The following is a 143,797-nucleotide window of genomic DNA, read 5'->3' as shown; positions in this document are numbered from 1 at the left end:
AGGGAGAGAGATAGAGAGTTAGAAACATCGATGAGAGAGAAACATCGATCAGCTGCCTCCTGCACATCTCCTACTGGGGATATGCGCGCAACCCAGGTACATGCCCTTGACCGGAATCGAACCTGGGACCTTTCAGTCCGCAGGCTGACGCTCTATCCACTGAGCCAAACCGGTTTTGGCCTGTGTAAGAGTTTTTATTTCTTTGTTTGTCTTGCTTGTTGATTTGCTGCTTTCGGTTTTATATTCCACATGTGAGTGAAATCATATGGTTCCTGACTTTTTCCATTGAACTCATTTCGCTTAGCGTGCTGTTCTCCAGATCCATTCGTGTTGCTGTAAATGGCAGTACTTCATCTTTTCTCATGGCTCAGTAGTACTGCATTTTAACAAGACGTAAAATCCTCTGGATACTACGCCCTAATAGGGAAATGGCAATGGCAATTCAAAATGGCTATTCAATTCAAGACAGAAAAGCAGATCATATAAATATATATTCTCCAGCTAGGTTGAAAATAGTAATAAGCCCATGTAAATACAATAGGGGGTGGTGTTAGCGTAAGGGCTAGGTTTAGGTTTAAGTCACGTATAATAATTAAAATCATGAAATGCTTAGGTAAGATGATAACAAAAACACATACAGAACTTATATGCTGAAAATTATCAAGTACTGATGAAGGACATTGAAGAGTAACTACATAGATGGAGAGATATACCATGTCCTTGGATTGGAAGAGTCAGCATTGTAAAAATGTAATTTCTAGCAAAATTCCAGCAATATTTTTCCTGGATACAGACAACATTGTTCTAAAATTTATATAGAAAGGCAAAGGAATTAGACTAGCTACAACCATTAAAAAGAAAAGATAAAATGGGATAATTTTAATGGGACAATTATATAGCTGCAATAATCAAAATTCTGTTGTATTGGCAGAGAGATAGACACATAAATCAGTGAAACAGAGCAGAGAACCAGAAATATACCCATATAAGTACAACCAGAGGATTTTTCATGAGATGGAAGAGCAAAATATGAGTAGGAAGGAAAGTTTTTTCAGCAAATGGTTCCAGAGCAACTGGATATCCATAGAAATGAGAGGGAAAGATGGAGGCAGGGAGGGAGGGAAGGAGGGAGGGAGGAAGGAAGAGAGAAGTCTCACCTAAGTTACGTATCTCACACAAAAAACAAGTCAAAATGCATAATAAATTTAGGTGTAAAATGTAAGTATAAAAGTTTTAGGGTAAAATATACAAAAAATATTTGGGATCTAGGGCTTGGTAAAGAGTTATTAAATGACACAAAAATTGCTAGTAATAAAAGAACAAAGTGACATGTTGGACTTCATAAAAAATTAAAAACTTTTACTCTGTGAAAGTACCTATCATTAGGATAAAACATTCAAAATATAGCCTGGGATAAAAGATTTGCAAGTCACATATCTATCAGAGTGTGAAGAACATTCAACACTCAGAGTAGGTTGGACCCTCGGTGGGGGAGTATACAGGAGGCCACTGATAGATGTCTCTCTCCTCTCCCTTTCCCTCTCCTTTACTCTCCTTCTCAAACCAATAGAAACATGTCCTTGGATGAGGATTAAAAAAACACACATAAACAATGAATTTTAACCTTTAAAAGGGTAAATTTATGGTATGTGAATTATATCAGTTTAAAAAAACAAAGCTCAACAATAAAATAAACAATATAATTAGAAGATAAGCAAAAGACATAACGAGTCATTTTGCCCAAGAGGATATAGGGATGGCAAATAAATCCATGACAAGATATACAACATCATTATCCATGAGAAAAATGCCAATTAAGACCATAATGAGATATCAGTACGCATCCATTACAAAAGGTAAAATAAAAAGTAGTGACAATATCAAATGCTGACCAGGATGTGGGCAAATTGGCTTTCTCACATATCAATGCTGGGAATTAAAATAGTACAGGTACTCTGGAAAAGAGTGTGGTAGTCTCTTTAAAAATGAAATACACGTTTACAATACTATCTAGCAAAGAAATGATATTTCTGTGACACAAAATCCTTTACATGACTGCTCATAGCAGCTTTATTTATAATAACCCCAAACTTGTAACCAAAGTGAACTTCAGTAAATGATGGCCAAACTGTGATGTCTCTATACCATAGAACACTCTTGGCAATAGAAAGGCCTGGTTTATTGAAATATGCAGCAATCTGGATGGATCTCAAGGGCTGAGTGAAAAAGTGAATCATAATGTCACCAGACAGGGGCTGGCCCGAAGCAGGTCTGCCTCAGGCCTGCCTGTGTGTGTGGGTCCTTGACTTCGTGTAGGAAAGATTTCACAGCACGGCTCCAGATGGGTTTGAGAGTGTGTTCATTAATGCTGAGGACAGTGAGAGAAAGGAAGAAACCAGAGTAGAAGAAACAGCAGGGGAGAGCCTAGGCGGGGCTCTGCTTTGTCTCTAGAAATGTTACAGGGAAGAAGTGAGCCAGGGCAGGGCTGCTTAGCTCACTGGCGAGTCAGAGAAAAGGGGGGCCTTGGAGGCAAGATGGGGGGTAAGCCTGGGTCAAGCTGCCACTGCCCACCACTCCCTTGGCTGCAAGTCTTGTGGGGACCTTTAGAATTTAAGAGGAAATAAAAAGTTCATGCCCAGAAAGGGCATGGGCATGCTCTAGCGTGAGCCTGGATTGCGTCTCTGTCCTGAGGGATTTTTTCCTGTATGGGAGAATCTTTGGGGAGGGTTTCAGGAGAATATTCATCAGCTTCCAGGTGCATTTTTAATGTGCTGATGCATCAAGATGACTGTACAGGGGAATTTGGATTATTCTTTGGTCTGTTTTACTGTTTCGCTTTTATCTTGGGTCTGTCTGGTTTTAATGGGGTTTTTGTAATTTGCTCCCCAACTTCATCTGTCCTTGGGTTGAGCTGGCACAAATGGCATTGATTGGGTCTTTATTCTCTATTTCCCAGGCCAGGGTGCTGTAAGCCGTGTATTCCCTGATTAGGGAGGAGGGTTTAAACCATTTGCTCTCAGCGTCCTTGGTTAGGGAAGACAAGGTCATGCAGTTCACAAGCGGGCTGCACGCTGCCCGAACTGTGTGGCCTTGTTTAAGTTTCTTGTCTCAGTTCCCCCGTTCTACTTGCCCAGGGATTTTCCTAGCTTCCTACTGTCCTGCTACGATTTCATTTGTACAACATTTCCAATATGAGAAAACACTACATATGGGGGAAATAGTGGCTACCACATCAGAATATGGCTGGGGCTCCCCGGCATCTCTCTGTCTCTGTCTCTGATCTTTCTATACATGGTCCCTCTAGCATGACAGTCTCCGTGTAGCCAGACTTCTCATACGGCCACGGAAGCTCTATTCACTGCCACTCTCCTATTTTAATTTCCCCACTTGGTGATGAAAGGAAATTGTTAAGTAGCGTGTAACCAGGACCAGAGCAGTTTAAAATCTATACAGTTAGGGAGAGAAGTTTCAACAAGGTCTCCAAGCACATAAGATGCAATCAGTTTTGGGTTGTCTATCAGGTTTTTCAGAACAATACCCCACAGAGCTGGTAAGGATTGTGCTGAGGATTTGCCTGGCAGGATAGAAGGGTGGGGGGTGGAGGATCTGGGCCCCCTGAGTATTTGGGAGCTGGTGATGACTACAGTGGGTAGGTAGGAGGGCAACATGCTGTATTTGGGGTATGGCTGCCTGAATTTAACTCTCCAGCTCAACCATGTTCGCTGTGGGCTCTTAAGCAAGTTTCTCGAATCCCTTTCAGCCTCCTTTCCCTCCTCTAAAAAATGAGGATGATAGTAGCACCTACCTCATGACTTTTATGAGCAATAGATTCGATAGCTCACCAAAAACATCTAAAACAATGTCGATTACAGAGTAATGCTCAAAAACTGTTCTCTGTTATCACCGTTCATACCAGATCTTAGAATTTTTGCCATGAAGAATAGGATTTTTATTGACAAGATTTTGGCTTGATGTTCCCAACTCTCAGAAAACACTGATGCAAGTATACATGAATAGACATAAATAGAAAGAAGGATTAAAATGTTCAGATGGGCTGGAAACAAAGACAATTCTCCTTTAGCAATTATGAAGCTATAAAAAGAATGAGAGCCACATTAGTCTTCTCAACATATTTCCAAAACAGCTTGGCTCCAGGATAAATTACAGTACAGACAAGTACTAAGTACCCTGAAGCTCCTTTGCACAACCCCATGAAAGTTTCAGGGCTGAATGCATTTTTTCTCTCTTTTTTTTTAGCAAGAAAATTTGTCAAGCAGGAGTGTGAAAATTAGAATTGGTAAGACTGAAGCAAAAAACAAACACATTTCACCATCTGAGGAGGCATCAAGGTTGAGCTTCGCAGCTGCTGTTCTGTATGAAAGAAAATATAGGCCCCTGGCTAGAAAAATGGAACGTAATTATGTTATGATGAGCTGGGAGAAAATGGCAAAGAAAAATTGTCATGCAAAGCATGATGGATGATGTTTTTCAATTAAAACTGCTGGAATGCAGTGGTAGAGCAAAACGGCATAATAACTCTTTTTCTTCTCTTCCAATTTGGCAAGAAGACGTGCAGCAGCATGGCACATCTTTTTGTTTTATATTTTTTCTTGACATAATTATGTCAAGGTTCATGGAATGTTATCTAGAGTCATCGATAATGAAAATGAAGTGGACATATCACTTTGAGGCACAAAGCCTCAAATTCCATTGAGTAGAAATTTCTAGTTGCTTTTATTTTGAAAATTACAAGAGTGGCTTGCTTCTCATGGTTATTTACATGATAACAAACTATCCATCTTTGAATATACATGGCTTCCAGGTAGTGTGAATTTTATTTTCATTGAGTCCATGCTAATCACATTTTAAATCATGATATATGCCACAGTCAGGAAGACTCAACTCAAATCATTAATCAAGGAGACTCATTTGCTGCTTGTTCATCTGCAAAGGGTGCAGTCTAGCCATTTGGTATGGTGGTAAGTTAATGTTCTTCACAGAGATAGAAGGTGTATCCTGGTTTAATGGAGTATTTTAATTTCATGTTTTCAGATTAAGAATTTTATAACTAAATAAGAAAGCTGAGTGATGATCCAGGTATTTTTAAAAATATATAATTTTATTGATTTCAGAGAGAGAGAGAGAGAGAGAGAGAGAGAGAGAGAGAGAGAGAAACATCAATGATGAGAGAGAATCATTGATTGGCTGCCTCCTGCACACTCCCCACTGGGGATTGAGCCCACAACCTGGGCGTGTGCCCTTGACCAGAATCGACCCTGGGACCCTTCAGTGTGTAAGCCGACGCTCTATCCACTGAGCAAACCAGCCAGGACTGATTCAGGTATTTTAATTTAACCAAATTATTCAAAGCATACTCTTTTAATTTATTTACTAGGAAATTTATAATTTTACAGAATAACCATGGATACGTGGAGTATACTTGCCGTGTCTTATTAAAGAAAAACAACAAATATATCTAAACCATTTTGTTTAACAAAAGTAACACATATATTAAATGTGCAGGTATATGTTTTGAAAAGAAACTTTGAAGTCCAGTATGGGGAAGTGAATTGGCAGCTGATAAAAAAACTTAAGCACCTGTTTTTCCTAGTCAATGTTTCCAGGGTTTAATAGGGTGGAGGAATTATAATTCTCTTGATCACTCCTGTATTTACCCTAAGTCTCAGCTTCCACTGATTTTGTAATCTGTCTTCTGAATTTTGCTTCCTTTGCTCTTTGCACATGACGTTTTTCTTGGAATAACAGCCATAAAGCCATTTTCACTCTTATAAGTACCCCTGACTCAATGTTGTGTTTGACTGACCTTTAGCAGCTGTGGAGCAGTTTAATATTGCAACATAGCGTATCAAACAAAAAATACACATCAGTGGATATTCCGTTGGTCTTTTTAATTTACATTTCATTATCAGTATCAGGCCATATAGCTGGCTCTCTCCTCTCTGCTTTGAATGTGTTCTCCTCTCTCCCTTAGCTTGCTGCCGTCCCCAGTACTCTTTCTCATCTGTAAGTTTTTCTCCAACGTAGGGGTAGGCTCCGCAGTCTAAATTTTGACATGTCAAATGTCCACTAAGGTATTTTACTGAGATCCTGAAGAGGGATTTTACACTGCAAATCCTCCTCTGCACCTACTTCCAAACAAGGAAATACAGAAAATTCTCACTAAGGTCCTCCAGTTCGAAGAAAAGTGAGTGGAGAATAAAGCTAGGCAGCCTCAGTGAAGACAGAAGAAAAACCCTTGGGAGTGGAAAATCTTACACGTCACCAGGTTATAGAAGAGGCCAGAGGAGCCATGCTCTAGGCTTTGCTGTGGGGAGAAGATGACTCAGAGTCCATTGGAGTGGGGCACATCTCTTTGAGGGTGAGTATCCCCAGTACAAGACACTAAATGAATATTCAGATGAGAGCAGTGTTGTGCCCTGGTGAGGGCTTCAAATAATTCTAGCTGGGTTAGCATTCCCCACTCCCACCCTTAATCCTTAACAACAACATGCCCTCAGTTCACACAAAATTTAATATAATGTAACTCTTAAGCTACATATTGGGGCTCAGAGAGGAAGACAAATGACTGTCGGATCAGGTAGAATAAATATTAAAGAGAACTTATCCATATGATAGCAGAACAGATAGAAGATCTGGGCACATGGGTACCATCATAAGTATGTGTAAGATGAAAAGAAATGATATGAAACTATTCAAATCTACAACAACCAAAAAGCATAAAATATTACATCTAAATAACAATCAAAGAACCCAGTCTGGAGGAAAACATAATCTAAGAAACAGAAAAAACTTTTAGGTATTTTTCATGATATGGATTCAATAAAACTAGCTCAATGTGGAGGCAATAAGGTAACAAATAGATGAAAAGGAAAAAGATAAAGAAAAGTAAAAAAAAAAAAATCCCACTATTCTAGATCTAATTAATAATTTAGAAAGAGCAATAAATTGAATAGACATGTTTAGAAATCAAATTGCTGATATGGACAGAAAGAGAGAGAGAAAGAGAAAAAGGAAAAGAAATAGCTCCACAGGCCGGGATGTTCATTTGCTTTAGCATGGATATAATCCAAAAGCCTAGAAGAGAACAGTCCCTTGGTTTGCAGTAGTCAATAAACATTTGAATAAGTATTTGTTGTATAAGTAAAAATACTAAATGGTATGATTGGACCCACAGAGAAGAAAATGTTCATTCTTTGTCATGAAAACTGCTGCTAAAGAGAGTTCAGAACCTGGCGCAGTATCTCAAAGAGAGTTCTTTTAACACATAGTTTTGTATCCGAAATCACTTCATCAGAATCTCTGGAAGAGCTCTCAGAAATTTTGCAATTTTAATATGCACTGAATGTGATTCTCCCATACATTAAAGATCGAGAGCTATCATTTGTTAGATCCTTTATATTTTTATTCTGGCTGCTTTCCTTTCTTATTGGTCACATACAGTTTCTACAGTCTTTCTATTAGAGCTCTTTTTTGTTTTATTTTGCTATAATAACTCAGGTAGATGTTTTTTAATATAAAGAATATGAGCAATAAACTCTAAATTCTCATCTTTTTAGATTTCTTTCTCTTCACATTGATATAAGGTGTATGTGGGTCTAGGATTCTAGGTTGCAAATTCTTCACCCCAGATTTTTTTTCTTTATCCTGGGGCAAAAGGACTCAATCAGGGATGAAGCGAAACATAGCCCAAGTGGCCATCAAAGCCCCCCACACTGGGCACTCTTCCCCATGTGAACCATGAAGGTAACACGTTCGCACTCAGAAGCATCATTTAGGAGATGCTTCATTAAGCTCAATTTTAATGCTGGGCCATAGTGCTAGAGATCATGTTTTCTTTGTATTTTTAATCACAGTTTATCTCACGGTGTGTATTCCTTAACAACACTATTTGGATTTACAAATATCACTGCCCCCGTCCGAAATAAGTTTTCAAATAGATTTTTACATCTCTTCAAAATCTGAAACCTGAAAATTCCTAAACACTCCTGGGATGAAACAAAACAAAGCAAAATTATTCTAATTGTGGTGAACGTGGCTCATCAATGCGGAGACAGAAGGTACACCTGCCCTCTGGACATGGAGTCACCTGCACACATGACCGTCTCCTGAGTGATGGGGTCCCGACTACATAATTGAGCCAATGAAATATGAAGCAATCCACTAACTTTGCTTCTGTAATGATACAATTCCATGTGAAGATGATGATACTTGGGGATTCCAGCCCACCACTACTTAGATTCAGCTAACAGCCTCTCTGTTCCAGTCTCGGATCCCCTGCCCTTGTCTTCCTTATATCAGGCTGGGAGAGACTTTAATACCCGATACTGGCAGGGACCAGGGCCCGCTCTTGTTAGCAGAGAGCAGTTACTAAAGATAGACAAATGGAATAGGGAAACTGAGACAGACAGTTAAACAGCCAAGTAGTTTACAGCCATCTAGTAAATTGCTCACCCCAGAAATTTTAAAAATAGCTTGTCGTCTGCCTAGTGTTACTCATGAAAACTTTGGTGGAAAATTACAAAACCTTCTAGAAAGCCTGTTCTCTCTCTCTGATGATTTTAGGATCTTCTCTTTATCTTTTTGTTCTGAATTTTCACCAGGACCTACGTGTGAGCTTCCATTAAAAACAAACAAAGAACCCCAAACAACCCTGCTTAGCCCTCAGCATTCTTACTGTGAAGACGCTCATCTTTAGAGCACTGGCCAAAGGCAAGGTTGTGATGCTACCACACACTCTTGGGCCAAAGATCGGCAAACTTTTTTCTAAGAAGTGAGCGTTTTTAGGCATTGCCTGGCCACATTGCTGGCCAGAAGGTCTCTGTTGCAACTGCTCAACTCTACCCTTGTAGCACAAAAGCAGCCAGTGCAAAATCTAAATACAGGTCCATGGCTGTGTTCCAAAAAAATCTGCACTTGGGGGCACTGAAATGTGAGTTTTATATATTTTCCACATGTTACAAAATATTATTTTTTCCCAACCATTGAAATGCCATTCATTCCTGCAGGCATATTCAAAAACAGGCAGAGAGTTGGATTTGGCCTGATGACCTTATTCTGCACACCCCTGCTCCAGGCCAACAGAAAAATCACAATACAGTGTATTTATTTTGTTGATTTTACACATCTTTTTTCCATTGTTAACATCCATTTTCCTAAGCAGGAGACCTTCGATTCCTAGAAAACAAATTGTCTTTTAATCAAATAGTAGTGGCTAAAGTGGATACCGTATATGGTATATAAAAATTTTATAAATTTCAAAATATCCTGAGCATTTTTGTAAACCGTTTGAAACATGAAATTATTTACACACAGCTCCTCAGCAGAGCTTAGAGATCTCTGCTACTTTGAACAGAATTCAAACCTCATAGCAAGCCATAGAAGATAAGATCAGGACCTGGCCTCTGTTCTCCATCTCTACTCCTCATCCACCCCTCCCTCACCTCCAAAACTTCACTTCCTGGCCTGTAAGGCAACCCCTAAGGACCATTAAAACTGAATTAATCTCTTCATCTCGCACAAGACACGTCACCTTGACCTTTCTTAGGGCACTTACCATTCTCCCACAGCACCTTTTAAGAAGCAGGAGCTCCAAGTCGTCCAGGCAAGGACTGAGGATAGGGGTGGGGAGTGCTGAAGCGCACACATATGTGCTGGGGAAGGGCAGGTTCGGGAAGAGCTGCTGAGGGCTGCATTCCAGGCATGTGCTTGTTCTCCTGAGCTGTGAGAATACGCTTTCCCACTAACAAAGCTTAGCATCAATCTGCAGAGGCAGCATCTCAGGAGCACGCAGAATGCCACCTGCTGAGAGCATCGCCCCATGGGGTGTTGAAAGGGTAGGCGTTGTGAGGAATGTGGAATCAGAAATCTGGTCTACATAGAAAATGGCAGCTCATTAGAATGTGCCAAGTATGGACCAGGGGAGGGTGGCCTTTTCAATACCTCTGAATGTTCCAGTCACTTGGCAGGAGTCGCCCCACCCGCGGCTGTAAAAGGACATGCCCTCCGCATTCTCACCATGCATCCTCAGGTTCTTGCTCTTTAGAACCCATTCTTACCGAGATCAACTCTGATTTTCCAAGCAGACGTCTTTGCTGGGAAGAAAATTTGGCAACCCGCTGACATGAATACTGCAGTATACTTGGCAATTACAGTTAGTTTTTTTAAAAAAATAGTGCTTATTTTTTTAATTATAAAAATAATACGTGCTTATAATAGAAAATTGGAAAGTATTAAAAACTAGAAAGGAAGAAATAATTATCCATGATTTCACTGCCTATGACACCCACTGTTAACATGTTAGTGAATTTCCTTCCAGACATTTTCTATCTATGAATATTTGTATAACTGAATTTATTTTCTGGGTACACTCTTACATTACACTTTTAACTTAAAGTTGTAACATGAGCATTTGTCGATTATGGACAACTATGGAAAATATTTACTACCTAACTCTTTACTTAAACTTTTCATAAATAGTACAGTTAAAAGTATATTTTTTTACTTTTCACCACAACAATAGAAACTCATTGTAACAAAAAAAATCAAACATGACAGTAATTTAAAAAGAGAAAGTTTATTATACTCCCTCCCCGCAGATATAATCATCATTGGTTGTATTTGTCTATGCCTATACTAATCTTTGTATATTAATATACATTTTAAAAATTTTATGACCTGGTCAGTACATTGTGAAGTCATCAGAAGATAGGTGAGTAAGGGCTGCATGGCAGGGCCGCAGACTTCACAGCGTCCAGAGGATTTAGCTGCGGGGTAGCCAGGCTCCTGGCCCCGGTGCGGGAGGCAGCGGCCTTTCTGCGGCTCCATTCGGTGCAGAGGAGCAGGGCCTGGGTTTCGAGAGGAGATGCCCAAGGATTCCACTCGGAATGAGAAGCAGTAGCCTAAACCTTCACTTCTGGGCCACACTCAGATCATCGGTCTCAAAGGACCAGACTGGAAATAAAACTAAAGTGGGGAACGTACTCCCGGCATTCCCATCTGAGGTCAAGCTGATGAGGAGACTTACATCGACGGGTAGGAAGGGCAAGGTCGTGAGCGGGGCTGACCCAGCTTCCAGGCTGGCTGGCTGAGAGAGGAGGGAGCTCTGGGCTATGGGGGGGCGGGGGGGGGGTCTGTTTGCTCCGAAGGTTGAGGCCCAGGACTCAGGCTGGGCTGCGCCAGAGCCAGACCAGCAGCCCGTGTAACATCCAGCTGTGAAAGGCAGCAGGGCTGCTGGCCGCTGGGGAGTCTGGAGCCAGCAGACTGGAGAGAAAGCCTCCGTTTCTGTTTTTCTGTTTTTGTTTTTAAAACCCAGAGCACAGGAGTTTCATTAGCAGCGACTCACACGAAGCTTTGGTCCAGGGAGGGTGGTGCGGAATCAAGGTGCCTAAGGAGAGCCTGGGGTGGGAAGCATTGTGGGGGGCCTTGGAAAAGCAGCAGCCGGGAGTCCTGCATTCAGTTGTACACCCCCCCCCCCCAAACTGAAATGGCCATTTTTCCTGAGAGGAGCTAGCTGCTCCAGAGGCCACAGCTCAGGAAAAAGGTAAACAACCTGCCCTGGGTGATACAGCCCACCCCGCCCGCAGGAGCCCTGCCTGCCACACCTGCACGTTGACCTTCACAGAGGAGCCAACAGCAGAGGCCAAGCCTACGAGTTGCAACAGTCTCAGGAAGCATAGGGACTGGGCTGGGAAGGGCCACCCATCCCACTCTCCTGGGAACCTGACTGGTGCTTTCCCCATGCGGGAGAGCTGGTAGAAACCCCAGGTTTCCAGCTGACCCCACTGGAGTGCATACAAGGATCTGCCCAGCCAAGGCCAGAGTAATATTCTGGGCCACTCGCAAAGGAGTAGCTCTGGGACAAGGAAACACATCCACCACTTTTTCTGAACATCACCTACCCCTCATGGGAGACCCAGACGTCTAGATTCCCAATTCCCCCCAGTTTCCTTTCAGACACAGACTTTTGAGTAGTTAAGATTGACAGCTGGCTGGCAGGCAAAGGCCGGCAGAGATGGAGCCCAGAGAACCTGGGGAAGCTTGCAGACGGAGCCCTGGGCCCCATGCCGCTAACAAACCTGCATAGAGGGTAGATTTGCCGCTCCTGCTGGCAGCCAAGTCCTGTGGAGACAGACACAAACGTAGATCGCTTGGAGCTTCAAGCAGGTTGCTGAGAAACGAGGGCAGTTTCTGATAGTGGTTGGCACCTCAGTCAGTACCTCCCAGGAAGCTCAGAGTTGGCAGACAGAACAGCCAGCCAGTCATCAGAAGCGCAGGGCCCAACGGAGCTTCCTTGAGGAACTAAACTGCCGAAACGAACAGAACACTAATTCATTTTTTTCCTTTTTTCTCTCTTTCCTTAAGTTTTTTCTTTTTAAATTTATCGGCACCTATCTGTCTTATTGATTTGTTATCATTTTAGTCTCTATTGTTTTGTTCATATATCTAATTTTCCTCTTCCCTTTTCCTACTCATTTTTTTTTCCCTTTTCTTTTTCTCCTGCTTACTCATCTTTTTTTTCCTTTTCTTATTTTGGGTCTATCTGCTTTCTCCTCTATTTTCCTTTTCAATTTTTCTTCTTCCTCCTTTATTTTAAACTGCTTCCCTTCCCCTATTCTTCTAATTCTTTATTTCATCTCTGCCCCTTCACATTCCTTTTTCTTCATCACCCTCCTTTTTTGTTTGTGTTTGTTTCTTTGTTTGTTATCTTTTCTCCTCATATTTTTTTGTTCTCATATTTTTCCTTTCTTTTTTTCTTCTATCACTCTTGCTCTCTTTTCTTTCTTAATTCTCTCTTCTCTGGTGGTTGCTTTTGTTGTTGCTGTTGGGTCTTGTATGTGCTTTTGTTTTGTCTTTTGTTGTGTTGTATTTTGTTTTGTTCTGTCAGCACCTCTCTCCACAATAGCTTGCATGACATGGTGGGTGGTGGTGGTGAGCCACAGAGCATCCACAAAAATCTGCTGTGCAACCCATCATAAGCCGGCCACTTATATTGGTAGGAGTACAAAGATTACTTGGGGAATTTGCCAAAGGGGATGCCAAATGGGCAGTTAACAGGTAAACAGGCTGGAGATTTGCAAAGGCCTGCAGGTATACAAAAGGGCCAGGAACCTTCAACGGGTTTAGTGATATGCAAGGGCTGGAGATCTTCAAAGGGTTGGCAATTCTGGTTTCAGCAGCAAAGTTGTTCATCTTTCCATGATAACAGGCAGCTCCAAAGGGGGAGGACGGGCTGCATTTCCAGGTGAGCTCCCAGGTCCTGGGTGCCACTGCCAGCCAAGTTAGAATGTGCCTTCTTTAATCAGCATAAAGCAATCATGGTTAACAGAGCATGATTAACATTTCTTACCATTCTAGCTGGTTTCCCAGCAGTCTATTTCTGCCCCTATCATTTCCCTAAGGAGACCCTGAAATTCCACAAACATTTTGCTTATATGTTTTGTATTTGCTGCTTCCTATGCCTGAATACCCGCTACCCTGTGCCCGCCCCTGCCTGGTAAACGCCTACCCAGCCTACGGTACTCCACTCAGATGTCCTGTCCTCCAGGAGCCCTCCTTCCTCCCCTCTCTCCCCAGCCAGGGTTCATTATTTTCTCTTCACTGAGTCCATAATAAAGTATTCAAAGCTCTACTACACTTACCATGTGGTGCCGTACTTATTTGTTCACATGTTGATCTCTTGAACTAGATTGTTGTTTTCTTAAAGTCAGGGATCACATTTTATTCATTTTTGCATCCCCAATACTGAATTTGTAAAAGTTACTAATAGGTCTCTAGTGAATGGATAAATAAACAGAGGTGATATAATTACATGTCTACCCATACAAGACCTCATTCTTAAAATCGTGTTTCCTTCTTTATTAATTTACCACTTGTGAATAGTACACCCATTTCTCCTGAAGAAATTAAATGAGCCTCAATAAACTATTATATGTTTTATAAATAAGAACTACATTTCCCAGAAACAGGTTCCCGCCCTGGGAGTGAGTGACGGCAGAATTCTAAGCCCATGCTTTGGCTCAGTTTGTTTCTGTCTTCCTTCAGCTCAGAGCAGATGATCTAGGCTGCAGTGTCAGCAGTTTCGAGAAAATGCTCAGGCATGGCCAATGCTAACAGAGAGAAGGGCGCATTGTCCTGCCCTGGAACACTCGAGAGTTTGAGGGCTTTTAGGCTGGCATGTTCTGTTTCAGTGGATGGCAATTCTGTGCCAGTATTACACCAACTCTAGTCACACTGCTGGTATGTTTTGTACTACTTTTGTATTAATGCTAATACTGGTATTACAATTTGATTTTTCCTCTCTAGAAGTAGAATTTCAGCAGTTCCTAGGTTTCAACATGCAATGTGTGTGACGTCTTGAGGCTGTTCAGTGGGGCTGAACCTACACCCACTCCCAATGCTCCCTTCGAATGTGGTCTCTGCGTTCCCATATCCTGCCTGGGCTTTATTTTTGTAGAGGCTTGTCTTAAATATCCTTAATTTGTAAAAATCCTAAAATTATTCTCCTAAAAAATTCCCACTGCCCAACTTCATCCCCCACGCTGTGGGTTTTAAAAATTAATTGAGAGCATGGATTCCCTTTTCTGAGCCTGCAATAATAAAGTATGTAGAATACATACAGGATATATTTGTGCACTTACGTGCTCATTGTCTGTCTCTTCCAGAAAGAACAAAAGCTCCAATAAGAGAGGCATTTTGTTTGTTTCATTCTCACTGTTTCCCCAGCACCTGGCACATAGGAGATGCTCAGTAAATCTGTAGAATGACAGAATGGTGGTGCCTCTATTTTTGTAGATGTATTTGCTGCGTAAGCCAGTTGCTCTGAGTGAGGCAGGCTTGGAATAAATGAAGAAGCAGAGACCTGTTCCCAGTGCACCCCCCCCTTTCATTCCTTATCCTTTTCTTGTCAAGCATGTGACACCCTCCTGCCCCCAGGCCTTTGCTCTCTTCCAGCTGCCTACCCCTGCTGTCTCTCCTATATAATGCATGTTTGTTTGTTTTTCATTTGTGTTCCTCCATGTGTCCTCTCAGGTTACCTAGAATAGTTAATTTGTTAAAATAGTTTACCCAAAATGCAATAACTATTTTGGAAAAGAAGAAAAGAATTAAGGTTATTTTTTAAAAAAATAGTGTTTTAAAAACATGTTTTAAAATCTAACCTAGAAGAAGCTAAATCAGGACAGGGGCTTAAGTAAGCAGACAAGGAAGGCTGTCCATTTCTTATGTAACAGTGATACCAGGGGGCAAGGAACTGACAGAGGGAGAGAGAGGAAGGAGAAAGATACTGAGGACAGAGATAGAGAGACTCATACAGCTAAATTTTCAATGAACAGAGTCCCATTCAACCAACGTTTACTAAGCCTGTGCTCTCCTAGATGCTGGGACAAGACAAAGCCCCTATTCTTGTGGAATGTCCATCTTAGAGCACCACTGTCCAATGGAAACTGAATGAAAATCACAACTGCAAGCCACATGTGGAATTTAACATATCAAGTTAATCCATAATATTATTGTTTCAACGTGTAAGCAATATAAAAATTATTAATGAATGAATACTTTACCTTCTCCTTTATGTTAATTCTTCAAAATACTGAGTGTATTTTATACTTACAGCACGGCTCAATTCAGACTAGCCATTTTCCAAGTGCTCAATAGCCAGGTGTGGCTGATGGCTACCATATTGGATGGCGTCATTCTAGACAATCAACAAGTAAACAAAAATGGAATATGTAAGAAGTATATTTATAAGTAGTATAACTTCAGTATTGAGCATTTTGACATATTATGAAGTACTCGCAATAGTAAGGGTGTTATGAAGAAAAGTAAAACAGGACAAGCGATAGAGGATAAGGGAGCTCTTTGGCCTGGTGGTCAGAGCAGGACTGGGTGGAGCTGACACTGGGGCAGAGACTGAGGGAGTGAGGGGAAGAGCCATTCTAAGGCTGGAGAAAGAGCTTTCTAGGCGGAACAACCAGAAAGAGCGAACGCCCTGAGTCAGGATCCAGCATGGTATCTCCAGGGCGAGAATGGGGGAGATGAATTCAGAGCCATCGGGGTTAGGACCGTACCTTGCAGGCCTGGCAAGGAGCTTGGCCTACCATGTCCATAAATTGTCTTTGGAGGACGTGAATTATGCTCATGTATTCTAGATGTTCTAGTTCTTCCATGTTGAAGGGTATCAATCCTAAAAGCCTTCCCCTGATGTTGTCTTAGGACCTTAACAGTTTAAATGTATCTGTAAGCATGTCTTCGCTTTTGGTGTCCCTAATAGTGTCCATATTACAGCGACGGCCAGGAATCCACCATGCTCTGGACACATGGACACTGTGTCTGGGGTTTGGAGGGTATCACAGGCCAACGCCCCCACTTAAGGCATTTTCTCCCCGCTAGATGTCACGAGTCACTAGCATGCCCTTTGAGTATCTTTATTTGGCACATATAGTCATGCTTAAAAAGAGTCTTTATAAATGTATTACCAGCTTTTCTCCAGGATTAGCCATTTGGAGAGTTTTGTCCTTTCTCTTAACCAGCTCTTTGTGCTGCCGATCAGCTTAGGCGCCCGCACTCTTTGAACACTCCCAGGCATTTGTACTGCTTCCAAGAGCAGCTACCAATAGAGGCCGCCTCAAGGCTGTGCATCAAGTGAGCGTCAGTGGGCACTGGTAGGCTGGAACATGCATTGCTAAGAGGCTGACTTTCTGCAGCCGCTCCTTCCACTTTTCTAAGGACCTCCCCAGTCTATTATAGATACATCTCGGTCTCCTCTTCCCTCTCCTTTCCCAACCCCTTCTTTTCAATGCCCTTCCCTGTCAGCCCCATAAACCCTGAGCTTGCTCCCTGGCCTTCTGGGGTGGGAGGTCAGTGTGCATGGCCACCTCCCACCTCCTGATACAGAGCAAGTTCTGATTTGTCCTCAGGTTGTCAGCCAAGTCATGCTCTCAAGAAACAGAGAATGTTTGGTGCTTGATAAGTGCTGGTTAAATGTGTATTTTATTTTGCAGGTTTAAGATGTTACTGGGTCATGTGCTCCCCTGATCTGAAGTGTGTGTGGGGTGACAACAGGGCTACTGACTACATGAAAACAGCTCCTTTTAACCTCCCAAGAAGAAATTCTAAAGGTTGCCACTCCCTGTAATAGCTTTGCCTGACGGTGGCTCCCTTCCCACCAAGGCCCCCTCCTCTTCATGAGCTCATGTGCCTGTGCTCCTTCATTACAGCATCACTGTGGCCCTACAACAATGCTCCCCACTGATCTGGTTTAATTTCTAAATAAACATGGGAGAGTTTTAATTTAGAGGTAGAACCAACACGTTATTGACAGCATTTTTTAATTTGGTCTTCGGGATCTGCTTCGGATGCCAGAATTGAAAGAGTTTTGTCTCCTCTAGCATGCTGCTCTCCCTTGTCACATGCCCAGGTCTTCCCTCTCATCTTAATATCTCCCGAGCACAGAGATGCAGTAGCCCCTCTATTTTAGTTTCAAATTTGTGTGTGTGTGTTTTTGTTGACATATGGAGGCAGAAAATAAACAAGATTTTAAAGGTTTCCCGCTGGGATAGCAACAGTTCAAATACCCAATTAGAGCAAGTAATGCTAGCTGCTGTAAGAGATGAAACTCAAATGTCAGTGGTTTAGTGAAATAAGAGGTTGTTGGTCATTTGCTTCATAGCCAAATGCATGTTATTTGGGGTTCTCTGCTCCATGCAGTCATGCAGGAATCTAGATCTTTCTTTTTTTTCTGTTTTGTTTTGTTAATCTAGGCCTTTCCACGATGTGTCTCCTCACCATCTTCTAGGAGCCTTCCACTTTTCACCTGGCTGACAGATTGGGAGTAGCAGGGGAGAGATGGAGATAGAGAGAGGGGGAGAGAGAGGTTTCCTCCACATGTCATTAGCTAGACTCAGACCTCTGAGCTGCAAGGGTGTCTGGGAAATGTAATCTAGCACCTGAGGAGGAATGTTGGCAATCCACACCCCACCCAACCTCAGCCACAAATATGGCCTTAGAACATCATGTAAATCACAGTATTGTCCCATGCTGCACAGATAGGTGAGCCAGGGATGGTTTAAAAACCATAAAGAATGTATTTGTTCTCAGGGGGACACTTTGTCTTAAGTTGCTTTGCCAGAGAGTTGTTTAATTCCCAGCACCTGAAAGGTTGGAGGGACAGGAGAGTCCTTGATACCAGTGGTTTTCTAGTAGCTGTGTGGTTTCCTTTGTACATCTGGATCTCTGATCCTTTCGGAACTTGTTCCTGAGTAAGGTGTGAAGTGTGGATCTAATGTTATCTTTTAAACAGCTAAGTAGTTGTCCAGAGTTATGTTAAAAAGTTCAACTTTGCCCCAGTGATTTGAGACGCCACCTTTATCAAATGGCACATTCCTACATGTGCCCTGGTCTATTTTTAGACTTTCTATTCTTTTCCACTAATCCATCAGTCTATTTATGTGCCAGTCACCACACTGTCTGAAAAGGTATGCTTTAATGTCTACCAACGCATTCTTACCTCTAAGACAGTAATTGCTCTTCTTGTATTTTTAAAATTAAGAGTTTTAGTATCAATTGTCTATGTCCACAAAGAAGCTTTTGCATTTTTTTTTTCTGGGGTTGTTTAAACCTTATAAATTAAGAAAAACTGACATCTTTACCATGTTGTCATCCTATCTAAGAACAGGAATGTCTTTCTACTTATTCATATCTTTTTTTCTGTCTTTCAGAGGCGTTTAATAGGGTTTTGTATATTTTGGGTTAAGTTTATATTTTATCTTCTTGTTATTGTAAAAAGAGTTTTCTCTACCTTAACATTTATATGTGCATATTTTACAGGCTACTGATTTCTATATGCTAATTTTATATCCTGCTATCTTACAAGTTTTTTTGTTTGTTTGTTTGTTTTTAACATCAGTATTTCTTAACCTGTGAAGTTTCTAAGAGCCACCCTAAGGAATATTTTCAAATACAGATGTGAGACTGCTTCCCCCATCCAAGGTCACAGGAAAATGTCAGGGGAGAAGGAGAGATTTGGTGGCCCTCTGCTTCTCTGATCAAAATCCATTAGGACCTGGAATGTGAGCAGCTCAGGTCCACGAGAGGGCGGGGCTGGGCCAAGCGATGGGCTGACCACCTGTGCGTGATTGCATTTCCCTTGAGACCCAGGGAATAACCACCTCTCAGCATGGGAAGCAGGGCATACAGGTGCAAACTGCGGAAAGACAGGCCTGAGAATGGTCAGCAACCTTGAGCAACAGGCCTGGAGGCTGAGCAGAGCTCAGGGTTAGGACCGGGAGGCTGGGCTCCCAATCCTGGGGAGACGTGAGAAGCCATGGGTGAGCCACCAAAGGGGACCAGGACAGTGACTGTAGCCACCTGTAGTTACTTATTTCTATACTTACATGTCTATTTTTGTACTTCTGGTGCCGAGGGCTGAGCCTCCTCATTTCACATCACTTTATCATGGTTGGCTCTTCTTTTATTTTTCTTCCTTATTTATTTTTATGGTCAGCTACTTATTTATTATTTTCTCTTATTATTTTTTATTTATTGCTTTCTGCATCTCCACGGCCCTCTTCCATTTCTCCTTCCAAAAAAAATACAACTCTTCTGCTTAGAGTTCATGTTCTTAAAATACGGTTTTTTTTTGGGCGGGGGGAGTGCCAATGTTTCTAAGTACGTATAAACAGAAGTGCGTTATGGATGTCATTGATTTCATTTTATTTACTGAGCATTCTGAAAGATCATCCTATTGCTTGGGCGCATCTGATCATTTTTTTGAATTCTGCATGACTTTTCCTGGTGTGTCCACTGCCCCAGTGATGGCTGCTCAGAATGCAAGGACACCCCTCCACACAGGATCGTGCTGCCCCTCTGGACCTGCGTGGGAATGGGAATATGAGATACTTGCCATGGGGGTGCACACAGTTAAAGGAGAGTGGCTGTCCACTCCGACCACCAAGGCAGGAACTTCTACAGCCCCGTCTCTGCCACTACTTCCCAGGACTCAGCTGTCACTGTGGCCAGGCTAATATGGTCATACAAACTAATGTTCTAATGTTATTTTATTGTTCGTTGCTTTGATTACTAATGATTTTGACCATCTCTTCAATTTGTTTATTAGCTTTTTAAATTTCTGTAAATTTCCTGATTATATGCTTTACCCATTTTTTTTCTATTAGTACAGTTATCTTTTTCTTGTTGATTTCAAGAGTTCCTTGTTCCTCGTATAAATTAATCCCTAATTTGTCTTTGGCAAATATTTTCACCCTTTCTCTGCTGTCTCCCCATATTTGTACTTGGTGTCCTTTGTTGAAAGGAAATCCTTAATTTTATTGTAATCAAATGCTTTTTTTCTTTCCTTATGGTTTTAATTTTTAGAATTTAAGATATTTTCCCCTTCACCTGAGTAACAGAAATATTCTTCTACATTTTCTTCTATTAACTTTTTAAGTTTCTCTTTCACTTTTAGGCCTATTATCCATGTGATGTTGGGTAGGGACTCAGTTTTGCTTTTCCAGTACTATTTATTAAAATCTCTACCACTTCTAGTTCTTACTGTTTTGTGGGGAGACATAGGTGACTCAACTACATTCATATCTGGGCTGAAAATATTACGAATAATTGTTACACTTAAATTAAAGTCACTCCTTCTGTTTTTTGGTTCTTAATTAATGCATTTGTTTTAATCGTTTCAAGCTCTTTTAGATGTTGTGAAGTTAACAGCTGGATCTTGGTAGACTAGGGTTGCCAGATTTAACAAATAAAAAATACAGGATGCCCAATTAAATTTAAATTTAAGATAAACAATTAATTAGTTTTTAGTATGAACTTGTCCTATGCAATATTTGGAACATAGTTACACTAAAAAGTTGCCCATTGTTTATCTGAAATTCAAATGTAACTGGTCATCCTGAAACTTATTGGGCAACTGTGTGGTACATCCAACCCACCAGAACTTGTCCTGACGGAGTCTTCCTGCCACCCCTCACCCCTCTGCCACTGTCCCCACTAGTAACAAGGACATTGGTTAGATACTATTCCTGGCTGATGTGGCTTGGTTCCAAATAACTTATCCTTAAATGAATAGCTTAAAACTTCGCCTAAGGGTTTAACTAGACTATTGTTTCTCAAATGTTATTAGCATGCTTATGAATCACCCGGAACCTTCTTAAAATGCATACTGTGTTCCAGTGGATCTGGGATGAGGCCTGAAATTCTGTATTTATAACAAGCTCCTAGGAGAGGTTGATGCTGCTCATCTATGGACCAACATCGGTAGTAAGGATTCTAGGGGGTCCTCTGCATTCCCTAGGGAACCTGGTATGAAGCCATCATGTCTTTGGGCACCAGAGTGAAGCCCAACTTGGCAAGTCCATGCTCCTCTCCTACATGCGAAACCCCAAAGGGACAGCAGAGCTCCAGGAAAGAGAAGCTACAGATCACACACTTGGAACTTTTCCAGAGCCTGCACATATCCTCCTCCAATTATTGAAGACGGTGTTGCCGTGCATGATTCCTTATACAAGCCATGACTTGGTTCTTTGTGGCCTCCCCCACTCGCCACTTTCTGTGTTTGTTCTCTTGTCCTTTCTCGCTGGACGGTAAATCATGTGAGGGGAGGGACAATGGTGTTTAGCTCCAAAGCCCAGCATCCAACACAATCTCTGGCATGTAGCAGCTGCTTAATAACTGCTAGTTGAATGAATGAAAGAAAAATAAATGGATCCTGACTTCTAATTGTCAAGACTGTCCTTACAACAATTTTTGTTGCACTTTTTTTTAAAATATATTTTATTGATTTTTTACAGAGAGGAAGGGAGAGAGATAGAGAGTTAGAAACATCGATGAGAGAGAAACATCGATCAGCTGCCTCCTGCACATCTCCTACTGGGGATATGCCCACAACCCAGGTACATGCCCTTGACCGGAATTGAACCCGGGACCTTTCAGTCCGCAGGCCGACGCTCTATCCACTGAGCAAAACCAGTTTCGGCTTTTGTTGCACTTTTAAGGGCTCCCTGTACAACCCTGTTTTGCTGTAGCAGTTGGTGTACTTTACTAAGAGAGGAATGAGTTTCTGGAAGTTTTCCTTTCTGGGTTTCTCATTTTTCTGTTTCCAAGTTGTCAGCTACTGCATAACACCCCCCCTCCTCCCACCCTCACCTCATGTGCATGCGCGCGCACGCGCGCGCGCGCGCACACACACACACACACACACACACACACACACACAGTCGGGCACTTAAACATGCCAGCTTCTTGGTTTGGCATATTTTGTATTTCTCAGTCTTCCTGTTGCTGAGCCTTCTTCAGGCTGGTCTAAAGAGATTGATTAGTGTTAATCTACTCACAGCTCTTTCTTTTTTCCAAGACTTCTCTATAGCATGCCCTTCAATTCCCATTCCCCAGGTCTCCAACCATCTTTCAATCTGCTAGGAATTTTCCTAGTAGCTCTGGTAGGTTAAGGCAATAGAGTAAGTTGTATCTGTCAAGGTTCTTTGCAAGCAATAGAAATCAAATCCAGCTGACTTAAGCTAAAGGGGACTTCGTTGGAGGTCTGTTAGGTTGCTCATGGAATGCACTAGACTGCAGACCAGGCTTGGAAACAACAGAGTAGGGTCCAGGACATGCACCAGGCCTCCCACAGCCCGAACATGCAGCCACCTTGCCCAGCAAGCAGGAGACTGAGTAAGCGCTTCCTGTGCCTGCCATCCTGTGTGTGTGCTCTGCTCACGAGTCAGAGAGTCCAGTGGCCTTCCTTGGGCCCTGGGCCAACCCCTCAGCCCGTGTTAGAAAGGAGAAAGCGTTGCTGGTGGTCAAAAAACAAACAGACCAGAGAAAACGAATGTTCACAGAGACCTCTTAAGGATTTGAAGGAAATGAGGGGGAAATCTGACAGGCCTGTGGCAGTGTGGGTGAGAGATCCCAAGCATCCAATTCCTGGTTTTCAATTGCCTTTCATATCTGGAACACTCAGAATCCACTGGGAACGATGGAAGCAGTGCTGGACATGCAAAAGGAGAGGTCTGGACTCTTGCTCTCATTCAGATTTCATCACCCACTTACTGTGCAACCTGGGGCAGGCCATCTCTCTGGTCTCAGTGGCTTCATCTACAAAATGATGGCTTTAGACTAGATGATGTCTAGGATACCTTCCAGCTGTGACATTTTCCCCAATGCTTGATGTACCGAGAAATGTACATTTAACATTGTACAAGGTAGGATGATCTCATAAGACACAGGTTCTCAGGTGTGTGGTATTGACAAAGGCAATTGGGAGGGGAGAGTTGATGGCTGTTTTACAAATAATCATAAAGTATCTGCTATATGCCAAGCATTGTTCTAAGCGCTTTAATGTGTTAATTCATTTATTCATCACCATGATACTATGACATGGATACTATTATAGCCTCCATTTTACTGATGAGGAAACTGAGGCATAGAGAGCCTAAGTCACTTGTTCAAGGTCACAGAGCCTAAAGGTCCAAGAGCTGATTCAGACCCTGGTCACTGCCCTTAACAAGCACATCACATGGCCTCTCTGACCAAATCAGCCAAATACAAGCAGACTAGGAAAAAGTCCTATTGTTTAGAAAGGCTGGGCACTGTGCTTCCTCCCACCCCCACCCTTGCCTAGCTGATCTGGAAATGTCTATATACACGTAGCAGTTGCTGCATTGTTAGTCAACCCTCATTGGACTTTCCCTGCCTAAACAAAACCACTGCCTCATTTGCCTTCAAAGGCCAAACGCTAGTATTAGGTCAGTGCATCTATTTTAAGAGAAGTGAAAAAAAAAAAAAAGTTTTTCAAAAAGTAAAATAGAACGATACACATGTGTGACCCACCACTGTTATTTGCTAGCAGAGTCCATTTTATTTGCATTTACAATGACCCCAATGGAATATTTTTCAGTATGTTTACCTTTTAGCTGCTCCATTAACCAGGTTAGTGAGTGGAAGAATTTTCCCTTTACCACTCCGTGCAAATCTCATTTTAATGATTAGGCCTAGTTACTAATTGCTGACATTCTGGATTTGCCAAATGCATTTTAAGAAGGTGCTGTGTGGGTGGGAACCTGTGTTTCCATCTCTGTAGACTTGATTGTGCTTAATGGCCCTTCCCAATAGGCCTGCTCCTGGTGCTTGACTACAAGCAAAAACAGCCACCCACAGAGTGATTGTTTCTGAGAGCTGGGAGGACCCTGGAAGACAATCCCCGCCAGTCCTTTTCCTGACCCACAGGAAGCTGACACCCTGAAGGGAAGTGTCAGCTGGGATGGAAGGAGCCTGACCTGGAAAATTCTGCCAGGGCCGGGGGGTGTGGGGTGTGTGTGGGGGGTGTGGGTGGGGGAGGGGAGTGGGGGACATCCTCAAGCCCACCACTCCCACCAGCCCCCACCCCCTGCATGTCCCCAACCTCAGTTATGGCCACATTATGACTTTTCCAGGTCAATATCCCACGTACTCTGTTATTTACTTAATCTCTTTTCTTTAAACCAACCCATGTTTTAAACTTCATTTATTGTAAAAGGTCTCTTTAAATAGAAAATGAACACTTGCCACAAATTTAAGGTAATCCAAATAAATGAATGAGAACAAAGCCAACTGGTTTGCACCTAGTGACACATGGTCGCCTTTATTAAATAGGGAGATGAGCAAGTGGAGAGCATTACAGATCCATAAACCCTAATGAAGGCTTTGCCTTCTACTCATCAGAAAGGCGAAAGAGGAGACCTTCAGAGTGAAGCTGACTGTGATTTAATTCCCTGGATGCTAGACACCTGCATGCATTTTCCCCAGCAACTTCAATGCACACACCAGTCTGCAGGAAAGGAGAGAACAGAGCAGGCAGACAGATGGGGTGCAAGGGTGGGTTTGTTGTAGGAGACCGAAGAAATCCAAGGAATGCTCAGAGAAATGGAGTTACACAGCTTTATTACGCCGGTGGTCTCAGAGGAGTTACCTCCAGAGTCTGAGCAAACCAATATGGTGGAAGCCCTTCTTTTATCCCCTTTTGGTTTCTTTGTCCCCCAGATATGGGTGGAGACTTCCGGACCTTTCGTGGGCTTTGCAAAAAGCCCCGTGGTTTGGGATGGGGGTCTTGAGATCATATCTAAGGGCCTGGCCTGGTGCCAGCGCTGATCACCCCCTCCGGGGGTTGTGTGTTGTTCATGGTTTATGGCCTCTGTAAAATGTGAGCATTTAGGTAGCAGGTCTTGCAAGACCAGATTGTGGAGAAAGGGGCAGTGACTTAATTACAGGTTATCAAGAATGTACATTAGGTTACTGCACAGTTTCAGATTGCTAGCCCCCCAACATCAGGGTTACATTGGAATTAGCTTTTTAGCCTTCTCAGGTTCTGCCACTTCCCCATGTCAGGCCTCGGGCAAGTCAGGGGACCGGTGCAGTTTCCTCAGCTGTAAAATCCCATGTTAGAGCCCACACACAAGATCCGCTGCTGCTGATAGCAGCACTGGTATCAGCACCTATAGTGTACCTCCCTGTTTTGATTTTAATTGATGTATCTTCTGCAGGACCCACACTAAAAGGATTCACTGTTTTGTCCTCCGTGCATGACGCTTAGAGGTCAAGGAAAGGCAGGAGGGTGCCCTTGACACCTGCCCTTCTGGTACAATTGTTTCCAATGACTTTTATAACTGTGGCCTCATAGGAGAGTTGACTGGAGGGCTAAGTCAATGCTCAGGAACTTCTCTGCACTCACATACATTTTAGAACTTATACTTGAATTTAATACCCAGCAGTTCTTTCTCAACCATGGGCATGTGTGGCCCCAAATCTCCTAAGCAGGAAGAATTGACAAAGAAGAAACTGAGACTCTATGGGAAAAATAAGGAAAGGGGGCCAAGGCAGACATGGTTTGGGGCAAATTATAAACATATTTCAACAAGACAAAACAATAGAATCAATATACCCTATCATAACAACATGAAGAGTAATTCTGACCCTTTTAGTCACAGCATTGGGTACATCCTATTAATTTGTTAGTTCTAGTTGTCATTTGTAAATTCTTTTTTGTAGATATATATAGTTCAAAGTGTTTTCCATTCTCTCTCGCTCTCCCCCCTCCCCAAATTATCAGTGATTTTTAAAAAATGTTCAGATTTTGAACTGTTGAATCCCTCCTCCCAGGTCCTACAGTGATTATGGAGAAAGAATAACTTGTTTTTTTTTCTTTTTATTGGGGTAACATTGGTTAATAAAATTAGATAGGTTTCAGGTGTACAATTCTATAATACATTATCTGTATGTTGTATTGTGTGTTCACCACCCAAAGTCAAGCCACCTTCTATCACCCTTTATCTCCCCTATACCCTCTTCTACTTCCCCCCACCCCCTTTCCCTCTGGTAATCACCATACTGTTATCTATGAGTGTTTTTTTCTTTTTTTGCTTAATCCCTTCACCTTTTTCGCCAGTCTTTTAATCCCGCTCCCCTCCGACAGCTGTCAGTCTGTTCTCTGTATGTATTAATCTGTTTCTATTTTGTTTGTTAGTCTATTTTGTTCATTAGATTCCACATAAGTGAAATCATATGGTACTTGTTTTTCTCTGGATGGCTTATTTCACTTAGCATAATGCTCTCTAGGTCTATCCATGCTGTCATAAAAGGTAAGATCCCTCCCCCCCACCCACTTTTTTTATGACCGAGTCATATTCCAATGTGTAAATGTACCACAGCTTTTTTATATACTCATCTACTGATTGGCACTTGAGCTGCTTCCAAACCTGGCTATTGTAAAGAGAAAGGATAACTTGAAGCTGTAAGACGACAAATGTCATGGTGATCTGCATCAGTTAGCTATTGCTGCATAACAGGCCACTCCCAATGGAATGGCTTAAAACAGCAAGCATTTATTTAGTTCATGGTGCTATGGGTCAACAACTTGGGGCTGAGCTCAACTGGGTGGTTCTTTCAGTCACAACGGGTTGCCCTCAGGCGTCTGCCATCAACTGCAGGTCAGCAGAGTACATAGAGGTTGTCTGCTTATCTGCTGGGGAGCTTCAGTTTCCTCCATGTGTCTCAACATGCTTGTGCCTCAGTCACTGCTCCGTCAAGCTGGTCCAGCTGGTTCACATAGCAGAGGAAAGTGAGAGAGAGGAAGCATGTCAGAGCCTAGACGCCTAGGCGTTTCTCGAGCTCGGTCCACCACCATCAAAACCTACTCCCCTTCCTTCATGTCACTCAACAGTCTGCATCTGCCTCTTCAGGCACCCCAGCAGCATGGAGCCACTAGGAACTCAGCTACTCTCACTCCCCTCTGATGCCCTTGCATCTTACTTCCTCCCATCCTCCTCACATGTGTTCCCAGCATGATCCACCTCCTCCAGCCTCAGAGCACCTCTGGAAGGCCACAACCCGCAGGGCTGGTTCCCTCTGTGGACAGGAACCAGGGCACAGATTTGGAAGGAGACTCACAATTCACTGTTAACTTATTAGCTCTCATTGGAATTTTGAACACATTACTTTAATAACGGTGTGTACATTACTTTAATAACGGTGAAACTTTATTGCATCCTACCTACCAGGTGCCAGGCACTGAGCTAAGTAATTCACCTGCGCTATAGAGGCATAAAGAGGGTACATCAACTGCCCAAGATCGTGGAGTTACAGTCAGCAGAGCCAGGACTTGAATGAAGGCTGTCTGGTTGCAAAATCCATAGACTTCACCACTGTGCTCTACTGTCTCCTCTTCACAGAAAATGTCTTGAAAGGGTCTCTATATTTGCTGTTGCCACTCATTTTCCATTCACTTTATAACTCAGAGCAGGCTGTCTTCTGCCCTGATTAATCCATGAACTGGGTTCCCCCCAAGGTCACAAATGGCCTCCTTCTTATTAAATCTATTGGACACATCTTAGTCCTGTGGTTTGGCTTCTGGACAGCATTAGACTTTGTTAATCCTTTGTCTTACAACATGCTGTGCCTTTGGATTCGTGAAATCACACCTTCTACATCTCCTCCTATGTCTATCACCTTTGAAAACTCACTCCCCTCCTTTTCCTGCTTCCCATTGTCCTCACAAAGATCTCTCATAGGCCATTTCTCCCTCCAGTTCACACGTCCTGGGCAATCTAATTCATTCTCATGACACCAATCACCAATTACTTCCCAACATTCATCTCCATGTCTCACATTGCACATGCTACGGCCTGCCATGTCTCTAGTTGGATGTCCCAGAGACCTCAGAAAGTCTAGAATTACACCCTGTCCACCACCGTTAAAACCTACTTTCCTTCCTTCATGTTCCAACCCAGTAAAACAGACCAGAAAACACAAAGGTTAGCTTTTCTGGAGTGAGCTCAGCAGAGGGGTGGGCAGATGAACAGTTGCAGATACTTCCTGAAGGGGGCAGCCTCCACCCAGCCACAACACAGACCAACGCCAGGCACAAAGGTGGCCCCTCATTGCCAATGTCCATTTAGAGGAAATTCAGAAATAGCACTGCTACGTGAGATGTCCTGATTTATAAATGTTGGCTACTAATTCAAATATTTTGAAAGCGTTTGTAGGCCAAGTTAAACCTTTTGCTGGCCAGATGCAATACACAGGTGGCCAAGCCACACCTCTACCTTCTCACTCTCCTAGGGTGAGGGTACCCTCTCCCACGGGTGAAAGAACCATTTCTGGGCCAACTCCTATGTCTCCAGCCTGACCTCTCTCTTTGGTTCTAGACCCACGAACTCATCCTCCTCTATAGGCACCTCAAGCTTAACAGGGTCCATACCATGGCACTGAATGACCATATCCCTCTGCAGTTCAAAAAAAAGCCAGGAATCTGGATGTGCATGCAAAATCACCAATTTTTAAATTTCACATTAAAATTTTATCAGACAAAAAGTACTTTTTCTTGGGTCAGATTTGACATCATGGCCACCAAGCTGCCACCCTTAGTGCGAGCTGACTGTCCCCCAGGTGTGTGCTGGGTGCCCCATAGACATGTTCTCAACTGATCTTGGCCAAGGTCTGGGGGGAGGGAGGGGTGTGTGTGTTTATATTCCCCTGTGTCAGGAAAGGAGGCAGGTCAGCCAGGTACAGTGACTCTCTGGAAAGTTATATAGCTAGTTGGTGGAGCATATTTTTGAGTCTTAGGTATTTTGGCTCAATTTTCTTTCCTCCCCGAGTTTGATGTGCAAAATCTTGCTTCTTCTCTGTCGTTCACTTTAAATATCATCTCCATTTCCAAGCTCTCCTTTCCCACAACAACGCTAAAATTGTTGATAGAAACTCATGGTTACCTTACTCACCAGTACCTGAGCATGATCTGTTCTCAAACCTCAGAGCATCTCTGGAAGGTCGCACAAGAACACTTGTGGAGGGCTGAAAGATGCCACTTTTGCTTGAATTGCCATCCTGTCTTTTCATCCTGGGTGGTAGGGACGGATCCTGCCCACCAGCACTTTTATTGCAGATCACCATGCCTAGAGTAATCCTGACTAGAGGAACTGGGCCCGAGGTCAGTACGGGTACCCAGGCCGGCAGGGACCACTGAAGTACATAGCCAAACTCCTGTATCTGCAAGGGCAGAGGGGATGTGCTTCTCCTTACTACTCTTGCTAAGTACAGCTAACAGTCCTGGACATTATATATAAAACAAACGTAAGGAGACTCTGAAAGTTAGAGAGAAGGCAGACCAGTCTGAGACCTTCGGACTCAAGAAATGACGTGGTGGTGAGTTCCCTGGGTTTTGTTTTGCCTCATATATTCCAGACTTGAAGCTGAAGAAGCCAGCAACCCAGAAATGCCAGAACAGACAATGCCCAACAAAAGCCCACTCTTTCCAACCAAAGTACCAGGAGAGGGAAAGCTGAATAAGACAGAAAGCTTTCAGATATTACCCTTTCTACACTAGTCAGCATCATATGGCCCACACCCACATAGGTTGAGTGGGAGATTTAGGCTTCTACCTCCACCTGGAAGCAATGAGGCAGCCCTTCCTTTCTGTCCCCCAACTCCAGGCCTGGAGCGGCAGAGGCCAGCTAAAGCAGGAGGTTTAAATAAGATCTGGAGTCTCACAACACAAAAATGTCCAGATTTCAACAGAAAATCACACCTCTTACCAAGAACCAGGGAGATCTAAAATTGAATTAAAAAAATGAATAGATGCCAACAGAAAGAACAGAGATTTTAAAGCAGCCATGATAAAAATGCTTCAATGAGCAATTATGAACATGTTGGAAACGAAGGAAAGATAGGAAGTCTCAGGCAAGGAATAGAAAAGCTAAAGATGACCCAAATGGAAACTTTAGAACTGAAAAATACAACAACTGAATTGAAAGCTCACTGGATGGGTTCAAAGGCAGAATGATGGGGACAAAGGAAAGAATCAGTAAACTGGATGATAGGACAGTAGAAATTACACAATTTGGACAACAGAGAGAAAATATACTGAGGAGAATTTGAACAAAGCCTCAGGGACCTACGGGACTATAATGAAAAAACCAATATTCATATCATTAGAGTGCAAAGGGAGAAGGAAAAAGATGGTGGGGCTAAAAAAGTACTTGAAGAAATAATGCCTGAAATGTTCTAGGCTGCTTTTCAAAAGCTATTGCTTTATTTCTTAAGTGAGATCGCAGGCTCTAAGCCTGGTCCTCCCCACACAGTGTGATATTGAGACAGCAGTTTCGGAAGGACAGCAGTTCTTTTCAACACTGCTATGGTGTAAAGTGTTTTTGTGAAAGAAGGAAGGATACAACGCCTGCTGAGGTCAGTGTGAGCAAGAGGCGTGTGGCACTTCTTGGGGACATAGGTAGTGTCACTCCTGAGTTTCAGGTGAAAAGATCAACCTAAGTCCAGTGCTCCTTTGTGTACCCTCTCAACCCACATTGCCAGCAGTCCTGGGCAGCTTTCAGACCTTCCCCTGGCCTGTGTAGATGCACCGGAGATTTTTTTTGGGGGGGTTGGGGGGCCTGATTCCTGGGGCAGGGGCGAGTTGCTGTGGATGGGGGTGGAGGGGGAAGGCCTGCACTAGTCTATCTTTGTCCTACTTCCTGGGGATTTGTGCACCGCCAACCCCGCCCCCCCCCGCTTTTTATTTGTGTGTCTGTGTGTGACTCTGTGTGCGTGTGACATGAGTGTGTCTGCCCTTATGTGGATGACATGTGTGTATGCCTATGTGTGTCTCTGTGTATGTGTGTGGGTTGTTTCTATCTGTCTCTCTGGGTCCATGTTCCCCTCTATGTGTATCTATGTGGGTTTGTGCGTCTCTGCGGAGGTCATGTGTCTTTCCTTGGGTATTGAGTGTGTATGTGTTGTGTGTGTGTGGTGAGTTCTGTGTCTGTATGTGTATAGTGTATACGTTTGTTTATCTGTGGGGAGGTCTGTGTGCATGCATGCGTGTGGCGCATCTGTGTGCATTTGATATGTGTCCCAGTGCACGTTAGTGTGTGCTTCTGTGTTTCAGTGTGTTGTCTATGCCTATACTTGTGGTCTCTGTGTGTGGGTCTGTGTGCACCTGCAGGTGTGTTATCTGTGTGTGTGGTGTACTTGTGTCGCTATGTGTGCGGGCCTGTGGGTCCGCCTGGTGTGTATGCCCGCATGGGTGTGGCGCGTCCTCCAGAGTCTCACCTCTGGAGAGTCTAGTTCTGTTCAGGGCCCCGTGACAGTCCCCCCCGCGGCTACCCTGGGGCGCCGAAGCCCACGAGGCAGGCGCGAGGAGCGCGTGGCCGAGTCCACGAATGCGCCCCCGCTCCTCCCGGCAGGCAGGCCAGGCACACGTGGGCCCTGGGCGCCGCCTCCCCGCGCGCCTCCCGTCATCTCCCTCGTCCCCACCCACCGCGGGCCGCCCCCACCGCGAGCGGCCCGGGGATAAAGTGGCGGCTCACACGCCGCACCCCGTCGCCCGGAGCTGAGCCACCCAGCTCGCCCGACCCTGGCCCGCGGCAGACTAGGACCCGCAGCGCTCGGGAACGCGACGGCGGCGCTCGAGCCCCGGTAACTGCCTCCTGGTCCCCGCCCAGCCTGCCGGTGCCGTCACCAGGGGTGGGGAACAGCGTCGGGGTCCCTGGCCGGCTGGGCGTGGGCTCCCGCACCCTCCTGTGCGCGCGCGTGTGTGCACCACTGTGCGCGCGCGTGTCAGTGTGTGCGGGCGCGCGCCCTCCCCGCGCCTCGCACCAGCCCCCAAACCAACTTGTCCGCCGCAACTCCATCTTCCCAGCTCCGCCGACCGCGCCGAGACGCGGGCGCAGTGGCCAGGTTTCCCCGTGGCATTTCCCGTGACAGCTGCCGGGCTCCATTCCCTGGGCTGTCGGAGGCCGGCAGGAAGCAAAGTTTGCCAGGAGCCGCGGGGTGACTTTCCTCGGGGACCCGCATTCGTGCGTGTGCGAGCCGCCTCGGTGTGCGCAGAGCGTCCCCCAGGTTCTCGGGCAGTGGGTGCTGGGCTGCCAGCCCCTCCCTTCCCCGAGCCCCATTCGGCGCTTTCTTTAGGAAAAGTGATGACACGAACTAGTAGTGGAGGATCGCCGGCTCCTGCTCCCCGCCCTGGGAAGGGAGGGGAGCCTTGGAGAACTTGTCAGTGAGAGCTGGAAGCAGGCTGCCGGGCTCAGCACCCCGAAAGGCGAAAGGCAGGATTTAGGGGCAGGGCGCGGGGGAGCGGACGGGGCCCCAGCTGCTGGATGCCGCGCTCTGACCTCGGCGATGAGGGAACAGCCCTTATCTGCCCGGCCCTCCTCTGCCCGGCTCTAATTCTCCAGGCTGTCGTGGCGGTGGAATGCCCAAACCAGGACATGATGGAAACAGGTTCGTCCAGCCGGCATCTTTGGAATTTCAGGCAGGAGGAATTAAAGGGAGCGCCATCACCTCCTCACTGTGCCCCCCTTGAAACTTCCTGGGAAATTTGAAGAGGGCTGGGTCTTCCTGCAGCTGGTTCTTTATTCCCACAGAGCTAACTATAATTTCCACTTGATTATAGCTAAAATAGTCTTTAAGACGAAGTTTCCTGAAATGATTTAAAATAAACACAGATGGGAAGGGAGGGGGTGGGGGGGAGGAGGGAGCTGTAATGAGGCACTTAAAAAATAAGTCAGCTTTTCTTAAGAACAAATGGGGCTTTTCAGTGTTGGAGAGATTGCAAGAGATGTATGGGTTTTGTTTTTTTTTAAATCTTTGAAATGGAGTTTTTAAAAACTGCTTTTTTTTAAAAAAAAAAAATGTTACGGACAAGGCTTTTCTCCCCTAGTTCTCTGCTTTTGCCATGTTTCTGACTTTGGAATGTGTCCTCCTTTCTTCCAAGGACTTGGAGATCCTTTCAGAATGCCGGAGGAAAGTTCTCCCAGGCGGACCCCGCAAAACGTTCCGTACCAGGACCTCCCTCATTTGGTCAACGCTGACGGACAGTACCTCTTCTGTAGGTACTGGAAACCCGCCGGGTCTCCCAAGTAAGTCTTCCCCTGCTGCTCAGATACCTTCATACCTGCCTCTCTCCTCTCGCTTCGTGGTGTCACCTGTGGGGCCACTCGCTCCATCATCTGCTTCACCTGCCCCTTGAACAGTAGGCTCAGCCATGCTAGCAAGGTTGAGATTTATACCTTATGTTCATTGTGACAACGAGGCTAGGGAGTCTACCGTATGGCGGTTTTCAAAAATTCCACTTGACTTTCGTTTTTGTACTGGAGTTGCTTTCCTGTGGTACAGGCATGTCTGTAACATCAAGCCCAACACTTACAGAAAACCACCTCATCAGATAAGAAAATCAAAATTGTATTTATATTTAGTAACCTTTGTTCTCTTTTCCTGTTTGGTTGTGAGCCTTAGAAGGTGTCAGGCCTTTACTTGGAAGGAAGGGTTCAGGGTATTTCCTCTGATGTCTTGCCAGCTCAGTTGCTTTTATATTTTCCCACCCAGGACTGTCTTGCTATGAGAAACAGGACTTGCGACTGTACATAATACGACAGCTGGTCTCCTGCTGCTCTTCTCTTGTATGAAACAGGGACAACCCTGCTTGTTTGTGTTGTGCAGGGAAAGAAATTATCTGTGGTAACCAATTGGCCTGGTGACGAATGAATAGTTTCTGATCCATGGACATTTTACCTGCTTCTTCCTAGGCCTCTTGTCTCCTAGGGGACATGGTGTGGTGTGTCCCCCCCGCCCCCATAATCATGTCTCCCTTTGGGTTTCAGTAATCACCGAACCCTAGCACAGCTATACAGTGTCTCCGATATCTTTAACAGGTGTATCTGTAACAGGTAGCTGACATTAAAAAACCCGAGAGACGGACTTTTTAAAGATCTAGCTTAACCTCGTAGCTTCAATGCAGCTGTACAAAGTAGCTGTCGTAGTAGGCTGTTAATAGTTCCTAACAGCTCTGGCAAGGTCTTTCTTAAAGATTCCCTCCAGAGGAGGGTATGCCTGTGTGTCGGTACACGCATACCTGTCAGATGGAGGGAGGGTTGTCAAGCATTATCTTTGTGCTCCATTCTGACTTATTCTCCACTCCGACTTAACTGGCTGTAGAAGTACATATTCTTGGTTGAATTTCTAACAACTTAATGGTAGATGGCGAGTTATTTTTCAATATAAAAAAAGAGGGCAAATAAGTAAAAGTAGAAGTTTTTCATGTCCGAATCTCAGACTTTAGGGGCTTTCTCTGTTGAAGTGGGAGGTTGTTCTAGTTTGAGGTCAGTGAAAGAAAGAGGGCCTACAGTCCTCAAATGGGGGCAGGGTGTGGGTGAGCAGGTCACAGTACTCAAATGGGGGCAGGGTGTGGGTGAGCGGGTTGGGAAAGGCTGGCTTCAGTGTCTCACAGTCCCCAGGCTGGTGCTGCATGGTGGGGAGCTCTCTGCTGTTTCGCCTTTGCTCTGGTCAGAGACGGCAACCCAGGAGTTTAATCAGAGCTGTCACTTGGGAGTCAGTGTTTGCATCTTAGTGGATGTGGATGGAAATAAAGGATGGGGTGGATGGTTGAGGCAAGAGGGCCCTGGGTTTTGGAAGAGAATAGTGGCCGGGAGGTCAGGTGAACGCCAAGGTCACAGAGGCAGCATCTTTAACCCAGGTGGCCTGACCTCAGCTCCAAAGCCCACCTGTAGCCCATTCCCCTAGGGCAGCCGTGGGCAAACTACGGCCCGAGGACCGAATCCGGCCCGTTTGAAATGAATAAAACTAAAAAAAAAAAAAGACCGTACCCTTTTATGTAATGATGTTTCCTTTGAATTTATATTAGTTCACACAAACACTCCATCCATGCTTTTGTTCCGTCCCTCTGGTCCAGTTTAAGAACCCATTGTGGCCCTCGAGTCAAAAAGTTTGCCCACCCCTGCCCTAGGGACTCTGCCTCTACCTGCTGGAGATGGTGCAGATCAATGAACTCCTATTTGGGGTTGAGGGTCCCCCTCTGTCAGGGATCTTTACAACATTCACAACCAGCTCAGACCCCCTTCGATGACACATGTTAACCCTGTGCTTGCTGCATCGTGGGGAAGGCGAGGCAGCACTGGAGGAGGGATCATGGCAGCTAGAGTGGTGGGGAGGCAGTGGGGGCCTCGGGGCAGAGAGTTATGAAAACTGGTACAAAGCATCTCCGTATCTTAGTAACTGAGAGCAGCTGCTGGGTAGGTTGCCCTCTTGCACGGCCTGGGACATCTCTGCTGTTGCATTTCAGCATTGCTGCCTGCTGCTTTTAGGGTCGGGGAGAGGATCATAGACCACCCTTGGCTGCAGCCTGTCCCCTCCAGGGACCCTCCTTCAGGCCTTTCCCCCCAGTTCAGCTCAGGGGTCTCCCTACTCTACCATGCGCGGGGGTAGGGGGTGGGGTGGGGGGTGGGGGGGAAGCAGGCAAACACCGCCGTCTCTCCACTTGTTCACTTTGCTCCTTTAAAAAAAATCCTTCTCATAGCGGCCCTTGGGACCTCAGAAGACCCTACGGGCCATCTTACACAGAGGGGTGTGAGCCTGCCTTCCTTAACTGGCACAAGTTTGGGTTGGCTTTCTGGTCAACCCTGCTCCCTGTGCCTGCCCAGGGCTCCTGACCGAACATTCTGCCCTCAGGGGACTTACTGGGCGCCAAGGCCAGCCCCGAAGTTGGCTCAGAGCAACAGTGGGTCACAGGTAAAAGCCATAGCTGGGAAACTGGCTTAGCTTGCTTTTGGAAACAAATTATGTCCTCATACCAGGTCCTGAGAAAGAAGCAAGTTTTCCTTAAGATAGTCATTACAATGTGTGTCCAGAACAAAGCTGTTCTAAGTGTAGCAGGCTAGGATTTAGTCATTAGGAACCAGAGATTTTAAACCTACATCTGGCAATACCAAGGCAAATTTATGCTCAACTAGTAGTATTTATTTATGGTAATAACAAATGTTAGACTTAATAGCAGAATTATCTCATATTAATTGGGTATCAAGTATGTTCTGAGGTCTGGACTAGACTCAGTACAGACATATTTTATCTTTGCGTCAACATGTGAGACAAATATTATCATTATTATTCCTATTTTACAGGTGAGTAACAGAGGCCCAAATGACCAAGGCAGCAGTCAGCTGTTCTTCTTAAAATTATTTCATAAGTAGCACCTTCTTTATAAATTCTTACATCTTTGTTAGTAAAGCGTAACAGAATAATTCATTCTCCTTACTCATTTGCTCATAATATATGAAAAGTGGGAACTAGACTAAAGATATGTATTCAGTCTGAAACAAAGAAATCTTACGATGCCCTGGGGGACTGGCTGCCCTGTAGAGAATTCTTCAGTACTTTGGATTTTGAAATGCTGGTTCTTCAACAGTTTCACTGGTGGTATCGGCAGAGTAGTGGAGACTGGCTCAGGTGGGGGTGTATTGCTTTGTGGGCTCTTGTGGGTGATATTTAGTTCCTTTAAATTCAGTCTGCCCAGTGTCCCTCAGTCCATTTAAGGGACAACTTTCAATTAACGCCTGGCGGTTACTTAGTCATTTTCAGGACAGTGAAGGTGTTTCTGCACCAAATGTTGGATGACTGACTGCATAACATTGTTGGTGGGATGCTGGGGGTAGTCTGAAACAACACTCACTTTGATGACTCGATTCCCCAGAAGTCCTGCTTTGATTCTGTCTGACCGGGAAGGTTGGAGAGCACGCTATCGTTGTGATTATACAGCTGCAACCCCTGGCACGGCCAGTTCCAGGCGTGGCCCAGATCATGTTCCTCTGTTCATCATGAAGGCCTGGCATGACGGAAATGCATGTTGAATAAACGCTTCACCTATCTTTAAGGCTAATGCCTCTCTCCTGCCATGTGCACTTTGTATCCGGGTAGCCTTTCAACTCCAAGGAGCTGTTAAGCTTTCCTTTTTGCAGCTTCTGTTTGGGTGAATAACTGGTGCACTGAGGGAGCTATTTAAATATGCAGTCCCCCCTCTGCTTGCAGATGTCCTGATGCAAACCCCTAGGGAGGGGAGCCCTCCTACCCTGCCTGCAGAATCGCAAGTGACTCATCTTTGAAAGTTCCATTAGCATTTTGTTCCAAGCTCCCCTACATTTTCAGAGATCTTCCAGAACAGAAGCCCGGGACTTTCCTGGCTTCACCTTCTTTTCCTTTCTTGCTTCCAACTTCAGTAACCTGACTTTCCCCTCCAGTAACTCTGCAGCCACACCCTCACCATGGATACCTCTTCTTATCTCCCCAGCTCCACCAATCTGACCTGCTTCCAAAATAGTCTGCTGCTGGCGTGGTTTTCCAGATTTGGAGTTAGGGCTGGGAGTGGCGCATGTGGCTATCAAGAGTAGTGTGGCATCGGTTCTGGTGGTCATTGTCGGTGGATCTAGAATCAGTAAGCCCAGGGCCCTGCTCCCACTGCTCCTGTCCTCATTCCTTATTCCCCCTGACTGGGGCTCAGCGGACATCCCTACCTCTGCCCTGCCTTTTCCTGGGCCACATTGAGCCCTTTCTCCACGAAGCCTTCCCAATCTGTGTCTGGAGTTTGGGGCCATGCCCTCATAGGACACTTCCTCCCACCTATACACATTTATCTGGAGGAACAATTCCCCGAAGCTGGAATATATTTGAAGGCTAAAAAATATTCTCCCTTCCTGCCACCCTTATAATGTCCTCCTCACATCAGCCGCCAGCCACTTGGGGGCGGCCCCTGTGGCTCCGGAAGATAAGGGCCCCTCCCAGCCAACTGGATCCAGACCGGGAGATGCAGAGTCCTCACCATCTGGCTGGGCATCATTTCTATCCCCACTGCCTTCTGGAAATTTTGTTCTCGTAGATCAGATGGGTGTTTCCCTATTCTCCCCTCTCTCCTCGGCTTTCTAATCAGGTGGCAAGTCTGTGAAGTGGCGCCTTTCCTTCCCCCCAGCCCAGGGTTTGGGTCAGTGTTCTCAGCGAATGAGCTGCGGGTTCTGCTCACGTCCTTGAGTGTCTGTGCCTCCTGTGCAGCCCCTGCTGACTCCTGTGTGACTCGGTGTGACCTTTGGTTGTTACATCCCCAGGGTCCACGAAATCACACCCTTTATTTATCTCTCAAGGAAGCCATTTTGGTCTCTGTGAGTGTGAGGATAGCTTTTGGGCTCCCCAGAGCATCTTAACAAGACAGGCTCCTAGGGTTCACCTCTGCCAGTGTCCCTGCTCTTCCCTCCCATTCAACAAGTGAGTTCAGTGAACACTTATTTATGGGAGTCTACACATTCTAGGCATTGTGTTGGGCATCAGGTTGGGGAGAGAGTGTCAAAGACCACTTGCTTGACAAGGGGCGGGAGGGGAGATGAACACATGGGCAATTAGCATATGATGTGATAAGTGTCTAGGGATAGCACCACCACTTAACCAGGAAGAGCTTCTGGGAAAATTAGAAAAGGGAGCCCATCTGGGTAGACACAGCCCCTCAGGTGTGTGGCTTGGTGAGCAGAGTGTCAGCTAGATTTCAGCTCCTACTCATCCTTCCAGCCAGTGCCCTTGAACGGTATTTCACCTGTGAGAAGGGCATGGCAGAGCAGGGAGCTGGGCAGAAAAGCAGGAGCCACAGCAGCATGGCAGCACTGGAAGAAACTGAATGAAGCTAGAGAGGTGGGAGGGGGCCAGGCCTTGGAGTTCCTGCAGGCCGAGCTAGAGACTTGGACTTGAACCTTCAGGGGTTGGAGGGAGTGCGAACTTGTTACTTGGACAGTCATTTTCTTGGAGGTGTTTGCAGTAATCCAGGGGACAGGTGAAGAGGGCGGAGTCACAGCACAGTGGGGCATTGCAGGGTAGTAGGGGGAGGGGAGGTGAAAGTTGATTATATTGTGATGATGGGCAGTGGAGGGAGGGAAGGAAAGCTCTCACATGTCTTCCTGAGTGATGGGTGCACGTGGGCCATGGGCTCCTCCTTGCCAGCACACACCTTTAGATTATCCTCTGCTCCGAAGACACCAGGGCTGCTCTCTGACAGTGAGTTCAGGTGGGGCCACCCAGTGCTGTAGGACACGTCATTGGAGCAGGCCTGGAATACACCAGTAGGAGAAATGGAGGAGAGGGAGCGTGGCCAAGCAACTGAATTACATTTCAAACATCAGCAATAAAATATTAATGGCAAGGACAAGTTCATTTTAATGAAGGGGAGAAAGGAATCATGTCTTACGTTGGCTCCCCACAATGAGGAATCAAGACTCAAGTGCCTTGGACTTTAAGTGTTATTTCATGAAATTTGCACCTAACCTCTAAGAAAATGGACCTTACTGTGCATCTTATACCAGTCACAATATTTTTGATCAGATTACCGCCTTCTAGTCATGCCTCAATTTTCTTTTGCCTATTTTAGGAATTTCCAAAAGTTTCTTCTCTTGTATGAAGCTGCTATTTCTCCCTCTGATGCTTCCGCCTTTGTTGTAGCGCAGCGAGCTGCCTTGTTTTTAAATAGGGCATCTCTTCTGGGCTTTTTAAAACAGATTCTTTGAATAGCAAAGATCTTTTGATGGCAATAGGAAAGGCCGGCTGCTATTCTTGCAGTTGATTTTTCCAACAGCTTCGTTAAGGGATAATTTCTTCCAGTTGCTATAAGAATGTTCTGCAAATACAAATCTGCCTTTGTTTTGCAGTGGAGTCTAAGGAAAAAATAGCAAAATAAGCTGCTTCGTGAATAGCAGCCATTGTCCACCATTGTCTATTTATTGGCACCTTTTAGGTTTGGATCTTAATCCCAGATGCACTTTGTCCGTGAATGCAAACCCAACTACTGATATTGTCGAAATGGAGTAAACGGCCTTTAGTGGTGTGAATTCTTACAGCTGAGATTACAAGACGACCCTTGTCCAGTATTTTAGGGTCATCCAAGGTTCTTGTTGGTAGGAGGTTCTTTTCATTTCATGCAGCCTTGTTCGTTACGGGTGGGTGCGGGGATGCTGATGGTGATCAGAGAAATTGCTCTCTATGTATTTGAAAGCCTGCCCTTCTCCAGCAGGGGCTGTGCACAGCTAGGAGGGCTGCAGGAGAAGCTGTGCATGCGTTTCACTCCATTCGCAGCTGCCCGGTTTCATATCCATAGCCTTCCCCGAACGGGCCCCTCTCCCGTGCTCTGCTGACTGTTGGCTTCTTCTCTGGGTGCTCAACAAATCCTCCTGTGCAGTGACGTTAAGGCTGCCTCCCGTTCTCAGAAAGGTTCCAACACTGATTTCCATGGGGCCACAGCTTTATCAATGTTCTAGAAGACAGGACAGGAGAGGAGAAGAGAGAGAGGAGAGGAGGAGGAACGGGGAGAGGGAGGGAGGAGGGAGAGGAGAAGGGGGAAGAAAGAGGAGAAGGGAGGAACAGATGAAAAGAAAGAGGGTTTAAAAATATATATCCTGTTAATGTTAGGGTTAGGGAAATTTGACCTTCCTTTCCTTGAACAAGTTTTCAAAAGCAGAAGTATTTAGAAGGTTGCACGGGGCAGAATTAGTTGGTTCTCTTTGTGAAATTACACCTGTGCTACCTGTAAGGTATGTGTGCCTTTGTCATCTCATGTTACTACCTCCAGAGAGCAGGTGCTGGGGATGAACAACCCAGAGAAAGGCTTAGATTACTGAGATGATTGTGTACTTGTCCCACCGAATTGCATGTTCTCCAGTGTTTTGTTTCTCTGTGCACATGTTGTGTGCTTGGTCTGGAACAGTGGCCAGCCCTCTGTGGGAGCTTAATAAATGTGTTGCATGAATGAATCTGCTCTAGCAAGAAGAAAGGGGCACGGGAGCATGTTACTGACGGAGTTAGATTGTTTTCTGGAGGAGACACTCAGACTTGAGCACTAAGGTATCCTTAGAATTCACCAACTCTCCCTAACTTTAGGGACGTCCTAAAGTTGCTGGTGGAGAGTTTTAGGGAGGTAGAGTCTGTGGACCTTGTGACATGGGTTTGTGGGTACATGCACTTTTCTGGATCACAGACTCCATGAGCCTCTCAAAGTAGGGGTGCTCCGCAACTCCAGTGCTGGGCGCCAAACTTATTGTATAGACGGAAAGACTGGGGCTCAGAGGGTGAGCATGAGGTCACCTAGGGGCCTGGCGTGCGGCCGGGGCAATCTCCTGACCATGTGTTTCTTCTGCTCCATGCTGTCTCTCAGGAGTTGCTCCCCACATCTTCTTCTTATGGGTTCAAACCCCCACTTAGCCCTTCCCAGTAGGGATTTGAACAAAGGTCCAGTTTGGGGCAGGGATTGGAGGGGTCTTAATGTGCCAGCTCCCTCCCCCCTGCCAGAAGCCATCTGACACATCTCCATTTGGGTGGCTCTGTTTTAGTGCTTAGAAGTGTGTGGGAACTAGGTGATACTCAAGGAGCTGAGTGACAGGGGTGAATGGGCTTCAGAAAGACAGCAGGAGACTTACTGAGAGGACCACAAGACGGGGTAGGAGGAAGGGGATAAATTGCAGGAGGAAGAGAAGCCCAGTAGGCCTCTAGGAAAACAAGAGAAGAATGCAGCAGAGGAAACAAGGGGTCCCCAAATGAAAAGGTGGGGGGGGGGGGAGAAAATAATGGAAAGAGAAAGCTTGAAGTCGAGGAGAAAACGGCTGTTTAACTCTCAGCCAAAGCAGGTCAGTTTCTCCGGGATGTGTACAGCCTCCTGGGTTAGGCCCTGGCTAGGAAATGGATGCCTTTAGACATTTAAAAAGTTTTTCTCTGTTTATCCTGTTCAGTTGATCTTGAGGAAACATGTTTTGGATAAAACTGTTCTCTTTGGGAAGCAAAGCAGAATGGTGCTGTGGAGAAAAGCCCAGGCCCAGGGATGGCCATCCAGGACCAGAGCAGGACCATATGGATCAGGAGTGAGGCTGTGGATACCTTCCCTTTTTTTCTTTATTGATTAAGGTATTACATATGTGTCCTTATCCCTCCAATGCCCCTCCCCCCACTCATGCCCTCACCCCCCTGGTGTCTGTGCCGCGTGGATACATTCCTTGACCAGTCTGGGCATCAGTTTTCTTATCTGGAGAATGGGGACTAATAGCACCTTTTCCCCAGGGTGATTGTGTAGGTTAGGGTCAGTGCTTGGCACAGTAAATGACATGTGCATGTTGGCTCTTATCACTTAGTTTGGCCTCTTTGGTTACTTCCATGGTATACAGATATTAATCATATGTCCATATACTGGCAGTGAATAATCTGAGGATGAAATTTAAAAAATTCCATTTATAAGAGCATCAAAGAGAATAAAAATACTTAGGAATATAATTTTAACAAAAGAAATGCAGAACTAATACTCTGAAAAGTGCAAGGCATTGCTAAGAGATATTAAAGAAAATCTAGATGAGTGGAAAGACATTCCATGTTCATGGATTAGAAGACTTAATATTGTTAAGAGGGCAATACTCCCTAAATTGATCTACAGATTTAATGCAATCCCTGTCAGCATTCCAAATGGATTCTTTCTAGAAATTGACAGGCTGTGCCTAAAATTCATGTGGAAACTCAAGGGACCCAGAAAAGCCAAAACAATCTTAAAAAAGAAGAACAAAGTTGGAGGACTCACATTTTCTGATTTCAAAACTTACTAAAAAACAACAATAATCAAGACAGTGTACTATTGTCATAAGAGTGGAAAAGAATTGAGAGTCTAGAAAACCCCATATATCTATGATCAGTTGATTTTGACAAGAATGCCAAGATAATTCAATAGAAAAATAAGAGTATTTTCAACAAATGGTGCTGGGACAATTGGTTATCTACATGCAAGAAAGTAAATTGGATTTGTTTCTCACACCATATACAAAAGTAAAACTATAACACCTAAATGTAAGAGATAAAAGTAGAAAACTTAGAAAAAAACATAGGAGTAAATCCTCATGACTTTGCATTTGGCAGTGGTTTCTTAGATATGGCACCAATTTCACAAGTAAACAACAAATTGATAAATTGGACTTCATCAGAATTAAAAACTTGTGCTTCAAAGTACATAATGATGAAGAAAGTGAAAGACAATTCACAGAATATGTGCAGATCATCTACATGATAAGGGAATAGTATCTAGAATATATAAGGAACACTTACAACTCAGTGATAAAAAGACAACCCATCAAAAAATGGGCAAAAGACTTGAATAGCATTTTTCCAAAGAGAATATATAATGGCCAATGAGTACATGAAAAGATGCTCAATACTGACTGTGTAAGGGAAATGCAAATCAAAACCACAATGAGATACCACTTCACACCCCTTAGGTTGGTTATAATAAAAAAAAAGATAGAGAATAACAAATGAGGACATGAAAAAATGGGAACTCTCATGCACTGCTGGAGGAATTTAAAATGGTACAGCCACTTTGGAAAACAGTCGGATAGTTTTTCAAAGGTTAAACACAGTTGCCATATGACCCAGCAATTCCACTCTTGGGTATAAAATAAGACAATTGAAAACATATGTCCACAGAAAAGCTTGTACATGAATGTTCATAGCAGCATTATTCATAATGGTGAAAAACATGGAAACAATCCAAATATTGATCAACTGATGAATGGATAAATAAAAAGTGCTGTATACCTATAATCAAATATTATTTGGCCATAAGAAGGAATGGAGTACTGGTACATGACACAACATGGATGAACCTGAAACCACATGCTCAGTGAAAGAAGCCAGTGAAATATACAGCATAGACAAATCTATTGAGACAGAAAGTAGATTAATGGTTGCCTAGGGCTGGGATGGAGGTTGGGAAGTTGATTTTGGCTAATCATATTTACCAAAATAATCTAATGATACAGAAAGTTGTTTAGATTATAATGGTACATAGAAAACTACAGAATATAAAGCTGTGATCTCAACGACACTAAAAATATAATCATGGATAAAATACTAAAAATGAAAATGGTCATTTCTAGGTTGTGAATTTGTGATGGGCAATTTTGATTTTGTTAGAGTTTTCTGTATTTTCCACATTTTCCTAAAAGAAGTGATTTGGGGGAGGATTGGAGGACTTTATACCTGAGCCAGGCCCTGAAGAGTGATGGGACTGAACAAAAAGGGAAGTACATTCCAGGCAGACAGACTGGGTAGCATCAGAAGGCATGGTGGGGACAGCGCAAATGGCTGGAGTACTGGAGGGTGAATCTGGGAAGGCACCTGGGTGTCTAGCTAGAAAGAACCTTGTGTATCTTGTTTGGACTTTGATTGTGGTTAATGGGAGTCCTGTGAGACTCCTTTAGTGGGACTTAGGAGTTAAAACAGAGAGAAGAGAAGAGACCCCATTGCTGAGATCAGCAGCAGATTTAGCATCAGGAAGTATGTAAAGGAGACCAAAAAATAGTAGATGGAGCACTGGGAGAGAATATTGTCACAAAAGGAATGATGGGGCCACCAGAGCCAGGTCCTATAGATAAGGAGCTGCCCTAAGAGTCTCTTCTCTCTGACTTGGGTAGAGTCAGCTACAAAGCAACAGATTGCTGACAGGATAATTCCATCTCATCACTCCTTCCTAAAGTTTTTTTCAAAGCAGTTCAGAAGAGAGAAGTGTGTTGGATGTCAATAATCCATAAGCTTCCAGGTCCCAAGAAGAGAGGTCTGGATGTCCTGTAGCATCTGCAAAGGAAGAGACAAATTTGTAGCTATAACCACCTATCCATCTATCCATCTCCTCACTCATCCTCTCATCCATCCCTCCATCCATGCATCAGTCCATCCATCTATCCATCCATTCATCCACTCATTAGTTTCATTCAACAAATATTTACTGAACACCAACTCTATGCCGATCTTGTGTTAGGCCTGGAGAGGTAGAAAAATCATTGAGACCCAAAGGTCTCTGCCTTTCGGGGGCTCACAGTGCAGAGAGGAAGGCAGGCAGGCAAGCCACTTGTTCATGTGCCAGGGACAGTGAAATCTGGGGTCTAGACCAGGTACTGTGCCTGGGGAGGCTGGAGAGCTTCACTGAGTGTCTCCTCCTTAGAATCCCCTGCTCATACTGTGTCCAACCACTTAGTGCATTCATGCACCAGACCGAAGATGGGCATTGTCAGGGCGCTGTGTCCACTAAGGCACCAGCTGAGAGCTGGGAATGGAGCCTGTCTGGTCTCTATGGCTGACCCTCAAAGAACTACAGCAAAGCCAGCTTTCCTTGAATACGTCTTTTTTTTTTTTTTTTCAGAAAACATTTTTTAAAAAAATTATTTAATGTGCCATTTGCTTCTACATAGAAGTTTTTCAAGCTATTCTGAAGCTTTTGCTTGGTATTTTTAGTATCTGAACATACACACTGCTACTCGGATGGCTGGCTCTAGTGAAATAGATACAGTATTGAGCTGACTCTTTTAAAAATATATATATTTTATTGTTTTTTTAGAGAGAGGAAGGGAGAGGGATAGAGAGTTAGAAACATCATTGAGAGAGAAACATCGATCAGCTGCCTTCTGCACACTCCCTACTGGGGTTGTGCCCGCAACCAAGGTACATGCCCTTGACCAAATCGAACCTGGGACCCTTCAGTCTGCAGGCCGATGCTCCATTCGCTGAGCCAAACTAGTTAGGGCTGAGCTGACTCTTTATTAATTTTCTGTCTGAAAAATGATCTATCCATTGATGTGAGTCGGGTACTAAAAACCCCTACTATTATTGTATTCCTGTGAATTTCTCCCGTTATGTTCATTAATAATTGCTTTATATATTTAGGTGCTCCTATGTTGGGTGCATAGATATTTACAGTTGTTATATATGTTTATGATTGTTACAATATAACAATGACTACATGTGTGTAAGCATGTATTGGAAAGGGGAAGGAAACTGATCTTCAGAAGGCTCAAGCCTGAGTCTGGCACCTTGGTAGATATTCTTTGCTTTCCCTCCCTGAATTGCATAGTGCCGTAAGGTGGTTAGCGCCATCCTTGCCATTTCATTGACATAGAAACTGAGAGGCACATGCTATGCTAATAAATGGCAGAGCCAGGATTTGAACCCAAATAGCTTTGCTTCAACTATTCCCTCTCCAACAACCAGTTGCACCTCATGAATACTTACAAAGCTGTTCCTATAACCCAGCTGGCACAGGTGCTATTTCATGCTCACAATAACATGTGGAGGCAGGATGATAACCCCATTTACAGATGACAAGACGAGCTCACAAAGGTACAGTAGCTCTGTGGAGACCCCACCGTAGGATGACAGGTCTGTGGAGTGAGCCCATGGTCCATCGCCTGTCCAGCCTCCCCAGGTGTCTAACTCCAGCATTCACTCTGATTATGCTGGCCTGGCTGCACCTGCGGTTCAGGTCGTAACACAGCGCAGCGGCTGCACGGTGGCCATACAATTGTGACTGTTTTTCTTAACTTCGTCACTGTATGATGGTCTCACCTCTCCCGCATTTTCAATAAGTTCCTGATTATTTATTGCCATCCATTTGGCATTTCACCACCCAGAAGAACTTAGAGCCATCTGCAGACTTGGAAAGTTCATGTTGTTCTCCTTTCGGGGAGGGAATAAAAGGCATGTTACATAAGATGGAACCCAGTACATTCTCATAGGAAGGTCAGGGAGCCACTCGTCTGACTAAAGAAAGCCCCTGTTCCCTCCTCCTGTCATTTCCTGTTTCATCCAGGTCAGAATTGCCTTGCAGCTATCTTTTTGAACATTTTCCTTTGCGAAGCATTTCAGAAGAATCTAAATGTTATCCCCATGTCTACATGGGATTGCCCGCTCTTCAAGGTCTCCTTTGGGTTCTCTGAGGAGAAGTTTCTCCCAGAGAACTCAGGCAGTCTTCCTCGCAACAGTCTGTGTGAATCACTTTGCCCTTTGGGCAGGCCTGGGGGTCATCTCCAGGGGCTGAGGGTCCCCTGTGAACCCTTTCCCACTTCCTTCTAGCCCCTCTCTGGGTTGCTCTCCTGGCCCACCTGTTGCCATTTCTTCCATGGCACTGCAGATAGGGAAACTGAGGCGCAAAAGAGTTAGACTCATTCATTCCCTGGAGCCAGGGAGTCTGAGCTGAGTGAGCCAAGGTCCCCTATCCTCGGGAAGCCAGAGTTCAACAGGCAAGCAAGAAAACGGTTGAGGGATAGGTGACCAGTGGGGGAAGGTGGGACAGGTGGCAAATGAGCAGAGGGGATCAGCTGACTCTGACAAGGTGGCCTGGATGGCTTTGAGCTGAAGGGATGGTCATCTGACCTGGCTCTGGACAGGAAAGTGCTGGCCAGTGACAGAGGCAGGCCTGCCACCCATGCTTCCTGGCTTGACACTCGATCTAGTGCTTCCCTCATTGGTAACGAGGCTTTCTGATTTCTGATCACCCTGTGGCCATTTCAGGAGGTTTGCCTCTTAATGGACCACCTCTCATTCAGGTCATTTCTGTCCCAGGCTTCACCCCATCTCTACTCGTAAGTGAGGCTTCAAATGCTTCCCAAGGGCCACAGGGACCAGCCTGATAGTGAGAGAGGGGCCTGGTGACCCTTACCAGTCCGAGTTTCATTGACCCATCACAGGGGAAGACCCACACCTCAGCTGTTCACATGCCATTTGAGTGATTTTCACTACAGCTATTTGAATTTAATATGATCTCTTCAAGTTTTCTTGACTCAACTCACTTTTTCACTTCAAATCTATTTTAAGAGGAAACATTCTAATTCAAGAAATGGAAAGCCAATATCAGATGTCATTGATAAAAAGTGGCCACAGGAGAAAACAAAACCATTCTAGCTCTATACTAGGCTTGCCCCAAACCCGAAGCCTGTGACTTCTCTCTCTGTCCTGAACATGGAGATTGGCTAGAGTTGAATAAGTGTGTAAGACAGATCAGCACCAACCGCGCCCCCCCCCCCCACACACACACACATACATACTCAGAGATGAGAATGGGATGGACTAGAGATTACGGGTTGTGCACTTCAATGTTATTTAATGTTGTGTACGGAACCTCCTTAATTCATCCTGAGCCCCACCAGCATGGGAATCTTACAGGTTGAGAACCTATAAGGTGGGAATTCTGTTCCCCTAGATCAGGGGTGGGCAAACTTTTTGACTCGAGGGCCACAATGGGTTCTTAAACTGGACCGGAGGGCCGGAACAAAAGCATGGATGGAGTGTTTGTGTGAACTAATATAAATTCAAAGTAAACATCATTACATAAAAGGGTACGGTCTTTTTTTTTTTTTTTTTTTTTTTAGTTTTATTCATTTCAAGGCCGTAGTTTGCCCACGCTGCCCTAGATTTATGTTAGTAAGTGCTGTGGATTTGTACTATCTCTTCGAGAATCTGATGGTCTAGCTCCCCCCTTCCCCAGTAAATATATACACATCTCCACTTAAAAGTCACCCTATAAGTGAGTGTGCCATTCTCTTTCCCTATGGAACATGCCAGCACAGCACAAGCATCCAGATGGTGTGAGCTTGCATGCATCCGTAAGGTTGCTGCAAGTCTGGTTGGCACCTGGGAGGGGGCAGGGAAGCAGCCAGAGGCCAGGGCACTCCCCCAGGCACCCCACTGTTGGGAACAAGAGCAAACACAGGCCCTTTTCTGTGCTGTGAAAGAGACTGGGGCTTGGAAGACGGAGCTCCGAGCTCGCTCACACAGAAGCCGAGGCAGCCACACCGACGTCTGGCCCCTCGGCTTTCCGTTTCTGGAATCAGGACAGCTGTGAAATGCTTCATTAATGGGCCATCCTAAAAGTCACGCCATGTGTCTTCCGCAGACCATTAGTGATTTCCCAGAAGGCCAGTTCCAAATATTGATCTGGACAGTGGCCTCTGAGCAGCCTTTGGCGTGAGAACCTTTCCAGAGCTGGCCAGGCCGTGGCTGCCAGAGAGGCCTCGGAAGAGATTATACATGTTAATGAGAGTTCTGAATCTCTTGGCTTCTTACAACACAGAGCAGCTCTGTGATGAAACATAAATCATTCCTGGAGGTTGCACACCCCCAGTGTGTAAGGAATTATGTTGAGGCTGAATAACTCCGTAAAGTGCCTACTTAGTTTATGTAAGGCTGCTGTCCATCTCACTGAAACGCACTAGGAGCGCACGGGAGGAAGGGGAAATGTGGGAGAGGCTTCGTGAGCCTACTTAGGGAATCCAGGATGTCACTGTTGCTTATCATTGCATTTTGGGCGATAGAACTTCCAGGCTACTGTGTTCCTCAGCAGGCCCCCCATATTTGGTCATTTTTGCGTTTTATTGGCAACAGTAAGGCATGCACTTAAGTTGTGAATTCCTCTCTGGTCAGTGTCTTCTCATTGTTGTTTTCCAGTTTTATTTAGATATAATTGATGTGCAGCACTGTATGAATTTAAGGTCACATCACAGCATAATGATTTGACTTACATATGTTGTGATAAGATTGTCACAGTAAGTTTATTTTCTATCCATCATCTCACATAGATATACAAAAAAGCAGAAGAAAAAGGTTTTTTCTCTTGTGGTGAGAACTCATAAGATGTACTCTCTCTCCTTTATATATACAGTAGTGTTAGCTACAGTCAAACATTACATCCCTCGTACTTATTTATCTTACAACTGAAAGTTTGTACCTTTGACCATTTTCCTCCAATTCCTCCTCTTACCATCTCTTTGATTACAAGTTTGGTTTTTTTCTCTTGTTCCTTACGTTTTTATTCAAGAGTTCACAGATGAGTGAGATTATACAGTATTTGTCTTTGTCTGACTTATTTCACTTAGCATAATAGCCTCGAGGTCCATCACGATGTCACAGACGGTTGTATTTCCTTCCTTTTATGGCTAAATAATTCCATTGTGTGTACATGTATTACAATTTCTATATCCTTTCATCCATCAAAGACACTTAGGTTGTGTCCTTGTTTTGGCTATTGTAAATAATGCTGCTATGAACCCAGGGGTGTACATATCTCTTTGACATAGTTTTTTTTGTTGTTTGTTTCCTTTGGATATATTCCCAGAAGTAGAATTGCTGGATCACATGATAGATTTTTTTTTATTTATTATTTGTTTTTATTAATCTCACCTGTAAGATTCCCATGCTAGTGGGAGGAAATTTTTTCCCCATTGATTTTAGATAGATTGAAAGGGAGGGTAGGAAGGAGGGAGAGAGGGAGGGGTGAGAGATGAGAGAGAGAGAGAGGGGAGAGAGAGAGAGAGAGAGAGAGAGAGAGAGAGAGAGAGAGATTGGTTTCTTCCCACACACGCTGGGATTGAACCTGCAACCCAGGAACATGTCCTTGACTGGGAATTGAACCCTCAAACCTTTGGTGCCTGGGCTGATGCTCTAACCTCAGAGAAACACCCGCCAGGGCCATGTGGCAGTTTCATTTTTAGAGGAACCACCATACTGTTTTCAAAGTAACTGTGCCAATTTCTATTCCCACCAACAGTTCATAGGGTTCCCTTTTCCCACATCCTCACCAGCATTCATCATCACTTGTCTTTGGATGATAGCCACCTGACAGGTGTGAGGTGGTACCTCACTGTTGTTTGGATTTGCATTTTCCTAATGATTAGTGATATTGAGCATCTTTTCATGTACCCGTTGGCCATTTGTCTGTCTTGTTTGGAAAAATATCTGACCGAAGTCTTAAAACTAGCATCTCTAGTATGTCTAGTACCGTAAGAAGCAATTCTGTGTTGTGAGGGATGGAGCAAAATACTCTCCTGTCCCCCAACCCCGACTGTTTTTCTCCATAGTGCTAAACAAGACCTGGCATATGTTTATTTGCTACATATTCTGATTCTGGCACTAGACTGGAATCTCCATAAGAATAGGGAATTTATCTAATTCAGATGTGTCCGCAGAGCCTAACCTGGTGTCTGGCCCAGACAAAGTGCTCAAAAACTTTGTACTTTGTTAACGAAGAGCTGAAACTCTGTTAATGATGATCATCAGACTAGTGACATGCAGTCCTGCTGTTCCTTCATAATATATATTACGAGTGTGATCAGAGTCTTCTGGCCTCTTTCATGGAGCTTCATTTTTTTCTGGAAAAAAAGAGAAATATGCATAAAATATAAATATGTATATTTCAAGGAAATAGATGCTTTGGGAGATATTCTAGAACTTTGCACACATCTGAACTTTACTGTGCAGTTCTTACCAGCATACTTGTTAGATATTTTGCATTAAAATGAATGTGAGAACAATAAAACCAGATGTGGGGGATCTTATTAATGCAAGTCTACATTTCTTAAGTTATAGACTAGACGGAGCATTGTGAAAAAGAGACCTCCAAATTTAGTGGCTTATATAAGATAGAAGTCTATTTCTCTCTTTCTTACCAGTCTAGCCGTGAGAAGTCCAAGTTGGCAGGGCCACTCTGCTCCATGCAGTCATTCAGGGGCCCAGGTTCCTGCCATCTTGTTGCCCCACTACCACTTAGGATGTGGTGCAATGCTGTGTCATTGCCACTTTTATGTTGCAGACATTGGAAAGAAGAGAGTAAGTGTAAGGCAAACAAATTGTTTCAAGTGGATATTGTGGAAATCACATACATAACTTCTGCTCATATTCCATTGGCATAATTAGTCATGTGACCACAACTAGCTGTAAGGAAGTCTGGGGAATATGGTCTCTATCTGGGTAGCCATATGTCTAGGTAAAATTCTATTACTATGGGAGAAGGGGAGAATTGAGTTAGAGGTCGTCAATTTGCAGTCTGACATGAAGACCATCTCCTCTTTCATGAATGTTAATATGGTATAGCACATACCATATGATCTCACTTATATGTGGAATCTAATCAATAAAATAAACTAAGGAAAGTGCTATATGTATTCATTATTATCATGCAGGCATATGGTCATTTATTCATTTAATAAAGAATATTAAGATTTTCTTTGGTGGGCAGCGCTGTGGTGAGCAATTTGGGGGCTGCCAAGAAGCCCAATTTACTGTCTGCCTGTGACATAGCTGGGAGATGAGACATTGACCATGCAGAAGGACCAAGTAAACAGGGCTGATTCATTATTTCATTTATTCGTTCACTCTCATTTATTTACACATGACTCATTCTAAGAAAGGACTTGAGGTAGTGTAATTATAGTAATATACAGTTGGTAAAGTGCTATTTACACATACAATCTCTTTCATCTTCCCTCCCATCCTGAGAGAGGCAGGGTAGGTGCAGAGAAGTTACATAAGCAACAGAAATTATACAGTTGGTGAGGGCTGGAGCCAGGATTAGGACCTAGATCTCTCAAGTAGTGTAGTGTAACAGGCAAAGCACAGATTCAAGGTCAGGTGGATCCAGAGTCTAGTTCTAACCCTTTTGCTGGTGAACAACGTCCCCTCTTAGAGCCTTAGTTGTCTCATCTGTAAAATTGGTGCTAAGGCTACGTATGTGAAAGAGCTATCAGGAAGAGTCTTTAGCTAAATGGATACTCCCTACATGTATGTTTCTTTTCTTCTGGCTTCCTTGGAGCTTTTGATCATGCATGTTCCATGATATCCCAGGAATGCAATGGAAGAACATTGAGGCCAGAGATTTAGGGAAGTGAGGTAGGCGGCCCTGCCTATTTCTTCAAGTTTTCACTTCCTTGTGGGAAATCTGCTGCTCTCTCGTCCTGACCCTTGTTATTCATGCCCCTCTTCGGTACTCTCCACCCCTGCCTGTTCCACCCACAATGCTTTCAGTGCGCTCTTGCTTGGTCATGTCATCTGTTGCCTCAGCTCACCATGGACACCCTCACCACCCACACCCACGCCTGGGCCCCAGTGGCTGGAGCGCTCTGGGAAGGCCTGAGAGCAGAGCCTCTTACAACAGGAAATTGTGGCACAGGTGAAGAGAATGGGCAGGATGCCTGAGGAAGGTGAAAGGGCCTGAGAATGAGTGAGAGGCAGGAGCCGAGCCGTGGGGGACTCTGGCTGTCAGCACAACGAAAGCAGGGCTGTGTCAGCACAGACTTGAGTGGGAGAGCCTGGAGGCAGGGTGTGGAATAGGAAACTGTTGTCATCATCCAAGTCTGCGTGATACAGGCCAGGGTGGCAATGGGGGAATGGAGAACAAATGCAAGAGGTGGTGGCGGGGGGAAGAGCTGGCTGAAGAGTCAGTCCTGGGACTCTGTCCAGTGGCGAGCTGCAGGAGCGGAAGGCATAGTCACAGAGGTGAGGATGAGGCAGAGTCTAAAACCACCACCAAGGAGCCAGATGAGACCCAGGACTTGGGGCTTAAAGAAAAGCAGAGGTGAAAGCCCAAAGAGGGAGCCCCGAGACGGACTGCCTGTGAAAGCACCTCAAGAATTTACCTGTGTGCTAGCCTGATGTACACAGAGCTGGTAAGGAGTTCACACCTCTTTTTATCTGAATACAGATCCTCCCCCCATTCCCCATTCTGGACTGCTCTCTGCTGGAAAGAGCTTTTCTCTAAACCCAATGAAATTCATCAATAAATGTAATAAGCAGCCACTCTGTACCAGGTGCTGTTCTGAGCAGCGGAATCAAGGGAAATAAGGGAAACGTGGTTTACTGGCAGCATAACAAGGCAACAGATTTCTCCAGCCCAGGTGATCAGAGGCTGTGACACAGCCAAGCCCAGGGATGTGGAAACCCAGAGGGAAGCATGACTAATTCTGTCTGGGAGAACTGGAAGGACAGTTGGAACTGGGTATTGCGCAATGGGCAGGAGCTCGCCAGGCAGAGAGGAGAGAAAGGGTACTCAAGCACATGCATGGCCGTGCGGTGCGAGACCGCATCACCTGGAAAGCTCATAATGTAGCAGGAGGTGCTTAACCTCATTGATAATTAGGGAAATGGGAATGAAAACCACAGTGAGAGTCCATTTCACACCCATTCAATTGGCAAATCTGAAGTCAGGCATTTCCAAGTGTTGTGGAGAATGTGGGCAAAGGGATGTTCATCTGCTATAGGCAGGAATGTAAATTGATCCAGTCACTTTGGAAACAATCTTTATGCTCTGTCCAGTGACTCTACCAGCAGATCTATATAACAGGGTCACTCTTGCCCATGAGCAGTAGGAGACATACTCAAGAAAGAATGTCCACAGCAGCAGGACTTGTGGCACATCAAAACTGCAAACAGTCCCAATGTCCATCCGTAGGAGGGTGGGTGAATATATTATAGAATATTCTCACAGTGGAATACGATACAGGAGTGAAAACGACACTGCTGCTACACGTATCCGTGTGATGAGACCCCAGCGCCTACTGAATAAAAGAAACAAGACACAGAAGAACTATTAGGGTGGGTCTATTTACGTGAAAGTTCAAACACAGGCAAAACTAAACAGATCATTGTTTGCCTATATACGTAGGTAGTTAAACCGTGAAGAAAAGCAAGGAAGTGATTAAACCAGGAGTCCTAATGTTCTTTACGTGGCTGTTCACTTTCTGTGATTAACCTGCACAGATACATTCGTAATGAGAGGTCACATTAGCCTTGGGGGCCTGGGAACACTGGCCTTGGTGTGGTCGGCTGTAAGGCTGGGATGAGGCTGGAGACGCGGGCTGGGAACACATTGGGAAGGCTCCCCTGGGCTTTATAAAACTTTTGATTTCATGTTGTTTTCTAGTCTGGAATATTTTATACTATTAGTGAAATTCAGAATATTTAAAAATCCTTATTATAGACAAGCACAATCAAAGGATTGTGCTAGCTTCCTCTTTTTGCCCCAGGTTTTTCCTTTCAGAAGCTTTCCAGCTCAGAAAAGAGGCTGTGTGCAGGGCAAGACTAAATTGAATCTTGAAAGGACGAGAGGAAACATTATGTAGGAGTCACGCACGCTTGTGCATCTTGGAGACATTTTTCATTGCCTGAAAAAAGTGAGCTGGGAGGAGGCTCAGCTTTGTTCCGCTGTGCCCAGTCTTTTTGGGGACAGCCACATGGAATGGAGGAGGGAACGCAGCCAGCAAAGGAGAGGCTGGCAGAGACCCAGGAAGGAATGTCCAGAAGCTGAGTGGAGAGCAGTCCCGGGACACGTCCTCTGCAGAGAAACAACAAAGATAGTAGGTGGGGGGCAATGTTGGTGTGGTCATGCGGCCCACAGCAACGGGCATGTGTGTGTGGCATGTGCCTGATGGCAGTGTGGCATCACATGCTTCTATCCTGCCAGCCTTGACTGCAGGCACACCATTCGGCCACAGGCTCCCATGAGTCCCTGCAGAGTGGGTCTGACATCGCCTTCCAGAACCTCTGGATATGGCAGGCATCCAGGTGGCCCAGGGGGAATGCAATAAATGCCCAAAGGAAGATGTTAGCATCAAACTGTCTACCCCTCTGTGTCAAGCTGGTTGTGGCTGGATTTGCTTTTGCACATTTATATGGAAATACATCTTTGCTGTGGCTTATAATTTTCTAGTTGAATAACTTCAGGGCAGGCTCACTTAGGAATCTGATTATTCTGACACCGGGCAGGCTTTACTGAGGTTTGGCGCTCAAAGGACGGGATGACTCCAGACATCTTGTGCCTCTTACCATGGGGCACCATTGGCTTCAGCACATTGCTGTTGTGAGAGTTGTGTGATAGCAGTTTTTGATGGCATGGGAATCAAGATGGACGGGTCTCAAACTAAATTCTGCCCTGTCACTATTGTGCAGCACGGAGGTCTCTCATCGACTAGATTCCTAACTAAATTTTTTGAAGCCAGACCCTGATTTTGGCCACCTGAATGCACTGTTACCTCCACAATGCTTTATAGTGAAGGCCCAAGCGAAACGAAATGTTAAAGGCCCAACTGCAGATTCATTGCGTGCAAGAAGCTCAATGCCACAAGAAGTGTACGCATTGTCCTATAAGAAAATTGGGAATCAAAGCTTCTCAGAAGTAGCCTTTCCAAACCAGGGTCCAGTGCAGGAATATATGTGGCTGTCGAGAGGGTGGTGCTGGAGAAGGCTCGGAGACCTCCTGGGTTTGGGCAGAACAGGGAGAAGTGATTGATTAGTGATGCCTGCTTTGAGTCCAGGAGTGGGATGGTGGGCCGCATTTCACCATCGACCCATTTCCTAGACGCGTCCCGGTGCTGGGCCCTGTGCAGACATCCTCCCCATTCACTCGCACAGCAACTCTGGAAGTAGGTGGCGGTGCTCTTCCCGTGGGAAATGTTCATGGAAAGATGTCAAGGAATCAAAAGCAGGAAACCAAATGAAGCGGAGGGTGTGATTACAATTACAAATTAGAATTATAATTAGAATCATAAGTTGTAATTATAATTTTTAATTAAACTATAAATAATTATAAATAAATTTTAATATATATATATATGGAAGGGAAGAACCTGAAGGGAAATATACCATAATGTTTATAATGGTTATCACTGGGTGGTGAGATAATGGACGGATTTCAGTTTTCTTTATGCTCATCTGTATTTTTCCATTTTTCAAAATGACCCACATTCCTTTTTCAAACATACGTAAGTTATGTGTGTGGGCATGGTGGTGTGAATTTTTAAAATATTATATACGTATGGAGAGTTGGTGGCATGCATTTTTTTACTTCATGAATTCACCAGGAGCATTTATTACTCCTCCTCAGTGTAATTCTGAGTAGCTACTTAGAGCAGTGCTAACCCTTCTGCCTCATCTGGGCTGAAAGATTTGGGCAGGCGCCTTCATGTCACGGCCCAATTTCGAACACTGGGCAGATCTTGACCTTCTTCAGAAAAGATGAGAAAATTAGATGAAGGATCACTAGAAATCTAAAAGGCTCAGCAGCCCCAAAGCAGGGCATTCCTCTGAGGAGTCATACAACGTTTTCTGCGATAGCGTTGCCACAAGATATTTACAAACTTTCCAATAGCTTCCAGCACAGTCCAGGAAGACTTGGCTCCTGTAAAGTAAGAACGGGCACTTATGAAGAGGGAATAAACTGACATCTGGAGAGATCCCCTGGATCTAGACCTTTTCCAATGGGGAAGATGACGTTGTGCATATAGAGTGTTTAGCCCAGCACCTGGCACAGAGGAACTCAAAATATGTTGTTAAAATTTAAAAAATAAGATTTTATATATACGTTATAACCTACATACACACACATCACCTACTTTCCCAATGTTTTAAAAACTTTGGTTTATTAGGAGTTATGCTCAGTGGGGTTTTGAAACTGTCTGATTTGTGCAATTCTGCCAAACCCGGTTCTCTCTCCTTCTCCGTAAACACGTGGGTTGCAGACTGAGACCCAACTGGGGCACTGAGAGCTGCTGAGCCAGCCGAGGTCCAGGGCAGCTGTCATCCTGCCACACACCTGGCTCCACTCTGCTCGCATGTTTCTCTGCTTGGAGCCGCCTCAGTTACCATGTTGGAGCTGGGAAGAGCTCCATTTGGCTCAGAGCCAGGGGGAGTGGAGCGTTCCTTCAGGCTAGGTAAGCGAGCAATCAAGCTAGCAATCATCATCCCTGCTCCCCGTAAAAATATTTCAAGCCATGACCCCTGGGTGGGATCAGGTCCAGTTCATTTTTGACACAGAACTATCTGCTTTACATGACTCAGATATATAAAAACCCAAATACACAGGCCAGAAGACCAGGAAGTGACCTGCCCTGTAACCAAATGGTTGTGCAAGCATCCTTTGTGTGTTCCCACACGGCTTGACTTCTACAATCCTGACATGCACAGAAGGGTACAAAGCATGGCCGGTGTGAGAGTGGACACGGTGAGAATATTGTTGTAAAACACCTCTGCATGGCAGGGGTTACTTTTCCTCTTATACATGTGCCTACCTGAGGCTGTGAGTGACTTTCTCAACTGTCAAAGGCAGAGCTCAGACCCAGGCAGAGCTGATTTTTAAAGCTTGCCCCTTTTCCATTGCTCCAGGTTTTCTCGAACCGCTTTCCACCAAATCTTACAGACGCACACGTATGGACTGTGGCCATGTTTCTCTGCTATATTACTGGTTTACGAGATAAAAATAAAGTGAACGGGTTGATTTAACACAAGTATCTTTAAGCCAGATAGATCTCCATAGAGAGACAGACAGATTTGGACCTAGTGAGTGACTTCCAGGGGCTGGCATCATGCATGCGAAAGGAGAGAGGCCCTTACTCCTCCTTCCCATGTGGACAGAACAAAAGCAAAGAGAGCCTGTTGCAGCATAAAGAATTTCCATAAAAGGTGGGGAAGAAACTCTTGGCCTCAAGAGTTCAGCATTGGATAATTGACCCAGCCTGGCATTTGAGTGTCCTGGTCCCGGTCCTGGTCGGGGTCTTGGGTGTGATAATCAAGGAGCTCATTCAATAGCATAACATAGGTAAAGTCCCTAGCTCAACAAATAAGAATTTCTCCCCATTTGCTAAGAAATAAACACAAAATTAACAAGATGCGAGATCCAGGAGCCACTGTACCCAGTGGTCAGAGGGGGTCCATTCTCCCATTTCAGACACAGCTGCTTCCCACAGCCAATTGGCCTGGAGGTCAATTCCTCCCAGTGATCCTACAACAAGCGAGGCACCAAGAGTGCACCAAGAGTGTCCACCCCAGGTAACTGGGGAGGCTGAGCCACTGGGCCCTACAGGACACCTGGCGCGCAGGCCACTCTATCAACACAGGGAAGCAGCCAAAATGCGGAGACAAAGAAACAGGTCACAATTGGCAGAAACGGAGGAGGCCAGACGACTGGATATAGAGTTCAAGGCCACGTTTATAAGGTTTGTCAAGAATTTTATGGAAACCGCCGATAAATTTAATGAATCCCTCAAGGAGTATGGTGAGACCATGGAGGTCATGAAAAAGGACCAATTAGAAATTATGCATACACTGACTGAAATAAAGAATACTTTACAGAGCTCCAACAGCAGACAAGAGGATCCCAAGAATCAAGTCAAAGATTTGAAATGCAAAGAAACAAAAAATACCCAACCGAAAAAGAAAAAAGAAAAGAGATTCAAAAAATATGAAGATAGTGTAAGGAACCTCTGGGACAACTTCAAGCGTACCAACATCAGAATTATAGGGGTACCAGAAGGAGAGAGAGGGCAAGATATTGAAAACCTTTTTGAAGAAATAATGACAGAAAACTTCCCCCACCTGGTGAAAGAAATGGACTTACAAGTCCAGGAAGCGCAGAGAACCCCAAACAAAAGGAATCCAAAGAGGACCACACCAAGACACATCATAATTAAAATGCCAAGAGCAAAAGATAAAGAGAGAATCTTAAAAGCAGCAAGAGAAAGACAGTCAGTTACCTACAAGGGAGTACCCATCCGACTGTCAGCTGATTTCTCAACAGAAACCATGCAGGCCAGAAGAGAGTGGCAAGAAATATTCAAAGAGATGAATAGCAAGAACCTGCAACCAAGATTACTTTATCCAGCAAAGCTATCATTCAGAATGGAAGGTCAGATAAAGAGCTTCACGGATAAGAAAAAGCTAAAGGAGTTCATCACCACCAAACCAGCATTATATGAAATGCTGAAAGGTATTCTTTAAGAAGAGGAAGAAGAAAAAGGAACTCTTACCATTTGCCACAGCATGGATGGAACTGGAGAGCAGATAAATACCACAAGATCTCACTTATTTGTGGAATATAATGAACAACATAAACTGATGAACAAGGACTGATCCAGAGACGGAGAGGCAATGATTGGACTGTCGGGCCTTGGAGGGAAGGTAGGGGAGGGTGGGGGCAAGGGGGAAAGATCAACCAAAGGACTTATATGCAAGCATATAGGCCTAACCAATGGACACGGACAACGGGGGGGTGAGGGGGTGAGCGGGGAGAGGGGGGGGTAGAGGGTACACATATGTAATATCTTAATCAATAAAAAATATTAAAAAAAAGTGATTAAAAAAAAAATTAACAAGATGCAACCGTGTAGAATAATCAGGATGTAACATCTGAACTGTGGCTGGGCTGTGGTTTTCCTGGAGGCTGCAGATACTTCTGAGTATTTTAAAATGGGAGCGCTCACAGACAAAAAGAAACAGAAGGGAAGGGAGGGAGAATGGCTCTCTGGTGCCTGGGGCAGGTGGGGCGTGCAGGATGAGCCTTCAGACTCTTCTATGACTCTGATCTTTCAAATGATCCGGAAGCAAGCTCGTAATTTGGGGATGGGGGTGGGAATGGGGCATGTGCTTCATCGAAAGGAACAGGAAGATGGGGCTCACCCGGTGCTGGCCTGCCACACCCTAAGCCTGCACTTTGGGGACCCAGCAGTGCTCTCCAGTGAGGAAGGGAATAAATATCCGGCGGTTTGGAGGATCAGGGCCTCACCCTGCTGTGGCCGCTTAAACTCTGCGTCACATCAGAGCAGGGAGCCGTGTTCTCATTCCCACGGTGGGTCCTGGGAGTAAGTGGGGAGTAGTGGAGTACGTAGAGTCCACTACTAGACCAGGGTCTACAGGAAGCGGGCAGGCCGATGGGGGACTGAGTAGGGACACTGAACTAGAAGGACAGGCATTCAGAGGAATGGCAGGAGGCTGTGGGGAGGGGTGGAATGGGAAGTGGTACTATGGGTTATTTATAGGATCCTTTCATGACCTGACACATAGTAAGTCTAGTAAATAATGAATGAGTGACTCAGCATATTGACTTCAGGAATGTAGACTAGAAGCAGACGTTCAATAGGTAATCTCCAGCCAATTTGGGGGTGACTGTGCACCTTATGTAGAAGAACCACTCCCAAACAGAAGCCATGCGCAAGCCATCACCCCACCCTCTTGCACCTCTATGGGACACAAAGAGCTCCCCTATCTCCCTCTCCCAGAGCCCTTCTGAGGCAGAGGAGTCCACGCGAGGCATTCGGTGTACTGGCTAAGGCAACGGGTCCTCAAACCAATTTTTCAAAGCGTGGCCTGTGTGTGATTCAGGCTAAATATTTAACATTGCTGTGTGCATTTTCTACATTTGTAAAATGGCATGTAATAGTAAATACTAGCTAACACGATAGAACACTCACTGGCTGAGTGTTCCCAATATTGACATAATCCTCAGGACTCCAGCAGGTGCTGCTACTGGTGCCCCATTTCACAGGTTAGGAAACAGAGACCCTGAGAGGTTGAGTCACCTGTCTGGGGCTTGCTGCTAGGAGCGGGTGGACCCAGGATTCCAGTCCAGAGAGTGACTCCAGGGCCCCATAGGGGGCTGCCTCTTAATACGTATCCGTCAGCACGGTTTTTGTTAATCGGGGTGACTGTCAGTGTATCTACTTTTAACGATCTTAACTGAATGTCTTATCTTGGCCTAGCCAACGTCTTCCGTTTTATAATGTTCTTTGTGATAATAAAAATATACCATTTGGGGTGGACAGCAGCATTTAAAGGTACTGGACACAAAACTGTTCTGGGTTTTGGTTGTGCACATTCTGAAAGGTGCATTAAATGGAAGAATGCTTTCCCTGTGGCCTTTTAGAAATTATTATAATTTTGTTTTCTCCTTGGAAAATGCCTCTATTGACGATCTGCCTTTTAACAAGAAAACTAAGAGTGGGTTGGGTTTCAGAGATAATTAGTCTAATTTCCATTGTGTTCCTGAATCTTGAATTTTCCTTCCAGCCATAGATGTGTCTTTGCCTGTCACATCCTGGTCCAGAAGCCTTCAGCACCTCCGACCCCCTGGAGGATGTAATCAATCATTTTACGCCTGCATCTGGGGCCTCTTCCCCACTCAGCTGAGCTTTGCTCCCTCACATGTCAAGCCTTTTCCCAGCCACCTCATGAGTCCACATGGCATCTCTCAAACTCCCTCACCTTGACCATCAGTTTCAGAGCCTCCTCACCTGTCCTCAATTCTCTTCTTTCTGTGGACCTACTGGCCACCTTCACCTCTCCATTGAAGCATCTGTATCAGTTGCAGACTATAGAAACCTCTCTAGCCAGGCGAAGTGACAGGGGATTTCATGGGAGAGTCAGGTGCCTTCAAAATAGTTGGAGGAGCTGCAGGAGAGGCCTCCAGGCCTCCAGGAATGCTTCCCTGACTGTTCTAGCCCATGGTTGTCTCTGTCTTCTCTGAGCCACATTCGTTCATCCAACATTCATGGAACAAAGGCCATTCCATCTGCTAGGGACAGGGTACCAGGATGGAAAAATAAAACATGGCCCTTGTTCCCAAAGAACTCACGGTCTACTTACACTAGATTTTGATGAGTCCTGATGTGAACAACGTGTTACCAGGCCCCATCCGGGAGCAGCTAACTCAGCCTAGAGGCTGGGAAAGACTTCAGCATTCATAGAAAGGGTGGCTGGTGCAGGAGGCCAGGGGACATGCTGGTCGGGGCAAGGGGGCTGTGGGACACCACCTGACCACTCACTGTGACATGCCTACATGGTACCTTACTTCCTCTTATTGTGTAAGCACATAGTGGTCAGAGTACAGTCTTGAGAGTCAGCCTAACTGGTTCCAATTCTGCTGGGTTCAAAACCTACTAGCTGTGTGACTGCAGGCAAGCTATTTAGCCTCTCTGGGCCTCACTTTCCTCCTCCGTAAAATGGGGGAAATGGCAGCACCCACTCAGGGGGGTGGTTGTGAGGGTTAAATGAGTTCGTGCATAACACACTTAGACTGGTATGTGGCCAAAGTAAATATCAGCTGCGAGCATGGGCCATTCAGTAACGCCTGACTCTGCAGCAAGCATCCTGCTGGGTTCTTTTCCATGAATTCTCTCAATCAGTGCTCACAAAGAGCCTGGGAGATCAGCGTTATTGATCTGTTTTACAAATGAGAACTCTATTTCTAGTTCCCTCTATGAAATGTTAGACCCCTTTAGGAGTTTTGTTCTATTTCCGTCCCTGCCACATGCTACTCGTGCTGTGGGAGCCCTGCCAGAGAGGGCGGAACAGAGTCATCCCGGGACTCTGAATGAGGAGGGGAAACAGTTAAATCTGGATTCCAACAGAGCCTGCCATGCTCTGGCTTTAGTTATGGGAAAGGGTTCAACTCAGCCTCCTGGTCCCACTTGTGTCCGGTGATTTTTTTTTTTTTTACTCTGTTAACATTTTAATTAAGGATAACAAACAATAATTAAACAGATGACACGTCAATTCATTTTCCCAACTGTAAATAGCCTAATGGAAATTATTGTTAAATCTGACTGAAATAGTTCTCCTTGAAAAAACCATGACCTCAAACTACCTATCATCAGGAACATCTCCTTTTTATGTATTTTTTTTTTAAAAGAAAACCCATCTGGTACCCTCCATAGCTGTTACAATATTGGTGACTGTATTCCTTATGCTGTCCTTTACATCCCCGTGACTGTTCTGTAATTACTGATTTGTGCTTCTGCGTCCCTTCATCTTTTTCACCCAGCCCCCCAGACACCCTTCCATCTGGCTACCGTCAAAATGTTCCCTGTTTCTGTGAGCCTCTTTCTGTTCTTCTTGTTCATTTGTTTTGTTTTTTAGATTCCATATAGAAGTGAAAGAATATGCCATTTGTCTTTCTCTGTCTGGCATTTCACTCAGCACAGTACCCTATAGGTCCCTCCATGTTGTTGCAGATGACAAGACTTCATTCTTTTTTATGGCCGAGTCATATTCTATTGTACACAGGCACTGCTTCTTTTCTATCCACTCATCTATTGACGGACACTTGGGTTGCTTCCATATCTTGGCTATTGTAAATAATGCTGCAATGAACACAAGGATGCACATATCTTTTCCAATTAGTGTTTTGGATTTCTTTGGATAAATACCCGGAAGTGGAATTGCTGGGTCTTTCTTTGTCTCTTGTTTTAGCCTTTGTTTTAAAGTCTATTTTGTCTGGTATAAGTATTGATAGCTCAGCTTTTATTTTCATGAAATCGATTTTTCACCCCTTTACTTTCAGTCTGTGTGTGTCTTTCGATCTGAACTGAGTCTCTTGTAGACAGCATATATAAGGGTCTTGTTTTCTTATCCATTCAGTCACTGCATGTCTTTTGATTGGAGCATTCAATCTATTTGCATTTAAAGTAATTGTTGATAGATATGTATTTATTGCCATTTCATTTTTATTTTTTAAACTATATTTTATTGATTTCAGAGAGGAAGGGAGAGAGAGAGAGAGAGAGAGAGAGAGAGAGAGAGAGAGAGAGAGAGAAACATCAATGATGAGAATCATTGATCGGCTGCCTCCTGCACGCCCCCCCCCCCACCCCCAGGATCAAGCCTACAACCTGAGCATGTGCCTTTGACTGGAATTGAACCCAGGACCCTTGAGTCCTCAGGCTGATGCTCTATCCACTGAGCTCAGCCAGCTAGGACATTGCCATTTTATTATACATGTTTTTTTAATCATTTTTTCCCCTTTGTCTACTTAAAGAAGACTAACATTTCATGTAATGATTTGGTAGTGACTAACTCCTTTAGCTTTTTCTTGTCTAGGAAGCACTTTACCTGTCCTTCTATTCTAAATGATACCTTTGCTGATAGTCTAATCTTGGTTGTAGGTACTTACTTTTCATCACTTTGAATTTTTCATGCCAATTCCTTCTGGTCTGTAAAGTTTCTGTTGAGAAGTCAGCTGGCCATGTAGGTAGTTCCCTTATAGATAACTAACAGCGTTTTTTTTGTGTGTGTGGTTTTTTTTTGTTTTGTTTTGTTTTTTGCTGCTTTTAAGATTCTCTGTTTGTCTTTGACATTTAGCATTTAAATTATGATGTGTCTTGGTGTTGGCCACTTTTGGGTTCATCTTGTTTGAGACATTCTGTGCTTGTGTGTCTATTTCCTTTACCAGTTTAGAGAAGTTGTCCATCATTATATTTTAAAATAGGTTTTCACTTCCTTGATCTCTCTCTTTTCCTTCTGACACCTCCATAATGCAGATGTTGTTATGCTTGATGTTGTTCCAGAGGCCCTGAAATTATCCTCTTTTTTTATTATTATTCTTTTTTCTTTTTGTTGTTCTGATTGGGCATTTTCTTCTACCTTATCTTCTAAATCGCTGACTTGATCCTCTGCTTCATCTAATATGCTGTTGACTTCCTGTAAAAGTCTTTATTTCTGACTTTTTAAAAAATGTTTTCCATCTTTATTTTTATGCTTTCCATCTCTTTGTTAAGGTTCTTATTGAGTTCATTTGCTCTTAGTTCACTGAGCAAACTTATAACCAGTTTTTTGAATTCTGCATCTGGTAGATTGCTTGTCTCCATTTTGTTTAGTCCTTTTTCTGGATTTTTTTTTTTCTGTTTTTTCATTTGGGACATGTTGTCTCTCCATTTTGACTGCTTCCCTGTGTTTGTTTCTATATATTAGGTAGATCTGCTCTATCACCCCATCTTAGCAGAGTGGCCTTCTACAGTAGGTGTCCTTAGGGTTCAGCCTCCCCAGTCAGCCAAGCTGGGTGCTTCAGGGGCATCCCCATGCAGGTTATGTGCACCCTCCTGCTGTAGTTGAGCCTTGACTGCTGTTGGCATGTCAGTGGGAGAGATTGACCCCAAGCCAACCTGCTGTGAGGACCTGCTGTGACTAGACAGGGGGAGCTGCTGTGTAGGGGCAGACATCATGGAGCAAGAATTGCTTTAGGGGATTGCTAGTGCCTGCCACTTGAGTGTGTCACTGCTAGAGATGGCTGGGTGGTACTCTGGCATGGTCCAAAGCTGTCCACTAGGTGCACCGGCTCTTGGGCTTCCCAGGAGGTGAGGACCAAGATCAGCCATCAACTCATCACTGCCTAAGGCTACCTGGTATGAGCTACAAAGCAATCTGCAGATGGCTGCTGCTTGCGCTGGGCGTAGAGGTGCCTGGGAGACCTAAACTACAAACTAAGGCAGCTGCTACTAGGGATAGATGTGGGGCCATTTAGTAGTACATACAGGGCATGCGGAGGCCAGACCCTGCTTGTCTGGAGGTTGTGAACCTCTGAGAGACTTTAGGAAAGCCCAAAGCATGAACCAAGACAGGCCATTTGCATGGAAAAGCCACTGGAAGCAGCGTGGGGCTTGGATGGGCCTGCAAGCTGGGTAGGGCCTGGTTTCAGGGAATCACCATGTGGAGTTGATGGAGACTCAAATATAGTGCCTGCCTGCACCTCTGTTTGGGAGAAAGCCACCCCTCCAGACCTCCTGTATGTCCCTGCTCTTTCAAGTTGCTGCCCAAGCATTGTGTCAGAGGGAGTAAGTCTATGCACAGGCTCTTTAAGAGGAACTTCCTGGGACTCTAGCAGCCCTCCATCTCACTCAGCCACAATCCCTGCTGGTTTTCACAGCCTGAAGTTATGGGGACTTCTCTTCCCAGCACTAGAACCCTGGTGTGGGGCTTTGACCCTTTGCTCCTCAATGGGGACCTCCACAACTGAAATAATTCTCCTGATTTTACCCACCCCATGTTGGTATGGGACCAGCCCCTTTCGCATCTGCTTCCCTCCTACCAGTCTCAATGTGGCTGCTTTTGTATGTCCTTAGATATAGGACTTCTGTTCAGCTAGATTTCAGGTGGTTCTCAGTGATGGTTGCTCTGTAGTTTAGTTGTAATTTTGATCTGATTATGGGAGGAGGCGAGTACCACATTTGCCTACTCTGCCATCTTGACTGGAAGCCCTGATGATTAAAGTCATAAAATCTGGCAGTAGGAGTTCAGTGGATGTGGATGATGAGGTGGGCCTGCACTGCCTGAGTGGAGTGCCTTGGAAATAACCAAGAGATAACAGCATATACAGTCCCCAGAGGAGGCAGGCAGACTCCCTCCCCCCACCTTCATTTGAGGACATCATCAAAGTTAGGGGACTGCCTGGGTCAGACGCTCCCACATTGCCACCTGAGCTGCTGCCTAGGGGTAGGAACACAGTGTGTCCCTCTGATCATTTGTTTCCTCCAACAAACTCTGTTTTCCAAACTTTTCCTAGTAAAATGAGCAGAACATTTCTTCAGTTGGGCACCCAGTTCTCCCTTTAATGAAGCCTGGCATTGCTCAGAAAAAGGCAGGCAGGAAGGAGGCTAACATTCTCTACTCAGTGCCCGGCCATGCTAAGTGCTCATTTAATTCTCCTGACGGCCTTGTGCGGGAGGCATTGTGATCCCCACTCTGTAGATGTGCAGATAGAGTGGGGAGTAGGTCCCACCAAAGTCCTGTGGGAAACAGGTGGGGGCCCCTTTAATGGTGGTGAGTTCTTTTTCTCCCAGCACTGGTCTCTGTCTTTCAAGGCACTGGTGGGGCTGCTGGCTGGTTTCCTGCCCACCCTTCCAGGGGTCCCTGTACCTTGTGGGTCTATGACTGGGCCTCACCATTAAAGGGGTCAGCAAGGCAGAGCAGGTGACTGGGAGGGCAGAGGCCTCAACCTTGACCTACAGAGTTGTTTAGCGTATTTTTACAGAAATTTCTTCATTTCATCCCAAAACTCCAGTGAGTTGGTACCAGGTACACAAATGGAGGCCCATGGAACCCAGAAACAAGTTCATGGGAGGACTGGAGCCTAAACCCGGGCCTCCAGACTGCACGTGGACCACCTGTGTCACCAGAGAAAGGGCTTCAGAGTGGACAGTTGCGGAGTGCTTTCTCGATGCCAGGCAAGACCCCGAGTGTTCCGTACACATCTTCTCATTTACTCCTATTGCCCTCTGCGTAGGTGTTCAGATTATCTCCATCTTGCCCTCTGCGGTAGGTGTTCAGAGGGCAAACTGAGACCCAGAAAGGTTTGTCACTTCCACAATAAAAGGTAGTGTAACAAAGGGAGAGTTAACTTTTTGGTTGAAGGGAAATTCCACTTTGTCACACCTGGGCATGAATAAGCAGGCCCCGATTTATAAACTCGGAGGAATTCTGCAGCGTTTTCATTTAAAGGGTTGCATATGCTTAATGGGAGCTGCCCTGCCTCCCAGGGCTGGATGCCAGGCAGGCCATCTGCTCCTGGGGCCAGGCCTCTCCCTCTGATAGTCACTGCCTTCTCCCAGAGCAACTGGCTCCTAATAGGCTGCAGCCATTAAACATGGCCCTGGAATAAGATCTCCACTAGCCTTTTCTGCAACCTAATTTCTACCACCGTGGGTACTGCCGCGTCCGCATAAATGCCCTGCTCATTTTCTGCTGCTGTTGTTGATCGAGGCTGCAGAACGCGAGGGGAGGAACAGTAGGATGCCCTGGCCGTGCAGGTTTCCCGCTCCTCTGTCCACAGCAGCCAGAGGGCCTTCAAAAACTCAGACCAGCTCACTCCCCTGCTCCGCACCAGCCTCTATGCGGAGAACACCCCCTCCCAGCTTCTTGCTGCCTCCAGCGGCTTCACCTCTCAGAGGTTGTCTAAGGCACCTCTGCCTCCCAGCAGCCTTCCTGACACCACACCCTTTGTTCTGTGCCTGGGATAGGTGCACCTGTATTGCCTTGGCGGGGACCCTAAACCCAGACTGCTCTCATTCCCACCCATAACTATCTCTCAGCCTTCAGTTCTCAGCTGTAACACTTCAAGGTCTTCCTAGTCCATTCCATCCAGTCCCAGTAAAGCCCCCTGTGGTATCCTCTCTTTGTGTTCATGGCACTTCTCACAATACACACTTCTTCATGTATTCTTTTCTGAGTACCTGTCTTTCCTATGAGACTATCAGCTGTGAGAGGGTAGGGACAATGCTGTTTATCCATCTCTGTGTCCCCAGAACCTGGCAGGTGATAAGCTTTGAGTCGGTATTTCTGGACAGTCTCAATCCAAGGGCCATTGCCACCGCCATGCTGTTACTGCAGGCTCAGAGCGGCCAGGTGACTTGCTCAGGGCCACGTGGGGTGGTGCTGGGAATCAAACCATCCACCTGGCCTGTGCTCTCTGTTCACGGCCTCCTGGCATCTGTGGTATTATTTACTCGACATCTAAGTTCCTTAGTGCTGCATGTTTTCAGAGCATAAATATAACCATGATGTCTGTGAAACCCTAAGTGGTGGCCAGCATCCAGCGTGAATGTGGAAGTTCCACAGAAAGCCTTGATAGGGGGTTTCCCTTTCCCCAAAGAGACAAGACATAAAGACACAGAGCTCAGGGTGTGGCTGGCTGCGATGGCAACTAGGGGATGAACTGGGAGGGGCTGGGACTAGGGTGGGCCTGGGGAACTGCTGGTCAGGATTAGACACAGGATGGGCATAAGCAGATGGTGGCTCCACCTACAGCAGGTGTGTGGGGAAAGAGACAGGGAGGTCTGAGAAGGGGAGGAGGTGTCCAGGTCGGTAGGTGGCAAAGCAATGGAAAATCCTGGTGCCACCCTGCTTCCCAAGGCCCCTGCCCCAGGGCATAAGCTCCAACCTGGGAGACTACAGCGGGCAGAGGGGGCCATACAGACACTCAACAAATCTTTACGAAGCTCCTACTATGCGCCAGCATTTTTCCCAACTGAGAATATAGTTGTAAATGAGAGTGATGCGATCTCTGCCCTCACAGAACACAATCTAGGAGGCAAAACAAAACAGCACTGGATAAGTACCTTTAGACCAGCGGTCGCCAAGTGGTCCGTGGACCACTGGTGGTCCGTGAGGTCCGAAAGGTTGGCGATCGCTGCTTTAGACAGTGACATGTAGTGACAAGACTGCTTCAACTGAAGTGGTCAGAAGAGGCCTGAGATTCAATGATGGTCAAAGCCAGCATGCAAAGATGGGGTTGGGAGCGGTGATCCCCAGCAGAAGCCCCTACAGGTGGGAAAGGGCTCGCCAGCCTGGGCTGGAGCAGGCTTGGACAGGCTTTCAGGAGCCGATGGTGTGCACTACTCAAATCCAGGCTCAGTGACGTCACAGTAGTAGCTTGAAATCAGCCATGGTGAGAACATTTACACCATGGAAATGGGCAAACACTACAAATGGGGATCACTTCCTTCCCACATCTTAAATACTTAGCACATCCCGATTGGCATATCTGAGCATCAGCAAGGAGCCCAAAGCAGGGGAGGGGGATATTGTCATAAAGCAGCAGGCTTTGCTCTGTGGCAGCAGGCAGAATGTCTCTGAAGGGTTTCCAGCAGAGAGGTAAATGATTTGATTTTCACTTGGCCAAACAGATTCTATAAAACAAAGCCTCGTGTAGATAGGAGGAGGGGAGATTGATTTATCAGAATTGGGGGGCCAGGAAAGAGATGAATCCAGTAACTCAGGAGAACTGCCCCGACCCTCCACCCCTTACAGCAGCAGCAGCATAAGACCAGAATGAGGCCAGTGGTCAGAGTGGGTGTCTGGAGATGCCTGACCTGGGTCTGGAGGGGAGAGGGGCCTGAGCCTGCAGGTGCTGCCAGGCCTGTGCAGAGAAGGGAGCTGAAGCGTCTGCTCCTGCAGTGGGATGGCCATGTCACTGTCTTTCCAAAGCGATGGCAGCTGCAAGCTCAGGGGCCTCTGCCTCTCTACGGGTGGAACCCGTGGTTTACCCAGCAGGTCCCTGAGGGAGATCAGTCGTTTCAAAGTGGCTCTCAGTCTCCATACCAACATGGCTTCATTCTCGCCACTGGCAAGTTCCACGTGGCCTCTGAGCCGCATCGTCACCCAGGTTGCATATGGCGATGAAAGCAGGTGCCTCTCACCCTGGCCAGTTGGGGTCAGTGCATAGAGCGTCAGCCTGAAGACTGAAGGGTCACAGGCTCCATCCCTGGCCCCAGTCAGGGGCCACGTAGGAGGCAACCAACGGATGTGTCTCTCTGTCTCTCTCTCCCTTCCACTTCTCTAAAAATCAATGGGAAAATATCCTTAGGTGAGGATTAACAACAAAACAAACAAAAACAAAACAAAACAAAAAAGAAAAACAGGCGCTTCTCCACATTGACTGCACATGCTGGGGACCCGACCGGCATGGCTCAGTGGTTGAGCATCGACCTATGAACCAGGAGGTCATGGCCCGATTCCCGGGTTGTGGGCTGGGGGACTTTCCCACCCCAGGCCCATTAAGCCCAGGGGCTCTCCTGATGGTGGGACTCAGTCTCAGCATGCTACAAAGCTCTCTGGGTGATTTCAAGGTGTGGCCCAAGTTGAGAACCACTGGATCAGAAGAATTTCTGTAGAGTAAGAGGCCAAGTATTTTTCCACATCTTGCCTGGGGGGTGGACTCTATGGACAGGCAATTCCTGGCACCATGACAGTGCCTGGTGCTATCCCGTTGCACATTAAGCGAAACCCCGAAGTTCTCTACCACGTTGGACCCTGATGGCATTGAGAGGCTACCTTTGCATGACTGGCTTAATCACTTGTCCATTTGCATTAACTGTGGGCTCAGCTGTTGCAATTCCCAAAGGATGTTAACGTGCTGAGCCTCCCCTTCAGGAGGTGCAGCCCCTTTCGCAGGTCGGAGATGATAACTAGCTTCCAGCCTGTGCTCTCTGTGCTCTACGTCGCTGAGAGGATCCCATCAGCCGATCTCAGAAGTGTCAAGGGGGCGGGTATAACCAGGCTTCTGGGCATCCCATGGAGCAATGAAGAGGGTGTGAAATGTTTCTCTTGTATTTTTGGGAAAAGAGCAGGGAGGACAGATGTCAAAGGAAAATGAGGTTAACTGGTCCGTTGTGCTCTGCGCAAAGAATAAAGCATGTAGCGTGGTGAAACAAAGCCATGCTGTCCTGCCCCTCACACCCTGGCAGAGAGGAGTTGTCGAAAGGACACAGGCTGCCTGGCCGGTGTGGTTGAATGTCGAGGTCATGGTTCGATTCCCAGTCAGGGCACATGCCTGGGCTGTAGACTTGATCCCCAGTGTGGGTCTGCAGGAGGCATCCGATCAATGATTCTCTCATCTTTGATGTTTCTATCTCTCCCCTTCTCCCTTCCTCTCTGAAGGGAATAAAAATATATTTTTTAAAGAAAGATTACAGGCTTTTGAAAAAAAGGTGTTTATTCACTCAACACATGTTCTCTGGTCCTTGCTCAGTGCCACTCGACTGGAGGACTGTTCTGGGATTTGCCACTTGGGCCTCTTGAGCTGACCTCAAAGTAGAGGAGAGAGCCAGTAAATGGCCACTTGTGCTGTGCAGTGAGGGTCCAGTGCAGGTCAGAACAGTCCAAGGGAGGGAGGCTCACGCAGGGGGGATGGAGGAGAGGCCTTTCTGAGGTGACGCCTGTCTGAGACCCGAGCATGAGAAGCAGCCCTGGGAGAGCTGGCAGAGGGCACTCCAGGGAGAAGGGTTGGCAAAGCCAAGCCCTGAGCTGGAAAGAACCGGGTGCTGCTGAAGAAAGGCTGGAAGCCCCTCCTGAGGACAGGGAGGTGAGCTGGGGAGGTGGCCAGAGGAGTGGTGAGGCTGGCAAAGGACAAGGTGACTTGTATTGAGCCCACTAACGGCCTGTTGGAGACCTGAAAGCCGGTGCTGACATGCTCCGATCTGCCTTCACCAACTTGCTGTGTGACTTGGGCAATTAACTTCTCTGATTTCCACTCTCAACTGTGAAGAAGATAAAGCATGAGGTGATTTTAAGGATTAGAACTCTTGTCTATGGAGTTAACAGAGGAACTGACACATAGTAAATGCTCAATAAAATGGCAGGTACTGTTCTCCTCCTCCTCCTCCCTCCATCTCATGTGCACAAATTGGATGGGTGTGTATCACAGCAGCCACTCCTTGCTCCAGGGGACTCAAACCCGTCATGGGTTATATGTGAAGAATATATGAGTCTTGCCAGTTGTATATTTAAGAATCTAAATCCCGCCCTAACTGGTTTGGCTCAGCGGATAGAGCGTCGGCCTGCGGACTGAAGGGTCCTGGGTTCGATTCCGGTCAAGGGCATGTACCTTTGTTGCGGGCACATCCCCAGTAGGTAGTGTGCAGAAGGCAGCTGATCAATGTTTCTCTCTCAATGATGTTTCTAACTCTCTATCCCTCTCTCTTCCTCTCTGTAAAAAAACCAATAATATATATATAAAAGAATCTAAATCCCCTCTCATTAAACTCCACCTCTGCTGGGCTGACACCAGCCAGTGTAAACACTGGGGTGAACCATGTGCCATGGGCACTGTTGCTTGTGTCCCAGAGTGCTCATGACTCTCTGAAGGCCTTCCTGGGTGACTGAGGCCCCAGCCAAGCTCTGCTCCTAGCTCCGAAGGCTTCTACTGCACAGATCTTAGGTGCAAAATATAGCTGTTCATTTTAAAACCTCACTACCTTTGTCATTCATCCATCCATTCAGCATTTGCAGAGTGCCCACCGTGAGCTCAACACTATGCTAGAAACTAAAGGAAAGGAAGGGAAAACGTCCTCAAGAAGGTTGTAACCGGTGGTGGAGGTAGGCAGAAGGCAGCTGTCACCACTCCTGTGACAGAGGGATTACAGAGCCCAGAGCAGAGACTTAAGACAGTCTTTCGGAGGCTGTAAAATCTCTCTCAGAGGGGAACCTTAAGGCTCAGTCTTGAAGGAAGGGGAGGAGTTTGCCAGATGGAGAAAGAGGGAGGAGAATAGAAGGTACACGCATAGTACAAATGCCCGCAGCCTGGGGAAGAATGAATGTGGAAGCACAATCATTCCACACAAAAGGAAAAAGTTGTATGTCAGGATTCTTCTCATTGCCAGTGACAGACAACCCAGTGACCTCAACAGCAAAAGGCAGGATGGGGGAGAATGCTGGCTTCACGTCCAGCTGGATTCAGGGCTCAAAGACCATAGGACTTGGTGGCCCTCCTTTACATGCTTCTCTTCTGTTGGGTCAACTCATAGTTCAGCTTGGACCAGATGGTGGGGCCATTCTAGCCCACAGTCCAAGGCTGCAGCGTAGTGGGAAAATGAAAATGCCTTCTCTGACCATCTCAGCCAAAGCTCTGGGATCAGCTCTGATTGGACCCAGTCAGCTTGGCTTGAGCCACATGCCTGTGCCTGAGCCAGTCACTGTGGCCTGATCACGGAGCACCCTGCTTGGCTTAGGGCTGGTCCACCTGGGCAGCGTGGCTAGGGAGGAAACCAGCACCAATGGAGGGCCTGCCATGTGCCAGGCTCTGTCACATGTTGACGTAATTTAGCACCTGCAACCCTCACCACCCCTCTGCAGAGGCAGAGGCTGGTATTACTCTTTTATGGTGAAGAAGTGAAGCTTTAAGGATGGGTACTTTGCCTGAGACCTCACAGGATCTGGACTGCATTCTGTGGGACTCTCATCAGCATTCTAAGAGCAATCCCCTCTCACTTACTGATGCATTTAGTCTGCCATCTGGTCTTTGACTTGTGATGTCATGAAAACTCTGGACTACTTGAGCTGCAGCCTCACAATCTACCGCCTTCTTGACCCAGCTCCCCTCTCTTCCCTGCAGGGGCCTTGTCTTTGTGTCCCATGGAGCCGGGGAGCACTGTGGCCGCTATGATGAACTTGCTCAGATGCTGGTGGGGCTGCAACTGCTGGTGTTCGCCCATGACCATGGTGAGTACCCCCAGGGCCACAGGGCACAGGGCCTGCGATTCTGGCCAGTGCCTGACAGTTTGGGGGTGTAGAAAGGTCTAGTCCATCTTATCTCTGTCCTTCTTCCTCCCCGACTATTCTCTTCTGATTCTCACAGTGAAACTTGGAAAATACATCCTCCATGGGATGTTTCTAAGTTTAAAAAAAAAAAAATATGTGGTATCTAAACAAAAAGCATGTCTGACCAGCAGTTCCTGTTGAGTTTGAAATTGAATGTACGCTACTTAGGAAACTCCGCTGAAAAACCAAAGTGGAAATATGTTTATATAAGAACTTGCCCCAGGCCAAACAATCCTCTTACATTTATAGAGCGCTTTCTGTACAAAATGAGCCCTGGTTGTCTCCCAGGGGACTTCAAATGGATGTGGTGCATCAGTTTCAGTACAGTTTAAACTCTGTTTTAACCACAAGAGCTTTACAAAGCATTTCAAACCAGGAGAATAGTAGGTCTTGAAAGACCATATTGGTCACAAGAAAACCCCAAACACACACACACATATACTTAATATGCACACATACACACATGTCTCCAGGCTGAGTCTTTGCTGCTTTGTCATAACAGAATCCACGATAACCGTCAAAATGTATTGTTCATTGACTAAGTCAGTATGTAGTCCCTTAATTATCTCTGTGACATTCTCCATGGCTGGGAAGGCTCCCAATATGGATCTTTCTTTGCCTCACAGCCTTTAAAATGAACATTGTCATCCTGCACTCCTGTGCGTTGTCAGCAGCATGCTGCTGGACCCTTCACCCCAGACAGTAAAAGGGCTCAGACGCAAGTATACCTGGGCCCAAGTCCCCACTGGACTGCGATTCCAAGCTGTGCTATCTTGGAGACCTTGTGTAACCATTTGCAAGCCTTCAATTTCTCATCCACCAAAATGGGCAAGATAAGGCTATTCCACAGAAAGGGCTGTGGTGCGATAATGCATGTAGAGGGCCCAGCAGAGTGGGGTGCCTTCTTCCCCTTTACTCTGTTCTCCCTGAGATCCCCTCTAGCCACAATGCAGACCAGCTGGTGTTCTGTGTATCCAAATGGGGGACGCCAAGGCTCTTAGCAGGGCCAGCTAAGCTGAGGCTGGGAGTCAGGGGTGCGGCCCAGAGCCAGGTCATCTGTCAGGCCTGCAGTGGCTGCTGTGAATTAGAATGAGGCGATAGATACGGCTACTAACAATGGTTTTGCTGCTGGTTTCTGTAACACAATTTGTAGAAAAGCAGGTTTCTATAAATCTGATGCTAACTGGATTTTAAGTTAAATCTTGTTTAATTAATTTACAGTTTGATTTTATTATTTAGACAGGAATCTCGAGACACTGTTATTATGTCAGTCTGGCTGTGTTTCTCAGCGTGCCTGGCCGATTGACACAGATTGGTACTCAGTATCTCATTTAACTGTGCTTTCCACTTTCACCTTAGAATTTTACAGGTTGACCTCATGGGCACCAACAGCTTGCCAGAAATGAGAATTGAGATTCCTGACATTTATTGAGTGCCAACTGCACACCAGGCTCTGCTCTACGCATTTTCGCACATTATCTCTGATCTCCCATAACAATGAATATTACAGCCTCATTTTAGAGGTGAGGATTCTGAGGCTGTTTAGTCAGGGGAGCCCATTGTCATTGCACCCAGGCACACACACCAGTCCTGGCAGTTTGATTTTATGCAACAGAAACGTGATGGTAGTCACTTAGCAAATAAGTTTCATGCTACCCGAAGTCTGAGGGCGACGCGAGGCTGCCTCGATGCCGTCAGTGCCCAAGGTTCCATCTGCAATTTTGCTCGGCTGTTCTCAGCTTGTGGCTTTCATGCCCAGGGATGCCATCTCCTGCTTGTGTTCTAAGTGGAGAGGAGACACAGAAGCAACACAGAGGAAGGGGCTGGGCTCAAATGAGGAAAGCAAATCTTTCTTGCAGCTCTCTGGCATATTCCAGCTACGTTTCATTTGCCAGCGCTGCACAGCATGGCTACCCCTAAGCTGCAAAGGAGGCAGAGAAATCTAATTTGTTAACTGTGTTATTTGCAGATCCAAACAAAACAGGGATTCTGTAAGAAAGAAGTAGAAAATGCACGTTGCTAGTAGCCATCTTGTCCTCTGCCACACACACTCCAAGTTTATTATGTAAGAGAGCATTTCTCAACCATTTCTACTTTAAATGTTTTCTAGGTGTGACAGCTAACTCACAGAATCATGTTTCTGTTTTATCCATCCCCATGTCCTTTCACAATGTTTTGATGTGAAGGCTATTATTAGCATCCTCAGTAAGGAGTGGTTAGAGTTCCTAATTAGCCCTGGGTTAGGTGTTATGCAAAGAGAAATGAAGGACTCAGTAACTCGTATCCTCATGGTCCAGTGACCAGTCTTCACCAGAAAAATCAAGCAGCCTCTATGAAGTGCTGAGCTTTGTTAGAGTATTTATTACCCCAAGTGGTAACTATTCCGTTATGGTGGAGGCAGCAAGCTCCTGGCAGACAAAGACTGTCTTATTTTGTCAGTGTTAGCTTCTCTCTCTACCCCCACAATCTTCTCATCTGCTGCGTAGGGCCCGGGACTGAGCAGAGAGTTGAGGCATCACCATTGGTTGTTGAATGAATGAAGGAGTTCATGATCCAAAATAGATCAGACCAGAAATGTCTCAAATATCAGCAGTAAAGTGTCCACATTCACAGGGCATGATTGGGTCTCATCCTTGTGGAGAGGATCCCACTGGAACTCCGAGTCTGGTGGCCAAGGTTGGGGCAGGGGTAGCAGTCAGGTGGAGCTAGACAGCGATGTGGATGGAGGCTGGAGCAGAGGTGGGGTGCAGCATCTCAGAGCTACAGGGCTTTCCCAATGCCTGGCGGGCTGGCAAGGTGGCTAGGTCTTGTTGGGTGCATAGGAGCTTGCTAGAAGAAGAAAGCGTGGGTGTGGATGGGCACCGGTCGTTGAGAGCTGTGGTTCTCACATTGGCTGCCCATTAAAAACCACTGATGCCTGGGTCCCCTCTCTCCACAGAGATGGATTTCTTGGGTTTTGGGTGTGGCCGGAACATCGAGGCTTTTGAAATCACCCAAGGCTGAGAACCACGATTCTAGGCCGAAGAGGTCCTAGAGTAAAAAGCTGGATATACCAGGTCACATGCTTGTGCCCTATTCAGGTAGAAATCCCCGCAGGAGGGTTAGGCAGACCCTGAGGTTTAGGAGCCGAAACCGAGGGGAGGCCCTGCTGGCGAAGCTCGGGGCCCTGTAATCAGTCCCTTTGGACACTTGGAGCTTGTGGAGGAATTTGTGCAGGAGAGATAGGGCGGCTGCTGGAAGCAGCGAGGGCCACCAGGGGTCTTTTGGGACCCTCGGGAGACGGGACCCAGGGCAGGGCCCCACGAGGAAGAGGCATGAAACAGAAGGGGGATTGCTGCGGCGACATCTGAACAGGTGGAAACCACAGAGCTGGGATTTTCTGTGCTGTTCTAAATATAGCACTGGGTGGTGGCTCTCTCAGCACCCAGTCCCTCAGTCACCACCTGCTCTTGGTGACTCACTGGAAACCCCTCGGCCTTCCTGGCAAGCAGATTCGGCAGTGCGACCCCGAGAGAGGGGCGAAGGGGGCCATGTGGGTGAAGGGGCGGTGGGCGGCAGGCCCCGGTGACAAGGCTGCTGGCCAGGTCGCCCTCCGGGGAGCAGCCTCTAACTGTGCAGTGGCCCACTTAACGTGACTTTTGCTGGGACTGGGGATGGTCTGTCTATATTTACAAAGTATAAAAGAGTAATTGTCAACTGATTAACAGTGAATTAATTATTTGCAAATATTTGAGGGAAAGTGTTAAAGGAAGTTTATTTTGGTTTTTGGTTGTTTTTTGATGGCTTAGGCGCATTTTATTGGTTTTCTTTCAGAGATTTTTTTAAAACTCTGCTGGGGAATGTGAGAAGAGGAATTTCTGAGCGAATGTTTATGGGTGGCAGGTATGCCTGAGTAACCTGGGAGGGGGCCTACCCTGGCCAAAAAGGGTACTCAGGGCATTCTAGGGAGAAAGATGATGTATGTGTTTCCCATGCAGGGAGACAGGTTTGAGTCAAGGTACTTGCTGGGTCTATTCTGAAATAGATTGCCACTAGTTACAGTAATATATTCTTCTGTTTGAAATGTTTGAAAATTTTGTTAACAAATTTTCTTGTCTTAGTAAATATGAGAATGAAAATCATGGAGTGAGTAGCCCTTTGATGCTTCAGAAGGCCCAAGCCCAGGATGGTGGTGGGGGGGTGGGGGGAGGGGGTGGAGGCGGGTGAGCTCTCTGCAGGTGCCTCAGGCGTCAGGCCTGGGGTGTGCCTGGATCCCTTTGCGGTCTCTGTGGTTTCCTTCCTCGCCTCCCCATGCCTGCTTTATTCATAGTTAGTCACACCCAAACCTTCCATCTTGAACATGACCCTCTAACATGAGTTTATTTGGTCACTTGCTTCTTTTTTGAATAAAGCAGAGTCTTCCATGAGCTGTAGTTTGATCATCTGTAAAATGAGGATAAAAACAACAACAACAATAATAATAAAATGACATTGTGGTTGTGGGATAAAATGGGAGAAAGAAGGGTTCTCACCCTTCTTTCCTGGAAGACTTGTGGAAACCCGCATGGCTGGGCTTCACCCCGGCCTGTCGGATACTATTGGGCAAATTCGAAGGAGGGGGCCAGGATCACCACAGGCATTTCTTGGGTAGAATCTACATGAGGTGTAGTGCAGATGTAGTCCAAACTGGAAATGTATGATTTGCAATAAGCAGACTCAGCATTTCATATAGCAGATACTACATGAGAACCTACTGTGTCTAGGGTTGGTACTGGGTGTGGAAATATGGAAATGATGCAGACCCAGGCACTGCCTCCAAGAACCCAGTACAATGAACGGGACGGACAAGCTTTAAAAGTACAGTGAGCGGAGGAGCTCATTACAGGGCCCTGATGGGATTGTGCAGGGGGTCACCTTGGGGAGTGAGTCTCCCTTGGGGAGGGATCATCCAAAAAATCTTCAGAGGACATGATACTTGTGACCTTGGACAAATCACTGCTCCACACTGAGCCTCAGTTTCTCTACCTGAGTCAGAGTACCTACTTGCTGAGGATTGTATGCATGTGGCACTTGCTGGGCACACAGTAGGTGTTCTGTACATACCTGTGCTGCCCTCCCCACACACAGACCCACTTCTCTTCGCCATGCATTAGATACGGTCTTTGAGAAGAGAACGTTGTTTTCTGTTTCCCTCAGTTCCCATCTTTTCCGCAGCAGGTTGCTCACTCTTCCCATTTTATTTAATCCGATAGTACTTCAGCCCATAGTGGGACCACTCTTGCCCATGTCGCTGTCACAGAAGCGGCCTCTTTGCCAGCATCTTGGGGCTTCCCTCTGATGACGCCTGGAGCAGCCCCTGGCTTTCTACCCACTGTTGATTTCATTTTTGCAAATATTTAGAAATGATTGCTGTGACAATACATCGAGAGCGCCGAGTGACTCACGTGTGACTCAGGCACGTTTGTAGTCTGAGCCCTGTCTCATGAGTTAGTGTTGGGGGCTTTGAAAGCCAAATGGGTGCTCCTGGGAACCCAGTGCCGTCTCTTCTCGTCTCAGCGCCGGAGTTGCCACCCGGTCATCTTTCAAAAGGAATTTACCCTAAGAGCAGATATTCCTTCAAAATTATTCTTGTGGCCCCCAAGCTGGAACTATTTAAGGTCTTCTGGTAAGGAGAAAACAGACGTCACTTTATGCCTCTTGAATAAGCAGCTTCTGAAGTGTTCACGTGAGTTACTTTTAGGAGGATGCATTAAAGTCACATAACTTACATGTGATGCTGTCTTAGAAAGAAAGCCTGAATAATACATCCTAGGGAAGGACATTCTTCTCAGAAGAGGTTGCTGTTTGTCGCGCTTCAGGGCCTTGAAAGACCCGGTTAGAGGCAGTTCAACCACTTTCTTGCTGTGGGACACGAGGCAAATTACCTACCTCTCTGAACCTCCATTTTCTCATCTACAGCAAGAGAACAATCAGCCTCTCTCTGGCCCGTAGGGTCAGTGGTGGGGGGAGGGGTAGGGGGGACGGTTCAGTAAGATAACCCACATAGCGGGACTGGCTCCCCCTAAGTATTCCGTAAGTACTGGCTGTGATGGAGTGACTTCTTATGGATCTTAGAAACAGACAAGTTTGACACTAGTTGCAGTTTCCTACTACCTAGTGTGTTTTCCAGATTTGAAAAGTAAATGCAATGTTACTGTCTCACCGGGTCTTTATAAAAGTTCTCACATGGTGAGATACTTATCTTTAATTAATATTTATTGTACTCCCGAATGTCCACTCAAATAGATTTTTGAATATTATTTTGCTTGACCCTCATGACAGCCTCGAAGTAGGTACAGTTATTATGACAGACGAGGAGAGCTGGTGAACACCGTGGGACGCCTCTTCTCACCCACAGCACAGCGCCGTTGCATTTATTCTGCACACAGGTGTACAGTCTAGACCAGTGGTCGGCAAACTCATTAGTCAACAGAGCCAAATATCAACAGTACAATGATTGAAATTTCTTTTGAGAGCCAAATTTTTTAAACTTAAACTATATAGGTAGGTACATTGTTATTAACGTAATTAGGGTACTCCTAAGCTGGCCTTTGCTAAAAATGTCCTCAATGTGATTGAGGTACGTTCGCTGAGGTTGACCCCTTCCAACTCTCCCATCCACACTCGTCTTGTATACTTGTTTATCGTCTATCTTCTTTCGTTCATCCTCTCTATATGTCCAAACCATCTCAACGTACCTTTCTCAATCCTCAAAGACACTACATCTTCTTTCACTCCATAATAAACTTTAGTTAAAGTTTTAAGTCAACTTCGCACTGTACATGTGCGCCTACACATGGTACTTTGTGGAAGAGCCACACTCAAGCGGCCAAAGAGCCGTATGTGGCTCACGAGCCGCGGTTTGCCGACCACTGGTCTAGACCAGTGATGTTCAACCATTTTCATCTCATGGCACACATAAAACAAATCCTGCGGCACACCAAAAAAGATATTATACTTTTGCCAATATGACCAAAAAATAAGAATAAAATTGATTGATTTACACTGGACGGCTATGGTTGTGTTGGCTGTTGTCATTTTTTATTTGACAATCTAAGGGAAAAGAGGTCAGTGCCTGGGTTGATAATCGCTGGTCTAGACGTTTGCATGCCCATTCCCCAGACTGGGAAGCAGAGGAAAGGCCCACAGATGGGCCAGCTTGGGTTCTTCCCGCTCCAGCTCTGCAGCCCCAGAGCCCCCATGCTCTGCCTCCTGTGAGGGCAATGGAGCTGCTCTCCCTCCTGACGCTTCCTGAAGCCCAGGGCGTCTGCTGCATGGCTAGCTAGATGTTCTTAAAGGGAAGGTGCTCTCCCCAGTCCCTCCTCTATTCTGTCCCTCCCTCTTTCCCTCTCTCTAAATTTTTTAAAAAATATTAAAAAAATAAACAGTATGCACCTGGCTTAGGTAACAATTACCTTGGATTACTATTTCCCATCTGCAAATATTGGATATTTGCCTAAAGATGTTCAAGTCGGGTGGCTCAGGCTTCTGACCCCACTCACTATCAGGGACACACAGCATTTCCCAGCACACACTGAGACCCCGGGGAGGAGAATGACCTAGCACAGCTGCCCAGGGTGAGAGGCAGAATCAGGAGCAACCGCCTGGGTGCAAGCCCAGCTCCTCCACTCACCGCTACAAAGGCAGGGCGAGGACCTGACCCCAGGACCTCTGTTCCCTCCCTGTGAGGTGGAGATGGGGTAATGTACCTGGATGTGGAGTGCCTGTGGCTACCATCCATAAAGCCCTTAGGGCAGGACCTGGTCCAAAGGAGCATGCCAGCACGTGTTGCCTATTCTAATACGCATACTCCTAACTGGAGCTAAGATAGGAGCATCATTATGATCACGTATTAGTCGCCCCCAAGCAGGAAGGCCTGTGTTCGCACTTTAGGGTGTGGGGGCAGGTGCTGGATTCGAGGTCCCACCAACCACGGCAGGTTTGGGCCAGGACTCCAGGTTCCCAGGGCCGCCTACATGTGGGGCTCCCAGGCTTGGACATTGTTGCTGCTCTTGGTAAATTAACATTTAAAACAACTCTGGCTGCAGATGGACCAGGAAACGGAGCTACTCAAATTTTTGAACAGGTAGAAGCGAGGCTGGCTGCATTTTAGCGTGTCCCCCGGAGAGTCTGCATGACTGTGGGGCCCACATGGGACGCTTGGGCGTGGGGTGGGGGGAGGCTGCTGGGGGAGGAGCATCCTCTGTTTGTGAACTGGAGCCTTTTCAAAGTCGGAGCTGGAGTAGCATGTGACCAGGAAATGTCTGACCCACAGAGAACTAAAAATAAGTGACTGTGGTGCTGCAACGGCCAGGGCAGCAGGAGCGCGGGAGAGGGGCGTGGGGCCTCCTCACACTGGAAAAAGGAACCTCATTATGGCAGACGAGCTGCTTCATAAGCCTCGGGTGGCAATTTTATTTTGTCTTTTTTATTGAATTTATTGGGGTGACACTGGTTAACAAAATTATACGGGTTTCAGGTGCACAATTCCACACACATCATCTGTACACTGTCCTTTTATCACCATTTATCCTCCCCCTTTGCCCTCCTCCACCTCCCCCTGTCGCCCCCTCCCCCCTGCCCCCCAGCAATCACCACACTGTTATCTGTGTCTGTGAGTTTTTCTCTCTTTTGCGTGTCATTTTTGCTCAGCCCCTCCACCCCCAGCCAGCTCCCCAGCACCTCCCCACAGCTGTCAGCTGCTCTCTGAGTCTGTCACTGTTTTGCTTGTCAGTTTATTTTGTTCATTAGATTCCACATATGAGCGAGGTCATGTGGTGCTTGTCTCTCTCTGACTGGCTTATTTCACTTAGCATAACACTCTCCAGGTCCATCATGCTGTCACAAAGGGTAAGATTTCCTTTTTTTTTTTTTTTTACAGCTGAGTAGCATTCCATTGTGTAAATGTGCCACAGCCTTTTTATCCACTCGTCTAATGATGGGCACTTGGGCTGCTTCTAAACACTGGCTGTTGTAAATAACGCTGGAGTGAGCATAGGGTGCATGTAGTCTTTCAGATTAGTGTTTCAGGTCCCTTCGGATAAATTCCCAGAAGTGGAATCGCTGGGTCTTTATGCAGTTCCATTTATAATTTCTTGGGGAAACTCCATACTGCCTTCCACAGTGGCTGCACCAGTCTGCGTTCCCACCAGCAGTGCATGAGGGTTCCCTTTTCTCCACATCCTCGCCAGCACTTGTTGTTTGTTGATTTCTTGATGGTAGCCATTCTGACAGGTGTGAGGTGATATCCCATTGTGGTTTTAATCTGCATTTCTCTGATGATGAGTGACATTGAGTATCTTTTCATGTCTGTTGGCTCTACTGGCTGTTGTAAAATGCACATGATACCAACTTGGAAATCATAGATCACCAGCTACCATGCATGACCCCCACCCTTCCCTATGGAGTGTTTCCATAGCCTTTATTCATTTCTTTTCCGAAAGTCGCTTCCAAGGCAGATAGCATGATGGTCACCTTCATTCCATAGGAGAGAGAGCAAGCCAGGAGTGAAGGGCCAGCATCAGAATTCCACTCACCACCCTGTGAGCTGCTTTCCCAGGGCCCTGACTTCTATTAGTGGTAAAGGGAAAATCAAAAGGCCGCTCGAGGAACCGATTCCCAGCACAGTGAGATCTCACTGGCAAGGCCCTGAGATGCCGTGCATGTTTAGTGTTTACCTGGACATTCAGGAATGAAGACGCTGTGTTTGGAGACTGGGCAGGTCTGAGCTGGGCTGCCACATGCCAAGTTGTGAAGTGAGTGGGCCGGACATGCAGGGACCAAGGCAGCCTGAGTGCTGTGTGCTGGACCCTCAGGGCCTGTTCCTCATCTGCAAACGGTGAGACCGATACCTCCATCACCGACGGTTAGAATGAGCAACTTATCATAACATGTGCAGGCAGCACTTGGCATGGGGTGTGAAGGCCGTGTGCAGACTGCTTCAGGCCCTTCCACACGGTGTGGCTGCAGAAGTTGCCCCCTGTGGAGCACTGGGAGGTCCTGCCTCTGTAAGCAGAGGTTGGGCAGCGGGTGGCACTGCTTGCTGGAGATGGAGGAGCCCTGGAGAGGCACCTACTCCCTCGCGGCATCTCACCCCTGTCCTGAGCCAAGCCAGCAGCCCAGCGCCGTGGCTCTAACAAGACAGCCCGTGGAAGAAGCGGTGTGCCTGGGGAGCTCCAGAAAGCAGGCAGTCTGGACATCAGCTCCCCAGGAACGCCCTCCCACACCCAGGTCTCTCACAGCACAGTCAGCCACAAGACACCCCCTGACTGTAAGCACCCTCAGAGCAGTGCCCAAGGCAGGCTGATCTGTGCATCTTGCCTGGTACCTAGACACTGAAGCTGCTCAATGGATGTCTGATGAATTATGAGGCATCTGGTAAAGAATGATGGTTTCTCTGGGTTTTCCCTAGTTCAGACTCATGAATCATGTTTATGTGTGTATGAGTTTGGACTGGAGGACGGACCCTGTTAAATAAAGTAATGCTTTCCCGCCTGGGAAAATCCATCATTTCTGTGCTAGGAATTATTTCCGCAGATCGCCTCCATTTAATCCTTGCAGCAATGTGACAGGGTGGGGTGGGGAGGGGTGGGGGGAGCGGCACTATTGAGGCCGCAAGCTCAGAGATGCAGAGTGACTTCCCGAAGCTGCACAGCCATCAGATGGCAGAGCTCTATTCAAATCCCCACACCCTGCCACCTCACTAGCATCTTCACTTTTGGAAAACCGCTTTGGGGTGGGGTGCTACAGGCTGCATCTGACCAGCAGTGCCCCTCTGCTGTGTGCCTCTGAACAGCTGGCTCGGAGCACAGTCCCCAGGCAGCGGCCCTGGGGTTTCTGCATCATCGAATCGACAGAAGTGCCAGAGCAGCTCCAGGATTTGCTTGGGATATGCAGTCTGTTGGGAGTGCATGCCAGCTCCCCCCCACACCTTCTGCCAAGCCTCAGAGATACTCTGCCTCCCCAAGGTGGCACCCAGGCCCAGCGAAGGGACAGACGCAGTGCCAGGGCCGGTCCCAGGAGCGGGACACCGTCCTTTACCCAATTCCTCGGCTTCCCCACTGGCAGAGACAGTGCTATGTGTCCCATGCTAACCTCACCGGGGAGCCTCACGGGGATCGGATCCCTGTTGTCAGGTCACTCCCAGCCCGGGGCAGAGGGACTCGGGCCCCTGGCCTGGTCCACGTTTTCTGGCTGTGTGGCCAGGACTAGTCAAGTTTATCCTTGTTAGCCTCCGTTTGCCCATCTGTTGATGGGCCCGAGGCTTCCCCTAGAAACCTTATATCAAAGAACCCAGTAAGCTCTGTGCAATAGACTTAGGCTCCCTCTGCTCTGCTTTTGTTTGAAAGGCTGTGCTCACTTCAAAGAGCCCTCTCTCTGTACCACACCACTAGCTTCCTTTCTTCAATGCAGAAAACCAAGTCTGCTAGGCAGAGCCTGTGGGCAAAGGCTGTGAGGCAGGGCAGCTGTCTTCCCCCAGAGTCGGGAGAAGTGCTGGATCATTTAGCACCACAATAGCAGTTATTTCTTTCCCTGCTTATTGTGCAGATGTCACCCGATTGTAAAATCTCTGAGGGCTTATTCAGTGGAAACTTCTTTTACCGAAAAAGCAGAGGAATCATGCTCAGTACTTCATCTGAAGGCCAAGGCTGCTGGGGGGAATGAGGGAGGAGGTGCTGGGCTCATCTGAGGCAGGTCAGCTCCCCCCGCCTTCCTCCCAGCTGACCCACAGACCAAGAGCCCCTGAGGTCCTCAGGCTCTCTGGGCTACAAGCATCTTGATACAATGGCGCCATTTCTATCAACAAAAGCCTCTCTGAGCAGGAAGGTGCCAGGATATATGAGAACATGCCCGTGGCTCAGATTTCTAAATGACCACAGGTAAACACAGGCGACACTCGATACAGAAAGGTGAGCCTGACCTTCCCTGGACACCTGCTGTGTGCTGGTCACAACGTGGGAGTTTTGTCACACATCCATGTGAGTGACAGGGGCCAAGACACGGGTGACAAAGGTCCGGAGTGGTTGAGACATTGGCCAATCACCCGGTGGCAGAGTGACAGGTGTGAGAGCGGCCGGACCCCATGTGTTTCAGCCACTGCAGTCACAAATAGGGAACTGTTTGAAATAGCTGTTGAGAGCCTCCTAGAAACGTCCTCACCTGCAATGATAACATTTGCAACTTACAGCTCACACATTTCTGCATATTTTCAAGAACGGTATTTCCACTTCAGCAATAGCTTTTTCATTGGCAGGATAAGTGTTCTGTTCTGGTTTTTTTTTGTTTGCTTGTTTTGTTTTTTCACAAGATATATCTGATTTTTAAAGGCTTTCTTAAAGAACAAGAAAGTAAGGGATTTCCCCAATTCTCCTTGCCACACACAGCAGAATTGCTAAGAAAAGAGACCGACGCTTTTCTACGAGTCACAGGGCACCACCTTTACAACTTTGTCCTGGCCACAGACCATCTGTACCTAACATGTGTTTTTATTACCTGGACTCACTTTTTTTAATGTTGGTGTAATTATTAAAGACACTTTCTATCACTACTGTTAATGGAAAACCAGAGTCACTTCCCATAAACGGAGAGTAACTGGCAGAGACTGCTATTTGCCTACCCAATGTCCATTCTCTCCCTTTTTAGTAACTTAGACCTGACTTTATTCAGATCGGCAATGTACCCAAAGCACTCTATCGTCCACCTTCCCTAATAATTAGGTGTGGCCATGTGACTAAGCTCTAGCCATTAAAATCTAGGAAGTTGGTAGATGGAACTTCCAGAAAGTCTTCTGATCCGTAGTCAGACGTGTTATCCATTGCGCCACTGGCCCGGTCAGAAAGTCTTAATAAGAAGGCAGGCGTCATTTCTGCCTGAAATGTAATTGGGATGTAATGACTGAAACTAGCAGCCCTCTTGGACCACGAGGCGCATTTGAGGCTGATGCGCTAAGGGAGGCAAAGCACTCCTTCCTCCTTCCACAAACAGCAGCGTTTTAACTTTGGCTGGTTCTTGTTCCAGGTCGTAGTGACTTGTGATAAGTGGAATGATTTGCGTTAAGGTTTACCTTTTGCTTCTCTCCCTGAGGCTGAGCAGCATGTAAGGGGCCTCCCCAGGTAGATGCCCTGTGGGGACTGACAGCTCTTTCTTTAGCATAATCCCTCCCAGACGACATAGATGGGTGATAACTCAAACCGGGTGCCACTGCCCAAAGGTCTGAGGATGCCAAAAAACACATATAAAAACAAATAAAAATGTTGCATTTCCCCTACACCATGCCCTCACTTGGGCTCAAGGTGAAGTTTGAAAACAGAATGCACAGTTGAGGAAATTTTTCCATCTAAAGAGTGTGGGATGTGTGAACATGAGTGTGCACATTTCAAAATGCATCTTAGAAGATGCCTGCCCCCCAAAACCCTTTCATTGTGACATTTCCCCTTTTTCTCCCCAGGCTTGGTTTCCTCAGCTGCTGAGTGGGAGGGTGTGTGGGGAGGCCGGCTGGGAGTCTCCAGGTGGTGGGGGGGTGGGGGAGGGCAGGCTGGGGACGAATCATATGCCTTTCCTGCATCCTAGGCCAAGGCTGGCCCCACTCCAGCCTTCGCAGGACACCGGCCAGCCTCCCCCTCCCAGGCCAGCGTTCCAGGACGCTGGCTCCCCGGGCCTGTAGGGGAACCTGCAGGGATTAAAGGCCTACGGTGGATCCCAGCGCTGCTGGTCAGTTACCCGCTCTGTGCCTCAGTTTCCACCTTGGTAAAATGGAGATCAGTAATGCTATCTACCAGCAGGGCTGTGGTGAGGATTAATCCAGTTAGGTATGTAAAGAATTTGAGACACTGGATGGTTATACAATATTTCTAAGTCCTCCACTACCATTAGCAGGAGGTTTCAAAATTCTCATCTTATGGTTGAGGAGACTGGAGCAGAAGTGAAGTATTTCTTGCGATCTTGGAACATATTGGTGTGGAGCTATATATACATAATTTTCTTTTTCATTTTGCCTTTTATGGTTGTGAGGATGGCAGCAGAACTGCTTCCCTAAAAGAGAGATTCTCTCTGAGTCCAGGCACCTCCTTCTTTCAAGGGAATGTAAGGAGCTCAGAGTGAACTGGGTGAGAGTGTGGGCGGCCTAGACTGGCAGGTCACAGGGACTAGAGGTCACTGGGGGGCCTCTTGGCCACAGACTGTGGGCTGAGCTCATAGAAGGAAGTACCAGCAGGAGAAGGAAGCTCAGAGAAGCAGTGTGAAACCAGGGCCTGGGGAGGTGAGCGAGTGTGGCCTGTGGGAGGTGGGGCCCACAGAAACAAGGAAAATAGCTGGATGTACCAAGGCCCACATCTCCAAGGGCTGTGATGTGGCCGGTGGCAGGAAGTGCCATCCCAGGGAAGATAGGGTTCATGCAGTACCGGCTGGTCCAGGCTGGCCCACTCCGTGTGCCAAGTCAGAGGTGGAGATGCAGCAGGAGTGGAACAGGAGACTGTCGCCAAGGAAAGGGTGTCAGGCGGCCCTGCTGGGGGCGGTGAGACCTGCACGTCCCCATGGACCAGGAGCCTTTCCATCTTGTAGCCATGCGACCTTGATTGGGCCATCGGATGGTTCCTGAGCCTCATCGTATTTGCAGAAGGGGCTTTCCTCCCCTTGGGCCCCATGCTGCCCTTCTTATTGCCACCATTTTCAACAAGGAAAGTGAAGGTCAGAGAGGTTACAGTATTACACATGGTTCCCCAGTGGTTTCCCAAACTCAGGCCCAGGAACAACTGATACTGTCTCAGTGGATCAGTGCTGGGGGTGCCCTCAGCTAGTAGCTGCCCTGTGACCAGTGCTCAGCAAATACCAGTGCTCAGCAAATACCAGGAGAATCGATGGAGTATGGCTGTGGGAACAAAGAGCCCTGCCAGCATGGCTCTGGGCCTTTTTTTGTTGGGCAAACAGCCTCACACCTAAGTGCAGAGAGTGTCCCTGGCTTCTCAGAATGTGAGGGCAAGGGTACAGGGCCTTCAACACCGAGGGCTTTGGGTGTGGGGCAGGCTTCTGAGCACTCAAGGCGAGTTTGCCCCAGGCTTCTTCACTGCTCTCCTTTTTCCTACTTGGGTTTCTTTTCTTCTTACTCCTATGAATATTGCATCTCCCATATTCCTTGTATAGTCTTCTTCCCATAAAAATCTGGTGTTTATTTTATAATGCAACTGTAGAAAAATCTTTCTTTTATTTTGTTCCTCTGGAAGACCATTAAATAAAAAAAAAAAAATCAACCAATGGCACAACAGTAGTTAGAGGGCAGTTTTCCCTCTCAGAAAATATAGGAGAAACCAAGATGGCAGCATAGGTGAACACCTGAAATTGCTGCCTCACACAACCACTTCAAAAATACAACTAAAAGACAAAATGGACATCATCCAGAACCACAGGAAGGCTGACTGAGTGGAAATTCTACAACTAGAAGGAAAGAGAAAAGCACCCTGAGGCTCAGAGGAGGTGCGGAAGTGAAGTGCAGAGGTACAGAGGCGGACGTGGAAAGGGCTGGCAACTGAGGACGCGGTTGTCTTTTTCAATCGGGAAGGAGACACAAGCTCCCCATTGCTCTGAACTCCAGTTCCGGGCTAGTCTCTGGGGACCCAGACTCATACAGGGAGAAACTGGACTGTCTGACATCGGGCGGAACTCGAGGGCGGCCTTCTCTCAGAGGTGCTTGCAGCGATTACCGCGGGACACCGAGACCGGGGCCTCTTAGGACAGGACTGAGGATCAGCCATAGCTGTTTGCTCCATCCTGTTGATTCCCTGAGACCCCGCCCCACCCAAGCTGTGTGCACAGAGGCTTTTGCATATGAATAACCTGGCCCTTTGCAAATCTAAAATTACCTAACAAACTGCAGCTGGGTCAGAGAGACCCAGAACATCCAAAAGAAGGCCCAAGGCCCCACAGCAGCTTGCATTGCTTCACAGCTGGGCCTCATCTGGGCACCTCCAAATCCCAAACAAAGAAGAGGAATCTGCAGATCTCTCTGTAGCTCCTGCTGGGTAGCCTCAGGCAGAGGCTAAATTAGCACCTCCTTAGAGATCCAAGAGCCAGTGTACCCAGTGGTCAGAGTGAGACCATCCAGATTACAACTCCTCAGATTCATAAGGGACACACTCAGGGGGCAGACTCAGTGAGCACCAAAGCCCCACTGAAGCAAGTCTTGCCCCATAAGGGTGTCTCCAGCAGAGAAGTTCTCCCACCGTAGACACAGCTGATTCTCACAGCCAATTGGCCTGGAGGTCAATTCCTCCCAGTAATACCAACTACAATCAAGGCTTAACTACAGCAAGACTGTGCACACAGCCCTGACTGGTTTGGCTCAGTGGATAGAGCGTCGGCCTGTGGACTGAAGGGTCCCAGGTTTGATTCCGGTCAAGGGCATGTACCTTGGTTGTGGGCACATCCCCAGTAGGGGGTGTGCAGGAGGCAGCTGATCAGTGATTCTCTGTCATCAATGTTTTTAACTCTCTATCCCTTTCCCTTCCTCTCTGTAAAAAATCAATAAAATATAATAATAAAAAAAAAAGACTATGCACACAGCCCACAAAGGGGTGCACCAAGAGTGTCCACCTCAGGTAATTGGGGAGGCTGAGCCACTCGGCCCTATAGGACACCTAGCACAGAAAGCCACCCTATCAACACAGGGAAGCAGCCAAAATGGAGAGACAAAGAAACAAGTCACAAATGACAGAAATGGAGGAAAGCAAACTACTGGATATAGAGTTCAAAACCACGGTTATAAGGTTTTTCAAGAATTTTTTAGAAACCACCGATAAATTTAGTGATACCCTCAATAAATCTAGTGAGACCTTCGAGGATATGAAAAAGGACCAAATAGAAATTAAGTATACACTGACTGAAATAAAGAATATTATACAGAGATCCAACAGCAGACTAGAAGATCAGAAGAATCAAGTCAAAGATTTCAAATACAAAGAAGTAAAAAACACCCAACCGGAAAAGCAAAAAGAAAAAAGAATCCAAAAGTATGAAGATAGTGTAAGGAGCCTCTGGGACAACTTCAAGCAAACCAACATCCGAATTATGGGAGTGCCAGAAGAAGAGAAAGAGAGCAAGATATTGAAAACCTATTTGGAGAAATAATGACAGAAAACTTCCCCTACCTGGTCAAAGAAATAGACTTACAAGTCCAGGAAGTGCAGAGAACCCCAAACAAAAGGAATCCAAAGAGGACCACACCAAAACACATCATAATTAAAATGCCAAGAGCAAAAGACAAAGAGAATCTTAAAAGCAGCAAGAGAAAAACAGTTACCTACAAGGAAGTTCCCATAAGATTGTCAGCTGATTCCTCAGCAGAAACTATGCAGGCCAGAAGGGGGTGGGAAGAATATTCAAAGTGATGAATATCAAGAACCTACAACCAAGATTACTTTACCCAGCAAAGCTATCATTCAGAATTGAAGGTCAGATAAAAAGCTTCACAGATAAGGAAAAGCTAAAGGAGTTCATCACCACCAAACCAGTATTATATGAAATGCTGAAAGGTATTCTTTAAGAAGAGGAAGAAGAAGAAAAAGGTAAAGATAAAAATTTTGAACAAGTACATATCTATCAACAAGTGAATCTAAAAATCAAGTGAATAAAAAATCTGATGAACAGAATAAACTGGTGAATATAATAGAATCAGGGGCATAGAAAGGGAGTGGACTGACTATTCTCGGGGCGGGGGGGGGGAGGGAATGGGTGTGGGGGTGCAGGAAAAAATGGTACACCTATGGATGAGGACAGTGGATGGGGTGATAAGGGCAGAGAGTCGGGTGGGAACCGGGTGGAGGGGAGCTATGGGGGGAAAAAAGAGGAACAACTGTAATAATCAGAACAATAAAGATTTAATTTTTAAAAAAGAAAATATAGCGACTTTAATGCACATGCTTTTTAGATTAAGGCAGGAAAGAGAAACTCTATCCACAGAGTCCTGTGCTGTGCACACCTAAGGCTGTGGGGCCCAAGAGAGGAGTGAGGTGACAGGGCAGACTTGGCTCAGCTGGTTTTGCAGGACTGGTCAGTTCACTGGCCTGTGGGTTTTGGAAAGTCTTCCTCTGCCCTGGTCTTCCCTTTAAAATGCTCACTTGACCAGTGATGCCATGTTGCTGTTTCCACCCCAGAGGGACCTGGTATGTGTGCACCTTGTTCTAATGAAACAGCCCACACACCCACAACAGAGAGCTAACCCCTTACTAGTTAAAAAGGAGGGAAAACGGCCATGAGTTGGGCTATGGGAAGTTTTCTAAGACGATTGTCAAGGGGGAAGCTAGAGTACTGTTTATGGGAAGCAAAAGAAGACCATTGCACAAAATTATACCGAGGTAGAGATGTGTGAGCGTGAGTGTGTAGAAAAAGACAGAGGGATGCTGGTCAAAGTGAGAGGGCTGGCGAGCTGAGGGAATAGTGAGACTGTATTCATGTATTTTGTAACATAAAATAAGGAAATCAGCAGGTAACGCTTGTTGACCAAGTTATTATTTGTGGCTCTTCCCCTGGCACAGGCCAACGCTGTGGACTAGGAAACCCCAGGTGTCTCACAGGAGAACAGCTTTCTCTGCCAAAACTTCAGGGTCTAGAACAGAATTCTCTGGGGGCCAGTTTAAAGTGAGCCACGGTTTTCTCACCCAGGGGCATTGTCACAGTAACCAGTCAGTCAGTCAGCTATTGCTGTGTAACACACCACCCAAAACTGAGTGGCTTAAGACAACGATTTATCTAGCTCATGATCCTGTGAGTCAGTGAGTTTAGCTATAGATCAGTAAGACGCTTCTGGTCTGGGGATCATCTGGCTGTTGTGCCTAGGCTGGTCCCTGTCATCATTATGTTAGCACAGTTTCCAGAAGCTACGAGACCCATTGGACCTGGGCTCAGACATGGCCAAACATCACCTTTGCTGCACTGCGTCAGTCAAAGCAAGCCTGAGCACCAATCCAGCCCTGGCTGGGAGGGGACGCAGGGGCACATTGCAGTCAGCCTACCACGTGACCGAGATAAGTGTCCAGGTGTATTTCCTAAAGGCATAGGTAGCAGAATAGGATGAAAAGCATTTCCTGGAGTTCTTTCCAAGAATTAATTTTTTCCATCCTAGGAATTGTCTCGTGGCTCTGATGCAGGACAGAAGCCTCATTGCTCCAGTAAAGGGCTCTTCAGATCCATTGCCTTTGCTTTAGAAACATCATAACCACTTTTGTTGTTACAGTGGGCAATGGTTGGACATTCCACAGCCAGTCTCATAAGAAGCTGGGGCCCGTTCAGCCTTTTCCTTCCGTCCTCTCAGGTTGGCTCCCAGGGAGAGCACCTGACCACAGGGGCCCAAGGCAGGGTGTGCTCAGGGTGCCGTGACTCACTGGAAAGCCTTGTTTAGCCTCAGGGGGAAGGACTGTGCATGGAGGACAGACAGACACTGTGCTAGGAACTCTTGGTCCTGGTTTCAAAGCAGGCTTTCTCACTCCTGGGGTCACAGACGGTGGACAAAGGAAGACTAACATTTTCTGGGCATCGACCGTCACCTGCTTCCTCATGTAAACCTTTCAGCAACCTGCCAGCTAAATACAGTTGTCTCTGACGTCAGTTTGTTGGGAAGACCAGGATCATAGTGGTGAAGGAGTTTGCCCAAGCTCACACGGCTGAAAAGTAGCAGCAGAATTTGAATCTGATGCCGAACCCTGTATAGGGTCTTCCAGAAACTGCCAACCCATGGGTTTATGGTGTGGAGGCGAATGTATTAGTCCAAACATAGTCTCTATAACCTACTTTCTAACAGAAATGCTCATAAGGACACAGAGAAAGTCATGCGCAGATGAAGTATTCTGTAAAACCCGAGCCAGGTCAGGAATTTGTCTAATTTGGCAAATCGTTGCCCATACCTTTGACATTTTCCCCTTTGTCAGGTTCTAAGTATGGGAAGTGTTTTTTATATGAAGCATTTTCCTGGAGTTTTAAACCCTTATGATTGCTGATCTTGTGGATTTCTGTAATTTGTCTCAAGTGTTATTTACGGAATTTGCAGCGCTTCCTGTTATTTTGTTACCGTTGTTTTATTCCTTGATCTCATCGCATCCTGGAAGGCTCTGATCGTGAATGCCTCTTCCCACCCCACAGCTGCTGCCTGTTTATAAACCCGGGTACTTTCTGTAGTCAGCAGGGAGATCTGAGGCAAAGGTCCAGCCTTGCTGGAGGATTCTGGCTAGCCCAGAATTGCCCAGAGCCCGACCAGGTCATGAGACAAAACAAGTGAACAAACCAAACCGGGAGAAATGTCCCGGGGGCATGACACCTGGGAAGGTGGCAGCTTATCAGACAGCGTGAACCAGCCTCCCTCAGTTCTCCGAAACCAAGTCGTCAGTCTACAGCGTGATGCAAAAGGAAGCTCATCTTGCTAGACCTAGCCAAGAACCGTCGTTATGACACTTTTTGTCATGCTGTTTCCTCTTATTTATACAGTGGAGAGTAGGATGTTTTCAAATAAACCCTCTAAATTTGAAATCCTGAGAATGCATTATTTCTAAAATGCCGCACCGTTAACAGCCTTTTAGCTGGTTGCATTATAAAGCATATTGTAACAGCTTAAAGGAAAAATCTGAGCTGAAATGTGTTTCCATGGCCCATATGTTGAATTCTGGCATCTTTTTCAAGCTGTTGTCAATTAGTAACAAGATTAAGTTCTGCCTTTATGTCCTCTGTAAGATCGGGTATGTGCTTAGATGCTGCGGAGAGCTACAAAGGGAGATGTTTTTCTTGGGTCAGAGGTGCCTGAGAGCAGCGGTCGTTGGGAAGACAAAGATGTGTTGTCCAAGTGTCCGCGATGGACACCCGGGGCCATCAACAAACAGAGAGAAGGAATGGCTTTTGCTGCGGGAAACAAACCGTTTTCCAGGCCAACAAACTGTGATCTTGGACTTTTTGCCATATGCATGGTTTTTAAAAAGAGGAAGAGCGGTTGAAGCAGCCCTCCTGGTCATAGGCTGTTTCTTGCCCTGAGCCTGGCAGCATGCAGTTCTTGTCTAACCTGGATCAAATCAACCTCTGTAGTCCCTTTACCCCGTGGCTTTGGATCTATCTCCCTTTGTTCTGCTCCTGGGACCTAACAAAGACATTTTTAGCATGAGTGGGATGTATCAGCTGATGACCCAATATACTTTTGTGTAGGCAGCAAGTGGACATACAGCCTTTTAGCATTTCCATTGCTCTTAACTTGTCATTGGTCTTATTTCCTTACACTGTGGCATAGTGCGCCATTGCTAATGGGATTTCTGCTACTGGATGTCACAGGAGCATGGAAAACAAACCAGACTTACCAGGTTTGATATCTAAATTTTAAGCAGCATAATTACATTGTGGCCTAAAGTAGGAAGGAAACATGGGGATGCTGGCATCCTTGTTCCAATAACGCGTTGAGGTTAAAGACTGGAAGCAGAAAATACATATAATCATGAGGACGCCTGCTGGAACTGGAAGGCATGGCTTGATGTGTAAAGGCCGCTGAGTGGGCTTTCTGTCATATCATTGGGGGGTGCATTTGATATGGCTCCAGCAGTCACACGGATTCTGCCTGCAATCTTGATTTCCAAGTGAGTCATCCCGAACGGAGTGACTTATACTGTGGTTCTCTCCCTATCAATGGTAGAGAAATATGTTGACCTAAAAAGAAAGAAAGAAAGAAAGAAAGAAAGAAGAAAGAAAGAAAGAAAGAAAGAAAGAAAGAAAGAAAGAAAGAAAGAAAGAAAAGAAAAACATATTACTTGGGCTACATGTTCTTCAGACCAAAACAATGGCTTTCTGTCAGGTTTTTACCTGGAAGCAAGTACCACAATGGGAAGAAGGTGAATGTGTCACTGCTGTGTAATAAACAAAGACATAACTCCCGAAGCTGACAAGGATGTGCTGAAACACATTTCCATACTTTGCTAGGGACAGTGAAGGTTACCAAGTTGAAAAGCATTTTTGGTTCTATGAGTGAAATCTCATTTTGGCAAGTTTATCCTAACAATGTTATATACATCTATAAAAATGTTCATCTTAGTATTATTTATTATAGCAAAAGACTGAAGGCAAGCTCAGTGCCCCACCATAAAAAGTAGTTGAGTGAGTTTTTATTTTATCCCCTGACTGGCTTACGTGCAGTCATTATAAATCCCAAATACAACTTATGTAACAATGTGGGGGAAATATTCGTGCATTATATGTTAAGTTAAAAATCAACTCTAGACCCCTGGTACCTTGCCAAGACTTGGCACATAACAGGTATTGAGGACATGTCTGTTCAGTGGCAAAGAGCTTTTACCATCTTCTTGCAGCAACCCAGCTAGATAAAGGTCTTATCTAATTGGAGGACTGACGATCTCCCTCACCCGACTCCCTCACCCCACGCCCAAACATATGCCCCTAGGAACCATGAGATAATGGGGTGTTGACTGAGCAAGAAGTCAAATGACACTCCCTGGCTGGTCTTGCTGGAAGGCATATCCATGACCACCTTCACTTATACCTTCTGCCCCTTTGTAGTCCATGTGTCATGGGTGCCCTAGTATGAGCCTCAGGCCTGACAAAGGGCAGAGTGATGCATAGCAGGTGGCTTTGTCTGGTCTTGGAAGAGCCTGAGGAGGTCGCACCAGCCTGCCTTGGCCACGCTGAGATAGCTTTCTGAGCCACATGCAAGACAGATGGCCTCCCGGGGCCACAGGAAATAATACGAGTTTGTGGGTTTGTTAAAAATGTAAGTGGTGAGCCATGCAGGCGTCATCCCACAATTTGAGTTTTGGGTGTTTTTTTTTTCCAATGTTATGTCTTAGAGTTTATCCTGAGTCAATTCATGTAGAGCATTTTGCCAGGCCATTAAAATAAAACCAAACTTTACTAATACATGTGTCCCCTGCTATCTGGAAATAGAGCATCCCTCTGAAATCTATTGTAAGCCAAGATGGTGTAAAGTGAAGATACGATTACCATTAATTTATATGGAAAACTTTTTGAGCTTCCCCAGACCCAAATTTCAGCCCATGCACTATGTCTTTAATTCCATTCACCGCAATGGAAGCAATTAATCACGTCCAGTTTCACACTAAGTGGAACACACTCACGAGCTTCCTTAGGCCTTTCTGGTACATTAAGACACATTTGCTAACGGATGCACAGGATAAGTGGAGTTAAGGCACAGATGCTCACACAGGTCAAAAGCTGGATGCTGAGATGCTAAGGATGGTTCCCAGGTGGGGCCACTCTCACTGCTCAGGGTGCCGTTGCCTCTGTTACAGCTGCTACCAAACAACCCTGAACGCCATTTTTACTTCTCACCGTTTCCATTAAAGTGAAAATCCTCTTTGGGTTTCTCTCAGTTAGTGAAAACAGGAACTGACATAGGTCTTTTTTGTAAGAGCCAAGTGGGGTAACACGAACTTTTGAAAAGCAGGGATACCAGTTCTTATTTCTGGTTGATGAGGGAGGAATGGTTTGTTACCTTCTTTTTTAAAAAAAATGTTCACTTCCACAATTTTTATTTACTTTCCACTTCCTCTCTGTCCAGCCCTGATCTGAGCATTTACCACAGATTCTCTCAGTTAATATTACAAACAATTCAAGGAGGGACTATCACCCCCACTTTGCAGATGAGGAGACTGAGGCACAAAGAAGTTGAAAACCCCGTGTGAGGCCTTCCCACAGGGGAGCCCGAGGCCGCCTAAAGCCCAGAGCCATCCCACCTAGCCCCACACTCCGTGGCTGCCTCGATGCTTTCCTGGTTTTTCCCATATACCTACCTTGAACATGTGTTACTTCTATAATCAGAAAGAGTCAGGGTGCATTATTTCAAAGGCAGGCAAATGGATGCCGGTGTTTCTCCCCATGATGCACAGTGCCTCCTGAACAGAAAGCATGGTCAGCCCTGCCTCACAGGATTTCTGTGGCAATAGGTGGATTCTGCATTGGCCCTGCTCAATATGGCAGCCGCCAGACAAGTTGCCTGTGGTTGCTGAGCCCTTAAAATGTGGCTGACGAGACTGAGCAACTGAGCTTTCATTTTAATTTATTTAAACTTAAGTTTAGCTGACCCATGGCCCGGTGGCTAGCTATCACACTGAGCTGCCCAGTCACACTGCCCGGTGGCCTACAGGGACTTGGCGCCCTGCTGGCAGAAGTCAGGCCACCTCCCTATCTGTTTGGGCCACTCTCCTGTGCCTACACCTGCAGGGGGTGAGCTGGCAACTGCAGGCCCAGGCTCCATCCCTCGGGGCTGGGAGATAAGCAGCCTGCTCAGATGGTGGGCAGAGAGGGCCAGATGGCCGTCTCTAACCTCTACGTGAAGGAACAGGTGAGGCAGGGTCAGCAGGCTCAGGGTTGGCTGGTTTGAGTCCCCTCAGCAGGTTCTGGAGTGCGGGGCCGTCCCTAGTTCCTGGTTCTGGTGGATCAGGGCAGGGAAATCCTGGCCCCGAGTGTTAGAGCCCATGGAGGAGGTGGCTGGGGGTGTGGGCTCTGGACTGGTCACTTTAGATTTGAAAGACAAGTTCTTTCCTATCTCTAGAAATTAGTTAATCCTGGGAGGGCAGTTAGGGTCAGCTTTAAACAGACATGAAAGCATCGAAATACAGAGAATAAAAAAACATAGTTAGTACATAGCAGAATCAGGGTAAATAAAACGAAAAATACATTGGATTAACGTCTGTGGCTCAAGGTTCTTTCTTTTAAAAAATACTAGGAAGAGAAGACTTTAACTGCATACACAGAACTGCTGCTCAGTAGGTCAGCTTCCGTGGTAGGAAAGGAAATGTATCGCCTCAGCTAAAGCTGGAGGGGCGGAGCTGAATGTCTTTGGTGAGTGGCCACTATGAAAGTACGGCCTGCAGTTCATTGCAACAGGCATTTATCAAGCCTCCGCCGGGCCTGTGCACAGAGCCCTGAGGAATGTGCAGATGAAGAAAACACGATCCTGGCTATCAAGGATCACCCGGCAAATATGGGGCACACACGTGCTGAACCTCCTCCCCCAGCCCATCGATGCATCACTACTCACATGGCAGACATCACTAATCGCTCACTGTACTCTCTTCTGCTCAGTCCAGTGGGACCGGCCTTAGAATCCTCCACAGCACAGTGCAGTTGTGGGCCTCCACTCTGGAATTAGACCCTCAGTCCACAGGATCGGTAGGGGTGGTACTCAAAGAGAGAAATGGCTGGGGCGGGGGGTGGGGGGGAGATTCCAATCAATTCACATGTAATAGAGACAAGAAGTGCTTTGGGGGATGGAAGGGGAAAACTTTAACCTGTGTTGAGGGAATTGCCTCCATAGAAGTGATAGGATTTGAGACAGCCCTTAAAAGACTGACTGCTCCTGGCCTGATGCAGGGGTGAGGGCACCACTGCAGAGGGGGTTCAATGAGAGCCACAGGGCAGGAAAGTGTGGATGTGCTTTGAGAAACAATGGGCAGATGTGTGAGTGTCTCTCAGACCATGCTTTCTAGCAAGGCAGAGGGACCAGTGGGAGCCTTTGGTGGAGGCCCCAAATGCTGGGCTGGAATGCGTGGACTGAGTTCTGAAACAGTGGGACCGTCTGACACTACCAGATCAGAGCGCTTCAAGCAGAGGATGCCGGACAGTGCAGAGTGGGTTAGAGCAGAAAGAGCTTGGGGCGGACGGGGTACTGGGTAGGAAGCTATCACCAATTCAAAGGCAACGGGCATTTCAGTCCCTGTAACGTAGGAGTGAAAGGAAGGAGACGGATTCAGGAGGCTGTGACCTAGAAATCCAGAAGAATTTTGTGACCAGCTGGACAGAGGGTTAGAACTGAATTCAAAGATGACAGCTCTATTTGGAGCCTGAATGATTCTGAAGGGGGATAGGGGTCATTAACCATGATATGGAACCCAAGAGAGAGCCGTTTAGAAGCTGCTTGAGGAACCATGGGGCAGCCAGGGGAATCCTTCTCCCTGGGCATGACAAGGTGGATTTTTAGCTCTGGAAAGAACCCAGAGCTAGAGACTGGGAGACATCTGCCTTCGGATGAGAGTCACAGCATGGGAGAGCTTGGAGATGACCAGAGTCTCCTGGCATAGTAGGTAGACAGGCTAGGCCAGGGGTGGGCAAACTTTTTGACTCGAGGGCCACAATGGGTTCTTAAACTGGACCAGAGGGCCGGAACAAAAGCATGGATGGAGTGTTTGTGTGAACTAATATAAATTCAAAGTAAACATCATTACATAAAAGGGTACAGTCTTTTTTTTCAATAGTTTTATTCATTTCAAACGGGCCGGATCCGGCCCGCGGGCCGTAGTTTGCCCACGGCTGGGCTAGGCGGACACAATCATGCCCAGTGATAAGGGCTGGTTCGTGAATAAGCAGACCAGGGGAACTGAGCAGAAATCCAGAAATAGACTAGAGTGAAAAGGAAACATTCACATATGATAAGGATGGCATCGCAATTCGGTGAAATAATAAAGGACCTCTTAGCAAGTTCTGGCGAGACAATTAAGACCCTTCTGCATTTTGGAACTTGATAGAGGTGTGGTTGAACAACATTGTGGATATACTAAATGCCACTTACTTGTATGCTTTATAATGGTTAATGTTATGGTATATGAATTTCACCTCAAGTTTTTAAAAAAGAGCTGTAGGGAAAGAGATCCTTCTCTCACACCATATACCAAGATAAACTCCAAATGGATCAAAGATTAACGTGTAAAAAATGAAACTGTATCTTGTGATAGTTGGTGGTGATGGTTGTACAACAATGTGAATGCACTTAATGCCTCTGAACTGGACACTTAAAAATGGTTAGTGTAAGTTGTATGTTGTGTGTATATTATCACACAAGAAAGGAAATGAAAACCATAAAATAATTCACAGAAAATATGGCTGAATTCCTTTATAACCCTGCAGTGGACAAGAAGATGCTCCACATACTCTTTCTCTCCTATTATATTTGCAAAAATCCAAACAGCAACCAAGATGCTTTGTTTGTAAGGGGGAGAGAAACAGGCCCTCTCTCTCGTACCTTGCAGGTCAAGTGAAACAGCAATTGGGAAATTTGAATTTGGACTGAATATAAGATGATATTAGGGAGCTACTGTATCTCCAGGGGGTGGGGGAGAGAGAGAGAGAGAGAGAGAGAGAGAGAGAGAGAGAGAGAGAGAGAGAGAAGGGAGGGAGAGCTGGGCCAGGAGCCACTAGGATCAGGAAGAATCCACTTTGGTAAAGAAGGGAAGCCGTCACAGGAGGGAAGGGTCAGGAAGGCCATGTTGGTTGGTCCATATTTTTTTAAAAAAAGAGTGATAGTGTCTGCTCAGAGTCAGGAGGTAGGTTTACAGGCTTTAGGGTAAGGGAGACATTTGGAGGAGATGCTGAGGCAAATTTGTTTGGTGGCTGAGTTTGTGTGAAGAGGGAGTATGTCCTGTTGCCTGGCTCACAGCTCATGCTCACCCAGCCCGCATGGAATAGGCTGGAGAAGGGCTGCTGTGAGCTGAGTCTAGAGCAAAAGATGTTCCAGCTCAGACTCAGAGGGGCCATTCCTCAAAACACTAAACAGAATTACCATATGACCCAGCAATCCCACCTCTGGGTATATACCCCAAAGAATTCAAAGCAATAGCTCAAACAATATTCACACACCCGTGTTCATAGCAGCAAGCAGTATCCACAACAGCCAAGAGATGGAAGCAACCTAAGTGTCCATTGACAGCTGAGTAGATAAACAAAATGTGGTAGGTATATGCATATAGTGGCATATTATTCAGCCTTTAAAAAAAATGGGGGGGGGGCGGAATTCTGGCCCAGTCAGGGTGGCTCAGTGGTTGATCGTTGATCTATGAACCAGGCAATCATGGTTCAATTCCCGGTGGGGTCGTGCAGGAGGCAGCCAATCAATGATTTTCTCTCATCGTTGATGTTTATATTTCTCTTTCTTCCCCTTCCCTTCCTCTCTGAAATCACTTAAAAAATATTTTTAAAATAATAGAAAATTTAAAAAGAAGGAAATTCTGACATGTGTTATATAACAAGGATGAATCTTGAAGACATTACGTTAAGTGAAATAAACTGGACACAAAAAGACAAAACTGTAGGATTCACTTGTAGGAGATTCTTAGAGTAGTCCAATTCAAAGAAACAGAAAGTAGAAGGGTGAGTGCCGGGGGCTGGAGGGAGTGGAACGGGGAGTTATGTGTTCAATGCAGGTATTAGTCAGCTTGAGCTGCCATAACAAAGTATCACAGACCTGGTGGCTTAAACAATAAACATTATTTCCTCACAGCTTCAGAGGCTGGAAGTCAGAGACCAAGGTGTCAGCAGGGTTAGTTTCATTGAGGCCTCTCTCCTTGGCTTGCAGACCATCATCTTCTCCCTTTGTCCTCATGGTCTTTCCTCTGTGTGTGTCTGTGTCCTAATTGCCTCTTCTTATAAGACACCAGTCCTATTTGATTAGGGCCCACTCTAGTGACCTCATTTTAGCTTAATGGCCTCTTTAAAGGTCCTGTCTCCAAGTAGTCTCTGGGGGTTAGGACTTCAACATATGAATTGTTGAGGTGGTGGTGGTGGTGGGGGGGGGGGGTGCTTTGCACATAATTCAGCCCTTAACAATGAGTATGGAGTTTTACTTTGGGAAAATAAAAAGTTCTGGTGAAGGATGGTGGTGATGGTTAAGTGTGAATATACCTAATACCACTGAACTGTACACTAATAAATGGTTACAAGGGTATAAATTTTAGATTATATCTATTTTACCACAATACAAAATTAAACTTAATTAAATGTAATTAAATTTTAAAAGGGAAAAAATCCTCAGAGAGGCAAGGGAGATGAGGGTGCTGCTGAAAGGGTGACCGGCCTGGGCCCTGGCCTTCATGCAGGGGGCAGAGAGCAGGTGGGGCAGGGCAGCGGGAGGGTGGGAGTCCATGGGGGAGGAGGACAGGACCTTAGGAAACAGGAGGCTGTGGTCTGACCACACTGAGGTCTGGGCAGCCAGTCCATTTCAGGCGATGCTGAGTCCTCACCCTTCTCGTCTGTGCAACGAGCGTTACAATCGCCACTGTAATAGCTTCCTCGCAGAAGCAGCAGGGAGGGGCTGGGCTGATTCTCCCACTGTGTTGTGTGGCCCTGTCCCCTCCGAGCTCTTCCTTTTCTGTGATTTTCAAGCAATCGCATCAGCTGCTTTCAGCCTGAATGTGGAAGCCGCAGACGATGTGCTGTTTCTATAGAGACTTATGTCCTCCTGAGTGGGGGTGGGGGTGTGTGAACCCAGATACACCCTAAGAAAAGAAGAGGGGGAATGAACAAACAGCCCAGACAGGTGACAGATAAAATCCCAGAGGGATAGAACCTGACCCGGTTTTACTGCTGTTTTGTCGAGAAAATTTCCAGCAAGCACCCTGGACTATTTTGTGTTATGTTTGTCATAGTACCTTCTGCAGAGTGAGGTGACACTTTACCTGGTGAAAGGCTAACATGGGAACACAACTGTGAGGGTCCAGGAACTGGGAACCCCAGGAAAATGTTGAGCCTCATGGGCCTGACTCCTGGCCACTTGACAAAAAAGGGGGCTTGGTGAGTTTCTCCTTGCACCTGCCTTTCTTTCTCCCTTGAGAACGGCCACGGGAGACAGCTGGCTGTGTGGAAGGGTTTGAGGCATGGTTCGCTGTGTGATGGTGGCAAGTCCCTTGGCCACCCTGTGCCTCAACCTCCTAACTGCACCGTTGGGGGAGACTAATCCCCATGCGCGAGAGCAGTCGGGACGGGTTTAGTGAGATGACCCAGTCAGGTTCTCAGTGCAGAGTGTCTGGTAACCCTGGTGAGGAAACCGCTGCCCTTGGGCAGGAGTCAGCCCTCCAGTCACTGCTATTCTCTCGTCTCCCGTTCCTTCCAGTGGGCCACGGACAGAGCGAAGGGGAGAGGATGGTAGTGTCCGACTTCCACGTTTTCGTCAGGGATGCGTTACAGCACGTGGATGTCATGCAGAAAGACCACCCGGGGCTGCCCGTCTTCCTTCTGGGCCACTCCATGGTAAGTAGACCACAGACGATGCGGTCCAGATCAAGCTGTGGCCTGGGCAGCGTGAGAACACCGGGCTGGAGAAGGGGCAGCCCTGACGCCCTACCTCATCCCAGCTCCCCGCCTGGCTGGCACACCCCACTCTGCACTTGGAGTTCCCAGGCAATTCAGTACTCAGGAAACAGGTCAGGTTCAGAGCCCTGGAGACAGCCCAGAGAGCTCAGAGTGGCCCGTTCCTTCCCACCAGGGCCCCAGGCACCAGGAGGTGGCCCACCAGTCCTTACAGAGGAGCTCGGTGTGGGCACTGACCTTTGGTTAACCCTGCCTCTACCTCAGTGCTAATTCACAGTGAGGCTCTCAGGGCACTTCTCCCTGCAGAGCCACTTCTCAGAACGGGGGTGGTGCTCCAATCAGTGAGGAGCACACGGAATGTGCCCACACCCCTGCTGGCTTCAGAGCTGTGCAAATGGAACCAGGGACAAAGGCTCCCCATGGACCCAATTCCTGAATGGTCATTCACCATCCTTTTAACACTTTAAAGTTATAAAACCCTCTTAAAACTAACCGAGTATAAATCTTTAAATCGAGGGTCCTCAAACTGGCAGATCTTCCTCCCCAAGCCAACGTGTTGGCTGGCGGAGAATTTGAGCTGCTTGATTTTGAATTTGGGGAAACTGTTTTCTCCAGGGCAGAGCTCCCTGCCCCTTCTCACCGCCTGGCTCTGTTCCTGCGTCCCTCTGACCTGCCTGGCCCCTGTAAGCACTTGCAGTTTCAACCCTTGGTTCAAATTACCTGCAGTTTCAGCCAAGAGTCAAGGCCTCAGACCTTTAGCACTGTCCACATTTACTAAGTACCCAAATTCTGGAACCTTTACTGAACTGGGGGTGAGGGGGGTGGAGGGGGGAGTGTAGCAACCTCTTATTATCATCAGATTAAACAAAAACAACCTTTTATAAGCCTGACAGAATGGATCAGTTGGATGTCTGCCAGCTTTTGGTTTGAGGCAGACAGAGTAGGAATGTATTGTTTAACTTGCAGCCCACAGGCAGGAACCTTATTTGTATCTCTCTGAAATGTTTGCTCCTGGGGAAAAAATATGTAATAAAATAATTGCAGACCCAGTTTATCCAACATTCGATGGTGTCTGTTCCAAGGGGGACCCCCTCGGGACTGTGACCAGGCTTAGGGGGGCCTCTTCCATGGAGCCCCTTAGAAATTGTGTGCAGGTGGGAGCCGGCACACAGCAACTCTGCCCGTTTTGCATTGCAGGGCGGTGCCATCGCCATCCTCACGGCCGCGGAGAGGCCAAGCCACTTCTCTGGCATGGTTCTCATTTCACCTTTGGTTCTGGCCAGTCCTGAGTCCGCAACAACTTTCAAGGTAAATGGATTTCTGTTTCTGTGAAACGTTTGCACTTCCTTGGAAACTCCTGTAGCTGGAGTCGGGGATAAAGGGCAGAAGTCCATTTGGACAACGATCAAACATGACTGCCACCAGGGTTCTGTAATTTTCATAATCAGGTGCTTCCCACCCCCGATCCCCAAAGACAAAGGGAAAATGACTTCCTATTTATGTGTGTTTTATTAGTGAATGTTGAAAGGAGAAAAGACTACGTGTGTTAGGAACACAGCGAAATAACCTGTGTTGACAAGTCACACGCCAGGTGTTTGCTGACTTCAGCCGAAAGTGCACAGCAAGTGGACATGCAGGCTATTTGTAACTGCAACATAGGGTGGTGTTCACCTTAGCCCTCCCACATCCCAGAGCACCCCCCGCCCCTGATTCTAACCCAGCTGTCATGTCATTTTTTCTGGTTATAATGTTATGTAATGGCACATGGGTACTCCTCTTGGTTCTGGGGCTTTGAGCCTCGAGGCAAACAAGCCAATAAGACTCCTGCCAGAAGCAGAGCAGGTGCCTTCCTCCCTGAGAAAGGAGAGGAGCAGGGCTGCTTAACTGCGACTGTGGGCTGTTGACATGTGATGGACCTGCCCTTGAGGGGCATGAAGTTTGAGAGAGATAATAACCTAACGAGAGTAGAGAACCCCCAACCTGTGTATCTCCAAAGAATGCTCCATCTCACCTCAGTGCTAGGTGGCACTGCTGCCTCCTGAGCCAGCTCCTGGGACTCTCACAGGAGCATGAAGGGTGAGGCGGTGGGTCACAGGGCCAGGGGGAACTGGGCAGCCATTAGCCCCTGTGCTTACCCTACTTTCCCTGGCCTCCCCATCAAATGACAGCAGGGTCGTTTAAATCATTGCCTTAGCTCAGATGCCTTTGATGTTCTCCTGAGGACCCCAAACAGAGGAACACAGGACAGGGAGTGAAACCTTGTCAAAATGTTCTCAAACATTTCCTGTAGCCCACAGCCACAGACTTAATCCCTAGACATGGGCTGGCAGGTCCTGTGTACCGGCTTTCAGTTAGGTACCGAAATGTCACCAATTTCAATGAGAATAGGTTGGGCAAACGATAAATCTGGAATCATCTGATACTTTAACCAGAGAACAATTTACTTAATTTGAGGAAGAGGAGAGAGGGCTAGCTCTTTTGGACTTTGCTTGGTTTTAAGGAAATCACCACTGCCTTACTGAAATCAACTGGCAATAGTACATTTTAGTGCTGTGTGGACAGCAGTGGAGGCGGGATCCACGTGTGTCTGCCATGGAAAAAAACAAGGTCATCCACAGAATCACAGGTGGCCATCTAAGTGTGCAAAAGGGGACACCATCTCCTGGACTCCTCCCACCGTGACTGTGCAGAACGTGAGCCACATCAGTCAAGTAGAATAAGCAAGACCAGGGTCACAGAGGAGAGGGAAGTTCCCTCTGCCGTCCATGTGCTGGGAGTCACCTGCCTGAGACTTACTCACCTCAGTGAGTGCCAGGCATGTGCTGAACTTCTACACGCATTATCTCACTTAACTCCCGTCATCAGCCCAGGGAGAGGTCACGACCTTCACGTGCTGGATGAGTGACTCTCCAAGATTACACAACCTGTGTGATGGATTCGAATCCAGGGTTGTACTCTCCTCATCTAGGGTGTTTCCCCATCGGAGAAAGTGGATGTCTTCTACACTGGACGCTTTTCCTTAGAGAAAAGCCAGGGGCTGTGGGGCTTTTCAGATGATGCACACAAAGGTCATGGCAGCTGAGCCCTGAGATGGAGCCGGCAAGGTTTCCTCCCAGAGTCACTGGTGGAGGCGGAATTTCTGGGCAAGGCTACAAAAACGTGACCTTTCAGAGCCCTGTGCTAATAGATCACCTTCTCAGATCAAGGGCCAGCTGTCCCTGGAGGGGTGCAGGTCCTGTTGACAAATAGATTTCCTGTTGCTCTCAGACCTGAGGGCACGTCCTCCCCACCGTGGATTCTGTTGCTGCCTCTGGCTCTTGGGCAGTTCTGACTGATAGAATCTTTGATTCATCTGTCTACCCACCCCAGATGACTTGATCACCCTGCACGCATCTGGTCCTGTCTGACAACCTTCCAGAAAGAGTCTCATTGAACCTTCTTTTAAATTTAATTTTTTTTTAAAGTTTTGTATAATACATTTACACGAGGGAAGGCTCCCTTCCTAGTTTGAAGGTGGGCAGCCAGAATTACAGAGGGAGTGGATGCATCTTCTGTGGGCACACATACACACTCCATTTGCTCCTGTTTTACACAAATGGAACGTGCTCCCTGCACTTTTTTGTTTCATTGTTCTCTCTTGGTTGACTGATTTGTTTTTGTGAGTTTTGGGTTGAATTTGTCTACTTTGCAGACAAAGTGCTCCTCCCATCAGAATAGCAAGAGGCCCCCTGTGGGGTGAGCTCTGGATTAGGGGAGGCCCTGCTGAGGGGTGAGCTCTGGATTAGAGGAGGCCCTGCTGAGGGGTGAGCTCTGGATTAGAGGAGGCCCTGCTGAGGGGTGAGCCCTGGATTAGGGGAGGCCCTGCTGAGGGGTGAGCCCTGGATTAGGGGAGGCCCTGCTGAGGGGTGAGCCCTGGATTAGGGGAGGCCCTGCTGAGGGGTGAGCCTTGGATTAGTTGAAGCCCTACTGTGGGATGGGCTGTGGATTAGGTGGTGCCCCGCTGACCAAACTTTGGGCCATTTATTTGCAGTGGTTTGCTCTTATGGGCCCCAAAGTGGACAGATTGCTGTAGACCATCTCTTGCTTAGAAAATAAGGCTCATGGGGACCTTTCTGAGGTCAGTGGCACTGTCAGGGGCCACAGAATGCAGAGCCTCATGACTCCTCGGGCCTCATAACTCCTCACCCAGAGCGCAGCTGAGGACTTTTCAAAGGTTTGTTTCTTGGCCCAGAGTTCCTGCTATAGAGATTCTTGAAATCATTAAAGCAGGCAGCTTGAGATCTCAGACTTCTCAGTACAGAGGGTCATGTGAAAGGTGGCATAAGACTGTTGACATAAGAAATGTCTAAACCTGAAGAGAATTTCTATGAATTTATTGGAACCAAACTGATGACATATGCTGGAGCACAAAATGTCAAATGCTCCGGAGAATAGCAGTTTTGCCGTTTCTTTTATGCATTTGAAATTAAAGAAGGAACCTAAGGAATATTATATGGAGGTCGGAGAAAGCAAGGCGGGGATCAGATTACAGGATCAGATTTGCTGTCTTGGTGGTTTATCTGAGAAGGAGGGATGTGAAAGGGGGCATTTCAAAGGTGTGTTAACCTAGATGCACAGAAACAATGGGCAAGGACTTGCTTAAAGCAGAGCCTTTTAGTGAAGAAGGTATATTCCTGGGGAGTGACTACCCACCATGATCTGTCCAGTTAGGAATTTATAAGATCACCGTGCGAGGCTACTCTCCATAGAACGCCTTTTTTGTCACATCCCCTACTCTGAAATGTGAGAATCCCAGCTATCTCTTCCCCCCTCCCCTACCCCCGACCAATCCTGCACACAGCTGGTTTTACCCCCATGCTCTGTTTTCAACAGGCTGGGTTGAGCAGCGGCTTCTGGTCTCCAAACACTGTGTTAAGAATGTGGTTGCACAAGAGAAATGAGAGCAGGAGAAATTTAGAAACAAAAATTCAGTGCATTAGACCAAGTCTCGGCTGTTTATGCGGCCATTTCATGGGGATTATGCCCTGGGGAAGGCAGGGCTGGAGTAAAACCAGAAATAGAGGGGAAACCTTTGGCTGCCCAGATAGGAGGATGTCAAACTCTGAGCTAAACTGGGATCTCCTCACCTGATCTAGCCCAGGAGGATACCCAGGAATGTGCAGCAGGCTGTAGCACATCTCCTTTCTCTGAGAGTCCCTGGGGTCAGGGACGAATTGCCCTGGGCAGAACTGGGATCAGGATGGGGCTCAGCCTGCTGGGAGGCTAGTCTTCAAAATGACCTTCCTGACTATTGCCTGGAGGTTGTCTCCTGGGGTCCAGGGTCAGATGCAGGAGCCAGCCCAGTGTTTCCAGATGCTTCCACTCCCCGCCAACCAGGGCACCTGGCCAACTAGGGAGAAGTGAGTGGCCACTATAAACCTAGCACGCCTTGGTTGACGTCCTCTCCATTCATCCTAAAAGGAGGGAAACTTATTCTCAATTTAGACAAGGAAATGAGGCCCATTGTCTTGCACAAGGTCAACTTGAGCACCAGCTCAGCTAGCGATTGTGGCAGGATGCTCCCTTTCACCCCAAAACCTGCCCAAATCAGGTCTCCTTAACTTTAGCCCACTTCCCAAGTGAATGTCACTCATCTGTTTTTAATCACCATCATCCAGAGCCATCGGAGCAGTGGGGGTGGAGGGGTAAGGTGGGGTGTTGGGGACTTGCTCTTTCAGACTTCAAGTACAGTTAGATCCAGGAGTTAGGGACCTAGCTGTGCTCATGAATTTGGCAGCAGCAATGCCCCATGAGGCATTGTTACCTCTGTCATACAGGCACCTGCTCTCTAATAGCTGGGGGTTCAAACGTCTAGACTTAGGACTTGGGGAAGGAGTTATGGCTCCAACACATCCTTGGGGAGCCCCGGCAGTCAGCAAGTGTTTAGTCCTTCCCCGGGGCTCACCAGAAATGGCATGCAGGGCTTTCTATTCTCCGTCTGCTGAGGGTGCACTTTCCCTCCTGAGACAGCTGGGCGATGCTCTGACCCTGCACGATGCTACCCCCACAGAGGGCGTGGAGTTCTAGCCTCCAGCATAGGGCAACCTGCTGGAGCCACTTTAAAAGGTAACGATTGTAATTACGTCCCTCATGTCAAGTCTCATGAGCAGAAGCTTTAAAATGATCTTAAGGGGCCATTAAAACCTTCATATCAATAAAGGCATTTGTGCAAGTCACTAGTATTTAAAGTGATAAAGTGATGAGCCTGCAGTTCACCCCAGAAGGCCACAAAGGCATGTCAAGGACATAAGACACATTCCAGTCTCTTCCTCCTCAGGAGGAGAACCTCGTTTCTGGGGAGCTGTCCTCTTGTGAGTGAAATAATTTGGGGTTTTAGCTCTGATGTGACATTTGTTGCAAAGCTGCAGGTCACATACTTTTCCTACAGTCTCCACTCTGAATAATGCCAGCATGTGCTCACTCCTTCATCAACCACTGCCAATTTCTTGAGCTTCTCTTGGGGCCAGAAGCCCACAGGTCAGTTAGGGACTAGCTCTGTGGGAATCAGGTCTCGGGTCACCTTCCCAGCAACCCTTCAGGTTCTTTTTATTATCCCCATTTTAGAGATGAAGAAACTGACGATCATAGACTTGCTTGGGGATGCAGAACCAGAGGTCTGGTGCAGATCTGCCTGGCTCCCAGTCTGAGTCTGATTCATCCACTTCAGCACCTCCCTCTTCTGGGCTTGCATCCAGCGACTGTGTGTCCATTCATTGTGGGTCTCAGCTTCCAAATTACCCTGAAGCAATGAGACCGGGGTCCCTGTTGAGTTGGTGTCACTGAGATCTCTGTGGTTGCACAACCCTGACTTAGCCTATTGGGGACATGATGATGGCGGCGGTCTCTCACGTCAAGGGCAGCCCATTCAGTGTCATCCTCTGCTGAGCTGGATCTGAGGCTCTCTCCACACTCCCGTAGGATCATCTGAAGATTTTGGTAGAAATGGTATAAACAAAGCTGAAAAGGGCAGCAGGGAGAGGGATTGTCTTTGGCAACTATTCAATGCATCCTTGCTCCTGCGTCCTTCTTGGATCCTTTGTGGGGAAGAGTCTAAGCACCTATTTTTTTTAAGCTGTGACATTATTGTCATCAAGAGGTTTGCCTCTAACCAATTAAGTCCTGTTAGAAATGCGGTTTGGAACTTACTATGCAGATTTAGAAAAAGAGCTGAGAGTCAGGGCCATCCAAACATCTCTCATGGTGGTACCTTCAATAGGGCAGTTGTCCCTCCCAAGACATCTGTGCCCCTCCCCTCCCACCAGGGCGGGTCAGGAACACTCTACTCTGGCTGCACTTTGGAATCACCTAGAGAGCTTAAAAAACACTGATTCCAGCGCCCCAGCCCACTCAGAATCTCTCGGTGGGACCTGGGAAGAGGCCTCTGTGATGCCCCCTGAGAGTCCTGGTGGTGGGAGGCGCACAGCTGCACACATCCACTGGCCAGCCACCTGCCACCTCCAGTCCGCAGCATGATGTCCTTGCCATGTCTCCTCCTGCTTGTGCTCCGGGCAGTAGGCCATGGGCCGCTACAGGAGTCCTCACCAGGACTCGGCTTCTTGTACTTGGAAAGGGGGGCGGGGTAAGGTGGCCAACTCATCTGCCATTAATTGTTGCCTCGAGGGACCAAACCCTCGCACTGATCATTTTGTGTAAAGCAAATGCTTCTCCAGAAATGCTCCTCCTCTTTTCATATTGTCATCAATATGACAAGCTCTTCGTAAAAGCATCGTTTAGCTGCAGGAAGTTCCCTGTTAAGAGAAAGAAAAGACGACTGGCTCAAGGAAAGGGCAGAATAGGTGTCTCCCTGTAACTGTCTCCCGGAGGCAGTCCTTCCTCGCTTTCAAGTCCCCTCACCACCCCGGAGAAACCAGAGCAGGGATGGTTCCAGCCACAGCATGGCCTTTTCTGATTCTTTTGAGCCTAAACTGTCAGCATCTTCCCCTGGAAACAAAGGCCTTGGCACTTCGGGATGTACAGGTGTTGGTTTAAGAAGTTCAGGAACACGGATTCAAAGGTGAAGGTCAATCTGCCTCTTCACAAATGGCCGGCTCTTGTGAGCCCAGGTCCATGCAGAAGCAGGTGATGAGCAACAAAACATAAAGTGTTGGCAAATGAGAAATCTCCTGGTGGGCTTCAGAGAAATGGGATGAAGAACTGCGCGGTGTCTCCCCTCGGTCCTGTTGCAGGCTGAGGACCGAGTGCTATGTCCCTGCGTCTTTTTCTGGCCGAGCTGATCTGGAGGTGGGTAGGTAGGAGGCGGACTTGCAGGAAAACAGCCGTGTCCTTGAGAAGGCCATGCCGAAACAAGCAGGCAGGCAGGCCAAGCGGGGCAGCAGGGTCTGGAGACTGACGGTTGCATAAGGTCCTAGCAAACACAGTCACCCCTCAATTCCTGGGCGTGGCAGGGTCACATGTAGAGTCAGCCGTCAGCCCTTGCGTCCTCTCAGGAAGCTGTGGGCAAGAGTCATTGAGAACAGCAGGATGTGTAGAAGTCAGGATACATTAAGTTTTTTCCTAATAGTGTTGCCCTTGGTGGAGGAGATAATCCCTAAATGTCCACCCTCCTTACACCATCGGGGCCCAGTGCAGGCTGCACCGCTGTTGCCGCTGCCTCTCTGTGCACCCGCAGTGCACTTCTTATCTGTTGTGTTTTCTCTTTAGTAGAAATGTTTAACTTCTGAAAATACAGATACCAACTTCTGAATTTAGATTCCCAGAGGAGCCCCTGGTTCCTGGAGGTCACAGCCATGTGATCTTTGTTTAGAAACACTCGGGCCCTTGCCTTTTGTAAAGCTCCCAGAATCCTGAGTCCCTCTGGTTCCATACTTGTTCACAACCCCACCTTGGCTCTTGAACCTGCCCAGTAGACCATGTCCATTCCACGAGGCTTCAGACTGCGTGACTGACTCGAGTGCTAACCTAGTGTTCCAAGTTGGATTGCCTTACATTTCTATGCCAGACTAGCACAGCTCAGCTCAGAGCCTGGCAGTAGCACCTAGCACATTGACGGCAGCAAGTCGACAGGCATGGGGTTTACTTGCCTGGACACCAGGCTTGGGGTGCAATGACCTACAAGAGTCTTAGAGGCAGGAGACCGCCATCCTTGCCCTGAAAAATGGAGAGTTGCCACATGAATTTCAGAACAGAGGTGTGCATGTGTGTTCTTTTAGGAGCAAAGCCCTGCCTGGTCCCTGGCAGTGCGAGGCTGTATCATGCGTGTACAGCCTGAGGAATGGGTCGTGTTATAGCTCGAAGTGTGAAGGGAGATGGGGCAGCACAGCAGTTGTGTCACCATGGAGAGTGTCAGTGCCTGCTGTTCTAGATAATCCATAGGAAAGGTTGGTTTCTTGGTTGCATTCATTGGGGGGGGGGGGGGAGAACATAATGAATGCTGGTGGCATAAAAGGAAAGAGTGGCCTCGCCCAGACCCTTGCCCCCTTTCCAGCTGAGCTCCTGGTGTGGTACTGAGCCTCTCTTTTCATGTCTGTTAAATCAGGATAAACCCTCGCCTCACAGCATCTGTGTCGAGATTAAAAGACTGGGCATCTATGACTGTGCCCGATGCACCAAAAGATTGTCACTCAGTAGATGCCAGTGCCCCCGCTCCCTACCAAGGGTACTGAGGAGACATCACTTAGCTCCAGGACATTCGCTCTCAACATGTGCTGAGAATTCACCGTTTGCCACCTTCCGTGTGATTCTAATTTCAGCATTTCACAGCTCACTTTTGAAATAGCATCTTTCATCCCTGCGTGTCTGTGCACAGTGCAGAAATGAGAACAGTCCCCTCCACAGGCAGAAGCGTGAGATCCAGGTTCATGCTTTTCCTGGGTAAACACAAGACCCAGCCTGAGAAATGGGGTGGGGCAGGAAGGCCTGTACCTGCATCAGGCTCAAGTTCAAGGAGCATGTATGAAGCACCTACTGTGTGTCTGATGCTTTTGCACCCAGTGGTTCTCCTTGGCAGCTAAGGAAACAGAGGCTCAGGGATGGTCAGCTCTGTGTCCACAAGCATGAGGCAGCACAGCCAGGAATCAAGTCAGGTCTCGCTCCCTCTGCCACACATCTGGTCAGGCTTGGTGACCATTTCTGTTTCCCTCCAAGAGAGACCATGACAGTCGGCAGATTCTTTCTGATCAGAGCAGGCTCCTTTGGCTACACTCACGGGTGGCTTAGGTGATTCTGCCCCTGCTGTGTGTTTTTTAGAATCTTCTGAGAAGTGGCTGGTGCAGAAGAGCTCATCCAGGCAGCTCCTGCGAGTAATTCAGAATCCCCACTGATGAGTGATTGCGGGGAGGGCTACCACACAGAATCGGGAGCAGCAAAAATAGACGTGGCATTCCCTCCGACAGCCCAGTGACCACCTCTCGCCCACTCCCGCAGGATCTGAATCAGCCTAACTCAAGGCTGTCTGAGTCAGAGCAGAGAGAGTCCTAGTGCACGCAGCCTTGGGAAACAACCCTGGCTGGTGTTCAGTTTGGGTGTCACTTTCCTTAATTTGCTGTAAACTGTCCTGTGGGCAGAGCTGGGCATGGATCCCACTGCACTCACACCCTTGTTTTCCTCCCTGGTTAGGTCCTTGCTGCGAAGGTTCTCAACTTTGTCCTACCAAACATGTCCCTGGGCCCGATCGACTCCAACGTGCTCTCTCGGAATAAGACAGAGGTGAGAATCTTTCTGAAAACCAGGGGGTAGCTGGGGCTGGCGAGGGTGTGAAGGCAGTAGCCCCAGAGGGAAATCTAAGTGTTAGCTCTGTCTGTGGCATGGTGCTGCCCTGTGGCCGAGGCCCTGAAGGAAGTGATGGGGACATGAAGGTGCGGGGGATGCCGTCTGGCTTCAGGATTGGGAGGGAAGGGATACTCGGTGGTGATGCCTGAGCTGTGCCCTAAACGTCAAAGAAGCTAACCAGGTAAAATTGTGTGCATATCAGCCAGGTCTCTTTGGGTTGTAAGTGACAGAAACTTAACTCAAAATGCTTTAAGCACATTTAAAAGTGAAATTAAGCAAAAGTGAAATGTATTGGTGAATATACTAAAGGCCTCGGGCATGGGTGAATCTGGGGGCTCAAAATTCTTGTTCACCATCCATTCTCCCAGGTCTCATATCCCCTACTTTGGCTTCATTCCCGACCGAACTTTGCCCAAGTGGAGGCAGAGATGGTGCTGGCAGCTGTACATGAGCCACCCCAGTGGAAAGGTAGCTCTTCCCAAGAATAGTCCCAGGGCTGATTCTTATTGGCTGATTGTCCACGCCTGGGTTACTTGTCCAGGAAAGGGGTCAGTGTCAACCCCGCCCAACTTCAAGGACCGAGTGAATGGGAGCGGGGTGAAATTGGGATAGAGTTTCAGAGGACAGAAGAATGGATTCAGGCCAGGCCAAGTGCCCTGTGGGCTGTGGGAGTGGTGCAGGGCTAACAGGGAATCAGAGGGAAAGGTTCAGGTGGAGGAAGCTGCACACGTAACGAGCCCTGGTGTGGAGAGAGGACAGCCCCTTTGCAGAACAGCCAGTAGTTTGGTTCAACCACATGTAGGGCAGCAGGTGAGAGTCGAGGACTAAAATGAAGTCAGATTATGAGGTTATCCAGGAACCCCATCTTCCAGGGGCCACTGCCCTGCCAGGAGTATGTTGTAGCCCCCTGAGCATTGTGGCCTTCTATGAAAGCAAAACCAGAAAAAGGAAGAGAGAGGAGGGGAGGGGAGGGGAGGGGAGGGGAGGGGAGGGGAGGGGACAGGTGGGGAGGGGAGGGGAGGGGCAAAGAAAGAAAAAGAAGATAAAAGCAAAGCCAACTGAGAGAAGCTTAGAAGAGGCAAAGTGGCTTTGAAGAGATAAGCTGGGAGGCTGTGCCATCAGTGTCATTGCCTATGGGACCAGGCAGGAAGGTCAGCATGGACAAAAGGTCAAGATCAACAATGTGGGCTCTGGCCAGTGGTAGAGCATCGGCCTGCACACTGAAGGGTCACAGGTTCCATTCTGATCAGGGGCACATACCTGGGTTACAGGTTCATTCCCAGGCTGGCCGGGCCCATGGAGGAGGCAGCCAATCCACGTGTCTCTCTCATCTGCCTCTCTCTCCCTCTCTCTCTCTCCCTCCCTCCTTCCCCCTCTCCCCGCTCGCCCCCCTCCTCCCCCGTTCTACCCCCTCCTCTCCCTTCCCCCTCCCTCCTCCCTCCCTCCTTCTACTCTTTCTAAAAAGCAGTAGAAAAAATATCCTTGGGTGAGGTTTAACAAAACAAAACAAAACAAAAAAGATCAACAGTGTGCCTGAGACACTGGGTCTGAGCAGAGTTCAAACCCCCAGAAATTGGGGTTCATCTATTAAGACACCGCTCAGTGAACCAACCCCCCTCCCAAAGTTTAGTGCAAGGCCAGCACCTGTCCTGCCTTTGATTGGGACTCAGTGCTCCATACACAGGTGGGTGCATGTGCTCACCCACCAACGCAGCCCCAGATGGCAGACTGAGGCTCTGCGAGAATGGAGGACTTGCCGGGTCATCCACTGGTGGGATGAGCCTGAGAGCTCAGGTGGGTGTGGTCCCCAGCCCTGCCCTGTCTGTGGGACAACAGCCCCCTGCAGACTTACAGCCAGTGGACAGGCAGCAACCTGGGCCTCTGGAAGACACTGGAATTATCTTCAGGATTAAGCAATTCATTTTGCCACCTTCTGCCTCAGCTTCCCATTTGCCTCAGGGATTTGAAATCATGAAAGCGGTGGCTTCCTAAGGACCCTGTAAAACGGAATGGGCACTCTAGCTTTCCCCGGTTTCCTTGGGATTTGAGCAGTTGGAGTTCAACTTTATTATAAAATTGGACCTCCTAGGCCTCCGAGAGTCACTTAGGGAGCGGGCAACTAAATTCGAATCGCCCCCAATGTGTATAAAGGAGACATTCTTTTTTTAACTTTTAAAAATATATTTTTCTTTATTGATTTCAGAGAGGAAAGGAGAGGGAGAGAGAGACAGAAACATCAGTGATGACAGCGAATCACTGATTGACTGCCTCTTGCACATCCCACAATGGGGCTCAAGCTTACAACCCAGGCATGTGCCCTGATCAGGAATTGACCCTCCTGGTTCATAGGTCAACGCCCAGCCACTGAGCCACGCCAGTCGGGCTAAAAGAGACGTTCCTGATCTGGCTAAAACTCCCAGGCTTCCAGGGCCAGGAGGTCCTTATGAATTAGGCTGGTGTGAGGCTCTAAGGCAGTGGTTCTCAACCTTCTGGCCCTTTAAATACAGTTCCTCATGTTGTGACCCAACCATAAAATTATTTTCATTGCTACTTCATAACTAATGTTGCTACTGTTATGAATTGTAATGTAAATATCTGATATGCAGGATGGTCTTAGGTGACCCCTATGAAGGGGTCTTTCGGCCGCCAAAGGGGTCACGACCCACAGGTTGAGAACCGCTGCTAAGGAGTGGTGGAGCCTGTAAGGAGCCAGAGGCTATCAGATCCACCTAAGTCATCCGCAGTCAATTTTAATTTAATCTAAGTTTTAAAACCCACAGTGCCTCCCAAACCCACGTCTTGGGGCCAAAATTGACCAGGGTCAAAGAGTATGTGAGTAAAGGGAAAGAATGTGTAACTCCAAAAGGCAGTTCTGTGTGTTGAAAAGGCACAACTTTAGGACCCAGAAAACCAAAGGCAAGCATATGCTGTTTGATTTAATCCTGACATGAATTCGACCAACATTAACCTCATTTCACAGAGTGGAATGAGGCTCAGAGCTTAAATAACTTGTCTCTGATTGCACAGTTAGTCAGGGGCAGAGCTGGGATTTGAACCCATTTGATTCAAAAGTCCATGTTTGGGTGCCTCTTTCCAACTAGTATTTACAATGATTATGCTCTTTTTTCTGTTTTTATTTTTATTTTTTAATTTATTGATTTTAGAGAGCGGAAGAGAGAGAGACAGAAAGGAAGAGAGAGACAGAAAGAGAGAGAGGGAGAGAGAGAGAGAGAAGAGAGAGGTTGCCTCCTTCATGTGCCTCAACTGGGGATGGAACCCAAAACCTGGGTATGTGCCCCAACCAGAGAATCAAACTTCCACCTTTTGGTGTACAGGACGATAGACGCTCCACACCGGCCAGGGCTCTTCTTCCTGTTTTATAATTACTGGTCCACACAGCCTGTGGCTGGAGGCCATTGCTCTGTGTGCAGATTCGCTTTGTGATGGGGTTCCCCACCTGCCGGCATCCTCCATAATGGCGCCGGCTTGAATGTGCAATCTCTAGTAAAACCAATTATTTTTGCTGCAGCTGTGCTAGGACAACAGTGGGTTAAGAGAGAGGGCCCTCCCTCTGAGATCTTTGAGAGGAAACATCCAGGTGCAAATCTAGTCATTTATCTCACCACCTGAAAGAACTTGAGCATAAAGGAAGTGGGGGGCGGGGGTGGGGGGTGGGGAAGAGATAATGAAATTATTCCAAACCCTCTTTGTTTAAAATTAGAAACTCCCAGGGTTTTTATCTCATTTTTGAAATAGTGGAAAATTCCATTGAAGGCCTTAAACACACAGAAGAGTCAGGTGTGAATATACAGCACAGGTTAACCCTTGGGATCTCGGGTTGCATGCCCTTATGGATCAGGTTTCTGACTGGTCAGGTAAATGGAGTGATTCTTTAGAAACACTAATGGTCTTGCACAGTTAGTCAGGGGCAGAGCTGGGATTTGAACGTTGAATAGAACATTGGCCTGCGGACTGAAGGGTCCCAGGTTCGATTCCGGTCAAGGGGCACACGCCTGGGTTTTGGGCTCAATCCCCAGAAGGGTGTGGGAGCGTGCAGAAGGCAGTCAATCAATGAATCTCTCTCATCATTGATGTTTCTATCTCTCTCTCCCTCTCCCTTCCTCTCTGAAATCAATAAAAAATATATTTTTTTTTAAAAAGGAAAGAAACACTAGTAAATGTCCCTGCTATGAAGACTTAGAGGAGGGAGGTGGTTGGTGGCTGGTCAGCAAAAGCTGACCTCCTCTTGGAATGGATAGGAGCAAGCATTGCCATTCTCGGCAGAGAGAATTCGCCTCTCACATGTCCAGCTCTGAGTCTCCCTTTCAACCTTGTGCTGAGCTTTAAAAATAGCAACGCCCAGAGGGGAATGTGCTCAGAAAAGGCACCGCCTGGGATCTAACATCGGGGTGTCTTAAGGCACAGCTTTCCCTAAGATATTTCCCATGGAGCCCTGCAGTGATAAAAGCCTCAAAAGGGAAGAAACGTTTGCCTAACGAGCTCACTGAAGCAGGCCCTCGGAGGACAGCGGACGGGTGCAGACCAGGGGGTGGCGGATGGCAGGCACTTGGGGAGGCTGTCTCTGGGGAAACAGGCTGCTTCTGCCACTCGAATGTCAAAAGCAGGGTGTTTGTTTGGGGTTTGCTGTGGCAAGTATCCTCACAACGCGCCCAGGACTATTAGCATGATGCCCTTCACCAGCATCATCAGCATCACTTCACGCTGCCAGCCCTCAGATGCACCTTCTCCTGGCCAGCATGGCCTCCGGGAGCAATGCAGAAAGTGCGTGGATTGTCTCAGCATAACCTGTGCTCGATGGCTGCACCCTTCTTCTCTGTCAGACTAACCCTTTGGTCTCCCGCAGCTCCAAGAAGACAGTCTGATCACCAGCATTTGCATTTGTGAAAGCTTGGGCCCAGACAGGGCAAGTCACTTCCCCGTGGTCACACAGCTACTAAGTAAGGATTTGAACCTAAACCTCTCTGCTCCCAGCCAAGTGCTCTTGGCACCAAAATGCTGGGAACAAAGAAGTTGCTACTCAGACATTTTTTTTGTTTGTCTACACATTTAGAGTCCCTGATCAGAACACTGGAATGCTGACATATTAATCATTTCGTCCTCGGAATGTGCTGAATCCCTCCCACTCTGAAAAGCCTTGAATGCTCCTAATACTTGTCAGGCCAAGGATGTGGGTGGCAGTGTGTGTGTGTGTGGGGGGGGGGGGGGCGGGGGCGGTAAAAAGGGGAGTTGCTCAGAGTCTCCACCTGCCCTCACACCATACCATGGCTGACCATGCAGTTATGAACAGAATGAAATGCATTGCTTTCTTTCCGAGCTTCATCCTTTGGCCTGGGAACTGGGTGGAAGCCGGGAGGAAGAGATGCTGTGATTCTGAGTACCCCCTTCCACTGGGGACAATGCACTGTTTCCATAGTGAGGTACTTGGTCTTCTAGAGCCAAGTCTCTGTTCTCTATAAATACTCTGGGATGCCCACCAGGAGTATCCTAGCTTGTTTATGTCACGCTGGCAGGCCATATGGTGAGAGCTGTGAGGAGTGGCCAACTCCACTTCATTTCATTTCTATAAGTGGGTGCCACTCCAGACCCCACCCAGTGTTTGAGATGTGCCAGGGTTAAGGATTCAGCCCCCGCTTCCCTGCAGCCTGCAGGTCTCCCACCCACGTGCCAGTAGCTGTTGCCCATGACTCTTGAAGGCTCCTGCCAAGTCTTGGAAAGCTGGGTCACACTGAAGCTTTTAACTAATTATAACCACAGCTAAAGATAGGCCCAGCTTCCTCTCCATTCCCGGGACCTGGCCTGTCCCCTCCGAGAACTGGTTATTAACTGTCCAGTATCCCCAGCTTGGCTAGCCAATGTTATCTCACTACTCTCCATCAATCATACTGTTACCAAATCATCTCCCAGTACTGGGGCTTGTGTACCTGATGTACTTGTAAACTAAACCATTGAGACACCAGCGGTTGGAGATGGAGAAAGGTTTGTTCAACTTGGCCAAAGCCAAAGTACAGGAGAGCAAGATCTTTCCATCTGTCTCTCTCTCAAAAAGCAAAAGTAGGGAGTTTTTATGCAGCGAGGGAGCCTGGAAGGGGGAGTTCCCGGGAACAGAGAGAGAAGTCTGTGCTTCTTTAGTCACAGATAACATTCTGTGCAGCCAGACTTCTGGGCGGCGGCAGCTGGTCGCGGCTACCTTGGAGACATTCTTTCCTTCTGCAAAACAAACTCATAAATTCTCCTTGTGGCCCTGGAATTATTTCCTCCTACTTGACAAAGAAGCTGTACATCAGCAACACAAAATTACATTGTGAGAACAAGGGGTGCTGGGTGGAAGAACCAAGATTCTGCAAAAGATCGCATAATTGTGCTTCAGTCACGTTAGCTGTAAAGCAGAAACTAGACATCGTGTGACTGTTGCCATTGTTGAAGCTATTCTTGTTTTGTGCTTAACTAACTATATTGTTCTATTATCTCAAGCAAAGTCTACTTTTTTTTTAAGCACCTTTCCTGGAACTTGCTTTACAGGCGGCCCTTCAGAACATGGCTAACACTGCCTTAATCTTTGTACGTTATGTGACAGCCGAAGCCATTGAAACATTAGTGAAAGCCTGTGCCCATCTATCTAGATTATGTGATCTAGTACCTAAGCATGTTTACTGTTGGAGGTCGGTCTCAATACTTCATATTCCCCACTGGAGACTTGTCCATTTGAGGCAGCCATCACTTACTAAAGCCTTAAATAAAAAGTAACGAGCCATTAGAATGTTTCTGCAAGTGCACAGCTCCATGTGGGGACAGCTGACAAATGGCTCTGCCTTGGTCTTGTGCCCTGAAAAGTGGGAGCTGTTGATCTTTCTGTCCCCTTACTCAGATGTTTCCTGCTCCCAGCGCTCCTCCGGCTGACTCTGGAAGAAGCAGCTCGGAGCACGTGAGAGACAGATTCCTGAAGTCAGTGACTTTAATAGCAGCAGCAAAGCCAGCGACTCTCTAGAGAGACTGTCAGGGTTCACATGGGAACACAGCCTGGGCAAAGCTCTCTCAAAGGTGCCATTGGATTAAACCCCCATTTACATGAGGATCCAATGCAACTGACTGGCCAAGGCTTGAATAAATGGCTACGCCAGACCCAAGCCCCACATGGGCCTCTGACCACAGGGTCTGCCTGCCACAAGCCTGCCCAAGGGCTGTATGGCTCCTCCTGGCAAAGGGAATCATAGTAAAGAATGAGAAAACATTGTGGGGAAAGGCGAGGTCAAAGCCAGCCTTTTCCTCCAATTTAATTATGGAGATTTTCAATCTATAGAGAAGTTGATATGGTAGTACAGTGCACACCCATATGCTCCTCCCCAGGATGCACCCATTGGGAATATGCTGCCATACTCCCTTTATCTATGATTAAAAATTAAAATATAAATACAGATACAGATTTTAAATCTTTTAAAATGTATTGTCGTAAGATATACAAAACACAGAATTTGCCGTCTTACCCATTTTTAGGTGTACAGTTCAGTGGCCTTAAGCACATTCACATTATTGTGAAACCCTCACCACCATCCACCTCCAGAACTTTTTATCTTCCCAAACTGCAACTCTATGCCCATTAAACACAGACTCCCTACCTCCCCTCCCCCAGCTCCTGGCAACTACCATTTTGCTTTCCGTTTCTATGAATTCAACTATTCTAGATGCCTCATATAAGTGGAATCATACAGTATTTGTCCTTTTTTTTTTATCTTTTAAGGATAATATCCTCTAGATGTATCCATGTGGTAGCATGTGTCAGAATTTCATTCCTTTTTAAGACTGAATAGTATTCCATTGCATGACTGGACCACATTTTGTTTACCCATTAATCCTGTTGATGAACACTTGCCATGCTTCCACCTCTTGGCAATTATGAACAATGCTTCCATAAACTTGAATGTGCAAATATCTCTACGAGACACGGCTTTCAATTCCTTTAGGTTTATATGCAGAAGTGGGATTGCCTGATCGTTTTGATTTGTATTTTCCTAATGATTATTGATGTTGAGCATCTTTTCACATGCTTGTTGGCCATGTATAAAACTTCTTTGGAGAAATGTCTATCAAGTACTTTGTCCACTTTTTAATCAGGTTGTTTGATTTTGTTGTTGTTGTTGAGCTGTGGGAGTTCTTTTTGTAAAAATATTTTTTTAAGCCCAGCCGGTGTGGCTCAGTGGTTGAACACCAGCCTATGAACTAGGTTCGATTCCCTGACAGGACACACGCCCAGATTGTGGGCTCAATCCCCAGTAGCGGGTGTGCAGGAGGCAGCTGATCAATGATATGCTCTCACATCGATGTTCCTCTCCTCTTTCCCTCTCTCTCTGAAATCAATAAAAATTAATTTTAATATCCCATCATTATTCTCTATTTAGTCCACGTTCTGATTTCCTTAGTTGTCATCAACCTTGAAGACTTGAGAGCATATGATCTTGCTGTTTGTGACCAGCAGTTATGCAAGTGGTCCTGCAAGATGCCAGTCATTCTTTCTTTTTATTTATTTATTTATTTATTTATTTATTTATTTATTTATTTTTTAAATATATTTTATTGATTTTTTACAGAGAGGAAGGGAGAGAGATAGAGAGTTAGAAACATCGATGGGAGAGAAACATCGGTCAGCTGCCTCCTGCACATCTCCTACTGGGGATGTGCCCACAACCCAGGCACATGCCCTTGACCGGAATCGAACCTGGGACCCTTCAGTCCGCAGGCCAACGCTCTATCCACTGAGCCAAACCGGTTTCGGCATTCTTTCTTGTTTCTCTTGTTATTTATTCAATCCCCGGGCCTGTGAAAAGGTAGCCATAGCTGGTGAGGTTGGGTAGCGAACGTGACAGCTGCTTTCTTCTTCCCTCGGTGACCACTCAGGAGCTACGTCTGGGCCCAGGGCTGCACCTCAGAAGCCTCCATCCCAAGGAAGCGAGTGAGGTTGACTTTCAGCCTCTCTTCTGTTGTGAAGACCCTCAGCCCCTGAGAAGGAGGCCCAGAGCCCTGTGGCGGGTGTGTGCAAACTGCCTGTGCCCACGTGTCCAGGGCTGTGACCCACCAGGGTGCCCAGGAGTTCAAGCTTTAGTAGCAAAAAGTAATCGTAGGGAAAATGTTCGGTGATTCACATACCCTCGATCACGTGACAATTCATGTGTATAAGGTGATCCTGATCAATCTTCTTTATATCCAAAATGGAACTGCATCATCCTTCTTTCTGATGATTCTTGTCTGGCTCAGGAATTTCTGCCACCCGAGTTGGGCGCATGCTCTGGCAGTCATAGGGGGAACTCGGGCCTCTTGGTACGTGGAACTTGCTTTGCTCCAGCGAACCAAGGAGACTTTCTGTCAAGTCAGGCAGGGCCCTATCTCCCCTTTGCCAACCTGCAGGCAGCGTGCCAAGTCAACAGACTTGGGCCAGGCCCCAAGATGGAGGCAGAGACACCAGATAAGTCGCCCTGTCTTCCGAGGTCACAGTCGGAGGGGAGAAAGGCACATCAACCCCTCACAGAGGACAGAGAGGCAGAGGGCTTTGTGGGAAGAGCAAGAAGGCCCTTCCGGACCAGCTCTCCAGCTCTGTCTCTTGGTACCACCGTGTGACCTTGGAAACCACACTCATGTCACGGATGCTCAGTTCCCTTGGGGACCTAGGGTGCCGCCTGGCACAGCATCCACCCTGGGCAGACGGGGGCTGTTGTTAACAGCCGTTTGTAAAGAGGTGTCCGCAAAGCCACGGGGTCCTGGGGAGCCAGGAGCCGGTTTCACTGCTGGTGTGGGCACCTGCCATGGGAGGAAACACCTGAACTGCACCTTGAAGGGAGGTGGGGATTTGCTGGCAGACAGGAGGCAGGGCATGGGAGAGGGCATGCTGCAAACTGGGAACAGCAGGGACAGCCCCCAGTCTTCAGGTACAGAAGCTGAGCATGTGAGAGGAGCGGAGCCGGGATGGCTCACACAGTGTCCCTGGGGAAGGCCAGGGCTTCCTGGAGGAAGGGGCAGCTAAGCTCAGTGTCAGAAGAGAGGAGAAACTCCAAGGGGAGCCAAGGCAGAGGGGACAGCCGTGCGAGGGCGCAGGTGCAAGGGTGGCGGGAGTGTTGAGGAAGGAGGCGAGCGGCGGCTGGAGCCCGTCACGTGTGGCCTTGCAAGCCGCAGGGAGAGTGTGGACCTGACCCTGCAGTGTGTGGGCAGCCCAGCAGGGTTCCCAGGTCCAGGGGAATCTGGGTGCAATGTTCAGGGCGTGGCCAGCTGGGGGGAGAATTGGTCAGACCCAAGAGGAGGGGACACATGAAGAGAGGAGCAGGCACTGGCCACACAGCAGGCAAGGCTGCTTCCAGTGCTCAGCATGTTTCCTATTCAAGCCGATTTCTATGCTAAATTATTATTTGCATTTAGAATACTCCACAGGCTTGACATTCAGGAGAACACAGCCCAGTGAGCCACAGGGAACAATACCTAACGGCTCCAAAGAACTTACCTTCGGGGGTGTGTCCTCTTTCGTGCCTAATTAGTCTTTGTTGAATGAACTAATGAGGGGCCTTTTCTTCTAAGGCCATGGATATCATCCCCATGTGAAGAGCCCCTTTGCCAGCTGTTGGCCAGGGAGCCCGGTTCAGAGGTTCCCAGATGCATCTGATCTGTGCCAGGCTCCCAGGGCCCGGAGGTGTTTCTTGTTGGGCTGGGATAGAGGAAGGTTGGCTCATTCATTCAGCCGGTATTTACTGAGGGCCTCCTACATGAGGACACAGCAAAAGTAGGACAGAGCCCTGCCCCAGGGGCCAACCCTCCAGTGGAGAGATAGGCAGGTGCACAAACCCCTGGGTGAGGGGTGAGGGGTGAGGGGAAGGCTTGAGAAGGGCTGTTAGCGAGGAGAACTTGGGAGAGTCAAAAAGGCATCCCTGCAGGTGTGAAGTCTGAGCTAAGGTCTGAAAGAGGAATAGATGTTAATTAAGTTAAGAGCAAAGGGCTGGAACAGCCACTTGTGATGGGCAATGGAAACCACAGTACATAGGAGAGGATTTTCTATCATCCAAGTCTTTACACAACAACTTGCCATTCAGAACAAAGGTAGGAAATGAAGAGATTGCCTCTGCAAAGATGATCAGTGTCGGGCTCTTCCGGGTCTCTAGGTTTTAGAGCTCACTTGGGTAGAATCGTTGTGCACTCTCTCCAGGATGCCAGAGCAGGCTCTCTGGTTTCTCTGTGGTAAGAATAGGTGGATTAAGAAAGATCTAAACAATGGAGGAAGGAGATGGGAGTCCTGGGATGGGCTCCAAAGCACAGGTGGAAGGATGAGCTTCCATAGGAAAAGGGAGGGTGTCAGAGGGAAGGAGGGTCAGGAAAACCCAGCTGTAGACACATGTAGGTCCCTGAAGGGAAACTGTCGGAGATCAGACCTGCTGGGCTGTATTTCTCTGTGAAGTGGTAAACAGTGTCATGTGAGGAGGGCGCATGCCTGTCGTGCCAAGTAGGGCACTCCTGCCCTCTGTGAAGGGTGGCAACTGTGGTACCCACCACGTCTTTCACTGTCAGGCCTCGATACTTATGGTTCTCACCAGGGACCCACTGCTTTCTTTCCTTTTCTTTTTTTAATATACTTTATTTATTTTTTACAGAGAAGAAGGGAGAGGGATAGTGAGAAATATCGATCAGCTGCCTCCTGCACACCCCCTACTGGGGATGTGCCCGCAACCACGGTATATGCCCTTGACCGGGATCAAACCTGGGACCCTTCAGTCCGCAGGCTGACGCTCTGTCCACTGAGCCAAACCAGTTAGGGCTGCTTTCTTTTCTGAGGTGCCACCTCCACCGCTCCTGGCTGTCCTGCGAGTCCACAGAACTCACCTCCATTTTCTCTTCTCTAGATGGGTGGCATAGCATGGTGAGTGGCTATGAATGACGATGGTGCAGCCCAGCTGCCTAGGCTCGTATCCTGGCTCTGCCCCTTACTTGCTGTGTAATCCTGGGGGGTCATCTAGCGCCAGTGAGCCTCTCTTCTCATGTATGAAATGGTGAAAATAACAATAGTCCCTACACTGGTTTCCTGTGAAGAGTCAATGAGCAAGTGCAAGTAAAATGCTCAACACAGCACCTGGTACATAATTAAGGGCTAAGTGCGTTCGTTATTTTAAATATCATTTTAATTAAAAATGTAATTTTGCATTCCATCATGGAACAGATTTTTTAAAAATAGGTCAAGGGATTTGACTGTAGGGGTGGTGCCTAGATGTTGCTCAACCAACTAAAAGACAACTCCCAGCTGTAGATTGTAACTATATTTACTGTGCTTTAGGGCAAAGTCTCTTCCCCACAGAGAGACAGTGTTCAAAAGTCAGCAGCCCCAGTTGGCACGTTCCTGGCTGGCAAGTTCAACCTTGCCGAGAGCTCTCAGAGCCCCAGAAAACAGTGAAGGTACTGGGGATCGCTAAAATACGCGAAGGAGGCCAGGAAAATATTCACAACCTGTGAAACTTAAATCCCAAGAGGAACCTTCGAGGTTCCCTCAGCGGGAAAGCGGAGACCTGGAAGGAGTAAGGCTTCACCTAAGGTTATGTGGCTCGAATTCTCTGAGGCAGAGAGACCTTCTTTCCTTGTTCCCAGGGTCAGAGCCAGATGCACCCACACATCACTAGCCTCGCTTTGGGACCAGACCCTGGGCTTGGCACTGTGTCTGCATCAGCTAGCTCATTGAATCTCCCTAGAGTCCTCTGAGGCATTTCCACTATCACCCCCATTTCACAAATCAGGAATGAGTCTAGGAGAGAAGAGCCTTGCCCAGATCACGGCTGGGAACTATCAGGGCTGGGTGCTCCTCACTCCTCTGGTCTCCCTTGTATTGTCAGTTACACGCCCCGCCCCCCCCCAACCCCCCAAGAAAAAAAGACTTCAAGTCTCAGCCAGTGGCAGCACCCCCAGAGGTCAATCATCTGAAACAAAGATGTGCTCACTTGGACCTGGACCCATAGCCTCCAGCCGACATGTCCCCAATGGACACCTTCTCAGCTAGCAGGAACAGTTGTGATAAAAAGAAAAAAGAAAAAGAAAAAAAGAAAGAAATGGGGGGAGGGGTGTGAGAGATAGTGCCAAAGACTGGGTCTTTGTAATACGTTTTTTTAATTAAACTTCTTGTTTTGATGTAAAAGTGATTCACATGTAGTTGTGAGAAATAATGGAGAGGAATCCCATGGGCCCTTACCCAGTTCTCCTCGATGTTGACATCTTACAAAACTATAAGACAACATGACCACCAGGAAGTTGGCATTAGTACATCAGACCACAGAACATCCTATAACCACAAAGATGCCGCACGTTACCCTGGTGTAGCACACCCACTTCCCCTACCCCACCCTGGCAACCACGTTTCTATTCTGCGTTTCTCAATTTTGTCATTTCAAGACTGCCGTAGAAATGGAATCCTATAAAAAGTCATCTTTTGGGACTGACATTTTCATCTTTGACTTTGAATGGGTTTCTTCTGTTGACCAGTGCTCTGGGGTTGGGTCTGGTCCAGGAGAGAGAGAGCCCTATCCACCTCTTTCCTGGGGGCAACAGGACACATTCTCACCTCACAAGTAGAACTTTTGGTGATTTTAGATCTTAAGCTCTTAAAAAAAAATAAAGGCCAGCCGGGCTGGCATGGCTCAGTGGTTGAGCATCAGATGTGCCCGGCTTGCTCGATCCCCAGTAGGGGATGTGTAGGAAGCAGCCAATTAGGGATTCTCTCTCATCACTGATGTTTCTATCTCTCTCTCCATCTCCCTTCCTCTCTGAAATCAATAAAAATATATTTAAAATAAAAAATAAATAAATAAATAAATAAAATAAAACAAAGGCCATCGTGATTGGGCCAGAATGGTTACTTGAGGGGAGGGTTTGGGCCCTCTGAGCTTCAGTTTCCCCATGAAGTTTGGCCCTCCTTTTTGCTCCAAACTCCACTTTCCCTCTGTCCCTCTTGCCTTCTGCCCCAGCTGTGGCTCCCACCAAGGGCCTGCCCTTTCCCCGACACATCTGGCAGCTCCTTCCCCAGGCCCATATACAGCCATTGTGTAAACAAGGTTTACGTGACCAAGACATGGAAAATGAAGCCAAGAGCAGGAAGCCACTTGGGCCGTCAGAGCAATTAGACCCGAGAACAAACTCCCCAAGGGGCCTCATGTGGCCAGGATGTCTTGGATCCACAGAGCAAGGGGGCAGGCCATTTCAGGAAGGTGGTGACCTAGCGGGCTCTGGCCCTGTGCGCTCATGAGGACACATCCCCTGCAACCAGGGTCCAGTGACACTGAATGGAGTGCTCTTAGCAGGGCTGCCAGCCCACGGAGACCCAGACGGCAACAATGGGGGATTAAACAGGAGAGAAGCTTATTGACTCCTCAGTGTCACCAGCTCCATGTGCTCCAAAGCATCTTGTTGCTTTTCGTTTCTGGGGTGTGGCTGTCATCCCTGGGGCCCCAGCTCCCTCCTTACTCTGCTTGTGTTCTGGTAGGTGGGAGGAGGGAAATAGGGCTAGCCTTGACAGGAGGATCACACTGCATACTTCTCACTTCCCATTGGCCAGAATGTGGTCACATGACCAGACCTAACTGCAAGGAAGGCTGGGGGATGTAGTCTTTATTCTGGGTCCTTGTATTCCAAATGAAACATTCAGGGTTCTATAGGGGAGAACAGGAGCTGAGTAATGAATAATAGGCAGGTTCCTCCTCCCAAAATAAGGATAATGAGAGCCATTCTTCAGACAGAGTGCTTATTAAGGTTAATCGGGTTAAACATGTAGTGTAGTGCACACACATGGAAAGAAAGAGCTCAGAAGTGTTAGCCATTCTTCTTTTCACTGACTGAGGTCTTGCACATGATGCCAGACACGGCGCTGGGTACGTGTCTGCTCAGTGGAGCTACAGTTGCCATTGCTCTCATTGTTAGCCTCCGTTCTCCACAGACTGCAAGCCCAGGGCTCCTTGCAGGGCTTGGACAAGCAACAGGGCTCCTTGCAGACCCTGGACAAGCAACCGCTCTGGCCATGCACCGCCCCTGCCAGGCTCTTGTCCTCTCAGTCCCCAAACAAGTGGCCTTAGCCCTGCAGGATTCACGCCAGCTCCGCTGCAGGAAGTGCTAATCCGCCTCATGTGGCTCTCCGCAAAGGGCTGCTTTCCCTGCTCTGTCCCCAGCAGGGGAGGAATCAGGGATGGCAGGGATGACCCAGAATCGCCTCTCCCGCCTCGGCATGGATCTGAGTTCCAGCTGAGGCCTGTAGGGGTGGGAGCAGAGGAGAGGTGTAGCCCCGCATTGCAGATCAGATTGGAACACAGTGGGCACTCTGGCAGCCTCACAGGGCAGCTGGAGGCACATTTCCTTCCATGGCCCTCTGCTCCCCTACCCAATACCAATACCAGGTGGCATTTCTCCAGCCAGCCAAGAACCCACTGGCAAGGATGAGGGAAATGAGATAGGGGATGTTGTGGCCTCACACCTACCCATATGCCCTGAGAGAGTTCTAGAGACTTCTCACCCAGATTTTGTGGGGGCAGTGCCCCACCTGGGGCCACAGTGAGTAGGCGACTCACTGTTCCCTTAGAGGCAGGAGGCGTGAAGCCAGGGAAAACAAGGAGAGGGTGTCAGGGTAGCCTCATGAAAGGCTGGGTCGGATTCTGAGCCATGAGCAGGGGCGGTGTTAGATATAGGTCCTGGGAAACCTGATGATGGAGGAGGGAGGACCCAGCCTCTGGGCATGTCCCCTGGAGAGGCAGTAGGCATCCCTGTCTGGGTGGCAGGCAGCCTTCTGCAGCCCAGAGGACATGGAGACTGGAGCCCACCACAGCCCAGACCTGCCCTGGAATTGGTTCCTCCGGAAGCCCACGGGGTGGTGACTCGCCCCTGCGTGTTGTGTGTGCCCTCACCCACTTCTACCAGGTGGACACTGAGTAAGGGAAGACAGGCTTAGAGAAAGCAAAATCCACACGACTAACACCAAAATACCTTCAGAGCTGTTCCTGAGCAAAATCTGTAAGCAATACGATGGTGCCTACATAAAAATATACTCCTTAGCACTGGGAACGTGTGGAGGCACGAGTATGAATGTGGGTTGCATAGAACAAAGCCTGTGAAGAGAGGCATCAAAACAGTGCGGGTCTGGGTCATGGAAGGGCTGGCCAGGCGCCTGCGCCCCAGACCGAGCTGACTGATGGAATCAGCTGTTCAGGCCAAAGCAGAAGGAAGATCTAACAGACAATTGGGAAGTCCCCCACCCCTGAACTAATGATAGAAACCTCTCTTTTTTTCTTCAGGTCGACGTTTATAACACGGACCCCCTCATCTGCCGGGCAGGGATGAAAGTGTGCTTCGGCATGCAGCTGCTCAATGCTGTCTCCAGAGTGGAGCGGGCCCTCCCCAAGCTGACCTTGCCCTTCCTGCTGCTCCAGGGCTCTGCTGACCGCCTGTGCGACAGCAAAGGGGCCTACTTGCTCATGGAGTCCGCCAAGAGCCAGGACAAGACACTCAAGGTGAGCACCTGACCTCCCCACTTCCCCAAGGTGGGGAAGGTGGCATCCCTTTGGGCACATCTGCCCAGAACCCCAAGGATACCCCCGGGGGGGTCATCTTGAGAGGCGGCCAGCCTGGCCCCCCTGGAAAATAAATACCAGAAATACAAGGTGGCTATTAGTTCTAAGCAAGAACACAAGCCATTAGCCAACTGTTCATGGGGAGAATACTCAGAAGATGTCTGGGTCAAGGAAAAAACCCAAACTGGGCACGGGGCAGAGAACTGTCTCCAAGAGCATGTCTCCTGCTTCTCCATGTCCCAGGTCCAAAGGCGTGTGGCTGCCCGGCCTCTCTGCAGGTTGGTTTTCTGCAGCAGCTTGGGACCAGCCACCCCTGCCAGGGGCTCTGGGGGTACCAGTGCAGTGGGCATGGCAGGGCCTGGTCTGCAAGGGCATATGCAAGAGGGGATGGGACCTGCGGCTTAGCCACATGGCCTGTCAGACACACAGACCACAATGAACTAACTTGGAGGGCCTTCAAGATGGAAAATATTGTTTGGAGAGTCCAGACATCTCTGTTTTTTGTTCGTCTAATTGAACTGGGAAGAGCCCCAGTTGGGGGGTTGGGGAGGAGGAGAAGCACCTACTGTGTGCCTGTCAAGTGACCGTTGACCACAGCCCCAGGATACTGATGATGGACATGGGTCCCCAAACTATGTCATGACAGCCTGTGCAGTAGTCACGTGGAGGCCGAGTCCAGGACCATTTCCTGCTAAGCTATAAAGAGAACAGGCAACTAACTCACTACAGATCCCACACTTACTGAGCGATGGGGTTAGAATGCGAACTCACTCCCACTGACCCCCTCCATTCATATGGCACTGACAGGCGCTGATGGCTTTGCAAACTGTCAAGTGCCCCCCTCACACCATTATGCATTGCAGACCCTGGCCCACACCAACTGCCAGATATAGACTCGTGGGTGAACAGAAAGCAGGAGAAAAAGGAAAACCGGCTCTTATAACGCTGGAGAACATAAAAGGCCGTGGCCACTTCGCATTGGGTGAAGGCGCCTTACAGATCGTACCCTTTGCCGGAATGGAACCTTGGCGACCCCACAAAGGGAGGCCATGTAGAATGCTCACTTGTTCATTCACTCTCCATTCATTCGTTTCTTCTTTAACCCAAGTGTTCAGTGGGCATTGACCTTGTGCCAGGCCCAGAGAGCAAGACAGGCAAAGTCTCAACCCTCTCACACAGTCTATCCTAGTGGATGGGCAACAAACAACCAACCAGACAGGATGACGGTGATGAAGAGGGTCAGGGTCCTGAAGGAAATCAAGCAGAGAGTGGGACAGAGAAACTAGAGAAGAGGTAAGGCACCCACCCAGATGGGCAGGCAGGCCTAGGAGCTGACAGTGCCCAGAGCGGTGGTAGAGCATTCCAGAACAAGGGAGGGGCAACTGCAAAGACCCAAGTTGCAAAAATATTGGTGTATGCAAGCACTCAGGAGACTAGTGTGGTGGAGTGTGCCGAGCAGGGTGAGGGGGACCTGGCAGCAGAGGAGGGGTCCCAACTCTTAGTGCGATGAAGCCAACAGCGTGTTCTGAGCTGGACAGCAACAGGCTTTTGCTGCGGTTCTCAAAGCATCCCTCAGCTGCCCTGCGGAGGCAAGAGTGGAGGTAGAGGCACTGGGTGGGAAGATGGTGGTGTCACCCAGGCCAAGAGGATGAGCTTGGCCTGAGGCGGTGGTAGTGAAGGCAGGGGACAGCCCGGCAGGACCTGGAGAGAGAGTGACTGTAGTGATCAAGGGACTCAGTGCCCCCTACCCTGAGATGGGTGATACAGGGAGCTCCATTTTGAGATGCCTATTGAAGAGGCGATTATGAATTTGAGAAAAGACTTGAAAGAAACTACAAGAGGAAAGTACTTCTAGAAGGTTAACAGCTTCCGAATGATGCTAAGAAGACACTATGAGAGCAAGTGTTCCCTGGCTACAACAACTAAAGATCATTGTAGCCCATGCCAATGACAGTCGCTGTGGGTTGGTGGGAGTGAAAGTAGACTGGGACCAGCTGAGGTCCAGGCGGAAGGCGAGTAAGTGAAGACAAGGAATGGAAATCAGGGTTTTCCTGATTTCCACAGGAAATCAGGTCACAGCTGGAGAGAGAAGCGGATAAAGGAAAGGTGTGTGTTGGTTTAAGAAAGGAAGTGCTAGATCATGTTGGCACATTTTAATTCATCTGATCAAAAGGTACTGGCACCATAAGGATGGAGTCCTGGGGGCGTGGGGAGTGTCTGGGGGACTCTGGCTGCCACCTGTGGCCTCCCTCTTTGCACCTGTAGCTTCCTGTAGCCCTGACTTTCTATCTCTCGCAATTGCAGATTTACGAAGGTGCCTACCACGTTCTCCACAAAGAGCTTCCTGAAGTAACCAACTCCGTCTTCCATGAAATAAAGATGTGGGTATCTCAAAGGACAGCGGCGGCAAGAACAGGGTCCCCACCCTGAGCGCACGTCCAGGCCCCCGGCCCACAGCTGGGGAAGTGGGCAGAGGAAGGGCAGAAGCTGACCTCTCAGATGTGACTTAAAAAAAAATTACGAATTGGAGGAATCCCTAGCATAATTCACTAAAGAAAAAAGGCACTCTTGTCCTATGTTAGGTTGTCCTGTCCCTGGATCTACCTGAAGGGGTAGACACTTTATGCAAAAACAGAGAAGGGTTGTGAAGGCAGTTTTCCAGAGACGGAATGTGCTGGAATATCCTTAAAACACAGCACAGCCTCTGCCCTGCCTCTCCTAGCTCCCGCAGGGTTCCCAGGAGTTCCTGGTGTTCCGGGACACCTGACTGCAATAATTGGAGGAGTCCCTCTCCTGCTCACCCCTCCAGCCACCTCCCACCCCCACGGCCTCAGGCTGGCCTCTCTCTGGCCATGGTGGTTGGCCCCAGCTTCCCAGGCAGACTCACATGCCCCCTGAGGCCCAGAAAATGCCTCACGCTTCCTCAGAATGCGTCGCCCCCCATGCCCCCTGTCAGCTCCCGGTCAGCAGGAGCTGGGCGTTGGGGTGGCATGAAACATGGCTGGAGACCCTGCTCTCCTTCCTTCCCTTCAGGGAGCCTGAGGCTGCCCACCGAGAGCTGGGTGTTCAGGGCCTGCCTTTCCTTCCATGACTTGTACTTGACACTGAGATGATTGTATTGAAGAGGAAAGCATATTCTAAAGCAGAGACCATGTGGTAGACGGGTGGTGGGACCAAGGGGGCTCGTGCACGGGAGTGGGGACCAGCTAGCCTGGGGACCCTGTGCTAAAGGCATCCAGGCACAACCCCGGCGGCAGGCCCCGAGCACCAGAGCACCCGCAGTGGCAGTGGCAGTGGCAGGCTTGTCCCTGGCCCCCACTGCTTGGGCTCACAGCAGCCCCGGAAGCTCAGTGCTGGCAGCACAGCTACCTCTGGTGGCAGGAGAAGGGAGTCCCAACTCGGTGGCCCTGCAGCCAGGTGGGCGGTGGGCAGGCGAGGCTGGCTAACAGGGCCAACCTTTCCTAGCCGAGGCCCGCACCTGACCGGCCTTTCTCAGGTGCCAACCCCGCCCGCAGCCCTCACTTAGTGCCAGCAATAAAGGGGATCACTGCCCACTGCAGGAATACCTTCCCTCTCAGTCAGCCTGGCTGTGACCTCAGGAGGCCCCTTAGTGTAATGATGACTGTGTGGGGGCCGGGGCACTGGAGGGCAGTGGCTGGGAGTTGAACCCCATGGAAGGTGCAGGCAGGAGCCTTAGGCTGCAGAGGCGCAGATTCCCTACCAGGGCCTCTGACTCTGGGAGTTGGGTCTCCCACCCTCTTCCTCTAGCAGCAGAACTGCCCCTCGCCCATACCCTATTCTAGGGCTTTCTCCAGACCTCCAAGAGGGGAGCCCCTCTGCCCTCCTTCCAGGGACCTGCCCACACCATGGCGAGGCTAGAATTGGTCCCCTTCCAGTGGGCAGCCCGGTCATGCTTGCTTGCCCGGGCCCAGGTTTGTGTTCTCCTGCCCCTGCCCCTCGAGAGAGGTGAAGTGCCCAGGCCCCCACCCCCTGGGGGCAGAGCCTAGGGCCCCACAGAGCGGGGCTCCCCTTGCCCCATCATGTTTCTCTGGATTCCCTTTGCAGGGGGGAAATGTAAGAAATGCACTAAGAGAGAAAGTCAGTGCCTGTTGAGTTGGGCAGCTGTGTGAATGTCTGTGCTCCGCAGCTAAGGAAAAGCAGAAACTACATTGCAAACTACCAAACGCACAAGACACCCCTGAGCCCAGACCTGGAATTCTCACCTGAGCTGTGATAGCTCAGGTCACAGAGTCCCCATACCTCCCACCCACCCTACCCCTGCCCCATCTCTCCTGAAAGCAGTGACTGCAATACCATCTCCCCAATTAAATATTAGGCATGAATTTATTTATATGAAAGTTTTTACAGAGACAGATTCAATCGCATTTACATATCTGGTTAAAGGATCACCTATATTAAAAAAGAAAACAATTATTTGAACTGGGACTGAGTCCAAATCGAGGAGGGGAGGCGGTACCATGCCAGGCCCACCTCTGAATGGGCGCACACCTGCTGCGTCTGGAGCATCATCTGAAGTGCTCCAGGCGAGTCTCCAGTTGAGTTCGTTCTCAATGTTGACAGCTGCGAGCTGACACCTGGAGCTTCAGAGTCGGGCCTTGGCTGTGGCGCAGAGGGGCTGGGTTTGGAAGGGAAGCTAGGTCTCCCATACAGCCTGGCCTTGAAAAGGTGAGAGGAGGGCAAAGGCGGCCAGGGAGAAGACCCCAGCGATGCAGCCGATCCAAACCCACCTGGAGGGATGGACACATCGGGATGCTAAGCCCGCGCACTGACGTGGACACAGCGCCTCTCCCTGCCACCCCGAGGCCATGCTGGTCCATACAGAAATGGGTTTCAGACCCGAAAATATTTCTAGGCAAAAATGTCACTTGCAGCCAGTGGGGGCTCCCAACCCCAAAGGGCCCCATTCCTCTGCAGGGATCGGGGTGTGTGGATGGGCAGCCTTCCTTCCACCCACTGGCAACCCCAGCTTCCCCCTCAGCTTCTGGGGGGCACTGGGGCTCACAGCAAGAGCACAAAAGGGTGCTCTGAACACCCACCTGGCTCTGCTCAGCACCCTGTAGCAAGGCTCTGAGCTACCTTTTCTTCCTCTCGCCGTTGCTAAGAAAAGCCCATTAGGATCACAATGATTTTCTAAGCAATTCACCTGTTTGCTATTGTCACTGCAGCTCAACACCCCCTATGTGTATGCTGTTAGTGGGGACACATGTATCAGTTTAAAACTATTAAAGGAACCAATATGCCACAGCTAATCATAATAAACCGATGTTTTCTGAATGGTGTTTTCTGTCTGTCTGCCTGATCCAAGACTACAACAGTCCCTACAGAGAGCGCAGCACTGAGAGCCTGGGCTGAGCCGGTCATCTGATGCAAACCTGCGTATGTGGGCCTGATTTTCTGTCCTCCACACTTGGGGACGTTTGCCCTGAAGCAGAGTGAGCATGTGCTCTGTTACGTGGTAGACTCGGCCACCTGCATACAGAGGAGCTGGGCCACCAGCTCTGGACTACACTTCCTCCGCAGCGCCACCCGGATGCCTCCCACCCCAGAAACAAGCTCTGATCTTAGCCACTCCGGCTCCGCCCAGGCCTCATGCATCTCAGCACAGGGTACCCCAGCTCTACTGCTGCTCAGCCAAAGCTCCGAAGAGCATCCTCCACTCCTCTCGGTCCCACACTTGCACCTGACCCAGCAGTAAATCTTGTCACTTCTGCCTCCGTTTCCCTCTGGCCCCACAGCTGACCACCCTGTCTTTGCCCTTTCTCCCATGTCCACTGTCCCCAACATGACTCCTTGCTCCCTGCTGGCCACCTTCTCCATGAAGCCTTTCCCGACACCCTACAGTCTCCCCATCACCCCAGGCCCTGCCCTGCCTTCTCCTCCTCTGATTGGCACCTGTTCTGCTTGTCTACCCAGTAGCTCTCTGTCCTCACCACCCGAACAAGCTGCAGGAGGCTGTGTCCTTGCGTAGATCTCCATCTGATTTCCGGGGGACCCCTGATGAGATACCTGTCCAGGGAGGGAGGGACGGTGAGAGGGCTGCAGGCCCTTCTGGAACAGCACGCAGCCTGGCACGGAGGGTCGATTTCACGTACGTGCAACCTGCTCGGTCAGTCCCTGCGGCCCACACTTAAAGGGCCCCGTGTCTTGTTTATTGCTCTGCTGTTGCTGTCTTGAAATTCTCAGTCATTTCTGGACAAGGGCCCCACATATTTCTTCCCTGCTGAGCTCCACACACATGAAGCAGGTCCTGTGGGTGTGGCAGGAGCTGGCCCTGCCCTCTGTGCAGAGGCCCCTCCGACAGGCAAACCTGAAGGACAGAGGCCGCTCCCCCCAGGCGCTCCCTTTCTGTTCACCCCTAACCAAATTCTGCTCTGAGCCAGAGTCAAACCTGGCCTTGCCTGCCTCCGGTGAGTATTCGGGGCTATCAGGAGCTCCCCACAGAGCACTCGTGATGTGCCTGCCAGACACCGTGCCTGGCCCTGGGGCTGCCCCACAGGATGAAGACAGGGTGACACAAACCTGCTTTGGAGAGCGGCCACGGTGTTTGGACAGGTTCTAGCCTCAGACTAATGAGAGGGCACAGTCCTCTCATGACAAAGTCCCAGCTTGGAGGGCAAAGCCCTCCCAGCACAATTACAGCCAAAGGCTATAGCTGTAAGTGTGACCTTATGGTCCAAACCTGTGGTCCCACGTGGCTGAGTGATGTGGGCTTGATAGAGTTCAGGCGCATGTAATTGAGTAGATTCGAAACCCATGAGAATGTTGTAACCACGCCCTTACTTTGCCTCATGGAATCTGACTATACGGTGCTGTCTCTCCATCAGAGGGCAGCGTCCCACTCAGCCTCAGCTTTATTCTCGTCTATCTTTTCTAAATCCTTCACCGCCCCCTCTCAGGCTTACCCATGGCCGTGCCGGCTCTGCACAACCTGCCACTGCAGCACCGAAGAGCGGAGGGTCAGGAAATGAGACAGAGCATGTAGGGGCGCGGCCCAGCAGGCCAGTGTTCCCTCCGGGAAGGCCCTGTGGGAGAGCAGGGAGATACGTGGGTGTGGGCGCTCATGGGGGCTCAAGGGAAGACTTGGTGGTAGAGGTTGGTCCCAGACCTGGGACTTTCAGGATGGCTGGGGGAATCCTAGGGCCCCCTCCCCAGCACCCAAACAAGGACAGCGTGGTGAAGGGAACCCCTGGGGTAGGTGCCGCGCTGGGCCAGCCACAGGAGGGCGACAGCTGTGGCTGGAGAGGGTGTCGCTGGAGCAGCACTGCTCAACCTGTGGCTTCAGGCAGAGAACACAACCAGACCAGGACGGAGGCTCTCGGGAGGGGGCAACAGGAGTCGCTCTCCTCCCCCTTTCCCTCTCCTGAACCTGCCGTCTGGAGCAGGCAGCTTCCAGCCCGCAGTCCAGAATGGCTGCTCCAGCTCCTGCCCCCGCACCCTGGTTCCAGCCAACCAGAGGGGAAGGAGGAAAGGGACAGGCCTGTGCCTTTCAAGGAACAAAGCAGAGCTCACATCTAGTACTTCAGTTCACATCTAGAACTGGGGCAAGGAAGGCTGGGAAATTAGCCAAGCGCCCCCGAAAAGGAGCTCAGAACCAGGGAGAGCCAGCAGGCTACGCCCAGGAACGAAGCGTGCACACCAAGGCCTTCAAGGAGGGGACCCAGGCTCAGAATCTGCCTGGGAGATGCCAACAGGGCTGTGAGAATGGCTGCTGGTGAGGCAGGGGCCTGTGGCAATGGGGACAGAAGGGGATACGGAGGAAGCAGCTCTTAAAGAGGTAAAACCAACAAGGTTGGGTGACCAAGTTTGAGGGTCTGTGAGGCCCAAAAGGTTGGCAGCCGCTGCTCTAAAGCACGCCCATGCCGTCCTTTCTCCCTTATGTGTGTTATCTCCTAAACTCTAAGGGTCCCCATGAGACTTGTAACCAGAGGGAGGATTGAGCAGTGGCAGCTCGTCCTGGGCTTACCCCCTGAACCTGTCTCCAAGGCCACCTTTCTCTCTGACTTTCCAATGAGCTAACCATAGCCCCACCTTGGCTCACTTTTCACTGTGACTTTTCTCAATGAGCCAAAGCTCATTTCTCTCCTATAACATTTCCAGAGACCCAAAGCAGCCCTGCCTGCGCTCTCTCCTGTTGCTTCTGCTGTCCTACGCCCTTTCTTTGACTCCCTGTCGCCAGCTTTAATAAATGCACTCTCAAAATCACCTGGATTTGCTTTGGGAAATCTTTCCTGCACTAAATCAAGAACTCACAAGCTATAGGGCGGCCGGAGGCAGACCTGCTCAAGGCCCAGGTCCTGTCCAAGAACAATGTCCCCATTTAATTTTCACGCCAGCTTTGCGTAGTTGGTGCTGTTGTTCCCATTTAGACTAAGTAAACTGAGGCTCTCAGGGACTCAGTGATTTGCTCAAAGCCATACACTGAGTCCCAGCCCAAGTCTCCAGACTTAGGTACCCTGCTGCCTCCCAGAGGAGGAGGGTGGGTGGCAAAGCCCCAGGTGTAGTGCCACTGTGCAACTCTTTGTACCTTTTTTTTAAAAAAAATATTTATTGCTGAAAGTATTACCTATGTCCTTTTCCCACATGGACCTCTTCTAGCCCCACCCCAGGCCTTCACCACCCTATTGTCTGTGTCCAGGGGTATGTATCTCAAACCTTCTTCAGGCAGTAACTCCCTAAGGCTTGTGGGCCCCAGGGCCTCTTCCTTCAGAAGTACCTGGCTCTCAGTCCTCTGGTACAGTTTTCCCCAAAGTGGAAAAATGTTATACCTTCAAATGTCTGCTCGGGGGACTAAGGCTGCCCTAAGTCCTGGCAAGAACACTCCTGACTTTGCGATGCCAGTGGCCAGGTGGCAACCTCACCCCGCCTTGGGTTTCTCAGTCTGCTGCAGTGAGAGGGGGCAGTGAAGGCTATGTAGTTTCCCAGGCAGAGGAAAGAAGATATGATGCAAAATTTCATTCTTTGTTTTTTCCTTCAGGTGGAGAGGATATTAGAGAATGGGTGGGGGGAAAAATGCTTTATTTTTTCATTGTAGACTTACCTCCTGTAACAACTATTTGGGTCAGGGCCAAAGGGGTTGTGGGGTACACCCAAGGTGGATTGAACGAGCCCATGTTTCCCTTGGGGAAACAGAAGCTGCACTGACATCTTTGCAGCCCCATCTATTCCATAATTTCCTTCCGTGATTACAACTCAGAGGCTATTTGCTTGTTTCCTGTTTATTTGTAACTAGAGGCCAATGCACGAAATTCGTGCAAGAGTAGGCCTTCCTTCCCCAGGCTGCTGGCACCGGCACCGGCTTCCCTCTGGCACCCAGGACCCAGGCTTCCCTCTCAGCCCCGGCTTTGTCCGGAAGGTCATCTGGAAGGACGTCCAGAATGATGTCAGGTCTAAGTAGCCTATTATGCTTTTATTATTATAGATACCATAAAAGGCACCTTTGCACTCACCTAGACACAAAATGTAATGGGGCACCAATAATCTTAGTAATCAAGACAATACTGTAATTTTTAAAATCAAAATTAATGCAAAAGAATGATAAACCAAATAATATTTTAAACAGTTAGAATCTGGCTTTTCTTTTTGCATCCAATTTTAGTATGACTCAGCACAGCACTGCTACTGATCTTGTCTCCGCCCTGCCCCACCATCACTCCTTTTCTCTTCTCAGGGGCATAAATAAACCATCCCCCTACATTACATTATGTGTATAAGCAGTGTTTCTTTTCCATTGTTGCTTATTTTGTCAGTGTTTGTTGATTTATTTTTCCCAGTGAAAAATATGTGGATACCTTGAATTAGGACAGAATACATATATTACCCAATTAAATTTATGAAAATTTATATTTTTTATTCAGCCGTTTTGCACTTATCAGGAATTAATTAAAATGAAGGGAGGAATAGATGTGCTTTCCCATTCTTAACGTAGTACAGCTACACACTACATATTCTAAAAGTATGGAAAACTACACACAAGTGCCCTGGTAGGTGTGGCTCAGTTGGTTGGTGTCATCCAGGCACCGATGGGTTGCTGGTTTGATTCCCCATCAGGGCACATGCCTGGGTTGTGGGCTCGATCCCGGATAGGGGGTGTGCAAGAGGCAGCTGATCGATGTTTCTCTCTCCCTCTCCCTTCTTCTCTCTCTAAATGTCAATAAAAACATTTTTAAAAAGAAAACTACACACAAGTCAGATGAACCCCCAACTCCCACTCAGCACTCCTCCTCCATTCCTTTTGGGACATCATGTCCTGTGTTTAGAAGCTGGGGTTGTGGGGCACACCCAAGTAAACTTTCAAATATGCAAGTCAGTGCCCGCCCGCCCCCCCACGTCCTACTCACACCTCCTCTCTAGGCTCAGCACTTACAACCAGTGCTGCACTGAGCCCTTCCCCAAGCGAGGAATTACTATAAAAATGACTTCCCATTTATAGAGAGGCAAACAGGCACAGCACAGCGACCAGGCAGTGAGAGAGCCAGGGTGGGAACTCCTGGCCTCTGGCCATGCTGACCCCTCATGTCAGGCTCCTTCAGGCTCCCAGGACCTTGCATAAACCCTGCCCTCCACCAGCAGGACCACCCCTATCAGCTTGGCGAGCTCCCCCTCCTCACCACTCCTCCCAGCCTACCTGCTACCTTGTTCAACTGATCGCTCATCCTGTCATTCAGCCCTCACAGCTTCCCCTACTGGACCAACACAGATGAAATGCACTGGAGAGGGAAGGGAAAAGATTCCCCCAAGTTCTGGAAAACAACAAGAGTAACAAGGTGTGAAGTGACATGAAACAACTGCAGGGAGGGCCACCATGCCCAGCATCCAGCCGGTGGGAGAACAGTGAGCTGACTCTCCCCCGGGCTCCAGGCACCACTCGGATTTCAGCATGCTGTTCCCAAGCAGACGAGCGAGAGGCCTTGGGGTGCAGCTCTGCTGCCGATGGACGATGGACGTGGGTCCTTGCGGTGTTGAGAAAAAAATCATTTTGGGGGACCCACAAGGGAGGATGAGGTCTGGTGGTAAGATTCATTTGGGTGGAAGTAGAAGGCAGTTCCCCATGTCCCATCGCTGTCCCTCCTGCCATGGGACATCAGGGCCAGAAATAGACCCAGCGTCCAGAGACCCTGGGCCACGTTAAAGCTGAGTCCAGTCCACAGTTTCTCACCACCCGGCTAGCTTGGTTCGGGTTCCTGGCTGCAATCCTGGCTGTGCTGCTGTATCCAGGCTCTGCCTGGAGCCTGTGTTTAGAGAATGGCCATGGGACTGCGAAGGCCACATGGCTATGGAGGGAGAACAAGTGAAGGAAAGGGTGAGCATGTGCTATTGCGAGGGAAGGAGGGAGGGAGGGAGGGAGGGAGGGAGGGAGGGAGTGGCCTTGTTTCCTGGGATTAGATTACCTGGGTTTGGGAAGGACCCGTGTATTCAAAGTAACCAATCAACTTCCAAGCTTCCGGAGCTTCTGATGGGACCACCCCAACCAATCCATTCTCCCCCCAGGCTTGACTGACAGTCCTCTGGTCATTTGGCTTCTATGCGCATGCCTCATAGAAGCACCTCCCTGAGCCAATTTACTCCCACTCCGCACTGTGTACCTCCCCCTTCATTGTTCTGTCCCTTGCCCCAGTGATTGGCAGGAAAGGACCAGTGGTTCCCTGGGAGTGTGTGAAGCTGTAACTTCCTGGTGAAACAATAATGTCTGATTCCCTTTGCTTTCTTCCTTTAATATCTAGCTACCTACACAACACCTGGGCCCCGGGAACCAGATAGGGGCTCGGGAACCAGATAGGGGCTCGTAGGGGTCTGAAAGC

The 143,797-nt window shown here is 47.6% G+C and overlaps 1 protein-coding gene across 4 annotated transcripts; it reads left to right on the top strand.

Moving 5' to 3' along the window:
- Nucleotides 1-31,815: 31,815 nt before the first annotated feature.
- MGLL (monoglyceride lipase) lies at nucleotides 31,816-137,273 on the top strand. Of its 4 annotated transcripts, none has more exons than XM_081096590.1 (8): nucleotides 31,816-31,965; nucleotides 33,263-33,407; nucleotides 74,348-74,454; nucleotides 104,438-104,574; nucleotides 105,832-105,942; nucleotides 115,249-115,338; nucleotides 131,703-131,918; nucleotides 134,283-137,273. In XM_081096590.1, exons 2-8 carry the CDS (start codon nucleotides 33,283-33,285, stop codon nucleotides 134,406-134,408), a joined length of 912 nt encoding a protein of 303 aa, XP_080952716.1. In that variant the 5' UTR covers nucleotides 31,816-31,965; nucleotides 33,263-33,282; the 3' UTR covers nucleotides 134,409-137,273. The 4 variants fall into 4 exon arrangements, with proteins under 4 accessions (XP_080952716.1, XP_080952717.1, XP_080952714.1 ...); XM_081096588.1 differs by lacking the exon at nucleotides 31,816-31,965 and adding an exon at nucleotides 32,094-32,769; XM_081096591.1 differs by lacking the exon at nucleotides 115,249-115,338 and having other exon boundaries at nucleotides 31,827-31,965.
- The last annotated feature ends 6,524 nt before the right edge of the window (nucleotides 137,274-143,797 follow it).

Source organism: Myotis nattereri (assembly GCF_964212035.1).
Source record: "Myotis nattereri genome assembly, chromosome: 8".
Classification (NCBI taxonomy): Eukaryota; Metazoa; Chordata; class Mammalia; order Chiroptera; family Vespertilionidae; genus Myotis; species Myotis nattereri.
The sequence above is the reverse complement of the archived record's forward strand: the minus strand, read 5'-3'. Positions and strand labels throughout refer to the sequence as shown.

What these genes read in the sequence shown, in the direction of transcription:
- MGLL (XM_081096588.1), top strand. Translation starts at nt 32,646, where the DNA reads ATGCCGCGCTCTGACCTCGGCGATGAGGGAACAGCCCTTATCTGCCCG. An exon ending in CCAGGACATGATGGAAACAG is followed by an intron (nt 32,770 to 33,262) that starts GTTCGTCCAGCC and finishes CTTTCTTCCAAG; the next exon opens with GACTTGGAGATCCTTTCAGA. An exon ending in GCCAGGACAAGACACTCAAG is followed by an intron (nt 131,919 to 134,282) that starts GTGAGCACCTGA and finishes TCGCAATTGCAG; the next exon opens with ATTTACGAAGGTGCCTACCA.